The following is a 133275-nucleotide window of genomic DNA, read 5'->3' as shown; positions in this document are numbered from 1 at the left end:
TATTAGACTTATGTTTTACCTTCAACTACTTGATGTAAAATCTATTAATTAAAAAGTGATAATATAATCGTGGAATATTGGGAGTTATCCTGTACTTTATTCAGTGTCTGGCTTAGTATGCAGTGATGGGAGTTATGATGTATCACCATCAATGTCTGGCACAGTATATAGTGATGGTAGTTATGCGGTACCACCATCTGTGTCTCTCTTGCTATATAATAAGTGACTATATGATAGGAGATATACTGCTGTGGTTGTGATGAGAGTTATGGTACGACACCATCAGGCTCAGTAAATATTGATGGGAGTTATTCTGTACTGCTCATTGTCAAAATGTGAATAAATCAATGGATTTGGGGAAATTTGTTTTACTATAATTTTTTAGCGCTCTGCAGTTCTAATATGAATTTCCTTTTTATTTATATATTTTCCTCAAAGTAACCTCTGTAAAAGTATAGCGGGTGGGGAACAATTTTCTATTCTCAGGCCCAAAAGGAGCTAGTTACGGCTTTGCCCCTCTCTTGGCGACTTCTTTGAAGTCAGAGCACCCGATGTCACTGATGATTTTTTGGGGTGAAAAGATGTCACTGACAACCTGTTTAGGCCACAAATGGCACTGGCAAGCTGGGGATAAAGCTGAAGAAGTCAGGGGCCCGAAGTGGTGGAGTGATCTTCATAGAAAATGGGTGTGGTTAGAGGGGTTATCTTTGTAATATAGCCACACCCACCTGAAGACGCAAAAAATAATATATATATGTATATATATATATATATATACACACACACACATACACACACTCACTGGCCACTTTATTAGGTACACCTGTTCAATCGCTTGTTAACACAAATAGCTAATCAGCCAATCACATGGCAGCAACTCAATGCATTTAGGCATGTAGACGTAGTAAAGACAACTTTCAAACTGAGTATCAGTAATGCGGGAAGAAAGGGGATTTAAGTGATGTTGAACGTGGCATGGTTGCTGGTGACAGAGGGGCAACAGTAACTATAATAACCACTCATTACAACCAAGGTATGCAGAATACCATCTCTGAACGCACAATACGGGAAACCTTGAAGCAGGTGGGCTACAGCAGTAGAAGACCACACCGGGTGCCACTCCTGTCAGCTAAGAACAGGAAACTGAGGCTACAATTCGCACAGGCTCACCATGAAAGCATTTTTTGTTGTGACACTACAAATAAAGTGGCCTTGAATGACCTCCTTGTCCGTGACCCACCATGGTTGGGGATATCTCTGGAGAGACATTGAAGAGGAAGTATTCTGTATATACAAGTGTGTTCTGTATCACAGTTTTACGGGTTTTGAGGTGGGGAAGGTTTCCTGTATGGATACCCACACTGGGGCATGGTCATACTGCCAGATATCCTCTATTGTAGCCTCTGCAATATCTTGCAAGACTGTCTTGTCCACCAAGACGTAATCTATCCACAAGTAACTGCGGTGGACAGGAGAAAAAAGGAGAAGCCTTTGCCTAATGGCTGTGCAACCCTACCCCCCCCCCGCGGGCTTAGAGGTTTTCCCCAGACCATGGACATATGAAGTGATCCGTTGCATTAAAAGTTTTTTGCTTTTGTCCCAAAAGAAAAAAAAAAGATTAACTTGTTTTAACTTTCACTCGTTAGCTCTCCATGGTTCACGACAGGTTTGAGTGGTCAATGCACTCAATTAATAATAGGAAATCAGGAGGTCTATACTAGGTTTCAATTTTTAAAAGTTCCAATTATATATACCCTTAAGTGATCATTTCAAACTACCATTTTCTTCAGGTTCAAAACTATTCTTGTTACCTCTTAAGCTGTTAGACAGACAAAGAAAATATAGCCTCTGTTCTCTTTAAAATTCTATATAAACCATAAAAGCAACATGAGTAACGCTATTAGTATTTGATGGGGCATCCGGGAGTATCCGCTAAGTATGTCAATGACTATGAAAACTCAATCTTAAAATATAAAACCATGCACATCGTGTTTCCATTTGATCTCAAATAATTCTGGCAGAGCAACAAATCCAATCACATATTTCAGAGAATGAACCTAAATTGAAATTACCCTGCACATTGCTACTGTAATAGTCTATTGATCTAAGGCAGCATATTCTCCTCTTCAGTAATTGAATTGTGACTAAGAACATAGGATCATTTTTATTTATGGGAGCATGTGATGTATATAAAAATGAAATCAAAGCTTGGAGGAATGTGAGTTAACTCACCAGGTGCCACACAAGTGTACCAATTTTAACATTCATGCTTTAATAAAGTTATACTTTGAGGAATCTTACCATTGGTTTTAAGGATTAGCGGCAGTACAAGAGATGGGGGGGGATCTTCTAAGTACACCATAATGCAGTGTTAACTATCTATTTTATTTATTTATGAAATAGGGATAAAAGGTAGAAAAGCAGAAGGAAAATAATCCCCAAGTATGTATGTGCCTATATGTATGTATATATATATTGTAATAATGTTCACAGATTCAGACGTCTTAGCACAGTCTTCTATGGTCACAGATGACCAGGTCAATGTGTCTTCCAATCTTTTCCAATATGGGTAGCTCAATGATGTTGGTGGGCAGAGCTAGCCCCAACTACTTTATATTTGTATTGGGGTGGCAAATGACCATGGGAAGCGAGTGGGGCTTGTCTAAACCCAACTCCTACAAATTGGAGATTTCAGGTCTAGAGACCCAGAAAAAGCGGCACTTTACCTGGAGTCTCCAGCCATAACCTGGTATCCTCATCTCTTCAGAATGTTTGAGCTTGACTACATTCCCACCAGATAAAAGTGTGCCTGTTTCCATCTCCCATCTGTGACACAGATACAACTGCAAAATAAACCACTTATTAAAACCTTTGTACTGTAAGGAGGGGGACCATTACACCAACAGGGACTTTTATGACACCACATTCTAAATATATATACATTAATATGTAGTTGGCCCCCCTCTTGCAGCTTCCACTCTTCTGGGAATACTTTTTTTTCTGTAGGAATTTGTGCCTATTCATCCAGTAGGACATTTGTGATGTCAGGTGGCGATGTTGGATGTGAAGGCCTGGCTTACAATTGGCATTCCAATTCATCACAAATGTGTTTGATGGGCTTGAGGTCAGGGCTCTGTTCAGGCCAGTCAACTTATTCCACACCAAACTCATCCAACCATGTTATTTTTGGACCTTGCTCTGTGCACTGGGGCACAGTCATGCTGGAATAGAAAAGGCCCTTCCAAAAACTGTTCCCAGTTGGAAGCAAGCATTGTCCAAAATGTCTTGTTATGATGTAACATTAACACTACTCTTTACTGGGGCATAGCCGAAATCCTGAAAAACAACCCAGACCATCTTTCCTTCACCAAAGTGTGCAGTAGGCACTATGCATTCCATTAGGTAGCATTCTCCTCGTATCCGCCAAACCCAGATTGGTCCATCAGACTTCCAGATGGTGAAGCTTGATTGATCACTCCAGGGAACACATTTCCACTTCTCCATAGTCCAGTGGTGTTGTGCTTTACACCCCTCCAGACAACACTTGGTATTGAGTATAGTGATCTTCTGCTTGTGTGCAGCTGCTCAGGCATGGAAGCTCCTTACACACAGTGTTTGTGCTGACAGTTTGGAACTCTGTAGTGAGCATCCTATGACAGTGCCATGTTTAAAGTCACTGAGCTCTTCAGTATGACTCATTCTACTGCCAATGTTTGTCTATGGAGACGGCTGCCTATGTGCTTCATTTTTTATACACCTGTCAGGATCACCTAAATTCAATAATTAGGAGAGGTCCATATAATGGAACACATTATATCTGCAGTCACCAACCTCAAGGGAAACCATGTAAAGGCCACCTCACCTTTCCACCCCTTCCCAAGGTTGCTTGACATGTGTGACATTGCTTGACCCCATACACAGCACAGCAGTTTTAGACAGGTGAGTGCCTCCCTGGCTTCCAGTAACCGTTTCCCAGCCACTGGGGAATTTAAGCACCAAAAGGTGCTTCTTTTGAAGGTGCACCTGATGCATTTAACCTAGCTAGAAAATCTGAAAATTATTTTTCACCCATTACTTTTAATTTACTATGGAAATTTTAAATATTCTTCTGTTCTCTCTTTACACTACCTCACTTGGCAAACGCATTTCAACCTTTGGCTTTCAATACCACCTGCATGCTGATGACACCCAGATCTACCTATCATTTCATGATCCCTCTCCCTCTGTCTTAGATCGTGTAACTAACTACCTCCCCTTTCTCCAATACTAAAATTCCCTCACCAGTTTCCCTTAATGTTAATGGTGTAATCATCTCCTTGTCACCTCACTCTCGCTGCCTTGGTGTCGCCCCTGAATCAGACTTCTTATTCATCACCCATATCTAGTCTGTCTCACAAAACTACCATCTTCATCTTCAAAGCTTTGCTCACATTTATTCCTTCTTAAAACAAGATGCCAGTCCGTGCCCTCATTGTGTCCTGCTTTGACTATTGTAACCCTGTGTTAACTGTTCTCCCTTATACCTGTGTTGCCCCTCTACAATCCACCATTGAAGCTGCTGCCTTATCTTCCTCACCCATCACTTTACTAACACATCTCTAACACCTCCCCCCTCTCTCTCTCTCTATATATATTCAATTTCTTCATTAATAGAATGAAAAACAGAGGTCTTCTGCAATTGCTATTTATTTTCCTCACTTTTTTATAATGTTTATTTTGACCAGTAGTATTCCATGTACTAATCTCTTAGTAGTTTAAAATTAGAAACTGATATTTTGTGTTTGCTGATATTCATAATATTTTTACCATATAAGTATTTAGAAATCTGTGCACAAGTTGTTATTCAGGAATTTGTGTTCACATTTCATTTGAGCCTGGGATCTATTGATAACTGCAAATCTCTCTTAGAAATGACATACCCTGAGGTCTAGAATTTTTATCTTGTCACTCACTGGAAAGTGAACTATGTATACCAGATAAAAAAAGGATATATCTGGAACAATGCTTAGTTTAAAAAAAAAAGAAAAACAGACAGGGCCACAACAGATATGGCATCCAACCAAAATAAAACACATGTAATATAATATTGCTTCTAGAATTATTTACTGTTTTTGTTGGAAAGTTTTGTACCACAGTGAATTTTCACTCTAGAATAGTTTGGTAGGGAATGCAGCAGATGAAAATATTTGACCTTGCAGTTCTCTGTAGCTTTATACATATTACTAACACTTTAATTTACAATTTAAAATGTAATTTAATTTAATTTAAAATGTAATTTGCAATTTAAAAGTACATAACAAATATGCATTTACACATACAGATACATGTATAGAGATGGTCACACTTGCTATTGATCAATTAATCAAGGGCATTTGCTTAGCAGCATCTATAAAGACATTCAACCTGTCTAAGTATACAAACTAAATATAAGTCTTAAATATTTGAAGTAATTTGAGGTTTTTAACTCCACACCCACATAACAGCCTTTGACATGTAAACTTGTAGTCATTGCATTGAATGTTGAACTATGCACTATACATACACAAGATAGAAGCTTTGTGAGGTGCAGCATGGCAAAGAAGATGTGAGATGTCTATGTCAACAGTGGCAGGTCTCCTGATGTGATAAGTCCTTGCAGAAAATGTAAATTAATGGGATAAAGATAGATAGACTATGACTAACACGATATGTCTCCCTCGTTCAGGGGCTCCATGCAAGATCTCACCTCGTGGAGTTTCAATTATCATGACAACGGTAAGGAATCAGCCCAAAACTACACAGGAGGATCTTTTCAATGATCTCGAGGCAGCTGGGACCTAAGTCACCAAGAAAACAATTGGCAACACACTATGCGTGAAGGACTGAAATCCTGCAGCGCCCGTAAGGTCCCCCTGCTCAAGAAAGCATGTACAGGCCCGTCTGAAGTTTGACAATGAACATCTGAATGATTCAGATGAGAACTGAGTGTTGTGGTCAGATGAGACCAAAATCCAGCTATTGGAGGAGGAGGTGTGCTGCCTATGACCCAAAGAACACCATACCCACTGTCAAACATGGAGGTGGAAACATTATGCTTTGGGGGTATTTTTCTGCTAAGGAGACAGGACAACTTCACCGCATCAAAGGGACGATGGATAGGGCCATGTACCGTCAAATCTTGGATGAGAACATCCTTCCCTCAGCTAGGGCTTTGAAAATGGGTCAAGGATGGGTATTCCAGCATGACAATGGCCCAAAACACATGGCCAATGCAACAAAGGAGTAGATCAAGAAGAACCAAATTAATTGGTTGTCCACATGAATGGACAACCAGTTTCTTTATGATCACTATGGGGCTCATGTGTTTTATATTTTACATGAAAAATCTTTAGACACATTGCCAAATTGAGATTGTAAAAGCATCTCTCCCCAAATTTAATAAACGCCATTACTTATTTTAGGGTTTATCAAGGATTAGATAAATGGATGCCTTGGCTGATCCAGCTCTCATTAATAATCATTTTCAATTTGGGAAAAGCAGTGAATCTATTTTTTTTTTTAGTTGGCTGTATTACGGCTTTGCAGAGAACATTTGGCTTTTTATTTTATTGTTGCCAGAGAGTAGCTGTTTTTTGGAATACTTTCAATAAGACCCTTAAAGTCCTATGTTCTATTTTATTGTAATTCTATGTCGAGTGTTTTATGGACGCTGTATGCAATGAAACTTGAAAGAAGCACATCGCTGCCTAAATGTTGTCTGGGACCTTTGCCAAAAAAACAAAAATCTTTTATATCTAAAATATTCTCAAATAAAACACAATATTAAGTGTTTGGCTGTTAAACAAAAAGTCTCTTTCAAAAAAAGCAGTCTGTATTTCATACATTTCATTAATAAGAGCATTTAAATTGTATTAGTTTTGTGACCCTCTGTTTACAAGGTTAATGGTGCTTTTTGTTATGGTTTGAGCTTCAACTAAGTACATTTTTAGACATTTTGAATAAATAAGCTCTTGAGAAACCATTTCTCTACCTGGTTTATTTTGTTACATTTTGTATTGTTAACCTAAATCTGCCTTTTAAATGAGGTAGTTGGGATAAAAAAATATCTTCATAAGGGTCTTTTGTGGAATCTTCTTTGTGACAAAACCCCTTAGGGTCAACAAATCCACTTCTTTGATCTTAAAGCATGGTGTTCTAGGACTATAAGGATCAGGAATAACATAATCTTAGCAAACCGTGGCTTTTATTTACACGCTCAAGGTCAGAAACTAAAAGCCAACCCTTAATTAAAGCCTTCTCTGGCTCTACTTTACTGGACCAGGCTGACCAGCCTAAACATTCACTAACTTAAACGCCCCTTACGCCAGACCCAGTTAAGCTAAGCTTTGGAAACAGAGCATGCACAAACTGTAGGTCCAGTCCGGTACTGCCACACTTGACTCTTCTTTTCAGGGCCTCCCCTTGCCTCCCCTTGCCCCTTGAAAACATGGGTTGCCCTCTGAGAGAGTGTCTTGTAATTTGGTAAGTGCTACCAATATTGTAACAATCCCCCCTAGAAAGAAATCAAAATTAGAACACGTGAGGACCTGTTTTCTACCTTAGGCTCTCCCATAACAATCAGATCACCATAACCAACCATTTACAGAAGAGGAAATACAATAAAAACACTCAAAAATGCTAGGTCCCAGGTTCAGTTAAGTCACTCTATCAATTGTGCTGATGGGCTGTGAGTTATAGCCGTTATCATTGAAAAAAGAAACACAGTAGGGTTGTCCCCCCTCTCCTCTCCTATTTGCACTGTGCTTGGAACCACTGGCTACTGCTATTAGATTCCACCCAGGTATCACTGAGGGTGGACAACAAACAGACATATTACTGATGATGACCAGCCAGGTGATATCCCTTCCAAACCTTTATCAATTATTACAAGAATTCTCACAAATTTCAGGCTATAAAATCAATAATGTTAAGTGTGAGGCTTTAAACATACATTTGGTGAAAAGATTACAATCTCTTTCGTACGTCACCCATACCAATATGCAGAGGAGACTTTCAGAGTCACATGTTCAGATTTATTTAGGGAAACAAGAAACCAAGCATTAACAGAGAAACATTGTATCTCCCGAGAAAGGGGAAGTTTGTCTATACCTACACTTCTACTCTACACTCCTACTACATAGTGGCTAGACTCTGGTCAGGAAAGCCTGGTCCTACCCTAAAAACATGGTGTCTTGGGTGGACCTTGAAACAGTTGTATTTCCCACCATCAACTACAACTGCAACTACTGGTTCTCTGGACAGATCAGCCTACGTTAGAGGGGGGATGTCATTTTAACAAACATGAGGACCTTATGCATGGAGACTAAGCCTGACAGTACCTGCTTTTCTGACTCCAATACTAGGTAATCTGCTTTTTCTAGCAGTATTCTCAATGGCAGATGGTGGATAGACACGAGCTTGGGCTGGGTAGGTGCACTACTGGAGGGTGGAAGGATGAGAACATTTCAAAACTTACAGGAGAAGAAACAAATACCGAAGAATTTTTTACACGATATGCAGATCTGATATTTTGTTGACTCTCATCTCCTACAAGGTGGATTACTGAACCTAATGCACATAAAATAATGAAACATTTGATAGCTACAATCTATTACCATTTAATAGCCAGAAACATCAAAACACCTGCATACAGACAATAATGGCATAATGATTTGCAGGTGATGATCTTGAATGCAGAATGGAATGAATCTGTCTATAAATTTACCACTCTTGTACTGGTCAAAGAAAGAGTAATTAAGACTTTGGCACTGGTGGAATTAAAACGCATGACCCCTGACACCAGTGATCTGATTTTCGAGGGTGCAGAGAAAGGGGGACTTACCTGCATGCATGGTGGAGTTGCGGAACTATTTCTCCTAACTGGACAAAGATATTCAAGATGCTCTAATTATTCCAATTCAACAGACCCCCAAGTATAGCTCCACTCCTTCTAGACGCCCCAGCTCTTGTGCTCCCCATATCAAACCGGAAACTCATTCATAGGGCATGTGCAACTGTGACTCAAGCTCTTGCTAGGCACTGGAAGGGAGAACCTCCATCATTTAGAGAAATCCAGGCTAACATATAGAATTCTCAAACATTCCTTCCCTGTTACACCTCTGAATGGAAACCTATTGGCTCCAGGAGGTGTCATGTTGTCTTTCCCACTTCCATTTTTTCATGATTTACTATATTATAATGACTCTTAAGCTCTATTCGCTCTTACTATTATTATTTTTTTATATAGTGCAATCAGATTCGGCAGCGCTGTACAAAGGGTAGACAGGACATAATAATTACTATATAACATAACAAGATAACATAGAGAAACAGGTGAAGAGGACCCTGCTCAAATGAGCTTACTATCAAGAGGAAGTTAGAGTGTTCAAATTCTCTTTTATAAACAATGATCACCCTCTGTGACCCAAGGATAAAGGGCAAGTTGGCAAATTCCAAATAATAGTTTGAAAACCTCTAAGGACATGCTTGTCTGTAAGATGTGATTGTTGACCATCGTTTGCTCTATTGCAGGGATTTCCCCATAAAATAACCTCATGTGAACTCCCGACAAAATGGCAGGGCTTCAGGTAGAGAATCAAGACATAGGACATCACCAGAAGCTCTACCATTTTGTCCTACTATAACCTTGTGTAAACTTCCGCCAAAGTGGTGGAGCTTTTAGTGACATGCTCTTCCCCGATGGGAGGATCAGGGGGAGAGGACATAACCTGAAGGTTATGTCTATGGGAAAAGAGAGAAGAAAGAAAAGAGAAGATAGATTAGAGGAAAAAGGAGGAAAAAGTGGCAAAATGAGAAAATGTGAGACATGGAAGCAGAGGTGGTCAGCAGAGAATGTAGGGATACATTCAGAGAGCATAAGAGAGAGAGAGTAAATGAAAATGGGAGAGAGTGAGAGTCTGAGAAAGTGTCAGAGAGTAAACAAAGTTAGTTCCTGAAATTAAAATGACCCCCGAGTTTTCTCCAAAACAAACAGACGGGAAACATAATTTGTTGGGTCAGAAATGAAATGTGTCCGAATCGTTTTTGACCCGTTTGCAAATTTCTATAATATCACCTCATCTTCCTTGCATCCTATACCTTGCACAGATGCACAGTGGGAATTTCCGTAGGAGATCTGTGCTTCAATTGGCACAAATCTCTTTTGCAGCTGTGGAATTGGATGGCAAGCTTCAAGCACAGCCCCAGTTGAGGTGCAGGGGGGGAGGATAGCAAGAGGGAAAATGGATGTCCTCAAATGGCTTTAATTTATTTAACCTTTTATCCCACCTGGAACAGGATAGGGGTAAGGGGGAGGCAAGACTTGGTGTCCATGGTTCCCATAGGGTGATTTTATGCATTTTAACCCTCATCCCCTTGAGCAGACATAGTGTCGAGGAAGGGTATATTCGGGCACCATACTAGGTCAATTTAAATACCCAATTGCACAAAGACTGAGGGAATTGGAGTTTATTTAATAGGGGCTCCCCTTTATATTTTTTAATTTAATTATTTTTCTTTCTCCTTTCAAATTATTTCTAGGAAAGTTGGAAAAATGTCTATGTGGGATAGCACCTTTAAACCTGATACCCTCTATGTATCACATGACACGGCACTATGAATTTTATAACACTCCAAAAAATCCTGATTTTGTTTCAAGTATATTATTACTTTTTTCCAAAGCAAAACTAAATAAGATAATTAAAAAAAAAGAATCTTAATGACTAAAAAGGACTAAGAGATCCTGTTGTGATATTGGCTGAAAACTATTATTTAGCCCTTTCCTCCTCTAATTTCACATTTCATGAGACTGCAATTAGGCGTTGCTGGCGTTTTAAGAAAAAAACACTTCTTGGAAAGATAAGATACATTTTGCACATTTTTACAAGTTCTGCTCTCAGAATGATGTCTGCATTCAACTGCCATATATTACTCTGAAAGAACAGAAATTAAGATGTGTTGACAGTGACAGCCTATAATTAAGGACATAAGAGGATACGTTTTATAAAGTAGCCCATTTTACCGGTACATTTTGAGCATAAAAAAAGTATTTAAATGGAAGAATACACACAAATATTTTCCAAGTGCCTTGTTTGAATAGTATAGTATAACATATTTAGGAATATTTGGGCTTTTCTTCCTCGTACTAGCTACACATCTCAGGATAACGTCACCCCCATCTTATTACATTTTGAAACATGGACGGTAGGAGATGAAATAATAAAATCTGGACAGAAAGAGAGCCCATCAAGCTTGACAGGGATTTAATTGTTTGGCATCATTGATATATTGGAGATCTAAAATGGTGGTGCTTTCACTGACGTCCTCTACCTAGATCTTCAAATCGGGAGCAAGGAGGTTAGTGAAAGCGGCATTATTTTGCCCTAAGTTGAACTTCCACTCACATTGCAGCACTCTTGGGGACATCCTCTCCCCAGTTGGAGGATGGGGGAGAGAACGTGAACAGAAGCACCACCATTTTGCCCTAAGGTGAACTTGTGCCCAAATTGCAGTGCTTTCGCTGACGTCTTCTCCCTCGTGAAGGATCATGGGAGAAGACATCATCGCCGTGATTTTGGAGAGAGTTCCTCTTAAGGCACAATGGAGGATTGGTTATGTGCACAGAGATGTGGACAAAGATAGAAGATAAAAGACAGATGGTAGAAGAGAGAAGATAAAGAACAAGAAGATGCAGGGGCGAGGCCAACAGTGGATGTAGCAGGACGCACACCACAGTTGCTCATGATCCACAGACTTGAATTTACTTAATTGACTTCAGAAACTGGCAGAAAAATCATGGGAAAGCAGACAAAGAAAACACTTTGAGGCCCTCGTCACTCCAATCCATAAAAACAAGTGAGACTGCTTCACTTACCTCATATCTTATACCACTGAGCCAAAATGTTGAAAGGCCTTCCAAGACGGTGACTGAAAGCTCTGAGGCCGGAATCAGCTGAAGCTCCTTAGAAGAAGACCCTGCTAGAAGAGAACATGTATTAGATTCTGGTACTGAGGTCCATCAAAGCGACCTCCCTACTAAAGCAGATTCAGGTTAGAATTCTCCAATGTAGTGGACCAGATCAGGTCCACAATCAAAAGCGAGCTAATAGAGATCAAGGAGGAATGACCAAACATCACTATATGCAACACTAGCATCTTTGGAATCTCAGTTACATAACCAGTGCAGGATGACAGCACAATTGATGCAACATGTGGTTGACCTAGACAACCAGGGTAGGAGTAATAAACTATGCATTAGAGCCCTACTGGACTTGCAAGAACTCAGAGATACTGCTCAGATTGCAGCATTTTCATTTTTAATCAAATTCTGCAAAGAGACCCTTCTACACCGATTATACTGTGAAGCTCTGAATACAAATGGCCTGAATAATCCCATGCCTTGTGATATTTTTTGCTGCATTCACTCATATACCCTTGAAGAAGAAATTCTACAACAGGTGAGAAAGCTTTGTGCAATTAATTTTCGAGGTAATTCACTCCAGATATTGCCTGACGTTGCTTGGGCTACCCTCCAGGCCAGAAATGCCCTACAGCCTCTTACCATTAAAAAAGTTCAGCACTCAACTTCCAGGAAGCTGGATGCTAGCAGGAAAAAGGACAGCATAAACCCTCTTGGAGTATACAAACACAGAAGAGAATCCCAGCACTCCAAACAGCTTCCAATCCTTAGGTTACTTTATTCAGAGAAAGCAAAACAAAAAAGCAGCGTTTTGGCCAAACAGGGCCTTTGTCAAGCTTGACAAAGGCCCTGTTTGGCTGAAACGTTGCTTTTTTTTCAAGAGTGCTAATATCCCATTCAGATGGAGATACCTCCTTTATATCACAGTCAGAAAAGATTAGAAAATCTGGGTAGTTAAATCATTGGATGATGTCCTGTGTTTTTGCTAAGCCTTAGGGATCCCAATTCCTGGTCTATAATTACTTTGCGGCACTGCTTAAATTCCCAACTGGCATATTGTCCAGATCTGTGTTGTTTGGGTTACTGATTATATGTCTGTACAGTCTATATAGATTGGGGGAATCACACACTGGGGGATGGGAGGTGGGTTTGATGGATTGCTGAGCGTGGTGCTTGCTGTTACACAAATTGGTTTTATGAGTTTCTGTTTGAAGTTCCATAGCACAGTTTTAATAACTATTTTGGGGGTCTGCAAGGGGGTGTCTTGGTGATCCTTTCATCAGTGAGATACATTTACAAGCACCTTGTAGCATCGTTGATTGCCATCTCCTCACAGCAACTTGTCACTGTACTGTGGGATGGCCCTCCATGGCTTGGGATGGGTTCCATCCAGACATATTTGCTACATTCAGTTCTCTCCCCATTTTTGGGAACAAAAGATACTTTTATAACTTTTCTTTGTACTCCCTCCCCCTCCCACTTTTTTTTCCCATTTATCTCCATACCACACAAATTCTACACACAGATTTTCTCCAGGTTCTTCATTTAATCTATTCAGGTGGATCCTAGCATTTGAAAAACCTTTACCCAGTAATGAGAACACTGAATAATGTGACACACCTGTTAGTTACAACTATCAAAGCTAAAGGCTTAAACCCCCTCTAACAAGATCTAGGTTTTTCGGGGAGCTTCACACTTTAAATACGGTGTGAGACTGTGAACCCCAGGGAGTTTATTGGCATGGCATCTGGGTACAGCTGCTATGCAAATTATACATATGGGTCCCTGGGATGGAGCAATTGGAGAGCAGGGTGGGCCAATGCTCCGTTTCCCCATCCTGTGGAAATTCCATGCCGGGTTTTCCAGGAGGCAAGAAATCTGCAGGATCCGGTCCGGGATTCCTATGGGGCCTGCATCAGGCAAAGGTGCTGGACATTAAAAACCCCTGGAGCCTGATACTCAGGGAGACTATTGGGGAAGAAGAAGTTCCCTGCGCTCCCAGGGCAAGGAGAGGCCCTGAACAAGAAGACCATCCCTGAGCCAAGTGAGGCAATACCTGCCTGGACATTTTGTGTGCTGTCTGGGGGAGGTTTTCCAGAGCCTGGCGTAGCTGGGTCTGGCTTGGAGGCTGAGTTAGTGGGTGATTCGGCTGGTCAGTCTGGACCAGCATAGTTCAGTTAGAGAGGGCTCTAATTGGGAGCTGGGTTTTCCTTTTATGATTTATTTTTTGGGGGTTTAAGCGGTTAAAATAAAGCGCTGTTTTGTTCAAAGCTGGTGTCCCTGACTCTGATTGCCCTAGAGGACTGTGCTTAGGACCCCTAAATGTGACATTATAACCATAAATATTCGACGCTACTTTTCACACTTCTCTTCTGCGTCAAAGAGGCATGACCGTCGGTGGACTCCTCTACTGGTACAGCAACTCTCCGTTACCCAAAACTTAAAAAGGTAAAAGAGGCACTACATACCACCTAATTGGCTGACAGATGGAAGGTATTTAATCCTTTGGGTAGGAACTACACATTTTTGTTCAGCTCCACACCAAGATATTCTATGTCAGATTATAATTTCATTTCACATAGACACCTTCACTTGGTCTGAAGTATACACATATGTAACGTGGAGTGACCATGCCCCAGTAACATTGAAAAAAGGTGGTGCTTGCAGTGACGTCCAGGGAGATGGCGTCACCACAGCGCCAATACGGAGGCACTTGCAATTGGAGGATCGGGGTGGACGGCACCCCAGCACCCCCATTTTGACAGAAGTTGCAGGGTTTTGAATTTTGTAATTTGCATTTCGTTTGGCTTTTTTTTAACCCATGCTTACTCTTACACACGCTCACTCACACATTCTTTTGTGCTCTCTGTCCATGTCTCCCTACCTTTTCTCTGCTTCTCTGTTTCTTCTTCTCCAGTGGCCTGATTGAAGGGACTACTCCTGAAAATCAATATATCAATACAGAATACCAAAATCCTAGTATTTTTCCATCCCTACAAACATACTTTTATTCAGATAGAGATAGTATAAAAGGTAGTATAAAATGGATATAATACTCAAAATACAAAAAAGTGAAGCACAATATTCTAAGTATAAATAGTACACATTCTGGTGAAGTGGTGCCGCAAGAACAAACTCTCCAAAATGTTCCAAATACAATACCGTCTTGGCTCTCTGATCCATAATTGTAATTGAGAGGTCTCATCTGAACAACCTGAAGTGAAAGGAACAAAGACAGACCGGCTGCTATAAAAAAACAGTAGGCCGGATGAAGTGATAAGTGAAACGCGTAGTGCGTGTTGATGACATCGGGAGGAGGAGTTACAATTACAGAAGTAAATCAGAGAACCAAGACGGCGTCTCTCCGTGGTAGCACCTCTACTGTTTTTATCTACTCCTCTTCTCTGCCTACCTTCTTTATCTACAAGCACTTTTGTGGGATGAAGACATTTCTAAGGAGATCATCATATGGGCATATATATGCTCTTTAAAGTGTAAGAGTCCAATTTGCTTAATAGCGTTTCCTTGAGACCTATTTTGATATACTACCCCATAAAATGTTCTTTCCCATTTTCTTTTTAATGAACCTTTTGGATATTTTATGTGGGAACTCTCTTTATACATATTATTATTGTGTTGCAGATATAATTCATTTATCTATTATTTTGGTTGTGTAGACACTTGTGTGGTTAGAACTATAGTGTTCAAAATAACGCTAATACAATATTTCATTTTAACATAATTTTTACGGTTTTTACAGTTTCCGCCTTTTTGCATGCTTGTTTTGACGTGGTTGGACGATTTAGAAAATTTATGAAGATCATAAAAGGTCAGAGACCAATTATACCATTACAAGTCTAGTTTTAAATATATAAAACAATATAATTAGGGATTATATTTTGAAAAAAAATGCAGTTATTTTGTTATTTTGTGGCACTGTAGTTTTTATCTGCTTAGATTATCATTCTGTTGGCAAATAATTGAAATGGTGTATATCGTCTAGAGGATTTATCTGTTAGTTTTAATGAAATGAGATAATGAGACAGTTTTATTTATGTATATAATTATATAATTGTGAATTGGCCAACATGTATTTCTTTTGTTCTGTTTCGTACAGATTGCATATGCAGTTTGCATACCAATATTCTAAATGCTTACACAAGTGCAGATGTATTTACTGTAAGTGCAGAATTGGTCATTGTCTCTGCACCCAAGCTAAATAGAATACTAAAAAGGATAAATGTTACACTGCATTAGTGCTCTTAGATCATTTTTTTAGCATAGGTGGCAAAAATTACCATATTTCCTCGAATAAAAAGCGACTCATAATTAGACATTGCTGAGAATAAAATATAATTGTATTTATAAGTAAAAACTGTATGATTATTTCACCATTTCAGGTTTTCTTTAATCCTTGATTGTTTGGGAACTTTTAGATGTTTCGTTTGGGCATTCACTTTATTGAGATACTTAACCACATTTGACAAAACATAGAATTTGATGGCAGATAAGAACCATTCGACCCATCTAGTCTGCCCATTTTCTCAGATGTAAGGGGTTTAATCCCCTATCAGTCTTTGGTCAGATCCTAAAGTGAGGTAAGCTTTATGTCTATCCCATGACATTTAACTTCTACCCTTTGAGTAACGTAGAACGTAGAAGACAGGAGGATCCAGGTCCCCTGCAGCTGTCGTCTCATAGTCTGACCTATTTGAGGTCTGATTATAAGACGACCCCGATTATAAGACGAGGGGTATATTTCAGAGCATTTGCTCTGAAAAAAACCTCGTCTTATAATCGAGCAAATACGGTAATTTATTAAATATAAGGAGCCATAAGCCTATTCTATACATGTTTAAACTCACTGTATTAGGCTCTACCACCTTTCCTGGGAGGCTGTTTCACTTACCTACCACCATCTCATCAGGGAAGAAGGCACAGATATCTCAAAAAGAAGTCTTGCCATTACAGCCTCTTTACATTTTTACAATCAGACATCAGAAGTATTCAGTAGAGTAAGTCTATTGTAGCCTTTTATTTTATATTGTTAATCATTTAATTAGATTCATTGTAAGCAAATGTTTGGTCTGCCATATCAAGGGGACTTTCACAGGATAATATATTCAGGATTATTTTACTGTATATAATAAATTTATTCCCATTACGCGGGAAAGGATCAATGTTACAGCCACATCTACCAATCAGGGTACATGCACTCAGGCACCGGGGACACTAGGTTCACCCCTGATTGTTAGTCCCTACATTGTGTCCATGTATACACTTAAATTGTTTGTTGTTAAACAGACAGTATGATGTTTGTCTAGTGGAGAGATAAAACACATACAAATGGCTAATGTGCAGCTGTCTGAAAATGTTATCTTATGCAAAATATTTTTGAAAACACATTTTAATCTAACAATAAATAACAATAAAAAAGTAGCTGATAAAATAAAATTGTGTATCCAAATATATTAAAACAGAATGCATTAGTTAACATTTTTGTAACATAAACTAGACATTTCTCACAGTAATATTTTTTTTTTAATTGATAAGCCTCTCCCAGAAATAATGACATGACGTTTCATAGCCTTGCAGGTCACTCATTTTTTATTGTCATTGCAAGAAGAAAACATCTGAGCAAATGCACATGCTCGGAAGAAACGTAGAACCTTAACCACAGAATAAACAAGATAGATAGATAGATAGATCATTTATCTATCTAATGTCTCCACACTCTAGTCAGAGTTTGGTGGAAAGTTACTGTTTTATCTAAAAAACGCTGGACACAATTCTAATTTAAAAATCTGTTGCGTTGTGAGCATACAATTGGGCGGGTGTTGTATTTTTCTTTTATGGAAAATTTGTGAATAAAAAGAACGTTAAAAAAAATAATAATAATAAAAAAAAGTACACACAACTCACACACTGGCCTGCTAGGTTGAGATGATTCAAGTTGAGGGGATATGAGTTTAAACAGGCAAGCAGCACTGAGATTCATTAAATCAGTTAAGAAATCCCTTTACACATGGAATTATGCATTATACAGTATATGGGCAGCGAATCCCTTCACGGTAGAGAAACTTGCTAGTGTTTGCCCTTTACAATGAACAGTGAGAGAGTTAAAACCACAACTATACTGCAAACGCTCCAACTGTCTCTGTAGTGAATAAACCCTTCTGAATTATGTATTGTACAGGGTCAGCTCAGACTTTGCTGGTGAAACTCGTCAGTGTCAACCCTTCATAATGAATAGTGAAGAGGGGGAATTGAAACCACAAATGCCTTGACAATTCAACCTTTAGTAATTAAACCTCATTTAATTCACTTTACAAATGACCGACCTTGTGAGCTTCTGCTGCAGAAAGAAAGCTTAGACGGGCCGTATAAAGCATTTAAATCACTGAGATTTCTCTTACAGACTGAAGCATGCATCACGAGGGTCAGCTCTGCTCTTGCAAGGGATGGTCCTCAAATTTGCAAAGCAAATTAATGGAGTTGAAACCACAACTCTCACGCAAGCTCCTCTGCCTGCTCCTTCTTTAATGAATAAATCTACAAGTTCTACATCGTTCACATTTAATGTGCAGAATTTATTTTGACCATTTTGGTAATAATTGCTGAAAAAGTTGGGTATTAAGTTTGAGAAAAATATGTTTAGACATGCCAGTAAAAATGCTGGTATTTGTGAATTACATTTTAACATTGACATACAGGGATTGGTTCCAACAAATGCACCATTAAAATGTACACCGTCAAAATCCATGCCAATGAATATGTGAATTTTAACTGTACAACTTCTCGTTAATAATTATGGATAATTTTACAAATGATATGCATCCTTCTGCAGTAATACTAACCAGTTGTTTTTACGTATTACATCTTTTCCTTTGATATTTTTCTAATTTTATTTAAGTATAGTAGCTTTAATTTTGTGTCATGTTCCTTTTTTTCTTCCATCTTAGAATACTAGAGTGAAAAGGTTGACGCTCTAACTAGGGTTAAATGAGTTTGCTACAGTCATGTTTTCTTTTTTGTTTTGTGAGTTTGAGCTATAGACATGTAGCTGAATGATGACGCAACACCACAGTGGAAAAGTTACCTCTTAGATTTTTGCACTTTGGAGGCAAGATAATGGTCTTCAAGTTTAACTCAGACATGGACCTTTCCAGCTATTTGTTATTGATGGCCTAATGATCAGCAGATTCACTGGTGCAACTACAGGGGTCACAGCGGTCGCAGATGCGATGGGGCACAGTATGCGCAAGCAGCCGGAGAGAAAGCGGCAGGAGGGGTGAGAGGTAAACGGGGGTGAGTGGGATGTATGTATATGTGTAAATGTGTGTATATATATATATATATATGTGAGCATGGATGTGTAATTGTGTGTGAGCATGATGTGTAATTGTGTGTGTGAGCATGGATGTGTAATTGTGTGTGTGTGTGAGGATGGATGTGTAATTGTGTGTGTGTGAGCATGGATGTGTAATTGTGTGTGTGTGAGCATGGATGTGTAATTGTGTGTGTGTCAACATGGATTTGTAATTGTGTGTGTGGAAGCATGGATGTGAAATTGTGTGTGTGTGATCATGTATGTGCAATTGTGTGTGTAAGCATGGATGTGTAGGTGTATGTGAGCATGGATGTGTAGGTGTGTGTGAGCATGGATATGTAGGTGTTTGTGTGTGAGCACATATGTGTACGTGTTTGTGTGTGAGCATCTATGTGTAAGTGGATGAAATGGAGTGTATGTTAGAATAAATGTGTAGGTGTGTTAGTGTTAGCAACTACCGTATTGGCTCGAGGTTGTCTAAGCGCATCGTGCGGACCGTCCGCACGATGCGTTTTACCTCTGCCCCCCCCCCGGACTTACCGGAGCAGACTCCCGGGTGTCTAGCGGGGCCGGCGGGGAACATCTACGCAATACAACTTCCGGTGCCGGCACATCCAGTGCCGGCACCGGAAGTTGTATTGCGTAGATGTCCCCCGCCGGCCCCGCAAGACACCCGGGAGTCTGCTCCGGTAAGTCGGGGGGGGACAGAGGAGGACAGTGGTAGCATATCTCGGGGAGGGAGGACAGTGGTAGCATATCTCGGGAGAGCAGAGTGGCAGCATGTTTTTTTGGTACTTTTTTAAAGAAAAAAACTTTTTCTTTAAAAAAGCACCAAACTTTTAGGGTGCGGCCTATATACGGGGGCGGCCTATATCCGAGCCAATACGGTATGTGTAAGTCTGTGTAATTTGTGTAAGCGTGTTTGCATATGAGTATGCTGGAAGGGGAGGCAAGGGCCAAAGAAGGCAAAGAAAAGTTGTGAAGTTGGGGGGGCCCGGGGCAATTTTGGCACCAGGGCCCTGTGGATTCTAGTTACGCTCCTGAGTAGATTCAAGCCATTAGTGTAAGTGGCTTTAACAGGAGGTTATGATGGGTATTTTTTTCAGGCAAGTATACTGTGGCAAAATTCTTCAATGGCATTGGTCACTCATTGTAAAATTAATTTGGTTGTGTTTAACCTTATCTATCTTAGGCTATCCATTTAATTGCAGCCTCTAAAATTGTATTTAAATTCCTAAGATATATCTCAAGTGATAAAATCCAACCTCTGAAATGGAAAATGAGTCCATGAGTCCAAGTCATCTTTTTATATTTATAAATATTGATTTACTCATTAGTAGCAGACAACCAAATATTTAATTCAAATCTAAGAGGGAGAAAAATATTTTTTGAACACAAAATGGAAAATAAAAACATAACAAATATAAATGTTTATTTAATACAACTGTGACTTAATTTAGAATTCCTGTATCCTGTATGCTTGTGGTTAGGGCTTTAATTATTTGCTCATATATACTCAAGTCAGCCCGCCACCCTGTTAGGGCATTCCAGCCTTATGCTAGATCACCAACGAGAGTCACTGGTCCCTTGGTGTATGGTTCTTTATTGTTCGACGGCAGGAGTCATTGTAATAATAAATGTTCCAGGAAGCAAATAAAAATTAAAATCAAATAAGAAGGCTCTGCTTATAAATGCAATGTTCCTTTTTGAGTTATACGACCACTTTTACATTATAAGATGTAGAAGGTCTGGCATGCTATACAGCTTAGTCTACATTTAGCATAATGGCAAACCTCTGTTTCCAAAATTCAGGAACCGGCACCAATGTATTCTGTACCAAATCTAAATGTATTGTGTTTGAATTCAGACATCTGTGCAGTGTAGTGTAGGCATAGGAAGAAAACATTAGGTACCGTATTTGCTCGAATATAGGCCGCACTTTTTCCCCCCACTTTAAGTCTTTAAAGTGGGGGGGCGGCCTATATTCGGGGTCTAGCGCCTGACGCCCGGGGCATGCAGTCCCGTGCGCCGGGCAGGCAGCGGGTTTAGGATACAGATCCCCCGCAGCGGTGCAGGGAACCTGCATCCTACTCTCTGATACGCTCTGACAGCCTCCTCTGCCAGCACTTCCCACGGGGGGGGGTGCCGGCACGGGAGGTTGTCTAAGCGCATCGTGTGGACGGTCACCGGCTGCGGCGATGCAGGTAAACAGCCTCCGCTGCCGGCACGTCTGCACGATGTGCTTTAACAATCTCCCTTGCCGGGAATTCCCACGGGGGGAGTCCCAGCAAGGGAGATTGTTAAAGCACATCGTGCAGATGTCCCGGCAGCGGATACCCGCATCGCCGCAGCCGGTGACCGTCCGCACGATGCGTTTTACCTCTGCCCCCAAGACTTACCAGAGCAGACTCCCGGGTGTCTTGCGGGGCTGGCAGGGGACATCTACGCAATACGCGTATACAACTTGTATACGCGTATTGCGTAGATGTCCCCCGCCGGCCCCGCAAGACACCCGGGAGTCTGCTCTGGTAAGTCAGCGGGGGCAGAGTGGCAGCATATCTCGGGGGGGGACAGTGGCAGCATATCTCGGGGGGGAGGAGGACAGTGGCAGCATATCTCGGGGGAGGGGACAGTGGCAGCATATCTCGGGGGGGGACAGTGGCAGCAGATCTCGGGGGGGAGGAGGACAGTGGCAGCATATCTCGGGGGAGGGGACAGTAGCAGCATATCTCGGGGGGGGACAGAGCGGCAGCATGTTTTTTGGTGCTTTTTTAAAGAAAAAAACGTTTTTTTTAAAAAAGCACCAAACCTTTAGAGTGCGGCCTATATACGGGGGCGGCCTATATCCGAGCCAATACGGTATATCTGTTTACCCGCATGCTTGCTATTGACTATACTAGCTTGGTACATAGACAAATTTTTTTAACCTACCCAAGTAGATCTTGTCATCTACTTATTTGTTGATGATGGGTACATTTTAAAGCATGTTACAACATATAACCTATATAGAGAGCTCCATACGTTTTAATACTGATAAAATTATGTATATAGTTATATAAATGAAATAAACAGTGGTGTCTCGAATATTCCATATCACTGGGTATAAGCTTGCAGTTGACAAAGTGTAGGTGATACATTTCTTGATAATATGGTGTTTAAAAAGGCAAGATGTCAGAACTAATAAAGGTATAATTTTATTCCAACAATTTTCTTGACAAATTGTATTTCCAGCCCAACATTTGAAATAAACAATACTGTCAGTTTCCGACTTAGCCGAATGACTATAGCATATCCTCAGTGTATGCTTTGTCATATTAAGACTACCTGGGTTATCCCAAAGTAACATTTGAGAACCCTTGTCGGAAAAGATTTAATTGTCTTTGCTAGAGGTTATACAGTCAGGGTGAAAAGGACACTTCAGATAGGTGGTGAGTTCTGATATGTTGACACATGGATTATTGCCGCCATTATTATGCTTACAGGATGTAAAAAATAATACATGTAGCTTATTTTATTGACACATCCGGTGTAAAATATTTTGCCACCATTACCAAGTATGAACAAAAAATGTTGTTAAGTCAACCTTTCTTTTATTTGCAGGGAAACATGCACAAATATATGTAGAATCTACCTTAACACCATGGTAATTATCGTAGATGAATAATAATTCTCCCAAACTCTACCATAGTAAAATTGTACCTGGCAGGTCTTATTATCAAGTGAAACATTATGAACTTATGGAGCTTCATTAAAATGAAATAATTGAACTGGTGATCGCTTACACGGCGTTTGGAAAATTTGTGCCCTGTGAGGAGGACAACAGAGCAAGCTAACTGACCGTTCTGCAAGCACGTATGCAAACTGTATGTTTAGATATTTGGTGATACACATCATTCAACCTAATCAGCTAACGATACTTGAGTTAAAATGAATAACATCTAGATTGAACGCATACTCGGTCTGCAATGCAATTTATCTGGGTGTTTTGCTGAGTTGACTGTTTCCGATTATGATGCATTCACTCTGGCACAATACACAGAGACACAACTCATACAAAGCCTGCTGAGCTAAGTCGAAAGAAAGTAGGTTTTTCTAAATTATTGGATATTACCCAAAAGAACATCAAAGTAATGGTCATTGTGAACGATCATCTGCTCAGGTACATTAAACCCATTCTTCCTGGGCTCTGCTAAATTTCACATTTATTTTGTTTCATTAGACTCTTATATGAAACAGCAATCCTACACTTAAATAACTTACGACAATGAATGTTCATCACAACTCATGAGAGTACACACAGTGTCGCAGAAAAATGCCACACTTCCTTAGAAATTACTTTACCAAAATCCATACCTTTAACAGAAAACAATAGCTAAAAATCGAATTGTTGTCACGTAAAAGAATATGTAGTGTAAATGTAACATATATGTAAAGGCTTTTTTCATTCTTTAATTAAAGGTTTGCAGGCCAAAATGTTATGTATAGGCAAAGACTGAGTAAAATCACACACACACACCAAACTGAGCCACACATGTCCCCTATGATCAGTTTACATACATTTGGGTCAAGAAGGACTCTTATCTAGTTGGTTTGTGCATGACAGGGCACCTTCTGGCTAATGTGGGGGACCCTTGGCTACCTCTGCACCTACAACTGAAGGCCACTAACTTTTTCCTGCACTCATTCCAGCAGCTACACTTAACAGCATCTACACTATGTCTACAAACAGATAGAGCTCCCCTAAGTTAAGGATTTCCATTCGTTTAAACCTGCTGCCTCCTGAATACTGCATTCAGCCGCTTGCACCTACCTAAAGACCTGTGTGCCATTCAGCAACAGAGAGGATTATGGGTTAAAAATCATCATTAAAGAATACCAATGGTGCCTTTTAGTGAATTTTATGTGCATACCTGGATACCAGGATGAGCCACCTGGAGCTTGGGGAGTGAAATGGGGTCAATTGTCTTTTTATGAGGCAGGGCTGGCTACGCATATGGGCATCCCTAACCCTACGCTGCTTAAGAGAAATCAGAGCAAGGGAGATGAGGTCAAACCCAGTGAGCTCCCAGTTACGTTGTGGCTATAAAAACAATAAATGGACATTTGTAAAGAAAAAAGTGAAACATAACTGGTATTTTTTACATTGTGTTTTTCTGTGCTTTACTGTCTTTATAAAGGGGTAGGGGGAAAGGAATCCAAATTTACTTCAATAAAGTAACTCGTTTCCCACATTACAACTATACCACATTCTACTGAGGACAAAAACTCCCCTCCCCACCAATAAATTATTTATAAAATAAGTACGTTGATAAGCAAATGTAAAGCAGATTTTTAGGTATCTTAAATAATGATAGTAAAAGCTTTATAGGTCATAATTCATCCAAATGACAGATGTAATAATTTAATTCCTGTAGCATCATTGTAAAGTAAGATGCGCAATGCAAAAAACTGAATATAATATTTTAATGGCAGGAACTTGAGACATTGCCAAGGTGACGGTTTTGTAGAAATACAAAGTTAGTTTGTACTATGCCAGGAGAGTTAAACATTTCATGACATCTCCCAATACTTTTTTTTGTAAAATATTTCAGAAGACGTGTTTGCATAGTAATGAGGTACAAATCAGGGCTGTGGAATCCCTCACAGCCTAAAATCAAAGGTAGGGGGATTAAGCAAAACTTTACTTGGTCCTAACTCTGTACAGCAAGCAATTATACCAGCCGGCTGGGAAAATGTTTTAAGCCACCATGAATCCTTAAGAAAAAGCAAAGCTACAATTATGTGGAGCATATCTATTTTATTTAGACTGGCGTTAAAGAGACATACTATGTATGTTGCATTTCATTTGCATCATTTAGTAAAAAAAAACTTGCTAGTATTAACCTGCATAATACATTATATTAACCACATAGATTTTCAACAAGCTCTCTCTCTCTCTCTCTCTCTATATATATATATATATATATATATATATATATATATATCCATCCAAATATTCACCATTGTTTATATTAAACTATAGATTGCTTCTCTAGGGTCTAGTACTGGATTTACATTAATTAAGAAAGCACCAGAGACAAACATTGACTATTATAGCATGTAGTACACATGTATTTATATTTTTACCAACCTGTATACATTGACTTTACCATATGTGATCATATCATGTTGATAGATAAGGATCCATAAACAGATCTATAAATGTTGTTTTATGGCTATTAGAATATTCATCCTCAGAAATTAGCTAAAACTATGTGATTACCCATCATACGTACCATTAATTTAATCTAGTTAGTGGTTCACAAATAAATATTACTAAATAATGCTGTATGCATATCTGGTATAAGTACAAATAAGAAAAATGTAAAAGGAGATTTTCTTTCTCCAAAAAACCCAAATGGAAGTATAAACCATGCACATGTTGTGCCTTTGTTTTAAACGTTTGCTAGCAATCATGACTCTGTTGGAAATGCAAAATAATTACCATGGTGTCACCAACATATCATTTCTGTTGATTTTCTGTTATTTTGTATCTGTTATTGTTTGAGACCTGTATTTTTCAATTAAGAAGAACATTGTGCATTATCTATAACAATCTATTTTAATGATAACAACAAATATGGAAATGAGTTCAGAACATACAATTAAAGCCATTTGAAAAATTAGACTGCAATCACATACAATTATTGATGCCTTTCTTTTTGAGTGGAGATACTGGTCAAAAAGAAAATGTGTCTTTCATTTTAATCACTAAACAATAAGCATTCACAAAATGATCATGGTTTATTTGCTAATGTTTTTCTAAAATTCCAAGTGTAAAACATTAAATCTGTTTAAAAAAATGTACTTCCAAACTACACAGAGTAGGGGGTTAATATATAAGAAAATATTTTAGTGAACTTGAATCATCCTATTGGTTACCATGGTGATAAGATAACTGCTAACTGTGCAAATCAAAATCATTTTTTTTGTAGAGCAGACAAGCTTTTTGGGGGGCACAGACATCATATTCTCCCACAACGCCTCTACTGGTGAGGGCTAGGGTGACCACTTTTTACCGTATTTTATTTGCCATTTAGAGACACAGTAACTGATGAGATTACACACCTAGTATATAATATTAGACTCCATGCCCAATATCATTTCGGACTAATTTGTTGTTTGTTTTTGGGTCATTTGTTTTCGGACAACAAATTGCATTTCCTGAACTTTGGGAAACTGGGGGCTTTTTTATTCAGAAACAAAATTAGTGCCCAACAATTCCTCTCTCTGTCCCTCAGTCCTGTCTGTGACCCCTGCACTCTTTCCCTGCCTTGTATCTACACCTACCTTTTCCAGCTGTTTTCTAGTCTCCTCTGATCTCTCTTTGCAGGAGCAGAGACCATGCTGACAGGGGAGGTGGGAGAAGGGATTAAGGGGAGAGGAGGAGAAAAAAGGACAGTTGAAATCGCAAGGGGTGTCGTGTACTTAGCTGCCCTAATTTATAATATGACACATGTCTGTAGAGATAGATTCTTACAGGTGAAATTGCAAATTGTGATTTGCAGATTCATTATCCCCTGAGAGTTTTACATTCTACTTAATGTGAAGAAGACGTACTTTACTGAAGGGGGTGGTGGATATGTGAAACAACCTTCCAGCAGAAGAAGCCTGAGGTCAACAGAACCCCTGCATTTATACTTTTATTTAATGTAAAAAAGTCTTTGCTGTATTTGGTAAAACGTAAAAACCAGCACCTGTTATATTTGTTGGAGCCCTTTGAACCTTAACCAGATTTTCTGGGAATGCTGCCAAAAATTCTAGCTAGACCCATCTTGGTAACTGGTTCCCACTGCACAAAGAAATATCAGCTTTTGCATTGCCATATTTTACTGATCCTGGCACCAGCTTCAAATCATTGATTACTGTTGCGCTGGTAAAATACTGGCTGGGTGGCAACTGTAATTGTAAACATATAAGTAAAAAGATTAAAGTGAAGGTGTTTGTGGGCAGGTCATATGCTCTCCTGAACGATAAAGCAGTCCTGAAGTCCCTCCCACTGTGTGTCAATGGGGTGAAAAAAGTCACCAACTTTTATTATTATTACAAAATAGTCAATATATATTTGACATATACAATAATTATAAATACACATGAAGTTAACACAAACATAATGAAATCACAAGAATTATGACATACATAATTAGGTGACCATGGTAACCTTTTGTTAGAAAAATTAAATACAAATTGTATTTTATCAATTAAATTATATAAATAATTCACATAAATCAATTATATTAATCAATTCATAAATATATTTTAATAAATGTACTGTATATTGAAATGTATTTGTTAATTTGGTTTCCGGAGTACAAGTAAAAACTGAAAATATAAATGAAGTAGTTAGATATAATCAGAATCTATTTATATATTAGAAGGTAGAGGAAAAATATGTATTTACCTGGCAACAATGGAAGGAGAAACACATTACCAAAAACAATATAAATTATTGTCATCATTTAATTTATTAAGAACAAGTGTGTTCAACCAAAACATCCATTCTACACAGTCTCTCTGCTCAGCCTTGAATTACCTATTAGGACATATTCTATACCTATTACATTCAAGGATACAACATTATGCTTAAATCCCATGCAGTGTCTGACAATCGGTATCTTCAGGGGCAGGCTGGAATACAGCGGGGTCACATAATGCAATGTTGACCCTGTGATTAAAGGGAGGCTGCTTTCACATATGCGAGCAGCGAGAGAGATAACTACAGGTGAGGGATGGTGCGAGCAAGTGAGTGAGAAGGTAAGGGAGGGAGTATGTATATATGTATAACTCTATATTAACTTGAGAGTGTATGCATAACTTTTTGTGTGTCATTATGAATGTGTAAGTATGTGTTAGCATGGATATGTATGTATAAGTGTTTAACCTTTTTCCCTATCTCTCCCCTTATCTCTTCTTTCTCATTATCAGTAGCGACTCTAGGAACAATTTGTGGCACATAAGATACCACAGTCAAAACTGGGGGGCATTCATAGTTTCCATCATTAAATCATACCACTGAAAAATAACATATAGAGTAAATAACACAACATGATTTCTCCTAAATGATTTCAGGGCCCTGAAAGTTTTGTCCCCTGGGTGACTACAAATTCAGGAGGGTGTTTTACTGGATAAGTAAAAATGAAAGAGTTCCTACTGTAAATTAAGTGCCAGGAAACGGATGACCAGGACAGACTCTGCCACACAGACACCCAAACACACACACCAGGACAGGCTCTGCCACGACACCCAAACACACACACACCAGAACAGGCTTTGGCACACCGACACACACCAGGACAGCCTCTGCCACACAGACACCCAAACACACACACCAGGACAGGCTCTGCCACGACACCCAAACACACACACACCAGAACAGGCTTTGGCACACCGACACACACCAGGACAGCCTCTGCCACACAGACACCCAAACACACACACCAGGACAGGCTCTGCCACGACACCCAAACACACACACACCAGAACAGGCTCTGGCACACCGACACACACCAGGACAGGCTCTGCCACACCGACACCCAAACACACACAGCAGGACAGGCTCTGCCACAATGACACCCAGACACACAGCAGGACACGTTCTGCCACACCGACACCTAGTCACACAAACTGCAGGACAGGATCTATGACACAGACATCTACATCAGGATGGATTTTCTACACTGCATTGTCATTTATACCCCCTTAGTGGTTTTGCCCCTTGTGTATTGATGCCTCAGCCAGCACCCTTCTAGTATTGATTAATGTGGTGCCCCCACACCCTTGTATAATTGCATGGTTTTGCCATTTCATGACGGGAAGTCATGATTTTATTAAAGGCACGGAGGTATTGTGCATTAACTCTTTCTTTACTTAAAACAGCAGCAAAGAAAAAATACATAAAGAAAAATATAACATGGCAGGGATGCCATAGACTGTCCTAACTCCACCCCTACCAAACCATATATAAACCCATGATCAAACAAACAGATCCTGTTTCTTTGACGCATTAAGCATCTTCTAAAAACAGGAGAGACATTTGAACTTCTAACGACTTCCATCCAGAACTGACATCTCCAGTAGACATGTGGACTTGAAATCTCCACATAACAAACAACTGTAGAAGTAGACGAACTCCGAAATCAACAAAGTCCACAGGACTTCAAGCTGGAAATAAAAAAAAAACAGTGTGATATATATTCTAGCAATCAATGAAAAAACCTAAAATGTAAATTCTTAAACCAGAAACATTATCCCCATTCTGGCATTTTTGTGGCCTTTTTGACAATATGTGGCTTCCATATGGGTTACCAGACTCCATTTGCAGCATCCATATTCACGCAATTAAATGAGATGCTACTTTGTGTGTGAAGTAATCGCTGCAATGTTCCGAGTTCCGGGATTCTTCCATACTGTGAGAAGAACATTGAAAAGTTTCATATGATCATAAGTAAGTGAGAACTCATGTGAAACATAAGGATAAGTAAAATAATTGTAGAGTGTTAAGCTGTACTAGTGACATAATTAATGTTTTATTACAAATGTTGGGCAGGGTTGTAGGAGTTGGCCTTTAAGGGACGGTTTTTGTTTAGGCTTCTTTTCAATACTGTATTAAAAATATTTGTAATGTTATCATTATTTTATTAGACACTGTATTCTTATTTACAAAATTCTAAGATATGCAATAACACAAATCCGACTAGCTAGAAACTGTACAAATCTCCGGCAACTTTTTTTTAGAAAAACAATTATGATTCAGAGTTTCTTTCCATGTACTAATTTATAATATGTATGTTTTGTTTATTTGCCTGGACACAATTCTTGAAATTTGCTAGTGTGAATTTAAAAGGCCTCTCTTTTTTGTCATGGTTCATGAAAAGCTATTAGCTATGGTTGGTGAATCCAGGGAGAGATGGATTATAAGGCTTTAGTTTCTGATGCTACCAGAAGACAAAGACATGATCGCTTGCACTGAAGTGTGAAACCATGTTATAGCTCCACTGCATTTCTTTTTCAAACTTTAAATTAGGACAAATAAATTTGGTTTATACTGTTATTTATTTTCTGTTGTGTAGCTTTAAAAAATAGTAGACATTTGTATGTTGCAAAATAGTTCTTAATTAACTCATAACATACTATATATCTTTATATATATAATATATATATATATATAAATTATATAATATATAATTTATATATATATATATATACATATATATGTGTATATATATATATATATATATATATATATGTATATATATATATAATTTTGAGACAGCACAATGGTTTCACTACAATTTGTTCTTAAGCCCTCGTGTATGGCTTTCATTGGGCCATCTACGAATAAGAATTTGGAAACCACATCCAGCTCAGATTTCAAAAGAGATCATTTTGCTATAATATTGGGCAATTAAAAAAAGAGAATTATGCACAGCAATTTGCATTCGGTACACTTTTTTTGTGCCAGGCTCCGCATTTCCCCACGACGAGATACGTTTGTAAGAGCTTTTGCTTATTATAAGCTTCTATGAATGCCGGCTTCTGTAGAGCTTTACGTAGTTGTTACAAACAGTGTTGTCCCTTCATATATAATACTCACGAGACAGACTTTTTTTTATTTTGGAATTTTATTGGCAACTGCTTCTGTTCTGCATTCACTCATTTTAAGCTTGGTCTCTGCAAGCTCTTTTGGGACCTTCTCCTCTTCTGACATATAGTTCTGCAAGCAAAAGCATTATATATGCAATATAATAATTTAAACAACAGAATGCTGGTGTTGTGGTATAAGTGGCACCAGCGACAGAGGAAGGCACTCCAATATATGTTGCACGAAATATAGTTGGGGTTAGAGAACAGGGAGGCTAACCATCAAATGATCTACCTAGCAGCTCTATCTAAACATTACCCAGTATCAAGCAAAATCTAAAAGCTGCCCTATCCAAACCGTCTAACTTATGAAATCCTAGTGGCATAATATCTCATCCTTAATTAAAAAATAGATAACAACATCTGTTTGTTTAAGGAATACTTTTTTTATTTGTACTTTTTTTTTAGCTTTTTATTAAGATACACAAAACATATAATAAGCGTTAAATAGATTACAATTATTTTGTCAATCGAAAGATAGAACGGTAAAATAAAATGCCCTAAATATTTCTAAAAATATTATGTCTCCACCTTTAGTGAAAATTCACCTGACAAACACTGTAGTATTTGTGTCACACCAGACAACTTTATGACTTAAAAATCATTAAACGAGGTCTACCTTTAATCAACTTTCAATACTGAATTTACAGTATCAGAACACACGGGAAAGATTATCACTCTCTGGTTTATATTTTTCTTGTTATTAAAGTAACATTTGTTTTTTGCTTTTATTTTTCTTTTCACTGTTAGACAAATAGTGCCTACTTAAAAAAACGAAATGCTTAGTGAACCACTGTCTTGTAAGATCCCCCCCATGTGCATATGCGGAAAGTGCTCCCATTGAGTTCAATTGGCTGCTTAAAGCTGCAAATCAGTGGCGAGTATTGTTGGGTCAAGGAGGAGGAGAGGAGCTGCAGCTTCCACTTTAGGTAGGTAATTTTTTTTGTTTTACATAATGCATTTCAAGGTGTTCATAAAGTACTTTAAACTCTCCCTTTAAGTATCTCCGTTTGTACTTTGTCATTGTGATACTTCTACTAACTATAACATTTAAGAAATAGCTCATAAGCTTTGTCTACTTTAAGAGTATTTATTTGCAAGTAGCAAACTATAGCACACAGTCCATATCTACAAAGAATCAATGCATCTGTATCATTTATCTCACCAATTTAACTTCCCAGATCTCACACACAGGTCAATGCTACCCTGGGCTCTAATGCCAAGAGCTGTGGACTCCTGGTTAGCAGTATGGTATATCAGATCATTCAAATCACGAATGATCCATTTTACATCATGTTTTTCTTCCTAATGACGCCATCTTATTACATCATCCTGTGCCTTCCAGTATAACTATTGCAGTAAACATGATGTGTTAATTTGCTTTCCTTTGATCTGTTGTTGAGAGGAAATCAGAGGGGACAAGGTGATGCATGTAGTGTATTTTGCCTAAATAGCAGATGAGCTATTTGTTAAATTGTAAAACCCTACATAATGTTAAATGTTAAATTTGTACCCCTAACTTTATGAATGTATGTAGAGTACATTTAACTGGGGTTAATGTCTTCCTGAGATCCTGAGATACTAGAATAAGGATTTAGCTATAATTAATAACCGCATCTATTTAAATGTACCATGCCACTCTACAGTATATTCAGATGAATGCATCTGCTCCAGAATCCCCCATACATTTGCAAAATGGACCATATGAACATTTAAGGGGATCACACGCACCTATCATATGCATTGGAGAGCATATGATGGCTGGAGTGTCCCTATTAAGGTAGGTACACATGCTAATTATTAGCTAAATGTGATCGGAATAAGACAATCATCACTTAAAACCATATGTAATCACAAGTAGCAGATGCTATAGATATCAAGTTGAGAAATTGCACATAATGCAGGATTGGAACATGTGATTATGCCTCTACACAAAGCATCAGTGTGCTATGATTAGAGGAGACACTGTTTCATCTTAACCAGAGAAGGACATGGTTCACAATAAGAGTCGTAAAGTTCTTGAAGTACAACTTATGGAGTTTTTAAAGAATAAACTGAATTACCTTTTTGAAAAGAAAAAAAAGGATTCAATGGAATTAAAAAGTTGTTATGCTGACTGCTCATGGATTCATTAGCATGATTCCTTAACTGTGAAAATTACAGCTCAGAAAGGAAAGGCGTTTATTCATTACGCGAGAAAGATACCCCAAAGAATTTAAAGCCCAGTGGGGAATTATGCTAATGAGATTGGTGAAGCCTTATTTCCTAAACAGCATTGACTTTATCAGACCTTTAGTCACCCGGTGCTACAATGTGTACTAGTACTTCATAAGGACTTTCCCTAAAAGTATTCCTGTCTTGGTTTAGGGAAAATCTGGTGCAATCGAAACAGATATTGTTGAGCCAACACGTTATAAAACCTCTGTGTGCATAAAATGTACCACATGAGCATTCAAATGGATGCATTTCGAAAATCTCTATTTTTTTAAGTCTATGGTGTATATAATGAGGATGCTTTGGAAGTGCAGCTGCATTTCAACATCTGATTCTGCTGACTAACCAAAATGCACATAATTAAAATTTAATTTTCACTTGGTGGAAATTGTCTTATTTTATCATAAAATACATCTTTTTTTTTTTCCAGTCCTGGCATAAAAGAAATCCCATAAATGGTAGATTGAAAAGATCCATTTTATTACATGAATTTATGTAAGTGGGTTATGTTCGTTAAATAATATCGCATCTAAGCATGAAAGAAGAAAAATATGAACAGTTTGCAAGTCTAAATAAATGTTTATTTGAAGATAATTTATTTTACCTGGGGGTGTTTAACATGCAATAAACATAAAGCAAGAAAACTAAATTACTGCTGATCAACCTTGTTTTTGAATATTATGAAAATGTACACAATTATAGTTTGAATGAATCATGACAACATTCTAGAAGGTGCCTTGATTAGAAAACAAGGGTCCAGGTATATTCAAAGAAGTAGGAAGTAATTAAGCTAAAGTGATCATTTCAGGGATTGTTATATTTTTTTTAAAGAAGGCAGGCAAGTATGACAAGGTCAGATATACAAGAGCAGGACTTGAGACGTCAGTAGGAAGGGATAAGGGAGGAATGAAGGTCGAGGAAGACAGAGGTCTGGCACACAGTTCGGGATCCCAATGGCGACTTTACAGCAGAAGAAAGAAAGAAAGAAAGAAAGAAAGAAAGAGAAAGAAAGAAAGAGAAAGAAAAAAAGGACATTTCAATTATCTGCATCTGTTGTTGAAGATGCTCTGAGGCAGCTGTGTGTCTGCCTCTGAATTGTAGAGTGAAGGCATCTGGCAGTGAGTATAACTCCAATAAAACAAGTGTCACACTGAAAATCTATGACTATACCTGTGGGGGTAACACATTTTATTAATGTTACAACCAGGTCTACGGCAATCCATTTAAACAGCTCATTAATTAAAAGGTGATTAACATAGTCTTTAGCATCATTCAGTTCCAGATCATAAAATTGCCACTAACTAAACACAGGAGTGTTCTATCTGTTGTGTTGGACAGCCAGCCTGTTTTCCAACATCCAAAGAAACAATTTAAGCATGTATTATCTTCTGTAGTCTTTTGTTTGTGTTGCTTGTAGCCACTCATCCAATTGCTTATGATGCTGGTTTCCTCAAAGACAAACAAGCACTTACTTACCTGATTAGTTTCTGTTTCCTGCCCAGTTGGTTTGAAGGAAAATCAGGGGCCTTTTTACATTCAGAGACAAAATTTGTTTTAAGTCTACCTTATTCACTCTCTTCATGCTCTCCCACACTCTCATTCATGCTTTTACACACTCTAATTCCCTCTCTCTCTGAAGGAACGAAGGTTTGACTGAAAGCTCTGCCCTTCTGCCTGACTTAAGCTCCAGGTGACATCCTCTCGGCACATCCTCTACCCGATACTTCAATCACGTCATGTCAAAGTTAACAAGGTTGTGGGCCAGAGTCATACACCCCCCCACTATGGAGCGAGAGCAAAACCATTCTCCGCTCTTAAAAGCCAGGGTATTCTGCTGTTGTTGTCTGTGTGGTAGCGATGAGATATAGAGCTCCTTGTTCCCTGTCTTGGAGGACTAGAGCCCACTCATGGAACATAACATGGGTTACTTTGTTTCTCCATTGCATAAGGGTAGGGGTCATCTGGGACAACCACTGATCTAAAAGAAAACGATTCTATGAAGATTCAATTTGGATAACAGTTTAGCTCATGTCCCCTGTTTAAAACGGACAACATCTAGGTATGAGTATATAAGTGAACATTTTAAGGTTATTTGTAGTCTTGTCTTTTGATATTTATCAGAAATAGGTTCATTTGTAGTCTTGTACATGAAGGTATGCAAAATATTGTTTCAGATGATAAAATGTCTTTAATGTATCCTGCAAATTATATGATTTTAGATTTTTTTAAAAATCATATCAGACCCATTGCATCATTTAAGATAACAAAGTATGTGGAAAATGAGAAAATAAACCCAGAAAATAAATCCTTTTCCTTTACAAATATTAGCAATTGACATGTTTGTAGGGCATTGTCAATGTGGCTTCCATTAGCCAAGTAATCACCTATGCAACCCACTTCTTTTAACTAACCCGGATCCAGAGTTAGTCTTCAGCTTGGTTAAATACATATTAGTGCTAGCAGGTAGTCCAGAGCCTCTGCAGATTGTTGAGATATCTGAGATCTAATGGCACTGTTCCTCCATCTAGCTGGGATATCGAAGGCTTTCTGAGATATTATCCACTAAGAAAATAACTTTACAAACAATAAGCCAGACACAGTAGAACCTTTAAATGGGAATCTAAGATTGCACACAAACTGTAATAGCACAGTTTACACAATAATGCCACACAATACATCCTCCCAAAAATGTAGCCTGTTTCTATCTGCAGAAACACAGTCCCAGATTCCCCAGGAAAAGAGCGGTGCACTTAAATGTATTATGTAAAAGAGCGTCCTTAGACCTGGCTCATTTTCTTACTTGTCATAATCATGAAATGTGAAGAGACATACATTTATTTATATACTGTACAGTCATTTGAAACAACCAGACAACAGGATGTACTTCTACAGTCAATTTATTAACCGTTTTTTCTGTCCTTGGTATGCTGGTTGTGATCCAATCAGTACACTAATAGACACAGAGTGACCAAAGACAAATATGTTTGTCTTATGCAAGTAAAGAGTTTGACCACACAAGGTACTCTTGAGGTACCCTAGAGGTATCAGATAGGCATGGGCAATAAAAATTAACCCTTCCCTAATGCTCTAATCCAGGTCCGCATGAAGGTGGTCGCATGGAATGTAAATTGGCTAAATTCTTCCATTTCAGGGGACGGGGGTTGTCACCGAAAGCGCTGCCATTTTGCCAGATGTTCATCTTAGGGCAAAATGGCTGTGCCACTGGAGGAAAACTAGGCATTATATGGCTCATAGGCCAAAACAATTTGTGTACATTTAAACACACAGCTATGTAGCTTCTTGTATAAGCTCAGGACTGGGAAACCCCACTGGAAACCCTGATCCATGATATTGGTAGAAAACACTCCATCAGCCATCTGTTCTATTATAATAGAGGAAGCATATTTGTGATTATTACAGGGTGAAGCAAGATGATGGCTGACATGCATGCCCCATCTAGTACTAGATACTTAAAGTTTTAAAAAAATACCTGGGGTGTTGGAGACAAATGTCAATTATATCTCTAGTCCTTCCTTATGTGATGATATTTTATTAGACACTGGGATACATACTTCATTCTTTAGTATATTACATGAGTTTAAAGATGTTGATACTAAAATTGGATAAAAGTCAAGTTTCAGATTCCAGATACTCACTGTGAGGTAACTAAAATCCAACGTCACCAGTGTTGTGCTATGTCTTTCATACATGAAATATCCAACTGTGATTGGTCTTTCAGCAAAGCTACAAAAATTGCCAAAGTACATTAAACGTTTTCTGTCCCTGTATCTGTTTAGCTCAACTGATGGTTTAAATAAATTGTTCCTAAAAGAACCTGTAGATGATCAAAGCGACTGTTGTACACAAAGGAACTGTATACAGCATTTAAAGCCTGTAACTACATGAATAAATAAAATGAAAATTGAGACCTGTACCTCCAGGAGAAATCAGTGATGCAAATAATGTACAAAATACATTACATGTTGTGTATATTAAATTGTTTGTATAGTAAAGACTATTTTTATCATTATTGTGTATTATTCCCTCGGGGTACCTGTGAATATACATTTCTTTTATTTCTAAAGGTGATTTTGGGTATCAAACCAAAAGTTGACAATGTAACCCTGAGTCCTGAGTCCTGGGAGGGTAAGTGCCCCAAAGTAGGCATTGGGTGATAATGTATTTGGGAGCCCAGGGCAGATTTGAGATAATGATTTGAGATTTTAGGGTTAATGCTGAGCAACTGGCTGTATGGAACATATCTTGGAGTTCAGATGAAAGCTACATTCTGTAGTACAAGTTATAGCCATATATCAATAAATATAATTAATTTGTGGGAGTTACCTAAAACAAGCTTTTATTTGGTTCATAAAGATAGCCAAAGAGTCACCAGTAGATATCTTCAAATGTAGAAATGTGCCACAGAACTGACTTTTAGAAAATGGTTTTGATTAAGAAAGGATTACGATTAAATAAATAAATTCTGCCGTGTTGCTATGGAAGCTTTATGGGTAATAGCTTTGATTATAATGTAGCCAAATCAAACATAGATCTTGAGAAGCATCACGCATAGATTGAGGAAAGTCAACCATACTCCCAATTTTCTGAGGGTGTAGAGCAAAAAGAAAAGAAAATCGGATCAATAAAATGAACAGCAAAATGGCGGGAGAAGACATTAAAAATTATTAAGGTATCTTGACTAATACACTGGTATGCTATACGTTACGTATCTATAGTATGCTTTATACCATGGGTAACAGGTTTGGTGAAAACCTTATACTGAATGATAAACAATGGTAGGTCATTTGTTTAGAGCTGATTTGGTGATACAAGAAACAAAAATGGCAATAAAGCTTTCTCCTTTTATGTTATCATTCCAATGTTGGTATTTTCATTCTTTGAGGATCATACATTGTGGCCATACAGGAAGGGAAAATTGTATTAAATTCATAGTTATAAAAATTGCAACACAGATTACTATATTTCAGTGCTGAATTGCCCCCGCTAAAATGAATGTTGCCATAGCAACTGGTTCATTGAAGAAACTATTTCAAGAAGCATAGAAGTAGAAGGGAATAAAAATAATAACAAAACTCTCATGGAAATCTTGTAGCAACTAAAGTTGCAGCAATTATTTGAAAGGTGAGTTATAAAAAATAGTTTTTATAAAAATGCTTTAGGATGGTTACAATTTTAGTTTGTCAAATGTTTGCCACCTTGATTGTTTTAACATTGTTCTAAAGTACACTTACACAATCAAGCGTCACAGTGTCTAGCAACTGACGTTTGGTTTTTACACCTGATTTTAACAGGAATGGAGGTCGGACATCAGAGTTTATATTTTAAAATATAATCTGAATCTAATTCTGGACACATTTACATGTCAGGCTTTATCAATTTCTAAATCATACTTAGCTTTTTCACACTCTCACTCACTAAGAAATCAAGTAGTCTACCAAGTTAAGGGTAAACTCGACTGACCAGACTCCAGTCGCCCCACTCCAGGGCAATCTAATAACCAGGCGGAGGTGATGATTACCCTCCTTCTTCCCCAACCATGTGGGTTTTAAAAAAAACCCTTTGGAGTATATGGCATTCTATATCCTCATTTTCCCTATACAGTGATGATAGGTAAATTATCTAAAATCCCTATGGGAAGCACAAACCCCAAGCCTTGCCTTACCCTAATCTCCATCGTGGGGGCACCTTTGTCCATTCACCCATCATTTTCTGCTCATTAGGGTGAGGGGGTTTAAATAAATACAAATTTCCTTTGGAGGGGGACAGGGGACCATGTCCTTGCCCAGGGGAGGGCTGGCAGCATAAGGCCTGGGGGGCAAGTCTAGTCAACTGGCCCATTGCACCATCAAAGCCGCTGCGAGCGACATTGAAAGCGGCCGTCGTGCGACAGTCACTCCACCAGCGACTAATGAAATTAAAGTGGCCGGTGTGCACACACCGCATGCCTCAGCTCTTCATCACACCCCTTTTAAGACGAAGAGGAGCTGAGACATGGCCGTTGGGTCTGACTGCCGCACGATGCAGGGGCGTACCTACAGTATTTGGCACCTGTGGCAGATCCTGTATGTGGCACCCCCCCCACACACACACACTTTAAAACTGCATAGTTTCTATGGTTAGGCAAACATTGACAGGGGTACAGCAAAATTGTTATCATTATATACTTAGGGATTATGCGGTACCACCGTCAATGTGTGCCTATACATTGAGCCAGACACTGACAACCCCTATCACTATATACTAAGCCAAACATTGATGTGGTGTAGGCTTACCACTTTAGTGACTGGCATAGTATATAGTAGGGATGCACCGAAATGAAAATTCTGGACTGAAACTGAAAATTCAGCATTCACTTGGCCAAAACTGAAAAAAAAAAAAAAAATTTAAAAATACTTTATTAAAAGTAATACCAAAATTAGACAAAAACATTAATAACAATATTAACACACATATATATATATATATATATATATATATATATATATATACACACATATATATAACAACAATCACGATCCTATCATGCCCAGGTTCTAGCATGTGCTGGCTGACTTAGCATGATAGGAGTGTGATTGCTGTTTGCAATTATATATATATATATATATATATATATATATATATATATATATATATATATATATATTAATACTGTCATTGAATTATTCTGTCCGAAGTTGGACCAAAAAATAATTTATAACAGCAATCACACTCCTATCATGCCTAGCCAGCCACTACATGCTGGAATCTAGGCATGAAAGGAATGTGATTACGGACTCCCTATGCCAAGCTATCCCCCAACACTTACACATCCATGCTATCTGAAACCCTCATTCACAAACATTCAGCATAACACCCATCACTCTCACACACTTACATTCAGCATAACACCCATCACTCTCACACACTTACATTCAGCATAACACCCATCACTCTCACACACTTACATTCAGCATAACACCCATCACTCTCACACACTTACATTCAGCATAACACCCATCACTCTCACACACTTACTAATCCACTCGCCCTGAATCTTGTCCTACCTTTTCTTCTTTCACTCTCACTTTTCCTCCTCCTCCTCCTCCTCTTCTTCTTCTTCTTCTTCTTCTTCTTCTTCTTCCTGTCCTTCCGGTGCACTGAGGGCGGAAGACGGTGGGCGTGGCTTCAGTGTTGTGCGCCGGGATTTGACATCAAGTCCCGGCGCACAGCCACAGTTGCCGCGCACATCGTTTTTGAAGGCGTGCCGGCATGGTGGCACCCCTCAGATGAGCGGCAGCCGGGGCGGGCCGCCCCCTCCCCCCACCAGGTACGCATGACGGCCGCATTCAATCCTGCTCGCGGCCGCTTAGTTTTTAACTTTGTGGCCGCATTGAATGCTAGTCGTCCGTCCGTCCGGCCCACCGGCCCGGATTTAGGGCGGCCTGGGGGGCAATTGCCCCCCTGCCCCCCGGCCCAGCCCGCCCCTGTCCTTGCCTCTCTGTCCATCGCTGTCGTGTGTGATGGAGAAGGTTAAATAAAATAAAATGAAAAATAAAACTAAAATTTAAGCAAACCCATCACTAAGTCCCCTTGGTAGGAGGATAAGGTACAACCAGGTACCATATGGATGCCACCTTTAAATAAACAAAAGTGTCACTTTCAATTTCAAGGGTACCTCCAGTGATGCCAGAGGACTGAAGCTGCAAAACAAAAGTAATCCATCTTCGTCTAATTGTGCTTCTTCTAACTATTTTCAAACCCTTCAAGTCTATGGAGACCATTGAAGTCAATGGAGATGCAATAAAGGTTTCATATACTGAATGGCACTAGTGCGGCCATTTTGGAACATAGAGTCCTATGGTGAAGATGGATTTTTTATTTTTTTTAACTAGCTTTTTTTGTGTGGCCCTCTTTCTGCGGGGATTGTGGACTTTGGGGATCGTGGAAGAGCCTTTAAAAATATAAATGACCACCAATTTTCCTATTCCATAACCATCTGAAAAATAGATCACCTCAACAACTGGCAGCCACATTGGGTGGGGCTTAACACATAGATCCAATGGAAGGGGCACCGAGGAAAAAAGCATATTAAGACACCAAAAAATGCGCAAACAAGAGTCCCTATATTGCCTTTCCAGTTGCTGGTTTTAAAATATTTTAACCATTTACAGATATAAGATAATAATTTTAGCCTGTTATTATAGGTGGTGTTAAATATTTGTTTTGACTAAATATCTTAATGTCTACGTGGCCAAAGTTCGGATGAAATCATAGCTTCTATGTCTTCTTAAATAATGTTATTTGTTGGACCAAAATAATATACATACAGCACCAATTGATGACAGATGATAGTAACAGGACGATGGAACATGGGTCCTGCAGGTTCTCCTTCTTGAAACAATGGAGGAGAAAGAGTAGAGGAAAGAGGTAAAGGTAGTCTTGCCCTCCTAACCATGAGACTTTATATACCTTTTTAGAATGTCCTACAAAATACCATTGCGACACAATGAAGCTTCCTTCAGGTTGTTTCCTTAAAAACTTTTAGGGACAAACTAAACTTTTGCATGATAATACTTTATATTAAGTGTAGTAAATTGTTCATAACTAAGGCAATTTTAAAATGTTGAGCAGTAAGACAAGTTGATTTACACGTTTATGCTTCATGCCTTGCTTGTTTCCAGGGATTGCCAGTTTTATTAAATTATATTACGGAATCTTATAGAAAGCAAAGTGCTATTGCTTCAAAATGGCACTTCTGTACAAAAAGAGCATTTGTCTGCATGAACCATGAATTATCATAATGACTGTTATCACTAGGTAATTACATTTTTACCTTGCAACACCCTGTCACTCATTCATATTGCTATAATATGGGGCATTTGTATTCATGGAGGTTGTATCGGTACATCTATGAATTATTTGTCCTTCATGTGAAAGTTATTAAAATGAGAAACACAGCATCAAACACTTTGCACTTAATTTCACATTATAATAACTAGTAGTCATCAGTCTGGAAAAAAGTATGTAAAACAATGGCAGCCTTATCAAATAGCAAACTTATGAGAAAACATTTTCCCATGGAGGCAAAACAAAAATGTAAAAGAAACTCAGTACTTTTCTTAAATGTCCCCACTCCCTTAATGCATGTATTCAATGGATATGATTGTACATGCATGTAGATTGCACATGCTGCCTATGTACGTGTCAGTACACAAAATAATTCAAAATGGGAATGCATTTTTGCAATGACTTGACTGCAAATTTATATAAAAGACTCCCATTTGGTTCTTTTGCCACCAATATATTATTGTAAATATGCCTGTTATGTACACGTGTCTCAATTAAGTTTATCTTTAAACAATGACAAATCAAGTTTTCCGTGAAGACCGGCATCAGAGTCTTTTGTGTATATATTATGGGCAGTTACATAGAATTTTAAGGAGGGGCTATTAAAGGGTTAATATTCCAAGAGTCCAGGGTCAGCTCATTTAGAAAGTTCCTGGTTATGGTCACAATCCTTTATTTGTGGAATTTCTTGTGTTGCATTTATACAAATCTACAGAGCGTTGGCACGTGTCTAAACAAGAGATTTATCTACCAAAGAGTTTTGAAACAGAGCTTCCATGTGTGTGTGTGTGTGTGTATATGTGTGCATAATCATGTACATGTAACTTTGTCTTAGAGTATACAGGAAGCCAGTTTGTGTTTACATCTCCATGGAAGACTACACCAAGAAAGAGAGCCTCTGTGTAGTTAAACAATTAAACAATTGAAAGAAAAAGCAACAAGGGATATTAAACAAAATACAAAAAACCTTTTACTTATATAAGAACATAAAAAACAGATGTCACGAATTTTGTATGTCTTTTTTCTTTCAAAACATTCAAATGCAGCTTTGTGAAAGAGATGGGGAGATAAAGAAAAATAGGTTCAAATCTTCTTAAGAACCCATGCTGTTCACACCACCAACCAGCAGGTAAAATCCTGTACTTAACCGTTGAAGATGGCTGTTGAAGCTAAAAAGGTGAAAAAATATATATTTCTATGATAATGGGATTCAATACAGTAAGTGTTTTTGAAAGGAGAATACATATTTGGACGGAAAGACATACTTCAAGTGTGTTTATGGAGCTCTTTATACATTTGAAAAATACTTTAAATTTATATTTTACTTTTTTCATTTCTTAAGACATCTTTATATCATCTCTAGTCTGTATTTTTAGTTTATATTTTCTTTGATTTTGCTAGAACATGTTTGCGTTTAACATTGTATACCGCTCCTACGGGGCTTATTAATTACATTAAGGTGGATCATGATCCTGAAAATCAATATCAGAAAGAAGCTAAGGGAAAACTTAGGTTAGAACAACTAAGTTGTAGATAAATGAGGATTCTTTATAACAACCGGGCTAAAGTGTTTTATTGTTTCTCTAGGGCCAATAAAAGTAAGCACAACCTTTCTGGACGCCAGTGTCGCAGTCATCAGAAATTTATGAGAGCTTTGATGTGGATGAGATTATCTGACTTTTTTGTTCAATATTTTGTTAAGAGCAGAGTAGAAACTATAAAGAGATAAGACTGATTAACCACTGAATGCAACCATTTTAGCACATGTTGACAAGACATTATCATCTGTACATTAAAGAGGAGCGGCATTAAATCTGGGAGCTAAAACGTTTAATAAAAATACATTGATTTCCCCAAAAATACGTAAAACTTCTTATGTCTGGCTCCACCTGGGCTGTCAAGAGAATAAAGTATCTGCTGATTAGAGGACTGGGTTAATAAACTGATATATAATATCATTACTTGTTTACTTGGTCTCCTCTTCAGATATACGACCACAGACACACTGGTTTTCCATCACTTTCTTTATTCTATGAAATCTTGACCTCTTTTCCAAAAGACTGTATTCCTTAATGACAAGATACAATTACATTCCCCCTGTCTTTTAGATACACAATAATGAGAATCTCTTATAAAACACCATAATATAGCATCAGAAGAAGTCTCATATAACATATCTGAAATGCTATGGGTTTATTCACCCACCTGCGCGTTTGAAGGACAGCTAACCTTTTCAACTTTCATATTACATTCACATATTATAAAATCCTGCCGGAAATGCTGATTTGGCCATAACAATACAAAGAAATGTCCATGAGAAAAAATATTACACTCAAGGTTATGTACACCTCCATTAAAATAATTAAAATATATAAAAGAGACGAGAAATAAGGTCCCCATTATCTCAAATAAAACAGGAATAGGTTTAAAAGTTCCATAGAAAAATAATATATAATATAACACAAATTTTAATGCACAAAAAGGAATCTCCATACAACACTTAAAATGTTAAACAATGATTTCATGTATAGATTGAAAAAGGATATTCAACCCTATAGGCTAGAATGTCTAAAACAGCAGCACATGATGCAATGACCTAAATAAATTCAAGAAAAGATGATAAAGAAAAGTCATTTACATCTGTCAGTCTAGATTGGGTTACATAGCCATGTCTAAGGCTTTTTGGACTCTAGCAAACCATGGTGAAAGCCAATATCTACAAATGGAGAAAACTTGGAACAGTGGTAAACCTTCCCATGAGTCTACACCTCATTTAAGGTCAGAGTACATGATTTCACATGGATTTTATCCATGTGAGAGTTGCAAAGCCTAAAACCACTGCTGACCAAAAACAATACAAAGGCTCATCTCACACCTTGATGACCCCCAAGACTTTTGGAAAAATATTATGTGGATTGATGAGTCAGAAGAAGAACTTTTTTGAAGACATAGGTCTTGTTACATCTGACGTAAACCTAACACAGCATTCCAATATTCAAACACGGTGGTAGTAGTGTGATGGTCTGGGGGCTGCTTTGCTGCTTAATGATCTGGGTGTCTTGTCACAATTGATGGAACCATGAATTCTGCTCTCTACCAGAAAATCCTGAAGGAGAGTGTCCAGCCGTCAGTTTGTATCCTAGTGCAGTGAAGTTGAGTTACGCAGCAGGACAATTATCTGAAGCACACAAGCAGGTCACTTCTGACTGGCTCAAGTAAAACTAGGTAAAGAAAATTAAGGTTTTGGAGCAGCACTTCGGGAATCCAATTGAGATGCTGAGGCATGACCTTAGAAAGGCAGTTCATGCCATATTTGCCTAATTTTCACAGTGATGTAGACACATTACCAGTTATCACAAACATTTTATTGCAGTTGTTTCCATCAAGGCTGGCACAACCACTCATTAGGTTTAGGGGGCAATGACATTTTTACATGGGTGATATAGATATAGCCTCAATACAAAAATCCTTTAAAAGCTGCATTTTGTGTTTCCCCCTTTAATGACAAAGCCCTTACATGTATCGGCTCAAAATGCATTGTTTTCAATGGGTTTAGGGACCGCCCATTGTCCTTAAGGGGTTAACCAAATGTGACAAATCGAATAAATTGTAGCGGTGTATCTTCAGTAACTGTTTTTATATCCTTGAAGCATTGAGTGTTGAAATTATTGTACCAAACATTATTAGATGATTGGCTCAGCAAGTTTCCATTAGTCCTGTGGGCTGCGCAAATGATTTCCAACATTCCTGGAAATGTTACTATGACAGTAAAAAAATTATGTTTTTAAAAAACATTAGGTTTAGTTTGGTGCTCTTTTAATTGACACCCTCTGAATTTAATGGACAATTAAAATGTTTAAGCATGCACTTGTGTTTAAAATTAAACAAAATATTATAACATGTAATGATAGTCTTCAATTGGACCATTCCAAAGTCTCACCTTGCCGGTAGCATCCATCTGGACCTGATTTGCATGTTTATTCCTTCCTATTGGAATGCTGGCATGACTTGATGGCTTCAAAAAAAGAGGGGGGTGAAGAAAGATAAAGGATAGCTAGTAAGTAGTTAAGTAAATAAGTACAAAAAGTGCAAGGCATTATAAGAGCACTAACTAAAACTTCCTATATCATTCAAATATTTTATGTCAAAAACAAAACACAAACAAAATGTGAAATGTTGGCATTGGTGTATTCTTTTTAGTCTTTTATTTAAGGCTAGTGATCATATGAAGCCAGTTATTCTCACATAGTTGTTTGGCTCCTTTTAAATCACAGTGATAACAGATATCACCCAAATGACCCTGATTAAAAGTTTACACACCCTTGAATGTGTGGCCTTGTTACAGACACACAAGGTGACACACACGGGTTAAAATAGCAATTAAAGGTTAGTTTTCTACACTTGTGGCTTTTTAAAATTACAATTAGCTATACACTGAGCAATGGGGAGTAGAATAGAACTGTCAAAAGACCTGTGTAACAAGGTAATGGAACTTTATAAAAATGGAAAAGGATATAAAAAGATATCCAAAGCCTTGAAAATGCCAGAGAGTACTGTTCAATCACTTATTAAGAAGTAAAAAATTTGGGGAACTATTGATACCAAGCCAAGGTCAGGTAGACCAAGAAAGATTTCACCCATAACTGCCAGAAGAATTGTTTGGGATACAAAGAAAAACCCGCAGGTGACCTTAGGAGAAATACGGGCTGCTCTGGAAGAAGACGGTGTGGTTATTTCAAGAAGCACAATACGACGATACTTGAACTAAAATGAGCTGCATGGTTGAGTTGCCAGAAAGAAGCCTTTACAGGGCCAATGCCACAAAAAAAGCCTGGTTACAATATGCCTGACAACACCTTGACACGCCTCACAGCTTCTGGCACACTCTAATTTGGAGTGATGAGATTAAAATAGAGCTTTATGGTCACAACGATAAGCGCTGTGTTTGGAATGGGATTAACAAGGCCTATAGGGAAAAGAATACCATCTCCATTGTTTGGGGTGGACTCTAAAGGCACAGGGAATCTTGTGAAAATTGATGGCAGGATGAATCCAGCATGTTAGCAGAAAATACTGACAGACAATTTCCATTCTTCCGCACAAAAGCTGCGCATGGGACGCTCTTGAACTTTCCAGAATGACAAAGACCCTAAGCACAAGACTAAGTTGATCCTTCAGTTGTTACAGCAGAAAAAGGTAAAGGTTCTGGAGTGGCCATCACAGTCTCCTGACCTTAATATCATTGAGCCACCCTGGGGAGATCTCAAATGTGCGGTTCATGTAAGATGACCAAACACTTTGCATGACCTGGAGGCATTTTGCCATGACGAATCTACAGTTGAATATGAATCCCATAAAGAATGAAAGAAATGTGTTTTGCCTGCTCACTCATGTTTTCTTTAAAAATAGTACATATATTACCAATTCTCCAATGGTATGCAAACTTTTGAGCACAACTGTAAACCTCACAGACATTTATTTTAGCCAAAATGTAAGACCATGTACTAGGAGACAGAAAAAAAACAAGTTTGAACACTTTATGTTTTATTATTACATTTGTACAGTTTTAATGCTAATTCCCCTTTATCTATCATATGGTTTGGTGCAGGCTAATAGAAAGAAAAAGATCTCTGCCCCACCACAGTTGTATTTTCTGTTTATTGGTATATATTGTCTTGTGTATTTACATCACGGTTAAAGATAAAGCTAAATATAACGTGCTACGTTTTTCTCACAACGAAAGGATCAACTGTAACGCAGCTAGGGTTTGTCAACTGGATAATGGTAACTTCAAATATGTATATTCCTTTTTCAACACTAAATGTTCTAATTAAATGTTTTGGGACTTTGAAGCACGGATTCTGAAAGACAAATGGTAAGAACAGCGTAATTATTTCTTAACAAACAGACTTGTTGACCAGGGAGCTTGTTATTGTCCTCGAGAAAAAATACAGAAGCATAAGAAAAGCTTGTTAAATGGTTCTGCATGGATAGGTTGCTGAGCAATTTTTGAACAAAATACAGAAACAGATCTTATGGCAAGTACATTACCTCAAAGCTCCCTGAAGAAAGAAATCAAGTATAAAAAGTATATTTTGATTGTTTAATGCAGTGCACTATAAACAAAAGTAGTGTAGGGCTGAATGATAGTGCGCTTTGTGTTTTGGTTGTCTTCAACATAACTAGACCATTTCCTAAACAGAAAACCAAAACATGTCGACACCACCTGAATAGGAGTTCTTCCTATTGCCCCAAACCTAGCTACCTGGGAATTGCCCCTTATTGCCTTGGTAAATATACATTCCACTGATTGGATGTTTTTTATTCACTAGATGGTGATTTGTAGAGGAGGTGTGACGACATAAAGAATTTTATCTTGTGGGGTTGATTCATGAAAAACTTGCTAGAATCAAGAATGCTTGACATTAAAAATGTTATCTTGGGGCATTTATTTCGCTGTTTAAAGTACAATCTGGTATCCAATTGGAGGGAAACTTACCTGGAACCTCCTTACTCTTTCATTACCTGCATAGTCAGTGTAATTCCTGCGCTGTGCTTTAATTAATGGGTCTCTGAATTTAAAAATGAGATCATTTAAATTAAATGTATGCACCAATCATCTGGTTGATCTTTGATACTGCCTTTGATTCTTATCTATTTTAATTTCAGGTTCAGCTAGTAAAAGGTTCAGTGGACTGTTAGACATCAGTCTGGACTGTTTGCATTACAAATGAATGAAAATTGCTCATTCATACGCAGGCCTGTTTGCCTACAGGCCTAAACAAGCAAAAATGTAAGAGCTATCTTAATTTGGTTTGTAGCAATGCCTGGAGTAGGGTGACCATATGTCCCCATTTTTAATTTTTTTACATCAAAAAGTATTTTGGTCTTTCAATTTAAATACCATAAAAGTAATCCTAAAACTCAGCCCCAAATCCTTTATTTTGTTGGTTATACACCATAAAGTATGGCAGAAGTACTGAATGTAAGATAAATGAAAATCGTAAAACAATAATTTTGTTAAAAACATATCCGTTGTTGACATCCTGAGCTAATTCTAGAGTTTCGAGGCTTCAATTTAGCCAGGCTCTACTGTTTCTGGCAACACCCTTAAAATTTGGTGTTTTAGGCTACTGCATTGAGTACCTTAAAGGAAATCTATCTATCCATCCATCAATGTATATATTCTTTATCTATCTGTTAAAAGGTTATAGCTAAAACAAGGGACAAAAACAAGTAATCATATAAAGTAAAGCAAGGGAAAAAATGAAATCTGTTTCCAAGAAAAATAGAATCAAATGCCGAAATAGAATAAAATGCAAGTGAAAATGATTGAACTTAAATGGTAGTTTCTGTGAAGGTCAGTCGCAACACATCCAGGTTAAGCTAGTATATAAATGGTGACATTTTAGCAGTTTCTGTTTCAGTAAACAGATGGAATCAATTTATTTTAATTCTTTAGATGGAAGTAGAGTTATATTGAAGCAGCTAAACAAATAATTCTAAACTATCAGAGGAATCTCTGTTTCTGTCTTCATTATTATTTTGCTTTATTTATGTAACAAAGTCATGCTCTGCAGTGCTGTACAACGATATAAAAAGGACAAAACAAGTAGTGCATCACATTTCTTGATTTAGAGAAACAAAATGCGTAGAAGGTCCTGTGCAAATGAGATTACAATCTAGAAGTGAGTGAGGGGCATATTACACAAGATGGGAAAGTAGTTGCGCTGAACCAACCGCACAAATGTATATTAATGTGAACATTTATTAAAAATGATATTCATAGATATATATTGAGTATATTGACTAATGAGCAAGAGGGCATGGTGGGAAACACCTGACAGCAGTGGAGCAAGAAAAGGGGAAGCAATGGTCCTATGAAGAATTTTGTTTTAGGTGATTTTTTGAAAGACTGACACATGTGAAGAGCATAACAAGTCAGGGTAGGGCGGAGGGGGGGTGGTGCGGCAGGCTCGCCACCATAATTTAAAAGCCCTTATTTGCAAAATACTACACCCTAGTGTGGGTCTATATTTGCCCCGAAGTCTTAGTGTTTCTGCTCCTGTTTCCTGGCAAATCTTAATCCTGATACCCTATCATGTGGCTCGATTCAATAGTGTGGAAAATAAGATTGATCAGCTTGGCAATACTAAGCAAGTCCTGGTAGCGAGATCTGATCCTGGTAGTACTTCTTGGGGTGCTGCAATTTCTGCTGGATCCTCTACAAGCCCCTATGTATCTTCCACACCAGTACAACTGAAACTTCCAGCTCCTAATCATTAGAGTGGAGAATCAGAGGGCTTTAGAGGACTTTTGACTCTACTCAGATGCAAAGCTCTGTCATGGGTCTTTCATCTTTTGGAGAAGGAGTCTCCTCTGGTACGGGACTGTTCCACCTTCACCCGTGGTTCTCCGTAAAATGTTTGAAGTACCTGGAAAAGCAGCTACCACCTCTTGATCCAGGGATCAAGATCTGTGACTAATTATGGCATAGAATTTAAAACCATTGCAGCTGGGTGTGAACTGGTCTAACAAAGCCCTTATAGCAGCCTTCTATGATGGTCTGTCTGAATGTTTGAAAGACGGGTTATCTACAAGAGAGCTTTATAATTGGGTGCTACCAAATAGTCTGAGAAAAATCCTGTGTCTTTCCTGTCGCAAGAAGGGTAAATTGCCACGTCGTGCCCTAATGAGGAGGAAAACTCCCACACCTAGGATTAGAGAGGGAGCTGCTACTAAGTGACCTTTGATCTAAGAAAGAATGGCTCACGGTTCCCGTTATCCTTGAATGGATATACAGCCAATGAAAACAACAGAAAAAATAGCAAATAAAGGTGAACTCCAGAAGGACTCCTCAACAGAAACGGAAAATGGACTTAGAACTAGGCGTTTCCTCCCAGGTTCAAGAAAACATGTGAGAAGGGAAAGGAACAAATATAACTCTGTGTTAAAATCCATTCTCAGTTTAAAATAAACTCTCAATTAAAATGTGCACTGGGAACCAGCTTGTGACAGAATGACCTGTCATACAGGGGCCCAAGGTACTCAGAGATGGCTCCAGCCTGGCTGCCAAACAGGCAGGAACGCTATTGTTAAACTAATCCCATTAACAGGATGGCTACCAGGGGGATATTCAGTAGCTAAAGGGGATTAAAGGTTGGGTTGTCTACCTGTTTGTCAATGTTAATTTATGTTAATGAAGTTCTGTGGATATATCAGTCTGTGTTTTACAACAATAAACTGTTCATTCTTGCTGTACTCAGTTCAAGGTAGTTGTGTCTACTTATTGGGTACACATAGCAGGGTTCCAAGGTGCGCATGCTGGCTGGTGCTGGAAGTGATTCCGGGGACAACAGGAGGATACATGTGGGTGATCTCTGGGAGTTACTACAGCTCTCTTGGTGAACCCGTTACACAGCTCAAGTGCAATAAAAGCTAGGGATGTGGGTTACCAGTCACTGACAATGTTCCACAGCTATAGTGGGCCAGCTTTCTACGGGTTGATACAATAAAGGAGCTCAGACACAGCAACCTTCACCCAGAAACGCCACAAAGTAACAGCTTCAAAAGCAAACTGAACCTTGAAACCAGCATCCACATTAACGTTAAATAAAATAATCTATGCCATCTGAACACTATGCATTTCATCAGAGTACTCCTGACTCCCACAGGGGATAAGTAAAGGGCACAATTTAGGTTAGGATGCTACTCTACTCTATGTGGGGCAGTATGTCATTTTGTCTGTTTTATGATTCAGTTGGGAGTATGTAGTAATTGTGTATTCAGAATTACAAATTCATGCCCATACACACCTATGCACTGCCCATATGCACACAAATACACTGCCCTTACACACGCATGCCTTCACACACATACACTGCCCTTACACGCACTTGCCCACACACAGAAACATATACTTCCCTGCCCAAACATATTGGGTCACACTTGCCCTTACAGCATTTCTTTCTCCCCATCTTCTACAACGTCATATCCTCGCACTCAGGCACCATAAGTGCTATTCTGGGTAGCCCATGGGGCCCCCAGGAGAAGGCAAAGCCCTGAAGTGGCGGCGGTCTCATCACTGCCCCATTGATACGCTTCTCATGTTGTAGGGGCTCAATGGTAAATCACATTGCTGGCAGCAATATGATTCACCACGGGACCCCTGGGCAACTGCCCAGTGTGTCTGTGCGTTACGACGGTACTGCCTAGCTTGCATTAAGCGATGCCCACTCCCTGTCCCTGTAGTCCTGCCCTTGTCCATGGTTAGTACCTCCCCTGCATGGCTAACCACACTCCTTCTGTGACAAGCCCCACCCTAATTGGTGACTTACTCCACCCCTTGCAAAGCCACTCCTTCAAAAGAATGTTACTAGTCTGCCGTCGGTATAAACCTAAACCAATGTAAGTATGGAGGCTAAATCTATTATGCAGTTAGAACTATGCATGCTGGTGTGGTCCTTGGCTTTGCAGACAACAACTCTCATTAGTATACTGCCATCACAAACATGGCCTGGCTGTAGTTTAGCTCACGTTATGCTTTCCCCACTACTACTTGATGGTGATTATGCTGTCATACTTGATATCATACTTTTGGTTTTAACAATCTTCCTATATATAGAAAGAGTGTATACAGTTTCTTAACAAAAGATAATTTGAAATCTTTTTTTTTTTGCATTGAAGAACCTTTTTTTAAGTCACGTAACCATCTGAAGCTGATTGTACTAAATAACTTTGTTGCAGGTGCATTATAATTAAATTATTGCTCCAGGCAAGTTTCAAGTATAGAAATTATAAACAGATACAGTCAATTTTTTCCACAGTGTGGAAGAGCTACAAGCATTTGTGTTTGATTAGTGCAAATAACAGATAGGAATGCGTGTCTTTACAGAGAACCTATAAACGTACAGTAAAATGGGTATTTTTATTCACTCACATCTTAACAGATAAAATGAGACTTATATTGAGTATAATGTAGCTTTACAAATGGGCTAGCAACTATTGCAAGCAGACAGGAATAAAAAAAAACTTGGCTGAGTGACAATGACAGCGACAATGCCAGTGATCATGAAAAATGACAAACAGCTGCCACGTGTTGTTCATGCAGCTAATTGCTTTTATTGAACAATTTCAATATAGTAGAGATTTTTGACATTTTATTGTAATAGAAGTTATTTTAAGAAGAAAGGCAAGTTATGTTACTTAACAGCAGTATTTCAACATTATTGAATATTTTTATTTATTGTACACTAAGAGATTTACTTAGCTGTTTAGAGAATAACAAGGGAGAGGAACAGCAAGTGCTGTCAAACAGACATGTGCAAATTGGTCAAAAACAATACGGATACGCCAGGGGTCATTATCTACCCTTCCTCTCCCTCCCTCCCTATTCTCTACCCTATCCCCCCCTTTGTACTTCACTTACCTTGCAGCAGTCCTGGGGCAAGTCTCCCTGCTCTGCCACGGTGCGCGTTGCTTTACTGCTGAGCGCCGGAAATGACGTCATCTTCCGGCGCTCAGCATTACAAGCCGGCACCGAGACTGAGCTAGAGGGCTCACAGAGGAGAGAGAGGGGCGCCGAGCGGGTACTGACAACTTGGTAAGCGAAAGCCACTCGGCGCCCCTCTCTCTCTTCCGCTTAAAAAAAAGTGCCGCCTCTTCAAAAGTGCCGACTGGAGCAATTGCCCCACTCTGCTCCATGGTAGGCCAGCCCTGTGTGTTAGCATGTAAATTAGTGTAAGTGTGTTCAGTCCGCTAGGTTAATGTTACTGTTTGGTTATTCGATCTATCATTTTATTGTTATTTCTTAAAGGTTACACACCATGCATTTCCAAAAAAGAACACCATGAAATTTAAAGGGACCTCTCAGCTATCATACGCATTAAAGTGCATATAATGTCAGAGCATCCCTTTAATAAGTTTCCAAGTGGTCCAGCATACATGCATGGCATATATTACTTAGTTGCTATAACAGAATATAAAACTGTAGGTAGTTTTTCTAAGCATCGCGATATTTTGGCACTTCAATGTGAATATTTAGTTACAAGTCTTGTGTAAATCATGGTCTATAAAGATCTTAGCAACTTAATTTATGTAAATGATCTTGCATTGATATGCTTAATTAATTAGCCGGAATTAATTTCATTTGCATATTCAGTGCATCTTATATTTTGTCTATAATTTTCCTCATTAAGTACAGCATAAGTAATTATGCAAAAAGGGAATTGACAACAAATTGCTATAATCAGAATTGTCTTGCCTGTACATCTTATAAATATATGTTGACAATTTAATGAGGATTGATTAGGGCATGTTCCAGTTACGATTCTGTGAAGAAAATATTAACCCGGTGGTACATGTTCCCAAATGCTGGGACTGTTTGGTTGCATTAAGCAACACATAAATATATACATCATCTATGTATAATGTGTTTTTTTTTATTTTGAAAGTTGGTTATCATTAAGAAACATATGCCAGTGGTCCAAGACTGCTAAATGTATTGCATAGTATGTTTTTGAATGATTTTAGCAATTCGGGGGGCACTATGAAGAATATAAGAAGCATCATAAAACCACAGGTTCTGTAGCAGCAATATATATGATCCGATCCACTTATATTTCTAATTCATGTATAATGTATAATTTATGTATATATATATATGCTTTATTTCATAGCAAGTGTAAGTAAAATAATTTCCTTCAAATCTATGATACACAAGTTTTATTAATATATGCAGATTAAAATAAAATGCTATTTAGCACTTTAACTAATTTATAGGGAGATGCACTGCAATTTACAAGTATCTGGTGGTATTCCTTAATAGGAATGTTACCAGGCATTAATTGAGGTTATTGTAAAACATATAAGACACATCGCCCTATCTGCCTTGCCTCTGTGCACTCTTTGGCACAATAACAGGGACTGAATATGTATGTACACATACATTCTCGCCAGCAAATGCATGATTTTTGAAATGTAAGTGTCATTAGCGTGTCTGTTGATCCATAGTTAGCATAGCTGAAATATACTCCTTAGTTGCCATTGGCTCCTTGTTTTTCCTGGAACTCTGTGTTATGTGTGTGTAGCTACGGAGAGTGTAGTGTGTGTTGTTGGGAAACCCAGGAGTTTTTCAGCATACCAAGACATTTTGGACAATGCTTCCAACTTTGTGGGAACAGTTTGAGTAAGACCCTTTTCTATTCCAGCATGACTGTGACTCTAAGCAAGATCCATGGTTTGGTATGGCAGAACTTGACTAGCCCGCACAGATCCCTGACCTTTGGGAAAAAACTGTAATGGAGATTGTGAGCCGGGCCATCTTGTCCAGCATAAGTGCCTGACCTCACAAATGCTCTACTGAATGAATGGAAAGAATTCATACAGAGACACTCCAAATCTTGTGGAAAGCCTTCCCAGAAGTTGGATGGTGTTATAGCTGCAAAGGTGGGACAAACTACATATTAATATCTATGGATTTAGAATGCAATGCCATAAAAGTCCCAATTGGTATAATGGTCCGATGTCCCCATACTGTTGTCCATATATAAAAAGCATACACATTCAGAATCCTGGGTTGCTGCTAGAATAATAATGACCAATAAATACACAAAACATAAAGAATTCAGGGTATACCCAGCGAACACCATTCAAGAAACACCAATCTAAGTTATAAAAAATGGGGATATATTGCTTACCAAGGAGATAAACCAATGAGGTTACATTACATTTTTAACCCAAGGAGACTCTTATAGAACTTAAAACCTTCTGTGGACACTATTAATGCGAGGCAAGAGGGGGTGCTCAACCCTAATGTGTGATCAGAACATGCAAATGTGCACCACAAAAATATATACAAAAAGGGGAAAGCACAACCTAAAGGTGCCTCATTAATGGTGTCCAGAGAATGCTTTCAATCCCATCTCCTTGGGATAAAAATGCAATGCAGTCCCAATGAAAAATAGATAGGACTTGTGCCTACCTCTCCGCTTTCTCTTTTATATCTCACCCTTTTCTTTGATCTCCCCTTTTATCTATCTTTCGAGTCCACTTGAGCTCTCTCTTTTCTACCTATCTCACCCCTTTCACCTTATCTTTATTATTATTATTTATTTATATAGCGCCAACAATCTATACATATATTCAAGGGGTATGACAAGATGAGAACTGACAGACTAAGACAAACCGATACATTAGGTGGAGAGAGCCCTGCTCGCAAGCTGACAATCTTGAGGGAATGGGGTGACAAACATAAGGCACAGAGAAAGGGTGAGAGGTAGTGTGGTGGTTGTCTCAGTGAGAAGGAAGTTCTAGCAGCTAAGGTGGTGCGGCTTCTCTGAAGAAGTGGGTTTTGAGATGTTTATTGAAAGTTGGGAGGGAGGGTGAATGCTGAAGGTTCGGTGGAAGTAGATTCCAGAGATATGGGGCAGCCGGAGTGAAATCTTGTAGACGGGAAAAGGAAGAGGTGATAAGTGAGGAGGAGAGCCTTAGCCCATGGGATGAACGTAAGGATCGAGTAGGAGAGTATTTGCTTATGAGGGCAGAAATGTATGGAGGAGCAGTGTTATGGAGGCCCTTATATGATAGTACCAGGATTTTAAATTTAATTCTAAAGGTAATTTTGAGCTAGTGGAGGGTTTTACAGAGTGGGGAAGCAGAAGAGGAGCAGCGTGCAAGGAAGATAAGCCTAGCAGCAACATTTATGACAGACTATAGCGGAGAGAGTCAACACAGTGGAATGCAGTAGTCAAGACGGGAAATGATAAGTGAATGAACCAGAGTTTTTGTGGATTCTTGGGTGAGGAATGGGGGATGTGGGAGATGTTTTTTAGGTGCAAGGATCTGGCGAGGGACTGAATGTGAGGGATTAAGGAAAGGTTAGATTCAAGGATGACCCCAAGGCATCAGGCCTGGTTAGTAGAAGAGATAGTCGTGTTGTTAATGGTGATAGAGAATTCAGGTAGTGGAGTGGAGATGGAAGGAGGGAAAATAATGAGTTCAGTTTTAGAAAGATTAAGTTTCAGGTAGCGTTGTGACATCCATGGAGAAATAGCAGATTTGGGCATCATCTGCATATAGATGATACTGGAGGCCAAATGAGTTGATTCATTTGCCAAGAGATGAAGTATAAAGAGGGAACAGCAGAGGGCCAAAGACTGAACCTTGGGGGACACCAACCAAAAGTGGTGATGATGTCTTGCCAGAGAAGCTGGCAGAGAAGGAACGGTTAGACAGATATGAAGAGATCCAGGAGAGAGTTGTATCTTAAATGCCTATAGAAGCAAGTGAGTCAAGAAGAAGGTGGTGATCAACAGTATCAGAAGCAGCAAAGAGATCCAATTGTATTAGAATGGAGAAGTGACCTTTTGCTTTGGCAGAGAGCAAGTCATTGGAGACTTTTGTCAGAGCAGTTTCAGTCGAGTGAAGAGGTTTGAAACCAGACTGTAGTGGGTCAAGGAGGGAATTAGAGAAGAGAAGATAGTAAGGTGATTGTACACAATCAGTTCAAGCAGCGTAGAGGTAAAAGGAAGCAGACAGATGTGATCTGAGGAAGGGTTTTTTAGAATGGGTGTGATTAGCGCATGCTTGAAGGATGTTGGTACACTTCCAGATGATAGAGAAAGATTAAATAGGTGGGTGATGGACCAAGGGATTGACATAGAAACTTTGTGAGGTGTGATGGGATGGGGCCAAGGGGACAGGTTGTTGGGTAAGAGGAAGAAAGAAGAGTGGCTATCTCTTCTTTGGTTATTGGGGAAAAGGCAGTTAGTATGGCATGAGTGGAGAGAGTGGTGGTGGGTGGTGTAGGAGGGGGTTGTAAAGAAGAGAGGTCTTGTCTAATAGTCTCCCCCCTGAGGGATGTGTCCCTGCAGCTGCAAGAAGGGCAGGACGTACAGGTACGTCCATAGGGGATTCTTGGGATGCGTTTTTTTGGGACGTATCGGTACGTCCATAGGGGACTGAAGGGGTTAAACAGACCTTACTTACAGCTCATGAGATTAGTCTCTTGATGATTATTATACCCATGAATAATTAATAAATACAGAGTAGGGATATGATGACATTCCAGAACAATTATTGGTCCATTTACCTGGTTTCTACATGCGGTTGTGAGATAGGGCAACATATGAGTTGCACTCGAATATATAAAGAAAGATATATTATACTGAAGACTGTAGTAATGGTAATCATCTTTTATGTCCAGGCAGCGTTAAACAGAAACTGTGCAAAAGAAAGAAAACTCATGTGTATCCGAGCTACGAAAACTACGGTAATTATGCAGAAGGAAATGAGATATAAGTATAGATTCCATTATTTGTGAAAAATATGTTATTGGGTTTTATCGCAAACTTTTCCAACAGGCTTTAGGAAAATTTGCAGATTAGAATCAGTAATATTTTACAGCTAATAGTGTATGGCTGATAATGTGACTTGCCTACAACTAAGAAACAACAAAATCAAAAAATTTCCCCACTTCAGGCTTAGTGTCTGTCAGAACAAAATTTCTCATTTTGTATATGTTGACTGCTTAATGTTATGTAATAAATCAATATTATGTAGCAGAGAACCTAGTTGTCATCATGTATTGCCAGGTCACTCCTCATTTGTTCCCTCTTCTTCACTACTGATCTTGGCCTTTTCCCAAAAATACTGCAATTCCACCTTCTCACTTCAAGGACTGCTCCTAATTTTATATAATTCTTTTCGTTTCCCTATAACAAACATATTTATTTTAAATCTCCAAAAATCCAGAATGTCCTCCGTGAGCTCACATCCTTCTGAGCATTCATCTTTCTCATATCAACTTTCTAATTCCTTCACTTCTGCACTGTCCACCATTTTGGTAAAAGAAATACACTGTGAGAACCCTCTCCATTTCCACAAAATGAAACTCCTTGACTACGTAGTGTTTTTAGCGTACACTGAACTATTGGGACTAAACCCACACTTCTAATGACCGCAGACTGGAAACAGAAAATTGCACTATGAAACAAACGGACACTTAGTTTGCTAAATAAAGATAAGGAAAGAGTCTTCGATAAAGAGATCTGTGCCCTTGGTTTCAATGATATACTTAGTATACACATTTTACAGTATTACATAGTAGGATGGCGCTATAAGTCAATAATAATAATAATTGCATGAACTATTCAATGTATATTCAGGGTAGGTATCTAGGTAGTTAGTGTTAACGTATATATAGAGGCAGTGAAAATAGATGGAGACTCTACTTACAAAATGTATTCAGTGCTCTCCTTAGCATTTCAGCTATAATGAAACCTATTTTGCATTCTGAGGTAATGTGAGCTCCTTAACCAGGTCTTCATTAATGTCAATGTGAAAAAGGCTGCTTTGTAAAGAATACATTTCATAAGGGACTCGTCAATGCACATGTTTGGGCCAGGTATGTATACCTCTGCAAATGTCTTTTGGAAATTTGCAATTAGAGGCTGAATTTTGTAAAGCCTATCATAATTTGGTGTTCCCTGGATGTGCACTTAGCCCATAGCCATAACCCATGGAGTCCAGAATTCTTTTTAATTCCTCTCTGTCTATGGGCCGCTAGGCATTAAGGCATGCCACAAAAGATCTTGGGTTGCGAGCTAAGTGTTGGGCAGCATATGGATTTGTTACAGCCAACATTTTATTTATAATGTTATGACCCAAGAATAGCTCCAAAAACAGAAGTGAGCTGAAATCAGTAACACTGAAAATGAATCCAAGGCAAGTGGTAAAAGCGGGGACATCTGGTGCATAATTATTTGGAGGTGCCCACTCCAGGGTCAGGGTTATCTTGTAGGGGGGCAGCAGATGTAACACTCTGCTACATCAAAGTATCTGCTACATCAAATGCTACATCAAACTCTCTGCTACATCAAATGACCTCAGAATTAGAGGCAAGCATTTGCCTCTTCTGTCATACTATTTTTGTATATTGTTTCGTTTCTTTAAAAAACTTTTTTTTCTACCTACCGACCCAATTCTAAAACCTTCCTAACTACCCTTTAACAATTTCACACACAAAAAAATAGTAAAAACAAATTTGTATTTTTTTATTCCCTCCCCACAATCAAACAAAAAATTAACCCCTATAGTGCCAGCACTGCAGTACTGTATTGGACAGCAAGGTAAGGGTTAATGTGTGTCATCCTATCACAGTAGCACACTGTCACTGTATCAATCTGCCTCTCTCGCCTCACAGTGAACAGTGAGTTAGAGAGGGACAGAACTTGGAGACAAAGTCAAAGTTTTAAAAGCATTGGCTTTGTCATGTGAGCCCAGTGATGGCGATGATGATCAGTCACACACGGGTGGAAATGCTATGACTGGCTGCCAATTGGACTGCCTCAGCATTGAGGCACCCAGCAACAGCGAAAACGGAGGAGTCATGGCGTGATCCCAATCATGCTGACGTCTTTTACTCAGGACGTTCCATATTGTCTAAGGTTTTGGTAGCAGTATAAACTGCTTTGTGTGTCCACTATGTTGAAGGTGAGAGTAGGATCTCACCCTATTGAGAGTGTGTCTTGACGTGGCGGGTGAGCTTAATTATGCTTTGGCCAATTCATATAACCAAAACCTCTCATTTATATTATGTTTATATATTAGTTGCCAACTTTATTAGGGTGAGAAGCGCAGACAGTATTTTGTTTTTTGTATACATTGTACAGCCAACACACTGTATTTGCAGCATGCTCACACTGTTTGGTAGGCCTCATATTATACATTTGTATTATTTGAGCCTGAGACTAGCTTAGCGCACATTTTTTCTTTTCCCCGTTCCATATTGTCACCAGGTCTTTAAGGCTTAACATCTCGTGACAGCATGAAACATCCTCGTTTCTTCAACGGGTTAAACTGCTACATGGCATTACAGCAAGCCTTGTAGTGAAATCTGCTCTTTTTGATTCACTACATTATTGTGGTATATCAGTCAAGTGAATATTCGATGGGCTGTGTTAATGTGAGCTAAAAATAAAATGCCATCTGTTCACCTCTCCAACAAGATCAAGACACTGAGTATGCGATACACATCATAATAACACAAATTACATTTTGTGGGAGTTTTTTACAAAAAGGTGAGGTAAAATGTGATGTGTATAACATTTTCCAGCAACTTTGGTTCTAAATGAAGTATGCAAAGTGGTTATTAGATCTGAGATTTTAAAGTATTTAGGTTTAACTACACCGTAATCGATCGTGTGAAAGCAATGTCCTAATACTTTTCTACCTTGGAAATTTATCCCTTCTTGGATACATCATCTTAATACCCAATGGTTTTTGCTATTGAGCCAGCAAAGTGCCCATGTTTTCATAAAAAGTGTGCTCTAGACCATAAGATGGTGTATTGATTTGCGTTGGCATCAAGTAATTCCTTGTGGTTTCTACTGAACAATAATTGCCTCAGCCCCATTTTCATGGAATCAGCAGTTTATATCTATGAGAGAGATTTTACAAAGGTGAACATTTGGAGCTATCTTGAAGTGTATATTTATTTGTATTGATACAAATGTTTACTGCTGTATATTCTTTTCCACATAGGCTACCAAACTATAACCATAATGTAGACAGAGGAACATATTTTGTAATGCTTGTGTTGACTCTAATACTTTATTAAATACAAACCATTCTTACAAGCCATTGTTTTTTTTAGATGTTTTTATAGATTTTTTTTTTTTAAATTATAAAGTGTAACGCTCAATTAAATAAATTGATGGTATTGATGGAATAAATAATATACCTTTTTTATACCACTTATTTGGATGTGGGTATACGTGATCAAGCTGCCCATTTTTGAATCCACTACTTTTGTATTAGTAAATGTATATTGGAAGAAGTATTGAAAGTTACTACAAATATGAGACATCTGTGCAGTTCTAGTTGGCATGTAAAATATATTTATTAGGATGGCGATAATATAATAACACACATGCTAATTTGTTAGCAGCTCATAAAACACAATCATTGGTGTTTTTCTTCATTGCCAGTAGGGAAAAAAACAACATTTGAATCCAATAAGCTAAGGGTCATCAACAAGTTGCTCTCCGAATACAAAGGATCTTGCAAACTTCTTTCTAGATGTACACAAGGACCCAAAGTCAGAAGGGCCTGGCTGTTGCTCAGGGTCCTGCCATCCTGATGAGCAAATACAGGCATTGTGAGATGTAACTGGTACCCTCTACTTCTTTTGTCGCATTTTACATTTTTATATTATCATTTGCTAATAAACTATATATTTTATGGTATTCACTCTTCACTTCTTGTCAATTTTGTCAATAATCTGGGTTATCACATTAACCCTGTATTTTTCATACTGGAAAATTCCCTGATAACAACACAAGCTGAGTATGTTTTTGTTTTGTGGGTATATGCAGCCATGAAGAATTTGATTTCTAGAACATTTATTGTACTATCCTTGTTTATATTTAACTTTAATGCCAATATCTTGTTGAGCATGAAATTGGAACTAGTGTCTTTATCCACCGTGTTATGATTCACAAATAACTGGTTTACAACACTATATGTGACCTGGACAGGCTACCGCATATAGAAGTGTTTTATTATTTCAGCCTATATTAAATGTCAAGAAAATGCCATTTGAAAGTGAAAAGTGAAGGGCAGGATTTTTTTTTATTCAAGTCATGACTAAAATGAGGATACCTGTAAAGAAGAATACATTTGTACTCTGTATCATATCTAACAAAACAAAAGCGGGTGGCTATAATAATGGACAAATCAAGTACATGATGCTCAAACTGCATTGTTGGTTTTAGGAACTTTTGCATGCAATTGTGTCTTTTCAATAAATTGTGAACGGAAGCAAACGAAACCTTTTTCTGGATTTAGTGAATAATTGGAAAAATACAGGGATATAATTGGCACCTGTTATTTTGGCAAAGCAATTTTTCTGGATACATATACATAAAAGGCTCTTTCTCCATGCATCCTTAATGAAGGCTTCAATCATACTACAATTTTAAAATGATTAAGGTTTTACGGAAATATGTCAGCGGTGGGCTGGCCAGGGTGAGCAGGAGAGCAATTGAAGATCAGGGGAGAGGATGTCACCAGAAGCTCCACTATTTTGGTAGAAGTTTGTGCGAAGAAAGAAGATAGAAGATACTGTAGAAGTAAATGTGGGTAAATTGTGTTTTTTTGTAGGCTATATTTTATTTTTCCTGATATTATGCAAATGGGACTTTTTAGTATTTCATGATGATTACGTTAAAGGAACCTTTATTTTAATTGTGTGATTTGGGAATCAAGTAATGTACCCACTATTTGATTCTAAATAAAATCTTGAGGATTGCAGCAGTGCTTGTCTTATGTTCTTTCTTCATTAAACACACAAGTGTTTCCACGAGCACGTTGGACTGATGCACCACAAGCTTTCCTGCAAGCCCGCAGGTTGAACCTGAATAAACGTACTATTGTGCTTTCCAGCCGGTAGTGGTAGCCTAGTGTATATTTCAATGTTACTTATATATTAATTAACATAATGATTGCTTGCTGGTGCATATGAGTGCCAGTGACTTTGCATGTTTCATGCAAAGTAATGTTAGTTGAATGAAAACTCTCAACTAAAAAACCCTCTCTGCAATATAAACAAATTTAAATGAATAAATATAAAATTAGTAATTAACCCCTTTGTGACAGAAGGGTTTACAGCAGATACAGGTGACCCAGTAGGGATTATTAAATAATAATAATAATAATTATGGAAATTATGGTAAATCTGAAGTGGTAAATCACTACACAGGATGGAGGCACAAGGAAGAAGGATGAAGGATGGTGGAAGAGGTAAGAGATGGGGAGAAAGGGGTGTAAGAGCAGTGTATGTATTTGTAAGCTTGCGCGTGTATGGGCCGGTGTGTGTAAGAGCAGTATAAGTATTAGTTAGCTGATGTGGAAGGGCAGTGTATGTGTATATATGTGTGTGTAAGGGCAGTGTATATGTGTGTGTTTAAGGGCAGTGTATATGTGTGTGTGTGTGTGTGTAAGGGCAGTGTACGTGTATGTGTGTAGCATTATGGTGGCTGAAAATGATGGGAATTTTAGTTCACAGCTAGCATCTGCAGCTTTACTGTTGCTGCACTTCCCACGACACTCAGCCAGCATCATGGAAGTAGTATGTCTGGCTGAGCCTCATGGGAATTCAATGTGTTGGGTTTTTTTAATATGCATGACTGTGCTGACAAAAATTATGCATGTTTTAAGTGGCGATGCAAGTGCGACATTGAAAAGTGCTATTGCTTGTATCGGTGAGTTCCACGAGATTTAAAAAAAAAAGTGTCCCTCTTTCACATTTTGAAATGTTGGGAGGTATGACTAAGTCTGTACCTAGATGCCCAATTATTACCTGCTGTAAATAATTTGAACAGGCTGTATTTTAAATATAAAATGTTATTGGTCCTCAAAAGGGAGGTCTGTTATCATGTCCCTGCTGACCAATCTGTAAGAAATTAAGACCCTCTTACAAGTTTTGTTCTTTAGGGAATGTGTGACGAATAAAGCAAAAAGCCAAATCTATAGAAAAATGGATATTGATATTAAATTAGGTCACCGGTACAGGTTATAAAACATATAGCATACTCAAAATATGAAATAATACAAAACAAAAGGTATACTTAAGCACGAAAATGATGATGCCGTTCTTTCAAGTCATTTTCCATGGGCCTTCATGCTTCAGCAGCTTCGCTTCATTCCCAGCATTCACCAGGATACCATCTTGCGCAGAACACACCTGCTCACGGTGCTCCTAACCAAAAACTCTTGCAGCCCCTAACTTGTTATCCCAGAATACCGTGTACCTCCCAGAATACCGTGTACCTCCCAGAATACCGTGTACCTCCCAGAAAGGGGTTCACCCAATCTCTATAACCCAGTTATGGAGGAGATAGTCTATGGGAAACTACACCACCTATTTTTCAGGTGTCTGAAATGGCTCATTTACCATGTGGAGGACTCTACGGAACCAACTTAGTCTCCATAGCAAGCAGAGAAATGCACTGGATAACCTTAAGATATGGAGCACTGGATTATGACATAATATCCCAGTGTCCAGCAATTAAGATAGGGTGGCTGGGGGTCTGATTTGGGTCAGACCTAGGACAGAGCCTGAGATACAGTAAACACATGCCTGAGTATCTCACACTTAAGTTCCTATTTAAATACATTTTTCTCAAAAAGTGGTCCTGTTCTTATTAATTGAAATAGAGTCATTTTATCAATGAAAAACATACCATTAAATGTTAATGATTTGCAGATGATAACTCAATCCTTTAAGAAATGTTATCAAATCTTTACAAGTAGTGTCTCATGATTTATGACTATGGAAATATTTAGAACTTTTAAAGTTACAATACCCTCAGGGCTTTGAAAGGTCAAAAGCAGTATTCCAAGTGAGGGCCAGAAAAAAACCTTTATGATGTTCTGAGAGCTGCAATGGATTTTCTGCTAAATATTCCTAATGGTTTTCTTAGTTAAAGTTTAAGTGTACCGCCATGGTTCAATATTGTGTATGTGTAAGTGTGTTTGTTAGAGTTAGTGTATATTTGTGTGCTACCGCATATGTATTTATACACCTGAAACTGGAAATTGTTTATTTAATACACATGCTGTTTATACTCATTGTCTTTATTGGATAGAAAAATGGTAAAGAAACAAGAATGTTATCTGTAGACACTGAAACCATTCATTTTCATTATCCTGTTTATTGACAGGAAAAAAGCCCTATGGCACGCTTGGGCAAAATTCAAAGCAAATCAAAGGTGAATTTTCATTGGTTGAAAATGAATGCTTTCATGTACAGTTACATATAGTTACATAGCACATATGGTTGAAAAAAGACCTAAGTCCATCAAGTTCAACCCTTCTACCTAATCTTCCTACTCTTGATCCAAAAGAAGGCAAAAAAAACCCTAATTAAGCTCCTTCGAATTCTGCCATCAGGGGGAAAAATTCCTTCTTGACTCCAAAAGGCAATCGGATTCCTCCTTGGATCAAGAAGCTCTAAAGTATTAATTCTATTTGTAGCCCTGTATATCATACCTTTCTAAGAAAAATATCCAGATCCCTTTGAAGGCATCTCATGTATTTTATAACACCACCTCCAGGGCCGGCCCTACAATGGAGCCGAGTGGGGCTTTGCCGCCCCAAGCGCTTTTTTTTTTTTGAAGCGGAGGAGAGAGAGGGGCGCCGTGTGGTTTTCGCTTACCCGCTCGGCGCCTCTCTCTCTCCTCTGCGAGCCCTCTAGCTCGGTCTCGGTGCCGGCTTGTAACGCTTAGCGCCAGAAGTGACGTCAATTTCCGGCGCTCAGCATTACAAGCCGGTACCGTGGCAGAGCAGGGAGACTCGCCGCAGGACTGTTTAACGGTAAGTACAAAGGGGGAGGGTAGATAATGACGTCGGCGAAGTTTAAAATGCCGCCCCCCCCAGCGTCAGGCAGGGGGGGGGCGTCATTTTAAACTTCGCCCCAGGCTGCATTAAGTCTTGGGCCAGCCCTGACCACCTCCCTTGGCAGTGAATTCCATACCTTTATTATCCTTACTGTAAAGAATCCCTTCTTTTGCCGTCTATGAAATCTCCGCTCCTCCAGTGCCTGCCCCCAGACGCCGTACGTCATGACGCAATGTCAGGAAACCCTTGATCCACGCATATGAAATTCAGCTCCTCCATTTTGGACATCTCACGTCAGCCCCCACATGCATGAAACGCAAAAGACACTACATGGAAGGACAGAGACAACTTTTATTTGAATCTCGAGGATACGGGCAACAGAGCGATTCTCCTGAGGAAGCCAAATGAACATTGTTCTGTAGTATATGGCAATCATCAACTCACAGAATGGAATGAATAACTAAATCTAATTTATAAATCTTGCATAATGCAGCAAAGCACTTTATATGTCGTGGTCAGCAAAATGTAAAAATTAGACATGCCTTGGATAAAATTACTAATACGGCAACCCTAGGCTTGGCGCACATTTCCAGGGAGCCCAGACTACTTTTTATATATATATTTTTATTTTAGTTAAATTAAAGTGGGATATATGCCCTATTCACCCCTCTCACCCTGAAGTCCCCCTGGTAGATCCAGCCACTCCTCTCAAAAGAACTAAGAATTAAACAATTCTGGGTATAAACTCTAAAGTCCTAATTACACTAAACATTGAATAAATGTTACAAAAAATAATAATTGGGGAGAATAAAACTAAAAGGAACCCTAAAAGGAACCCTTAGTTAATTTGAGACAGAGGGTGATTAATGTGTATTACAATACTGCCTGGGAGTTAGGTGGATAACGTTTCAATACTAATCATAGTAGCAAAATAAGTATATTGTATGAACTTTTTGATACTAGTAAAAATGATATTATGAATTAGGGAAGTGTATCATAAACTCTTCTTGTATTAAGGTTTTCACATATATAGTTTTAGCCAAGACTTAGCTTAATCATTTATTGTTTTATAGCTTTATTTTTTATTGATTTATTTATTGTAGTGTGTGGGGTTGAATTTAGTGAGTTGCAGGTTAGGACATGCAAGTTCACATTGAACCAAAACCCCTCTGTCTGTAACTCGCAAAACTTAAAGGGCATGCAACTGTAGTTTAGTGCGGTCAGTCGAGTTAACCATTGAGAAAGGTTGCTAACACAAAGGGAGCTTAAACATTGTGGATGTAATTCACTAAAATAATAATCACGTATACAAAATAACTGGGGTTTGCTGGACCTCGTCTGCCCTCCCACACACTTGTGTTGCCAAATGTTATATATAACAATGTATATATAACATAACACATAAACCACCTCTGAATACATATCACTCATCACAAAGGGTCAAATAATTTCCTATTAATAGCAAACTATGTCAAATGGTATCAGATCATCCTTTTTGGCAGTTACTCATAGCTGCATAGAGTCTCCCTAAAAAACAATGACAGGACTTTGGCCGTCTCACAATGGGAGGTATGATATGCATCCACTTTAAATAGATCAATTTAATATAAGTGATTGAATAGTTGCCATCTGCAGTCTAGTATACACAGTGACTATTACATTACATTACAGAGCTGCTAAATTCAGCTCTTAAATATAACAGCACAATATATCTACCTGCTGACATGTTAAATTATTACTGTAAAGGTCAGCTGTAACATCCATTTGCCTCTAATTTGCATTATTATACATGGGGTTAACATATTCTTTCTGTAGACATAAAAACTACCAAGATGAAAGCAATTTCTTGGCTTCTTAAAGGAGAACTTAGTGACCATGTCTAACTGAATCATTCTGTGAGGTGAAAAAAGGGTATTTATCATTATGTAAAAATAATGAAATGTCAAAGTTTGAGCAGACATCTAAATGAAATTTGGTACTTTAGTAAAAATATTTTAATATATGCTTTATAAAGTTTAACTTCATTAAACAGTAATGTAAATTATATATATGTATAATTGTATATGTTGTAAATATGGTGTTAGTATGAGTGTGAATGTCGGTGTATGACGCTAGAGGAGCCTGGGAAGGGGGAAGAGATTGGGAGAGGGAGTGTGTGTGTGTGTGTTTGTATGTGCAAGTGCATGGTGTTAGGGTGAGTGTGTGGGTTACTGGGTTTAAAAGCAACTAAGGTTACCAATCTGTAGGGGGACATATTTTATGGCCCCTTCCTAGCTGCACAGGACACTCCAGAGACACAGATACCTGGGTACACCTGCATTCTGCCTATAATACAAGTGACACCACTTCGATACAAGGAGGGAGGTCACAAGCAGGGAGGGCTTGCACCTTATGGCCTATGGAGCAGATAAAGAGAGGACCCCCTCACACTTTGTGTCACCCCCAACATATGCACTAGCACACATATTTACACACTCATTCTAACATACATACACACACTTACACATACTTATTCTTGCTTCCACCTCCTCAAACCTCCACATCATCACTTCAGCTCCATCACTCCTCCACAGCCTTACTTTGTCTGCAGCCTTTTTTATATCTGCTCACCCAGTGTGTGTGGCTCCTCTATTACACCTGGTCAGGTAAGATTGTATTTCCACATCTGCGAGTGGGCTCGTCCAAATCAGACCGACACAGTTTGAATATACATTTTGACGGCTTCCCAAGCCAGCCTGCCCATGGCCACAAGCAATCCAGTACGTTGAAAAGTAGCTAGGTAAAGTTATAGAGGGCCTAAGGAATATGTCTTAAGTTGTAATTTTAGCTAGCTTAAGTTAAACATGAAAAATTCTAATACAACCTGTGTGCTGGGAAATCATCGTAAGAAAACAGTGGCGTCAATGTTTTCTCTCATGTTCATGATGTCACCAGTGGGGGGCCTGCAAAAGTGGGCTCCACACTACAATAGGAACAGTCCTGCCTACAGATACTAAACAAGTTAGTGGATGAGGAATTAGCTTCCAACATATTACATAATTATCATGCTGCAGTTTCCTTTGCTTAACAATAAATAAGCTTTCCTCTAACCCCTGTGTTAATATATGCAAGTGAAAATTGCATAGGTTTCTTTTCCCCAAATGTTCCACATCATTTTCTACAAAATGCAATATGAAAAGTATGTCTTTATAGCTGAAGTATTCCAATCATTGGAATAAAAAAAGCTTTTTTTATATACAACTCTGAACCCTTTCCAGTTCCATGATGACTTTTTTCTGACCTGCTTCCCAGAATTGAACTGCATATTCAAGGTGTAGGTTTACCAATAGTATATAAAGATGCAAACTAACTTTTACCTTTTTAATATCAGTAGGCATTAACCTTGTTTATTTTGCGGGAATTGCCTAAGATTATGCACCACTGGAAAATCTAGGAGCACCAAGTAATCCAAGGCTCTTTAAATTTAATGTATAATTAGAACTCTTGTCCCCCCCCCAAAAAAATGCATAATTTCACATTTTTCTATGTTGAAACACATAATTGTGTATCATCTGCTGGAGACGTTTGTTTTCACTGCTCTGTTCTAATTGATTAACGAATAAATTAAAAGGGATGTGACCAAGAATACACCCTTGGGAGTAGAAACCTTCTGTATTCTCTCTCTCATCTAATTTTCAATCCAAGTACAAATATGTCCTCCCATTTCTATATGTTTTAACGTCTTATAACAGATTAAGTGGCACAGTTTTAAATGCATTTCCAAAACTCAGTTAGAGCACATCCACTGCACCTAATCAGTCCGCACTGTGCTTGCATTGTCATAAAAAGCAAGCTAGTTTGACAAAGACCTATTATTCGTAATACCATGTCGACTCCTGCTAATGATATTGCTACATAGAACAACTTTTTGGATTGCATATTTAGTAATCCTTCAAATAGCCTTCCAATTTGAAGGCTATGTAGTCTAACATTTCCAGGCTCAGGAAGTGTTACTTTTAAAACTAAAGGCATTAGATTTGCTTTCCTCCTTTCTAATGCAACATATTAAGATGCAAAAGAATCCATACAAACTAAAAATAAACTTTTGTGAATCACTGAACTAAGCGTCCAAAGTATTAAGAATAAATCCAATCTGGTCCACGTCATTTAATATATGCTACAGGTAAGCTTGCAATGGAAAACAATTCAATTTGATAGAACAAAAAGTGTTTATAAGGAAAACAATCTTATTCTTGCCTACTTTGATTTAATAAAACATTTTTGAGCTTGTTGCATATTCCTAGCAGTTAGGGAAAAGTAGCCCCTTGCAACTGCTTAATATTGCTTTAGGATATTTTGTGTATGCAACATACTATTAAAATGTCCATGGCTTACATATACAGACAATACATTATCATAATATCTAATAATGTAGGCACATAAATATTGAACTGTTTTCAAATAACATATTTTTATTATATTTCAATCAACATATAAATACTTATGCCTGTTGTAATATTGCACACTGTGCATATACTATAAGATCATATGTTTATTGTTTACATTTCCAATATTGTCTTAATGTGTTCAACATTAAAATATGAAATTCAGTTTATATTTAATATAAAACAATACTTTATTGATACACTACATTAAATGTGGTAGCTGTCATTTTAAGCGCATGCATGCTATAATAATAGTAGTGCCTCTTTAAATATGAGTGGAGGGACTCTACCCAGGGGTGCACTTTCTCCACTATAATATAAGGCAGGGGCTCCTTGTCAGCCCATTGACAAACCTCATAAAGCTGATCCGATAAGTGAGTTGCATTTTCCTAGTGGCTGCTCGGTTGAGTTTAGACATTACTCCCTAGCTATGCTTGTTTGAAAATACAAAGTTGCCATAAGATCAAGCCATCGGACTAATAAGAGCTTTAGAAGAAATAAAGTTAGCACAGTTCACAGGAGACTGGGAGAACGAAAAGGAACACCATGTTATCATAAGAAGTAGGTCATAATCACGGTTGGGTGTACAGAATACAAGTGATGGTGAATCAAGGCTTGTCAGTTTAAGCCCCAGGTCAATAGCACTAGTGTTTTCATTAGGACATGCATGTATCACTTTAAACCATGGATAGATATCGAAAATGTACTACAGGGCTCCATTAGAAACACTGCTACCCTTCAAGTTGCATTTATAAAAACAATTGCTGGTAAACATGAAGCATAAGTTGACTGTGTTAACCACAGTGCAATATATATATATATATATATATATATATATATATATACACCTCCAATTCAAGACAGTGTTGCTGTTTTCTTATACTTCTGCTTCTCTATTGTGTAGAACATCTAGAAGTATTTTCAGTGGTAGGTTCATGTTGCTCAGGAGACTCATCCAATAGTTGCTTATTTCTGGGTACAACGTAGATTCTAGAATGTAATTCCATGTACTCTGCCCTGTTTTGGAAGCCCACCTGCCAACTACTAATCCAGCAAAACCTTCCACAACGTTTCTGGAATAACATCAGATAAGAGCAATCTTTAAGCAGAAAATGGTTTAACAGTTTTGAGCCTATCCACATCTAACATAAAACAACTAAATGTTATGCTAATTCCTATGATTTTATTCATCCTGATAGTCTAGCCAAAATGCTAATACTTAGGAGTAAAATCAGGGGTAGGCACCAACATCGCTCATGGTGGACATTTACCGGGGTCTGTGGTGGACAATGATATTCTATGGACCTTGCCACGGCCACTTATGTCCTTGTGTGGACACTTTGCCTATCTCTGATGTTGATATAGATTTGTAAACTGTGAATAAATATATAAATAAATAAATAATAACCATAGATCTATAGACTTGTTAAGTAACTTCAGCATAAGCATAAAACATTTGGCTCTAAATGCACAATCATGTATTTTTTCAGGCTGGATCCAACTGCTTTGTTCCTTCCAACATTAATTCAGTTCCTGAAAGCATTGCTAAACCATGCATCAAAACTCTGGCACTCAGGCATTTCATGAGACGTTGTATTTTTATACTTTGACTAAAAGTCTAAAAGTGGTTAATCTACTAGAAGTAATTCCATCATCCCTTTTCCTCTACATAAAATCCTTTAGAGAGTTTCTTGGCGATGTTCACACCTTCCTCCACACCTAATGGAAAAATATTATTTGGCTACATTTTTTAAAGTAGTATTTTAACAATTTTTTTTAATGTACGTATTTATTTTTTTATTGGAGGAGTTATTGTTATCTGGACAAAAGGAACTCGGGAAGAGTGTATGCTTGTCGCTGCAATTTAACTCTGCTTGGCTCTGTGTTAAAGCCAGCGGACTTGACGCAAGTATGCAAGAGTTATACCTTTTAATACAAACTGCTTAGTTCCTATGAAAGCAGCAACTCTGGTTTAGTTGTGTTTAAAACATTTGGTTAAAATAAAATTAAAAAATCATTCGATATCACGATTTCCCACCTTGTTTTTTATTAAGTGGCAACAATTGCACATTGATGCAGTGAGTTAGTATTCTCCTGGAGAAACTTTGGCATAGACACATATTTGTTAAGACTACACTCCAGGGACCTGAAATGTTTTACTTTAATCATAAAAAGTATATACTGTCATCTAGCCATGTGTGACGACTGTACATAGAAAAGCAATAGCTACTGAAATAACAAAGGCAAACAATTGCAAAATAATTTACTATATGTAAGATTGTACATATTTAAACCACTTTTCATTTATGCCAGGGTGTCTGTGAGTGTATATGCATATGTGTGCTAGTGCGAGTGTATATATGTGTGTGCGTGTGTGAGAGAACTAGTGTATGTACAGGTGTTTGTGAATGAGTGAGAGTGTGTACGTGGGAGCGTGAGTGTGCATTAGTGTGAGTTTGTAGGTGCATAAGTCTGTTGTATAAGTGTGCATGTGTATTTGTGTTAGTATTCGTGGGTCTGGCCTCCCTTCTTGTTGGACAAACACAATTTGGCAATCCACACAAACAAAATTGGACAGCACTTATTTACACCATTGTAAACGTTACAGATTGGGGAGGTATGATGGCAGTGGGAGCGCTCATGCCCAGTAGGAACAGAGGCATCCAGATAACCATTGAATAACATAAGTTAGGTGTATCTCTGACAGGTTACCGATCCCCATATGATAACATGTGAAAGCTAGGCACCACTTTCTTTGCTTGTCCTTCCCCAGAACAGGCGGGTAATCCTTCCATGAGCCCCCTTATGCCCCACCCTCAGCATGTACAATAATCTGCCTCTTCTCATTGCTTGCTTTGTGGATATGCATCTGCTCATTAGTTTATTTGTTCTGTTGCTTAATTAAAATGGCTATGCACTATTTTAACTAATTTCCAGTGTCCAGTGCTGCAAAATGTTTATACTCCTGCTTTTGCTTTGATGCTTTATAGTATTATTCCCAAAGCACCTGAAAAAGGCATTAGCATGTGCCCAGAAATTTTGTTAAAGATCCTGGTTTCAGAAACATTGGTAGCACCCAGAAGAATCACCACTGGGATTCAACGTTGCTGTAGACATCGCCAAAGCATACCAACATCTGACTTTAACTGCACTGCAAGAGTTGCTTGCAGTCGGCAGGGCACAAATAAATCTGGTTTGATTATTTAAAATAATTAATTTAATGCAGACTAGACTTATCACCATAGCAACCAAATAAATGGTCCAGTCAGCATGGTCATTCTATCCTTTGCTATAGCTGACGACTTTTAAAACCTTGTACCAATATAAGACATTCCGCTAGCACAGTAATGCTGCGGCAATCATCCAAAACTATGGGGAAACAGAGAATGAATAAGACAGCACAGCAACTCTGCTGCTACAGCAAGGTGCTTTTAATTTTATTTTCTACACGTGAACATTGTATATAAAAGTAATTACAAAGTCATTTAACATTTAATAGTTTAGTAGTAATTATTCTTTATCAACATGCTATTTCCCAGTGCCACTAAAATATAATACCTTTTCTGTTCAACTGTTCACGTATAAGACTAACTGGCAGCAAGGCATTTACTTGGCAAGCAAAGAAAATAATACTGACTGTGAACCAATGACTTGGCGAAAAGCATATTGATTTACTATTCATTCTAAAATACTTTCCATTAAGCACCACAGTAAAGTGCTTTGTATTGCACATACTCATATACATACCTCCCAAGCGTCTCTCTCCCTGTTTGGAGCCCAAATCCTTTTGTTCCTTTTTCCTTCTTTCCAATATGTAACTCTGTATCACAATTATCTATCAATAGGTCAGGAACAGAGTATCCTACAGGTATTCAGTGTTCCCTGCTGGGCCATATCCCCATACACCCATCTCGGAGAACATGGGGCAAGAGCAGTAACAATACCTGGAGACATCCCAGGGTAAGCTACCCCAAGCTCTTCCTCCTCTGGGGGAGAGGCTTCATATCCACATATAGGGGTGAGGTAGTTCCAGGCGGCCTTTAGTGTATGGAGAGTAGGCATCGCCAAACATCACTTCCCTACCTAGAGAAAGTAGAAACTAATTTGGAGACCCAGGGAAGTAGGACTTCACCTAGAGATTTTGAGTCAAACACAAAGAGTGTCCAGGCCGTGACTCCACATGTCAGTTGTTCTGCCTGTAAGGCATCTGCAATCTGTGCTAATTCTGCTATCACAAATCCATAAAATTGTACATTATCTTGGAACTTTCAAACTAAGGCATATGGATATGACATCTTTCAGGACTCCTACAACAGACCACATTTTATGCTGGCGAACATAGAAGTAGATCTCAGATTTGTTCACTATACCACAAGAATAAAACACCAACCTGCACTTTAAAATGATACAAAAGAAAGAGGGTCCCGCACACATTCAAATACTAATAAAAAATAATGAACTTAAAAAATACGGCAAGAACATTGCCATATTGTTCATGGGACAAGAGGAGCAGCTGTCCAAGGTGCTGAATGGAGAGAGAGGGTCCTTGAGCTGTCTGACAGCAATTCCGCTGCACTCAATTCTGTTTGCAGAAGCAGATTTAACATCACCCCATGGACCGATTTTCAACCTTGCCCCAAAAGCCAAGAACCCAAGTTATAGCTCTTGTTACGCGACAGCCTGCTTCTTGTTGCTGACCAGCTCTTGTAATGTGCTGCCCTACAGCATGTGGACTGCATTACCCCACAGAAGGAAATAAATTACTATATGACATACATATTGCAGGGTGTCCTGCAGGCTTGGGACTCAGTATGTTTGTGGGCAAAAGACCCAATAATACAATTTGGCATTGAAATTGTGTGTTGGCCACATGTGGGCTATATGTCATAACAGTGCTATAGAAATACCGGTATATATATATCTATCTATATATATATATATATATATATATATAGATATATATATATATATATATATATAGATATATATATATCTATATATAGATATATATATATATACAATATACAGTATTGCAGAGTGTGCAGTGATAGCTTTTTTATTGGACTAACATAATATTTAAAAGACAAGCTTTCGAGAATTATCCTCTCTTCATCAGGTCTGAAGCAATACTGATCAACATGATAGAGGTTACAACTTAAAACAAGTGATGGTATAAGGGGAGGGGAGGGTATATATATATATATATATACACATAAAATACTTTGTAATTAAACTGTCACTGTTATTAAGAAAAGTCTGTTGGGCCAGCAATTAGGAAATTATTATCTGCTAATTGTTGCTCTATAAACATACTGCTGTGGAATATTAGCACATAAATCTGCGAGTGCTGATAAGAGCAGGAAATCCGGGGAGGCTTCGGATTACATGGGTTTAAAATGTACACCAATTGCCGCCTTCTGTTCGCAGGCAGGGACTGATGCTCTTTTATGTGGGATGCGGGCTGCTGCTGCTCTGTCACACTCACTTAATATAAAGTGTCGGGGGGCAAATGAGAGCGGCGTGTGACATAAGCACCGCTTTAAAGGCTCTCATTTTCAGCCAAGGCACCTCCCTCCCATTGGCTCAGCGCAACGGAGCGACAGAGCCCTCCCGTATAATAAGACCGTGCGGGCGGTAGGCAAAAAGGCGGCAGCAGCAAACTCGGAGCCCATACGGAGGAAAGCTGACACTGCTCTCACACACTCATGTGAAACGCATCCTCCACAGACCTACCCCCCGCGCGGGATTCCTTCCCCTCATCCAGCCCTGACAGACAGTGCAGTAAAAGCCAAGTTTGGATCGCATGCTATCCTCTGGCAGCTGCATTTTCTCGTGAAAAGATTGCCAATGGAGTGCTATTACATCGTGATCAGCTCCTCTCACCTGAACAAGGGACACTTCCGCAACATCAAGGGAGTTTTCAGAGGACCGCTTACCGGCTCCAAAACTCTGGTAGGGATGACATACTTCGATCAGCTGTCAGATGACAGACTTTTCATGACACGTACTTCATGATATGATATATAGATATATACATTATTCACGCAGGACTGATCGCTTGCAGGGATAAACTATACGTTGTATGATAGCGACCAGAACATTCCGTATTTCTGAATGTTTGTTAAATACAGGTTACTCGTGTATCTGGTCTATGAAAGGTTCATATACTGTGTTTAATATTGGATCAATTATACAATACTATGTGGCGGGTTAATGTGTGTGAAGAATACGTAGTACCTGGCTCTGTATTTCCCCATCTGGCATTTAGGAGGTGAATAGTGAGCATCATCCTTTTTTTAATTGCAGCGTTTAGGATAAACTGCCATTTATTGTCAGTAGCATACTGTATGTTATGCGGAGAACCAAGCTACAAAACACTTCTATGGCTTCCAGCTGACACACATTTTACAAGTTTGGCTTATATGATGAACTATTATATTTTATGTGACGTCACACCAATTAATGCTCCACTGTTTGTCCCAGAAAGTCCCTAGTGTTGATCTAAATGTAGGGTTTTGTATTGTTTTAATGAGCAACAACTGCTGTAAATATTACACTTTGGAAAAAGCATTGAGTTATTTCTATTTATAAACTTCTATCTATCTATCTATCAATCTATCTATCTATCTATCTATCTATCTATCTATCTATCAGCAATGTACCCCTGATAACTTACAAAGTGTTTTGTTTATTCATTTGTGAGAGCGCAATATCAATACACTATAATATTATGTATGATATTTATTCAGCATGGTTTTAGTCTAAGTATTAAACATATGTTACACCAATGTTTATATATATATATATATATATATATTATGTTTTATAACCACATTAATTATTTTGTATTAATTAGGAGCACTTAATTCAATATATTACCTGCTATTGGTTATACTAGACTGCACATAGACATCTCTGGTACATGAGTCTGTAGTATAAGCATGGCTACACACCTCACAACCTATCAAATGGCCAAAGGGGGACACTTTTGGCTAATTGGCTTTTATGTGTAGTCAAGGGGCATGCTCGGGGGGACAGGGCTTTACTGAGAGTTCATAACTTTTTAATGGTTGTGTGACTTAGTAAGACATTTCGAAAAAAAGAAATGTTATATATTTGCACAATTTTATTTATATCTGCTTTGTAACAAAATAGGGCACTTTAATGCACTCATATTCACTAATCAGCAAACATTCTGAACTCTTAGGAAAAAAGACAGATCAGGGGAGGAAAGAGGGGCCACTGGAAAGCATCAGAGACATATGTAGACATTGGCTCAAGAGGTGTCAATTATAATGTCATTTCTAATGGGAAAAGTAACACTAAAATAAATAGTTGCAATGGTTTTTGAAAAATCAGTCATAAGATTAAAACATTTTACAATAAGTGCTTTAGTTACCGAGCAAGGTAGAGCTGAAAGTTTTGAAAATGCATAAATACATACAAGAAAACATAAACTTAAATTGTAAGGTACCTAAAATTGTATTTCAGAATGGACATTGGTATATAACACTTTTTGATGCCACTGATGATGTGGCTGCCGTGATGTAATCAGCAGCATCATCCTACCTAGATACATTTGGGTTATTTGCTCCCTTTAAGCTAAAACCTAGGAGTTTGTCAAGGTTAATTCACCAAACAATAACCAGGCCAGAACTGGCTATCCGGTGTACCAGACGTCCCAATCCGAACTGGGCATTAACAGTTCCCTTCAGATGCCCAACCCAATGCTATTTGATTCAGCTAGGAGTCAGTTCAGGAGAACAATATCTTTGATGCACACAAGGTTTATGATATTCACTAAATTCGTAAACTTTGGATTTGATAAATAACTTTATTCCTTTAGAAAGAATCTGTTATACAAATCTTTCTTGCTTGGGTATATATATATATATATATATATATATATATATATATATAGTGCAAGTAGACGTGGTTAACCAAACAGATTTTCTTCCATAGCATATTTTCCACAAAGTAAAACATACCCAAGAAAAGTACAAATAGTACTAGGACAGAACAGATTGATACCCACTGCGAGATCCCCCTACAAGGGTAGGATCCCAACCACATTGCTTAACATCTGTAAAAAAAACATTTATTCAGACTTCAATAGTTCATTGACTACTAATGTTTAGGGACAATGATTTGTCCCTAAACTTAAATAAAGATGAGCTAATTGTATACTGTATTGAAGTTTCATTCGCTTGCAGTTCATTTCTTATTTCATTTTTGTGAAAGGGGCACATTTTTAATTAGCATAAATCACACGCAGTTTTATAAATGCAGCGATTACTCTTTCAGCACACTAAATTACACTATAAAAATGCATATGACATATTCTAAGAAATAGTTTTTTATGTATACATTCCAGCGCTTTTTTTATCTTTTTTTTCACAACTTTGAAATTTTGTATTATCTTTCACTTGTCAGAACATCTGTTATCTGCTAATTAACACATTGTTAAGTTTGGACCCTTTGCTATAAGCACATCAGTAAAACTGCTTTCCCCACCACAAATATAACACCTACATTTTTATGGCTCCAAAAGGGAGGAAGTTAAAAGTGAAATAGGAAAGACATAACCATATAATATGACAAACAGGAGTTTCCTGATGAGACCTTTGCTTTTGATTTCTCCTGGAAACTTTTCTAGGTTTTACTACGGAGCAGCTTATTAATTTATCTTTCTCTGTGATCTTTACAACAGCTTGTAAGCCAACAGGATAATACCTTTTCTCAGCAAACTGTTTCAGATCCCGAAATAACACCAGCCACATGATCATTAAATTGCATTTTATTATGTCAAAAAAATATCAAAAATTGTACTTAGTCTTGGTTAGTTTAGCAGATGAGAGACTCTGTGTCATTATCAGCCAACGTCCACGATCAAGAGTACAGAATGGCAAAGCCAAACGTTCTAGAAGAGCTTCCAATCAATAACTGAACAACAGATCTTATGGTACTCATGATAGGGCAGTGATGGCGCAAACGTCTCTGAATGGAGCAAAATCCAGCAAGCACCGTGCACAAACACTATGCAAGTACTAGGTCTGTAACAATATGGATGTGTACCAATAAACCAGTAAAGCAAGAAGTAAGATAAAAAAGGACACCAAGGAGAAAGAATGGCTGCATGTGCACTAAAGAGCCATACAAGAAAAGTACCATCTTTGGGCTGCATGATCTAACCATCTCTCCAAAAGGTGGAATATCATAAGCTGAGGAGACAAAATTGTGGTATCATGATTGGTAAGGGACAACTACATGATTGAAAATTAAATTTGTGGCAAAAGTGGCATAACTAGCATATTCATTTTTTCATTCAAGTCCTCTCAGAACCAGGCTGCCACTAAATAAAATGACTTGGTAAGGGCAAATGCTTACACAAATCTTAAGAACACTAAGTTAAAATCATAATATTTGGATGGCAGACGTATAAATCTATTACAATTTTCTATGAAAACGTATATTATGTTAGAACAAATCTATTGTGTAGGCACCAAACTCATCCAACCATGTCCTTATGGACCTTGCTTTGTGCACTGGGGCACAGTCATGCTGGAATAGAAAAGTTGGAACTATAGCATTGTGCAAAACGTCTTGCAAAGCTGAATTATTAAGATTTTCTTTCACTGGCCCCATCCTAAACCCTGATTTTAATAATTGAGAGGTGTGTCCCAATACTTATATATAAATGTAATTATTCTGGAGGGGGCAAATTATAACCCCAGAGTCCCACCTGAACTTTATCTGCCTCTGCATGAGCCAACTTGTATCCTCCTTAGGTAATGAGTTCATTTGTTGCATTGAATGCCTTCTCCAACTCCACTGCTATCTCGGGTAGAATTTCTGTGAGTAGACCAGCTGTTATGACTTTACTAATACCTTGTGTTCCACCATCAGTTTGATAAAGCTCCGTTGTGAATGGCCCTCAAAAGTTAGTTTTTATGTATCAATTTTGCACAATTTATACAAAATCTTTCTTAGCCTCATCTGAAATGGCTACTCAGATTCCCCAGGCTAAAGAGTATTAACAAAAGGCAATAAACAATGACGTTTTTCTACAATGTATTATTCATTACTCCTAATTAGTGTTGAGCGGCTATATTACCCTTTAAATTTAAAACGTAGGTATCTCTCCTCCCTATGCTTCGTAAAACGTGCTCTCTTTCCATATGTAGGAAATTGCGATAAAACGAAGTACTGCTTAAAACAAACTAATGCGTTTTCCCAGGAAGAAGGCATTGTAGGTCAGGAGGTGTGGTCTACTTAATGCTGATAAAAGCTTGATATTGTGATTCATACTCAGTAATTGCACATTACAGATGAGATACTGTAAGTGAACAACAATTGATACTTCATAGTGCAGAGCTTATTAATTAATGAAAAAATACTGCAACTGGACTAAGGAAAAAGCAAGTATCATATATCACTCTTTGCTAATGCTGCAGAATTATGCGGGGTCATAAATTAAAACAGAATGTTTCTTACCAGGAATGAGACGTACTAAGATAAAGTATGAAAAACAATGTAGATGAAACCACTGCTGCGCATTTTAGTTGGACTGGTGTGTGTTAGGGAAATTCCTAATGGAGAATAATTTGCCAGCAATTGTTGATAACAGACTTTATGATGGGCAATGTTTTCAGCTAACAGCTGGATATCCCAGTTAAATATTATCATTTTTAATAAAAAAAAGTTAGACTGATGAATATATCATGCTGTCTCTTTATTAAGGATTGGCAGGGTTTTCTTGTGCGCCTTCATCATCTTAGTGTTTCTTGGCAAGAACTTGACTTTAATATGCATTATATTTCTGGGCATGAAATTACAAAAATAAATTATGGAGTTGAAAAAGTCAGCAACAAAATTAATAAATAAGTATAAGCCAAAGGCCAACAGACAATATAAGATTGTCTACACAGTTTCTCCCACCCTACTTCATAACATCCATCCAGACAACTGGGTAGGACAATTGGTCAGTGGAAAAGAAGAATATATTTTTCACTTATGTTTTCATGGAAAAAGTGTCAGTGAAATTTTTTTTTTTTGATATAACACAGAAAACATTGCTAAAACAATAAATAAATAAACATATCTAAAGGAGGTTTGTAGTTCTGTTGTTCTTTCCATGGAAAGTCTTGCTATAGAGGTCTGTAGCCATATATTTTAGCCCAAACAGCTTCATCTCCTCCAACATTGCCATGTATAAAACAACACACTGTGAAGTAGTGCCAAAAATTGTACTTCATATTAAAGTAGTATATGCCATGAATATATTTTAAATATCTTGAAAATATTTAGTTCAATGTACCAGCAAATGTCAGAGGTTCTTTAGATATCCTGCATGAATTTAGACATGTATAGACGTTCTATGAATGGCATTCAATTTGTTTCTCTAGCTTTTTATAAACTATTTAATTGCTTTGCTTTTCTGTACAAAAAAAAAAACAATAAGGCTAGGTTTCCACTTGTTTTTTTTTTGCTAAAAACGCCCATAAAAACGCCAATTCAGCCACACGGCGTTTTTTTAGTGAAAAAACGCTGCGGCCAGATGTTAGCTGTTCTTCAATAAGAAACTCTGGCGTTTTTTGCAAGGAAATCTTGGCGTTTTTCTCCAATAGAAGTCAATGGGAGAGAAAAAACGCCATGAAAAAGCCATGTGGGTTTTTTGCCTTGGTGTTTTTTATGGCGTTTTCCACAGTTACAATGCAGAGGATGGACCCAGTATCTGTGTGTCCTACGAGAAATAGGCTGGAAACAAACAGTTTCACACAAAACAAAGTTCATATTGAATTTTACACCATTGGGAACAAACATGCCATTACAAACAAACATAGCCAACTGGATCCTGCGTGCCAAAAGCAACAGCAAACAATTTGCACCATCATTTGGGGCCAATCTTCCTAGAGGAGCAGACATTCGGAATAAAGCATGCCTTACAAACCACAGAAAAGAGACAAAAGGGTCCGCCGGGGCGTGTTTAAGTAGAACTCTACCAAGTAAATGACATCAGGAGGGGGCAGATACTTGCCATTTATCCGAATCCCTTTTAGCTGGGTAAGGCTAGGTTTCCACTTGGGTTTTTGTCCGGCGTTTTTTTCTTGATGAAAAACGCCAGGAAAACTGCCAAGAAAACTGCCACTGCATTTACCTGCGTTTTGGCGTTTTTTCTGCAGTTTTTTCTGGCGTTTTAGCCTTTCTGTGGAAATTGCTTTTTTTGACCTTAGGCAGTTTTTCCAGCCTTTACAAGTTAGAAGTTTCACCCAGCTAAAAGGGATTAGGATAAATGGCAAGTATCTGCCCTCTCCTGATGTCATTTACTTGGTAGACCCTTTTGTCTCTTTTCTGTGGTTTGTAAGGCATGCTTTATTTCGAATGTCTGCTCCTCTGGGAAGATTGGCCCCAACTGATGGTGCAAATTGTTTGCTGTTGCTTTTGGCACGCAGGATCCAGTCGCGTATGTTTGTTTGTAATGGCATGTTTGTTCCAAATGGTGTAAAATTCAATATGAACCAGTCCAGGACTTTGTTTTGTGTGAAATTGTTTGTTTTCAGCCTATTTCTCGTAGGACACACAGATACTGGGTCCATCCTCTGCATTGTAACTGTGGAAAAAACGCCATAAAAAACGCCAAGGCAATAAACCCACATGGCTTTTTCATGGCGTTTTTTCTCTCCCATAGACTTCTATTGGAGAAAAACGCCAAGATTTCTTGCAAAAAACGCCAGTGTCAACATGCTGCGATTTTGAAAAACTGCCACAGAGCCCAAAAAAGCAGAAAAACGCCAAAGAGGACTGAAAAAACGCCAAACAGAAAAACGCCAAGTGGAAATGGCATTTTGCGATTTCCTATTGAAGAACAGCTAACATCTGGCTGCAGCCGTTTTTCACTAAAAAAACGCCAGGTGGAGCTATTGGCGTTTTTATGGGCGTTTTTAGCAAAAAAAAAACAAGTGGAAATCTAGCCTGAAACTTCTAACTTGTAAAGGCTGGAAAAACTGCCTAAGGTCAAAAAAAGCAATTTCCACAGAAAGGCTAAAATGCCAGAAAAAACTCCAGAAAAAAACGCCAAAACGCAGGTAAATGCAGTGGCAGTTTTCTTGGCGTTTTTCCTGGCGTTTTTCATCAAGAAAAAAACGCAGGACAAAAACCCAAGTGGAAACCTAGCCTAAAAGTAATAAAAAATGTAAATATTGCTCTAGTATTCTGTTGACACACAAGTATTTCACATTCAGATATCAAATGTTGTCATATACAATATATTTGATCACAATTTACTAAAATGTTAAGTATTTGTTGGATATTATTTGTTAGACATACGTATTTTCACATCTAAGCATGTTTATTCACATTAGTAACAAATTTTATTAAATATTTAATTTTTAAATTTTATATTTTACCAGCAAATTCCATAGAGATACTGCAATGGGGGAATACAAACATAGCAATATTACAATTAACAGTATGAAAATTAACTTTGGACAGATGGAAAAGAGGGTCCTGTTCTTGTGGGCTTGCAGGCTGTTAGATTTCTGATTATGAACATTTATTTTTGTTTTCTGCTCTGTCCATTATTGTTTTATTGTCACCCTAAAGAACTTTTTTGTTGTCATGGTTTTTACTAATAAATTGCTTTGATCAACACAATAAATAGTGGCCCTATTCAACAAAGTCACTGAAAACCACACCGAATGTCTTTATTTAAAGTATATTTTAAGTTTTATTTAGAGGGAGAGAATTCCTTACCCAATATGACATTGGAAATATGTGATATTGCCATAAATGAAACATCCACATCAAATTTAGTTAATCCACTTCTTGATCTTCTCTGCTTCTTGTTGTTCCTTTTCTTCTTCTCCCAACTTTCTCTTGAACGTCTCTTTCTCTGCATTATTCTGGCCTCTTAGCAAACTTTCACAACAGGCTGGAGCCCCTATGCACACCTGCATGTGGGGACAACCTCTCCCCCAATTTGAGATCAGGATAATGCAGGGGAGAGTCAGTAGAGGAAGATGGAGAATAACAAGAAGAGGAGCTGCACACAAGGAGGTGGAGAGGCAGAGACATGGAGCAGTTGTAGGATAAGGTAGGGAGACATTGAGAGAGAGTGTGAGAGTGTGAGAGTGATTGAGAATTTAGTTTCCAAATCAATAAAGCTCTCTGAATGAAATCCATTGTCAGAAAATCATAAGACCCAAAACCAGACCAAAAATGTGTCCAAAATAGTTTTGATCCATGTGCAAAAGTATAAAAAAAGACTGGAAACATGGAAAATGCACATGAAAACATAAAACATAATTAAAATTAATATAGAATATAAATTTACATTTTTGGTCAAAGTACTTGCAAAGTCCACTGTTGCTTTAAGAGAGGCAGTCTTATCAAGAGACTGTTGGAGAGTGCTATGTATAAGGTTGTCATAATAGTGGCACATTTGTGACACAATTAATGCCTGCTAAAAAAAAACTCAACATCTGAAGAAATGGCTGTAAATGCCAGCGACTAGGTGTTAAACATTGAAAAACATTCTTATGCAGAACCTGTATTCCTTCATAGTGGAAACACCAACCATCTAGTAGCTACCACATGTCAGATATTTTATGCACAGCAGGACTTTGTTTGAATACATAGTATATAGTGGTAACTGGGAATATGATATTATATGTTTTACATTAGTAGACTTCTTTAAATATTTTTTTGAACGCCATGATCATTTTTTAAATGCTGTGGCATTCACAAAGACAGACCACAGTATGTTATTATTTCATCATACTGTTCAGTTAAAGCATTAGTACACCATTGTATGTGTATATTTTTGCAAGGTCAGCACTGTTTCCTTTAAATGGCACTCCAGTCAACTCAAATAAGATAATAAGATATATATGCCCCCATGCATAATATACTCAACATTTCAATTGTTGCTGGCATGTGCCTTTTTTTAAATCTTTGTTTTACCAGAGGCTCTCTGACCTCTAGAGGGGGTGACTTTAATTTGGCGAGCAAACTTTACTAGCATTCTGTACATATAGGTCCGCTAATTTGATCATACCCATCATTTGGCCACACCATAGCAACTGGTAAACAAATGTGGAGCTGTGGACAAGTCGGCTTCAAATATAATCAGGATCATGATCAACTTGCTATATATGACTAGTTAATGAAGCCTTATTACTGATTATGAAAATCATCATGAAATAGTCAGACACAACCTTTTAAATAATTACTTTAAAGATATAAAACTGAATATGGTTACAGATGAGGTCCCATTATGGAAGGAGTTGTACATGTAATTGGAAAGGTTAAACGAAACATGACACCTGGTCCTGATGGGTTTACAACCTTTTCTACAAGCTTTTGAAAAATGATATTCTAAGACCTTTATAAGACCTTACACTTGCATTAAATGAGATCACAATAAAAGTGACTGTACCGGAAGAAATGTTAAAAGCAAACATTATTCCAATTCGTAAGCAAGGAAAAGATGCAGATCTGGAATTATTGGACAATTTCACTTAATGTGGATACTAAGATTTATTCTGGCGTTGTGAATCCTTTTCCATCAAGATCAGGTGGGTCAGCTAGTAACAAAATACTTATTGATATTTTTGATTCTGTAAGTAAAAGTAAGAACTCATTTCTGGCTCTTTCATTAGATGCCAAAACGGCCTGTGATAGGGTCAGTCTCTTAAAGAAACCCTTAGGGCATTTGGCATGAAAGAAATAATATTGGATGCTATTATGGCATTATATACTGCTCTTTTGGCCAGCAGCGAATAAGTTCCAAATATCAAATGGAATGAGACAGGATTGTGCCATGTCTGCTCATATATATATTCTCAATTCAATCTATATATATATTCTCAATTCAATCTCTGCCAACCAATATTAAAGAAAACCCAAAGCTTAAGGTAAATCTTGATAGTCGAATAATAACTTCTTTGCCGACTCAAATATTGGCCGCAAATATTGATAATTTAGACGTATCTTGCTTAAAAAATTCTGGCATAGGTAACATTTCTGATATGATATCAGGAAATGAAATTAAACCTTTTCAACAACTACAATCGGAAAAGGTACCACCTTATAAAGAAGTCTTTAAATATTTATGAATAAAGTATTAATTGATGAAATATATGTTTAATGACAAGTTAGGCTCAATCTCTCGATTATAGTGATTTGAGAAATTAGATTTTTAAATGTTTTGTGATCATCACACTGAATAAACAACCATTTGTTTTTCCTGTACCAAAAAAATGGGAAAAAAACAATGCAAGATTACAATAGATCTTTACAATAGGTCTATACAGTGACTCATTGCCTAAATTTGACAGAGGTTTCATATAAAGATCCAGTCCGGTGGTACTTTGTACCAAGTCAAAAAGGTATCCAGGTATGACAGCTCCTGGAGATGAGGGTGTAAATATGGAGATTTCTTGCATGTCTGATAGCGATATGTAGGAATTACAAATTTGTGGAAAGTACTTTTTTGCTCATATGACTAGCCTGTGTGATTTAAAGTTGTCTCCTAGTCCAGAAATTGCATTTGAATCTAACTAAAGCCTTAGTTAACCCCTTAATGACAAAGCCCGTAGATGTACGGGGTCAAAATGCATTGTTTTCAATGGGTTTAGGGACCGCCCATTGTCCTTAAGGGGTTAATAAATAAAATATAGTATCATATAATGGTTGCAGCAAAAAATGATAATCACCTGAAATTGGAGATCTTCCAGACCACTAATATGAGAAAAAAGATGGACAAAGTATATCTATCTAAGGTAACTTATTTAGTCATCAATGCAATATATGGAACATAGTGAGCAAAATTTGATAGATGTTAATATAAAAAAAAGAATCTTTCACAACCTCACTATTGTGCAGTGGTCTGGGTTAATTTTTGGATAAACTGTTTTTGATTTATGTTTCTTACATACAGTAAAAGTTTGTCTTCTTCGCTGAGAAATGCATGTAACAAACTCTTAACTCAAATTATGTTCCGCTTCAATCATTGCTCAATAACAGAACATGACCTCAGAGGTATTTTCATTTATTTTAGGACTAATATACAAATTAAAACTGCACATTAAGAAAACATCACCTTCAAATAGCAGAGCCTAGGCAGGAATTCACACTACATAATATCTAAACACTGATATGTAAATTATAAAGGAAAATGATAGATTTACTAATAGGTTTGGGGCACATTAACAATGGGAAAAATAATACATTTCACCTTTTAAGTTGCCTCTGGCTCAACTGGTCAAGATTCTGTTAAACGAATAAATACATCCATTCTGCTAGAGGAAAATATAATAGAAGGATAATATTTCTAAAGGTATTCTACTAACATATATATGCACATAATGGAAACATAACATTTCTGTGCTGATAACCATTTGGCCCACCTAGTCTGCCCATTTTTTCTGAGATAAGGACCTTAATCAGTCTTTGGTCTTCTCTTAGGTTAAGGATAGCTTTATGTATATCTTATGCATCTGTAAAGTCCCACACTGTATAAGAATGGTTCCATTTATCTCTTAGTACGGTAAAATCATCATCTTTGAAGAACCCTATATAATTCACAACACAAAGACAAGTCATTTTGGCATTAATCGTTTCTGCTATGTTTCTAAAGTAGACTAGGTATTCTAAATACATATATGTATACACACATAATATTTGATCATCATCTTTGAAGGAGCCTATATAATTTAAAACAGAAATGCACAAATAAACAAACCTTTAGCATTAAGCTTCAACTATGAAATAACCCTCAAAAGCTGAAACCATCACGTCAATATACAAAGAGGAGCAGTTTAATTGCATGCTGCTATTTATAATTATTTAAAAAAATGGTTTTGAGCTATATATGCGTTTTCATGGTTACCAACGAGTGTGTTTATTCTTAAGACATTAGCACAGCACACTAAAACTTTGCATTTATATTGAGTGCAGTGGAAAGCTAATTATTATTACTGTTTCCAGCATAAAAGTGAACAAAATGAAAATGCACAACTGTGGCTGAAAAACAAAAGGATCATAAATACAGAAATAATAAAACCAAGCATATTTCTCATTCCAACTTCTAATTTAAAAACAAAAAGATGACTAGAGTGTAACTTTAATTATACCAAATTACATCTAGGGCTGCATTCTGCAAGTTAGGTGCCGTAGCAGAGGCTTCACCTGTTCCCCAGTACAAGCCATTTTTGTCAAGCCATAATAGCAGTTTAAAGTGTTTCTATGCACAACTAAACATATATTTCAAGGAAGTGATTCTCATTAGACAGGCATTGTTGCAAACAATTTCCTTTTAACTGTATGTAGTTAAAATAATCACCGCTGCACAGTTTTTCACACATTGCTTTATTGATATATGATATGTAATATTTTGTACACAATTTTATTCACTATTAAATGCTTTATATGTTGCTCAATTGATAGATATGATTTTTGTTATAGTTGACACATAGTTGTACATTTTATAGTTTACTATTATAAGATATTGATCTTATATATAATTATAAAGTATTATCACTTTGATTTTTTTGGTAGTATGACTCCAACCTTATTAAGTCATGAGTGCATATAAAACCCCTTGCTTTTTACACTGCTAGTATGGCTTGACAAAGGCTCTTGGTAAGTTGAAACAATGCCACCTGTTTTGCAATAAATTCCTCCTTTTAACACTTTCTGGAGAGCTGAACATTTATTTGAAGAGTATATTCTAGTATATAACCTGCTGATTTACCTTTTAAAGCTAATATTTAATACATACTTAAAGGGTGTAGCATCATACACACTTTATATCACAGACACCTCAGCCTCTTTCTAAATATCCACATACGTACTATACCCATACCTGGGAACTCAAGGTTTGAGTCTCTGGGAGAAGCATTCTGCTTTTTAATTCGCACTTTTCCAGACTATTTAGAATTAATGCTTTCAAAAATATACATCTTAATAGTATATTTTTAGTGGATAAACAGAAGACATTTTTAAATTAAATCAATGTTTTGTGTGAGCACTTTTTGCCTTTAGAATAGCATGACCCTGTTGAGGTCTGCCTACAAGACTAAGATCCAGATCTCCCGCAGCGCTGCAGGAGACCTGGATCTGACTCTTTGGCAGCCGGTGGACGTCTGAACGATGCGCACAGACAACCTCAGCTGCTGCTGGCACTTCTGCCGAGGCTTCTATAACGGAAAGCCGGCGTGATGTGACCTTCCAGTGCTCAGTCATAGAAGCCCCAGCGGAAGTCCCGGGTAGCTGCGGAGGTTGTCTGCGCACATTGAGCACGTCAACAGGCTGCCCCCACTAGACACCAGGGAGTCTGAAGCATGGGGACAAGTCTAAGGATGCATCGGTAAGTCAGGGGGGCAAATAGGGGGTATACAGCATATCTGGGGGCAGAGTGGCATATAGGGGGTATAAGGCATATCTGGGGGGCAGAGTAGCAAGCCGTAGGGGCAGATGTGAATAACTGGGGGGCAGGTTGGCAAATAAAAGGAAATAAAAACAAAAAATGCATTTTTCTCAATCATAGCTTTTATTAACCCCTTAAGGTCAATGGGCGGTCCCTAAACCCATTCAAAACAATGCATTTTGAGCCCGTACATGTACGGGCTTTGTCATTCAGGGGTTAAATATAAAAAAATTGTTTACACGTGAATTAATATTTGCTAATAAAACTGTTTTCTTATAGGGTAGTCTTATATTAGGGCTGCTTTCTCTTTTTCTAAATTAATATTCAAATTTTGGGGGGTCATCTGACATTCAGGGTTGTCTTATAATTTAGCAAATACAGTATATATGAGTTATATCTGTTTTGGGGTGCATTCTAACAATTTCGATGCATTCTAACAATTTAAGCATATAAGTCCCATTTCATTGGATTCCCAATGGAATTTCCTTTTACATTAACTTACTTGATTTATTATTGGGCATACACATCTACTTATCTTACATTTCAAATGGCTAAATTGGGGTGTTTTGTGAATAGGGGCAGGCTTTAACTAAGACTTTTTAATGTTGTTTTTCCGCGACCGAGCCAAATGCACCAGTGAGTAAGGAATTAGAATGTAATACACATTTTAACATAAATACATTTAAAGAGACAGCCTAATCATTATTTTAATGCATAGTTTCATGTCTGTGACTGGTGCAACATAAATATGGATGCCACCCCTCAATGACTCTCCACCATGACACCTCCTGACTTGAAACACGATAAAATTGGGTTAGAGGGGGGGAAACAAAGCCTTGTGGCAGATTTACCCAGAGATTTATACACCTCTTCCAAAGTCAAATTGCTTCTGCCCTACCCACAATGATATTCCATGCCCAATAAAAGCAGCCCTTTATTGATGCTTAATGATGGCTTTTGAGCTAAACAATAGAGCCCAAACACCCCTTTATTCTAAAACCTATGGCTCGTAACGAATCACCATACCTGAGAACTCTCTGGGTTTGACCCGGGGGGTCTCCAGGTAAAGCACCGGTTCAGAAGGGATTATTTATTTTTTGGAATTTGTGTACAATTAGACTTATGTCTTATGTAACTCCTCCCTCAGCTGGCTTAAGCCAGGAAGTAATACAAGGAAGCATACCTATGTACACTTATAGAATATGCTCAGTAGCATCAATAAAATCAAAGATAGCTTCTCCCCCACTGAAATCAATGGGAGTAGGAACAGCCAATAACATGTATGCTAGTTTATCATAGATTTTACATGAAAATAGGGTTGGGGTGTTCCTATAATATGAAGCATTACAGTTAGCCAAACAGAGGGTATTCACCAAAGCATTATATAAAAATAATAAAAATGATATACATTGAGTCATTGAAAAGAACACAAATACACTTGCAGAGTAACTTCTGAATATGAGAGCACTAAAGAGTGTGGTAGTAAATTGTGAGTAAACAAAAAAAAAATTGCTTAAATCAATATTTTGCAAGCTGAGGCACATCAATAAATAATGTATATGCTTTTCCAAACACTATTTTTTATGTACAATGCAGAGCAGGCAGGGAAATGGAAGATTATGAAACCATAAATACCATAAATAGGTTTGCTTAAATTCAGAACTAATAACTGTGTATGAAAACAGTGCTTTAATAAATTGTTTCTTTGTGTATGTGGTATGAGCATATTTCACAGCATGCTACATTGGGGTTTATAAATAAAATTCAAATATATGAACACTTGGAGAATTTATTTATTCACGTGCTGGTGCCTAATAGAACTGTAAACATAGCAAGAATAGCTAACAAATATTAGTGAAAAATTAGCATATTTAGTAAATTTCTATAGTGCTTTAGACTATAAATGCCTGGATGGTTTAAACAAACACATGAAACAGGAGTACAGAGAAATAACCATAATGGGAACAAATAGATAAAGGAAATCTGCATAATTCGCTACTCCTATTATTTATGCTTAAATAGAGGAAGGTTTAATAATATTACTGAATTGGGTTTTATTGAAAAATAAATCTGATACAGTGTTTATCTCACATGTGGTTTATACCACGGTAACCACTCATAATTTGTTATTTATTGAAAATGAGTATGTCTGTATATAAACTACAAAAACAGCAATGAGACGTAAGCGGTTATTCTGAGTTTCATGCTAATTAGCACTAAGAGTACTTAAAACTCACACATTTCCTTCAAATATATAATTCTCGTGTATAATTCTGAGGCGTGAGAAATCACCAGCATGCAAATGTTGAAGAAAATCCTCAACGCATAATTCAGTTCAAGACTAGTCATTTTTTTCATTGAAACCTTAACCCCTACATGACAAGGGCATTTTACACCCTTAAGATCGGCCTTTCAGAAAAGTTTTATTGACGATTCCTTCCACGCGAAGAAAAAAAAACAAAAAAAAAAAACAATTTATGTTCAAAAGCATCACAAATACAGAGTTTTTTTTTTACATTTTAGAGAGCCTAAAGGCTTCCTTTACCTAGCTGTACTGTTATACTAAAGCAGACACAGGACATGAGGTGACTGGAACATTTGACCTACTGGTGAAGATTTGTAGTTGTGTGTCCACAGTTTGTTCCCTCTCTTCTGAGTTTGTGTTGTTCAAGGCTGCTTTTACTGTGACCTTTTTTTGGGGCAATAAGAGTTGGCAAATTGGTCTTCCCCTCAAAGACCTTAGGTGAAGGTTTACGTTTTGAGGCAGTCTAAGGCAAACAGGATAGAAAAGGTTTTCCTTGGACAGCAGCCAGGGATGTCCTGTGCAGTGTGTGTTGGAGTATATACGAATTAAAGGGGTCTTTGTATTTACAGGGATGGGTCGCTATCAATTTGAACAAGTTTTTTGGATGTGTTTGAAATGAATAACCATAGGGACCAGTGGAATGAATTTGCTTCACATTCCTTATAGGTGCAGCTATGCAGGCGCTTCTTGGGGACTGCAAGATCAAAGTAATTGGGTAATTAGAATCAGCCAGGTTTCAGTCATATGTTTGACCTCACTTAGTGTAAAATCTTAGGTTGGCTTGTCAGGAGTCGTATTGGTGATTCACGCCTGCGGTACCAACCTCCATAGGCCGATACAGGTTCTCATGAGGGATAGAAAATGTTATTTGCTTCACCTATGTACTTGTGTCCCTACCCTTACTCTAGTATGGTCACACATTGTCCCTCAGTTGGAGGGGAGGATGCTCTCTCCAGTGGATTAGCAAGGCAATGGTTAAGGGTGAATAAGACTATTGGAAAGCTTGTTTACCAATGATGTTGGCTTTTTGATCACACATCCAGATCTGGAGGGTAAAAATGCTATGTTTTTTTTTTGTATGGGTGGCCTCCATTTGAACAATATTGAGACGGATATCTGGTTGCTGGATATTCAGGTCGGTCTAGAGAAGGCAGTGCCTTTGTGAACTGTAAAAAGTTGGTGTGGTCATTGATTGGAGGGTGACATGGTGGTTTGTATATAATCTTCAGCTTCCCACTGTGCTGGTTCCTGAGGGAAACTTTTAGGCAGCCGGTCTACTTGGCTGGTGTAGGCATTACCGCTTGTGGGCTATGTTGACAATGTTTGGGTCAAGTGGTGTTGGTCACGTGGACCCCTGTTTAGTTCGGAAATGTATTATTGAAAACTATTACAGTTGGTATTGGAATGATGCTCAAAAAAATCCGATATGGCCTTCACAACCCAAAATTCATCCTTCTGGTCTCTTTATTTTGGGAAAATGCAGGATCCAGTCAGCAATGCAGCAGATGCAGGTGAGCCCTGGAGCCCATATTGAGCAGTGAAGGCTGCATGACCGGTCCTTAACAAGGGAGAATGGCATTTAGGGATCCCTAAGTTAGGAGCTATGCTGGCATTGGGGTCAGGCCTGAGTTGATTGGGAGCTATAGGAGAAGAGGAGTGCCCAGTAAGGTATTTAACCCCTTAATGACAAAGCCTGTACATGTACGGGCTCAAAATGCATTGTTTAGGGACCGCCCATTGTCCTTAAGGGGGTAATAAAGGAGCCCTCTTTGGACATTCAGACAGGGCTGAAGTGCGTCTCGCCCACCAACCCATAATTCAGCATTCATTTTTGGAGAAGTGTTTACAGGGGTGCTTACTCCTAGCAGAGGGGGTCCTCCCAAGAAGCAGAAGCTTAACTGATAAAAGTTGAGCTGGCCTCAATTGGAAGGCAACATCTTTTATAAGGCCTAATACATCAAGTTAGTTATGCTAAAAGCAGGAGTAGGGAAATGTTCCCTTTAAGTTCCAAGTAATTAAATGTGTTATGTTTCCTCTCAATAATTGTTGGCACACTGGATATACTTCTCTTGTGCAGCATAGGCACAATATTGAAATACCTTCACAGTTTTTACTGCACCGAATGCAAATGGTGACAAGTCAGATGTCTGCTTAAAGACTAAAAATACAGGTGTGTTAAAAGTTAAAAATGCAATTAAATAATAATGCCTTACACATTTTATGTTCCAGACATCAAAGAAAATTGGTTTTGTTAGTTCAGCAATTAAGTCAAAGCAGATGCTCCGCTTCCTAAATAGAAGTTGTCTGACACCATCTCTATAAACTTGTCGGCTGGCTTTTATTTTGAAGTCATTAGCTAGTGTAGCGAAACAACTGATTACTATTCTTCTGTACACTATATTTATCTCTCTCATATGTAGCTAGAAATGATGTACAATATACAAACATTATTTTATCTGTAGATTCACAGCGTACATAATAATTAGGCTGCACTACACTGATGTTAATTATTTTCTAGAGCCATAATTGGTACACTTTCACTTAAGGTGTATACTATTAATAAAGAGGTAAAGGTTAACACTATGACCAAATTCTGATGTGTTTTTACAATTACAAAACTTTTATTGGACTCTTTAGTACACTATATGACCAAAGGTATGTGGACACTCCTCCCAATTATTGAGTTTAGTCACACCAATTGCTAACTGGAGTATAAAATCAATCACACAGGGTTGCCATCTACATAGACAAAGAGTGGCAGTAGAATGGGTCGTACTGATGACCTCTGTGTAGTGTGACCACATGTCCCGGATTGCCCGGGACAGTCCCGCAATGGGACTTTAAGTCCCGGGTCCCGGGCAGCCTTAAATGCAATGTCCCGGAGTTGAAACGCCAACGTGGAGGATAGAGAGGGGCGCCAAGCGGTCGCTCAAGAACACGTTTTCAGCAACCGCTCGGCGACCCTCACTCTCCTGCGCGAGGCCTATAGCTCGGTCGTGGTGCCGGCATTTCATGCTTAGCGCTGGAATATGACATCATATGTACCTAGAAGGCCTTTCATGAATACAATTATTGTGTACTGTATGAATAAAATATTATCCAATAAAATAATGTATTAGAAAACTGCATCATGTAACACAAAATATATAAGGGAAAACCTAAGTACATTTATATAGTTTTATTATTCTTTCAGACGCAAAGAAATCAATCTTTTGCCATTTTAGCAGATTAATATCCGCAAATATTTTCATTTGTTTTGTCAGCTTCATCATTTTAATGCTTTTAATGTTTTAGTAAAAATGTTAGTCATTTGAATAGATGTTCAGTATTTGGGGATGAGCCAAATGCAAAGCTGTGCTGACTGAATTGAAGCAGTTGGCAAGAATATTATGTTAATGAAAAAGCCTGTACAAAACAGATGTATGAATTTTAGTAATACTGCAACAGATTATATGGATTTTATGTTTAGCTTAGTAATAAGGGTTAAACATCATTCAACCCGAAATTCTGGATCATGCCCAAGGCAGAATTGTTTGACTGATTCCATAGTCCATCTGTCCAGATAATATGCAGATTTTATCATTTGGTTGAGAAAAGCAATTACTTGGTTGCACAATAACAGAGATAGAATATATAAATATATATATATATATATATATATATATATATATATATATCATCGTATTTGCTCAATTATAAGACGACTCCCCAAAATTTCAATATTAATTTAGAAAAAATGGAAAAAGCCTGACTATAAGACTATCCTATAAGAAAAAGTTGTATTAGTAAATATTAATTCGTATGTACATTTTTTTGTATTTAATAAAAACTATGATTGAGAAAAATGCATTTTCTGTTTTTATTTTCTTTTATTTGCCAACCTGCCTCCAGTTATGGACATCTGCCACACGGCTTGCTACTCTGCCCTCCAGATAAGCCTTATACCCCCCTTTATGGTCCCCTCTGATATGCCATTCTGCCCCCCTCTGAAATGCCACTCTGCCCCGGATATGCCTTATACCCACTATATACCACTCTGCCCCCCAGATATGCCTTATACCCCCTATTTGCTAGTCTGCCTTCCTGATATGCCTTATATCCCCCTATATGCCCCCTCCCGACTTACCGATGTATCCCTAGACTCCCTGGTGCCAAGCAGGAGCAGTCGGTGGATGCTGCTGGCCGGTACTTCCGCCGGGGCTTCTATGGTGAAGCACAGGAAGGTCACGTTGGCGCTCTGTCATAGAAGTTCGGCGAAAGTGCCGGCAGCAGATGAAGTTGTCTGCGCACATCACACAGATGTCCACCGGCTGCCAGAGAGGAGGATCCAGGTCCCCTGCAGCGCTGTGGGGGATCTGGATCTTAGTCTTGTAGTCAGACCTCTATTTGAGATCTGATTATAAGATGACCTTCAATATAAGACAAGGGGTGTTTTTCGATAGTTTGGGGTCACTATTTTCATGAAAAACAAGGGCATTTCTTGCAGTGCTAACATAACATAACGAAAGAAGGCTTTTCTAATGAACAATTAGCTTTTTCAACTTAAATTTGGATTAATGAACACTGTACGCCTATGAAGATATTCCATTAAAAATCATCCGTTTACAGCTACAATAGTCATTTGCAGCATTCACAACGTATACACTATTTTTCTGATCCATCTGTTATTTTAATGGACAAAATTTGCTTTTCTTTGTCAACCAAGGAGAGTTCTAAGTGACTAGGGGTGCAACAACGAATCAAAAAAAATGATGATAATCGATACTGAGAATCTTTGACAACAATTTTCATTATCGATTAGTTGAATGATCGGTTTAAGGTACTTGCTTGAATATAAGATGGTTTTCTTCAGAGCAAATGTTCTGAAAAAATACTCCTTACCTTAAATCCAAGGTCATCATCTAATCTGACCTCAAATAGAGGTCTGACTATTAGACTAAGATCTAGATCTTTTTATCCGATCAATCGAAAAAATAAGCATATTGTTTTTTTATCCAATTTATCGAAAAAATAAACAGCCAAATAACCGATTATGAAAATAATCGTAAGTTGCAGCCCTATAGGTGACCTGAGACCTTTGAACGGTAGTGTGTGTATGCAGTGCCCTCCACTAATATTGGCACTCATGGTAAACATGAGCAAAAGAAGGCTGTAAAAAATTATCTTCATTCTTTAACCTTGTGATCATTTCTTCACAAAAATACTCTGCTCTCATGTATATCAAACAATTGCAAATGCAACACAGGTTTATCCAATTATTGGCACTCCTATTAGTTCATATGAGAAAAATGTCTTTAAAGTACCATATTTGGTTGATTATAAGACGACCCCCCAAAATCTGAATATTAATTTAGGGGAAAAAAAGAAAAAGCCTGAATATAAGACTACCCTATAGGAAAAAAGTTTTACCAGTAAATATTAATTCGTGTAAAAACTATGATTGAGAAACATTTTTTTTGTTTTTATTTCCTTTTATTTGCCAACCTGCCCCCCAGTTATGCACATCTGCCCCTAGGCTTGCCACTCTGCCCCCATGATATGCCTTTTAACCCCCTCTATGCCACTCTGCCTCCCTGATATGCCTTATACCAGAGTGGCATATAGGGGGTTAAAAGGCATATCATGGGGCAGAGTGGCATATAGGGAAGTATAAGGCATTTCAGGAGTCAGAGTGGCATATAGGGGGTTAAAAGGCATTTCTGGAGGCAGAGTGGCATATAGGAGGATATAAGGCATATCAGGGAGGCAGAGTGACATATAGGGGGTATAAGGCATTTCTGAAGGCAGAGTTGCAAGCCTGAGGGCATAACTGGGGGGGGAAGGTTGGCAAATAAAAGGAAATAAAAACAAACAAAAAAAATCTCAATCATAGCTTTTATTAAATATGGAAAAATAGTTTACATTAATTAATATTTGCTAGTAAAACTTTTTACCTATTGTCTTATATTAAGGTTTTTTCTTTCCTAAATTAATATTCGGATTTGGGGGATTGTCTTATAATCAAGTAAATACGGTATTTTCTGACAGATCTTATCCAGTTGATTTTTGTTCTTCAGATGATGAGTTAAAAAAGTATGTTGTAAGTTTAAAGGGCAAAAATAACATGCATTCAGAAATCTGTGTGCTTATTGAATATTCTGTAGGGAAACTCTGTTCACACAATTGGCATTTCAGATTGAACTCACAGTCATTGACTTTTTATATATGTCATAATATACACATGGATTTAGAATATTTTTATGTAGCCTTTTTAAGATTAAAGTAGCAATTTTTTTGGGGAGAGGTGCTAAACCGCTTTTTTCATTGTCATTCATTTTCTTTAATTTGTTTAAAGTTTTGCAGCTTTTGAAGTGGCATATTGGTGGGCTGACCAAGTCCAGTTTGTAAGGTTTCAATTAAACTCTCCAAATGATCTAGGTTGTTTTATGATCTTTGTCTTCGTTATGTTATGCTTCATGAGCTATAAAACCAATGAAACGGAAAACGCTGGAAGTTATTATTTGATACCAAATAACTGAAAAATAACTTTAGGTTGATATTAGTTTTATATTTTTGATAAATATTTTTTTTAGATTTTGTTCTTAAAAGCAAATATATCTCACCATGGTAAAAATCAGACAAAATTAGCAAATGGACCAAAACGATTTGGATTAATAATCTGTTTCATTTTTAGTCCATTCTGTTTCAGACAACGAATTTCGTTTCCTGCACTTCCAGTTTGGGATTTTCCCATTTGGAAACTAAATTTGTTGTCACCCTCATTCATTCTCATGTTTTCTCACACCCTCAGTCACCCTCTCTCTCACACTTCGTTCATACTCCCTTACACTCTTTTACATTCTCATTCACTTTCTCTTACACTCTCTCAATGTCTCCCTATCACCTCTAACGACTGTTTCTGTCTGTTTTCTTTGTCTGCTTCTCCCTGTGTCTTCTTTCTTCGTCTGCTTCTCTCCCCCATTCCTCCAGTCGGGGGAGAGAGTGTGCCCGGAGGCTTGGCCCTTTTGCAGAAGTTTGTATGGCATCACTGTGTATGAAATAGCTCTGCTTCTGCATGGTTTTTACCTGAAGATCATATGATCATATGTAAACAGTGCAGGATGAGGGAAAAAATGCAGTGAAATACTTCATTAAAATTGCCACATATTTTCCAGTGACGTTCTCATAACAAAATAAAATTATTTTGGTATGACAAGTAAAGTTGTTTGATCTGTAATGGGGTTCTTTTTTTTTTATTATGTTTCCTTATCCCTGTTCATAACCTGAAATGTTCCAATTCACCCCATAAAACCTCCACCCAGAGTAGTTTATACCAAATGGCTACTCTCAAGAGCCTCAGGCAGGCAGATGACTCACTCTAATGCTTCTCCCTGTCTTCTTTCTTCGTACGCTTCTCCGTGGATCTGGCCAGAATAATGAAAAACGATTTGCAGAGAAAGAGAACCGTGTTTGCACCCAACTCGCAACTTACAGGACTTAAAGGATCTGCTGCTAACGTCTTGGTGCCAGATACCACAGCACACCTTCAGAGGTTTCGTGAAGTCCAAACCTCGATAGGTCAGGGTTGTTTGGGGGGAAAAAGGGGGATCTACATAATGTTAGGCAGGTGGTCATAATGTTATGGCTGTAAGTTGTAGTTTGTAAACACAGAAAATTCACATTATTATTATATTTTATTTATATAGCGTCAACAATCTATGCAGTGGTTTTTACAATACATATATTCAAGGGGTTTGACAAGACTAGAATTGACAGACAAAACAATATATTAGCCGGAGAGAGCTCTGCTTGCAAGCTTACAATCTTGAGGAAATGGAGCAAGGACAAACATAAGGAACAGAGAAAGATGAGAGGTAGTGTGGGAGTTGTATCTAGCTACTAAGATGCTATTCTTTGAGGAAGTGGGTTTTGAGATTTTCATGAATATTGAGAGGGAGGGTGAAAGCTGACATTTCCATAGAAGTAGATTCCAGAGATATGAGGCAGCATGAGTGAAATCTTTGTAGACAGGAAAAGGTGATACGTGAGTAGGAGAGCCTCAGCCCATGGCAAGAACGTAAAGATCAAATGGGGGAGTATTTTTTTATGATATGCAGAAATGTAAGCAGGAGGAGTGTTATGGAGAGCCTTATATGCTAGTACAATGATTTTAAATTTAATTCTAAAGGTAATGGAGGATTTCACAGAGTGGGAAGCAGAAGAGGAGCGGCGTGCAAGGAAGATAAGCCTTGCAGCAGCATTTAGGACAGACTGTAGAGGAGAGAGTCGAGACAGTGAAATACCAACCAGAAGAGTGTTGCAGTAGTCAAGACAGGAAATGATAAGTGAATGAACCAGAGTTTTTGTGGATTCTTGGGTGAGGAATGGGCGGATACGAGAGATGTTTTTTAGGTGCAAGCTGCAGGATCTGGCGAGGGACTGAATGTGAGGGATGAAGGAGAGGTTTGCGTCAAGGATGACCCCAAGGCATCGGGCCTGGTTAGTAGGAGAGTTAGTAGTGATTTTAATGGTGATAGAGAATTCAGATACTGGGGTGGAGATGGAAGGAGGGACAATATTGAGTTCAGTTTTACATGATATAAACGGTATACATTTTACAGAAGCTGAAAACGGGAAATTAGATACAAGGTCTTGTTTTAAATCATTGTAATTTGCAGCACAATTTAGAAAGTTCCCAGATAAAAGAAGGAAATTAAGTAGCAGTAACAAACAATAATCGACGTGATAATTTATTGCATTTAGACTTGATTGTGTGTCTGCAAGGAGAAGGTATCAGAAGAAGCAATACCATAGATTACTATAGCAAAAAAAAACCCCAAACAAAAACGATAAAGCAAAAAGAAATAATACCTGGAAAGAGACAGTAATGAAGTAGAACGCTAACAACCATAATGATTTGGTCAGATCAGACATATGCATCAAGAGCAAGAATGTAGTCAGAACTAGAAATGTGTGCAGTTTCCCTAGACAGATAGATGTAACAATAATATGTTGTAATTCACAGAAATAATCAACATCAAACAAAGTAGACATTCCGAAAGGAAGGAAGCTGAAACATTAGAAGAGGTTTAACTACAGGCAGGAGAGCAGCTTGTTAGTAAGGAAAGACCTTGCGAGTTTCCATAAAGATGTTCTCAAGCATCACAAAGTGGAGGAGGATGAGCCAAGTTGGCTCTGGGCCTCACTTCTGATAAAACAGTCACATTCTTTGGATTTTTGAGACCACACCAGCACTCCCAGTAAAAGTACTATGTGGGAAAGTTTGATCCATTTTACATTGATTTTTTTATACTTTTTTCATTTTTTCCATTAAATAGGCGCCCTAGTGTCTTATGCAGAGCCACCAACGAAGAATGCATATTAAAAATGCTTTAAGTAGTATAATTAGTAGGGATGTATTTTGTTATTTTTTGTATTTTGTCATTAACCGACTTAACTGACCTGGAGAATTATCAGGTATGTATAGTATAGTCTCTGCTATGATATGCACCTGTTTATAATAAGCAGATATAACTTTACACTCTATTTTGAAGAAAAAATTAAGTACTTATTTTAATACACACCCACCAGATTAGATCGCTAGCTGATGATCAGTCAGGCTGATCTATGATCAGCGACCTAAAGAATTATTAACCATTGATCAGACAGCGATTTATTAGGTTACAAATTGATAAAAATAAAATTAATATTGTTAATATAATTAATAAATCTGTAGCCAATATTAGATACAATCTTTGGGGACAAAGATTCCCTGGAATTTGTTGCTGAAGCTGACATGCGTGGGGTTAACACTGCACAATTAGTACTATTGAAAAACGGGTAAATTGTGCGTATTCCACCTGAGATTTTACGGTACTGTCTTTTACATAGGTGCCATAGCTATAACTTTGTAAACAGATAATATAATAGCAATATTATTTTTCTATATGCTTGTTCAGCCGTGATGCCCATTCATGCCGTGGGATGTTTGCATACCTCACAATTTATATATTGTTTTCGACTTGGAAACAATTCAACCATATAGAAAACTGTCATTACAGAATAATATATACGGTGTATGGGAACTATCAGGACAGAAACATTCTGTACACTTGCTATACATTCAGCCAGATATCTTTGGAATAATCCCGTAATGCATATCACCCAGCCACCGGTCCCGGTTTTCATGAGACAGTGTTTATTTTTCCCTGCCACAGTGTCCTGTTTTTGAAGACAGTGGGGATCATTGGCCAGTTGGGAAGATCCTCCTATGCTGTTGTAGCTCAGACCTCCATTGGCTTTCTCAGGGACCTTTTGAGTGCCATGAGGTGGCTTTTAGGGTAAGGCAGGCTCACTTACTTCGGTTGATGGTCTTGCCCACTTTGGCACTGACCCGTTCCACTCCTCACATCTTGCCACATCCCATGTGTACTGATTTAGATCCTGAAATTGTTAAGGGATATGCATCATACACTGCTTATAACCTTTACAGCACACTTGCTGGTTTAGCTATAGTTTCCCTGTGTGTCAGGAAAACAGGAAAAAAAACATAATTGTTTATTTGCTAGCAATTTGGCTAATCCCTTGTGCGTGCCTAATCCACCTATGCGTATACACTCATGCATACACAGTATTCAGCAGAATCATTGCTTCATGTTTCACTCATGCAGTTCAGTAATAAACCTGCTACAGTGGATTTAGGGCTTCTTCAGACATAGAAAGAAACACTGACCAGGCATTTTTCTCATGATAAGTCTCATTCGTGTCACAGGGCATTAGCAAGGGAGAACGGCTGTGCTGTGTCAGCTAGGATGCTGATTAAAAAAATCTCATTCAGCACACTAAGAGGGCATTTTACAATTTACAGTAAATCAGAGAGCCATATTGAAATAAACATTTAATGATTGAAATGATAAAATAATTGATAACTTTAAAGATATAAAAGCAAAAATACATAATTGATAGTAGTAGTGGTGGCAGTAGTAGCAGTAGTGGCTACATATAATAATTGAGATGACCACACAGAATGAACCCAAAATAAGCACTTAGTAGCAAAAGAGAGCCCAGTGTGACATGACTGCCCTGCCCCTGCAAGGCTTCAGGCTGTCCTCCTCAGCCACTTCACCCATCCTGGTGGGAAACTTACGTCCGTAACGTTGTATTTTTGGGGGGGAAGAAGCTGGGAGTTTGCTGTCTCATGATGTGTAAGTTGCAAACAGCATTACATGCAAGCAGCTTACTTGACGATCATTGTCTCAGACATAGAGCCCCGTGTTTTATTTTTATGAGGGAGACGGCAGTGAGAAATAGCAGGCATGGCTGTGGAGGGTATTTGAGGTGGAGTTCACGTGAGACAGGTGCTGGCTTTAGTATAGTAGATACAATTAATCCTGGTGCGTAATTATATTCTCACAATATTTGGGTCCTTGGCCATAAGGCTAATCAGTGGTATATAGAGGCACGGGCCCAGTCGCAGCTGCGACCACTGTGACCCCTGTAGTTACGCCACTGTTGCAGACTTGTAAGTGCATCCTTATGTAAAATCTGTAACGGTGCAAGTTAGCATGTAAACTACGAGTTATATATTGTTTACTGTATACTTTCCTCCCTTGGTATTGCATGTATGTTACCATTGCACACAAATCCACATTAAATATTGCCCTTTGGGGCAGTATTTCTACATCCTAAGTTCTGACAATCAATATGGACCAATGTATTATACTAGTAAACTAGGCCTATCAGGTCTATATAAGAATAGAAGCTTGGTTCTTGCTTAAGGACAGACCAATGTTTCTTGAATATATGCTCTGTATGTAAATCTGTTTAGCTAACAGAGAAAATGCAGTAAGAATTCTAACTTTCTTGTCTCTCTGTTTTCTGATCTTATTATATCTGGCACAAGATGACATTTCAGTTTTTGCTCTAGCTAATATATCCGTGGGATAACCCCGCTGTTGAAAACAGTAAATTGTTCTAGTTGTGATTTGTAGACACCAGGGTCTGTACATAAATTCATAAGTCTGTTAAACTGACCCTTAGGTATATTTACCTTTAAAAATGGTGGGTGACATGACTGAAAATGTAGTAAGGAGTTCACCATCAACGGCTTGCGGTAAAATTTAGTACCAAATTTATAGATGTGTTATTGGGTTTAATTAAAACGCATGAATTCAATAATTAAGAGGTGTGTCCCAATACTTTTGTCCATATAGAATACTTACTTAAACACACACTAACACACTTAAACATACAACTTAGCACAATTAACACAATTAAAGACAAACTTATTACACACACACACCAAAACACACACGTTATCTCTATTTACTATAGAAAGATTTTTGGCAAATTATAGTTAACACCGAACAAAAGCTTCCTATTGGACAATCTTTAAAAATAAATACAGATATTGTTTCTTTAAATACCCCATCCAGTAAATAGGAGGTCCTGGGGCCTGATTTTATTTTTGATTGCATGTATTTATTTTAACAATTCTTTTTCTTTATGGAAGTGTTGACAGTGGCTTCCTAGAGTTGAACTTGTGTGTTGGAATGTGCATTTGCAAGTCACAAGTGACCTGTGGGTTAATGAATTGTAGGTTACGATTTTGATTTGGTTTTAATGAATTTGCAAAGTTTGATGTGTTTGTGTGTTTTTACAAGCACTTGCAGCTTATCAAGTAGACCCTACTGGGTTGTTACTTAAATGAATGTCAAATTGTGTAGCTTAATAGCTTAATAGCTTGTCGTTTGAAAATAAGATTGACTGTAAAAAAGACATTGCATCATTCTTTACAATTATCTATTGGTGCAAGAGTTTAAAATAAGTTGTTCTAACGCAATCAATAAAAGAACAAAAAGCATAGCACTTCAATAGTGTATTCGGTAATTAAGAACTTTTATCTTATCAATTCTCTGTTAAAAGCTTTTCTTTTCTAATGCATATTTTATTAGATATATCAGCATTTTGTTTTCAATTATTTAGATTGCTCCTAATTTGGATATTTAAATAGAATTGCACAGGAAATGGTATATGCTAATGAAATGGTTTATGATAATGAAGACAATTTAATGTGTCATCTTACAATGCTCCTGTTTAGTATGGAAAAACAACAGTTATCTTCATGTGCAAAATGTGTTGCAGTCTCTTTTACTCAAAGTTAATTTTAGGAAATTTAAAAACCAACTGAATCTACATACACAACTATACCAGTAATGGTCTTCTATAAGTCAATATAACACTATGAAGGGAACGGATCCCAGTGGCAGGAATAAAACACTTGGCAAAGTCCAAAGGGGAGGTCATCTAGCACCAGCTCTTTACTAGCTGCCCCTTGCTTAAAAAATGAAGCGGGTTGAGGTGCCTTCTCTTTCAGAGCTCCTCACATGTGGAATAGCCTCCAAGACTCTTGAAACAAGTCAGATCATCCAGTAGCCCAACATCCCTAAATGAGTGTTTCCCAACTTCTAAAAACAGAGTTTACCTCTGTCTATTTTTCAGTAACTGTTCACTAGATGTGCAAATGAGCCAAAAACAAACTTAACAATTGGTTTTTGGCCCATTTTCACATGTCTAGGGAACAGTTATTGGGAGAACGAGTTTAGTTTCCTGCCCGTTTGTTTCGGGTGAAAATCGTGGGGCATTTATAGTCTTCATACTGGCCTCCTCCCTTACAAAAAATGACTGCAGTTTTTCTGAAGTAATACTGCAGTTTTTTGGACATGAAAAAACTGCAATATTGCACTTTTACTGCAGTATTACTGCACATTTACTGCACTTTTTTTTTATATTGCAAACCTACAGTTGTACTTCAATGTACTGCAACTTTATTGCATTTGTACTTCCATACAAAAATAACTGCAGTAAAACTGCAGTACAGTGAAGTACAAATGCAGTAAAACTGCAGTAAATGTGCAGTAATACTGCAGTAAAAGTGCAGTATTGCAGTTTTTTCATGTCCAAAAAACTGCAGTATTACTTCAGAAAAACTGCAGTAATTTTTTCGTAAGGGCTGGCTCATTCATGGGTATAAAAAGTCTCTATGATCTCAAAGGAATACAGAAAGGATATAGATGGAACCCAGTTTTCTAATCTTAGGGTTGAGTTGTTAAGTTGGTTATTGTTGAATGATTCAGCCTTTGTAAGATATGTGAAGAGATTGGTGGTAACATCAGGACTAGAAGTTGATTAGATGATGTGATGAAGACACCTTAAAGGAGAACATCATTTTTTGGAATGCTATATATTCATATTGTTTTCCCTGAATATAGTCATTATTTTAAGGTAATTGTGTTTCATATTTTTTTTACAGGCATAATCCCATTATGTTTTAAAACCATACTGTTATATGTCTGTTTTGTCTATTATCGGCAACTAAGTTACAACAAACACAATCTGGTTTAACTAATAACAGTTGAATTATAGTATTGTTCTCATCTGCAGCCAGGGGAGGGCTGGCAGCCTAAGGCCTGGGGGGCAAGCAGCGTGAGGGGTGAAAGCTCCGCCCCTCACACTCACCTTTCACCCCTCATGCTGCTCCCATCACTATGCGGCCATCAGACTGCTGGAAAACTTATCTAAACGGCCGCTGGGTGCTGATGCTGCCGGCCGGAGCTACTTTAATCCTTTTTTTATTTAATATGCCGGATCGGCTTGCCATATTAAAAATAAATTAATTAATTAAGTATTAAAATAGCGCCGGCCGGCGGGATGAGCACGCAGCGGCCATTTAGATTTCCAACAATCTGATGGCCGCCTAGTGATGGGAGCAGCGTGAGGGGTGAAAGGTGAGTGCGAGGGGGCGGAGCTTTCACCCTTCACGCTGCTCCCATCACTTGGCGGCCATCGCATACGGCCGCTGGGTGCTGATGCCGCCGGCCAGCGCTGCTTTAATACTTTTTTTTTCTTCATTTAATAGCCGATCCGGCTTGCCATATTAAATTTTAAAAAAAAGTATTAAAGTAGTGCCGGCCGGCGGCATCAGCACCCAGCGGCCATTTAGATTTAGATTTCGGGCGGCCTGGGGGGCAATTGCCCCCCGGCCCAGCCTGCCCCTGTCTGCAGCTACCGGAAGAACTAGTTTGGGGTTATTATTGTCAAAGGAGGTTTCACCAGTTATTAAATCCAAGGGTTCACTTACTTTTTCCACCTGCACTGAAATTGTTTAATGGGAGTGTTCAATAAGGTTATTAGCTCAAGCACGTTGTATTTGTATATACTTATGACCTAGATGTAGATCAGATCACACTTTTTGAAGAATTCATGCAGAAAACCAGGTAATTCCAAAGGCTTCCTTTACTTTGTTTGCCACTGCATATATAATTGTATTAAATTGTATTTGAAATCTTTTATACACCTCCTCAATTTACGTCTGCTTGTACCAAGTATAATTATTTATTAAAAGCTTAACCAGACTTTTCAATTTCAGTGTAGACAATAGGCAAGATTGACAGAGTAGATTAACGGTAGAAATATTACCAAAGACAACTCAGAATCAGAATGTAAGGAGAAAAAAAGAACAAAAGCATCTAAAAGCCTGAAAATGAATCAGGGGAACACATTCTGTCAGAATCTGGGGAACCGTTCAAGCAAAACAAATTGATAGAGCCGTAAAGTGGATCATAGTGGTCTGATAAATAACAGAGGAATTTATTTATAAGGTATAGGAGGGGAACATGTCTGAAATCAGGAAATTCTTGTAGACTAAAACTGTCACCCAGGGAACACAATGAGTTGCTAGAAAACACTATTGAGCTGTTTGACTTTCCATTTCATGTTTTTAAAACCTTAATGGCATTTTTAGCATAGACCGGAATTCGGGTATAATTAAACGTTAAGGAAACATGTTTAAGTCATTTACACAACATTCATATGCAGTAATGTAGTGGTGTGATAAGTGTTATATAGATTGGGGGAAATTGCTCTTCAGATGAACAGGTTCCAACTATGAATACAGTGTTTTCAAATATTTTATTTTCCTATCTTTTTAAATTATAGAAAAGTAACAATAAATGTTACTTTTTATTATCGTTATTGTTATATACTGAGGCATGCACTGACAGTGGTATCACTATATACTGAGGCACTGACGGTGGTACAGCCTAACACCTATCACTATATACAGAGGCACACATTGACGGTGGTACAGCTTAACACCTATCACTATATTCTGAGACAAACGTTGACGGGAGTACAGCATAACACCTATCACTATATACAGAGGCACACATTGAAGGTGGTACAGCATAATCCCTATCACTATACATTGAGCCAGACATTGACAATAATGCAGCATAACCCTATCACTATATACTAAGCCAAACATTGATGTGGTGTAGTCCTACCACTTCAGTGTCTGGCTTAGTATATAGTAGGGATGCACCAAAATGAAAATTCTGGACCAAAACCGAAAATTCACTTGGCTGAAACTGAAAATAGCCCCCCCCCAACCTTTTATAAAAAATAAGTAACACACCAAAATTACACAAAAAAATCAATAACAATATTAATATATATATATATGTTAACAGCAATCACAATCCTATCATGCCCAGGCATACCCATTCACAAACATTAAGCATAAACTACACCATAACACCCATCACTCTCACACACTTACTAATCCGCTCTCACTGAATGTTTTCCTACCTTTTCTCTGTCACTGTCACTTTTCCTCCTCCTCTTCATTCTTCCTCATGGCTCTTCTGCTGTGTCCTGTCCTTCCGGTGCAGAGAGCGCAGGAGGCGTGGCTTCAGTGTTGTCCTCTACTTAGTGTCCGTCTCTGGAGGGGTGCCGGCGTGGTGGCACCCCCCTGATGAGCGGCACCCGGGGTGTAACGCCCCTCCCCCGCTAGGTACGTTACTGCCAAGCAGACATACACTAACATGCATACCCAGGCAGACACATTAACATACCCAGGCAGACACTAACATACATGCCCAGAGACACTATAATAAATAGACACACACACTAGCGTACACACTATAATACCCAGGCAGACACAAACATACCCAGGCAGGCACACACTAACATGCATACCCCTGCAGACACACACTAACATGCATACTTAGGCAAACACATACTAATATGCTTAACCAGGCAATGTTTATATGATGTTCCTACTGTAGAATGGTGTGTTAGCTTTATGCCAGATTCTTTTTGGTCAGCAGTGGTTTTCACCCTATAATTCTCCCATGGATGCCATCATGTGCTGCATTTTGAGAGATTTTAGCCTACTTAACTTTGCAAGAAGTTCTATTTAATTGATGTTTAGATTCAGCCCGGCTGTCAGTAACCATGCTTGTGTGTATCGAGTGAAATTGAACTCAATTATCAATTATGAAATTTGTTTAATTGGTTGATTTACTAACTAAGGGGGGAATTATTTTTTCACATAGGGCCAGGTAGGGTTGGACAGTCTTTTTCTATACATGAAATCATCATTTAAAAACTGTGTTTTATGTTTACTCAGGTTATATTTTTTTAATATTAAATATTTCAGATTATCAAACTAATTTTAAGTGTGACAAATATGCAAAAATAGAAGAAATCGGGAAGGGGCAAATACAGAACTCTATCTATCTCAATGTTTTGCTGACATCACTAGTAATTTCACTACTGATAATTAGATTAATTGAAAAAGCAAGCACCACTTTATCTAATTCAAATATAAAAAGAGTGAAAAATGTTGCTGTTACATTTAATTACAACTTGGGCTAAACAGTATATACAGATGCTTAACATAAATTGAGAATGCCCATACATTACCATTTCGTATTCTGTTAACCATATTAACTCATTTGCTGAGATTCCTACAAGGAAACACTATAAAATTAAAATACATATAAATATACACAAATGCAACTTCTGCATATGTTGAGAAAGTATTTTTATCTAAGGAGAAAATATTTGCTTCAGGCTCTTGGGAGCAGATAGCTTCTTTTTATACTAAATTAACATATTGCTTCTACCAATTACATGTCATAAAGATATGGAAATGAGGCCAGGCAGCAGTTAGCAAAATATTAGGATTTTGCCAGCATGGCATTTTTATATTTCTTATAATTGTTGCTATAGTTAATGATGCATAGCTAAAATATGTAAACATCAAATTGCTACTTTGTTCTTTGATCTAAATGTTTGTTGAGAGGGTAAATTGCATCAAAAGTACATGTGTATAAGAATAAAAGAAGATTTTATCAAGGTATGTTCTATATGTGTGACTCATACAGGAGACTAATCACAATTAAAACGTGATAATAGTGCCTAACATATTTTTTTTATTTTTTTAAAACCCATTTTGGTGTCCATTTTGCATAAATGGATTTTAGTGCATGCTAATTGCTGCATGCATTGTTTAGTTAACCCGTTTACATCTCTTTACTGATATGTCTTGCGTGCTAGGATGGCCTATATGATTTATCAAAATGTACAGCCCTGTTCACAGCAGTTCACAGTGAAACCCCCGTGCCCCTGCACAGAAGATAAGGCTGGGTAAGAAGATAAAATCCAGTGTAACAGCAAAAGAGTGGTATGCCATTAACATTTACTTCTGGTGGTTATCAAGGCGGACACCTGCTAGAAGGACTCGGGAGAGCAGTGTCTGGTGCTGGGATCTCTGATCACTCCCTCTGCTGGCTGATCATACACATTGTGATCAGTACAGGGGAGATCAGAGGGAGAGAGGAAAAAAATAAAAACTATTTTAAAAATGTATAAACATGCTAAAATAAAATATTTTTACTGGTATTTCAAGAAATGATAACGTTAACCAATTGGATTTCCATTAATTTTGCACAGGGTGCAAAGAAAATGACAAAGGCTATACAAATATGCATCAATACTCTTTACCCTTTTATCCATTATAAGTAGACAAATTATAAATATATGTATATATATTTTGGCTACCCTGAACCCCTTGATCAAGAAAAAAAAACACAATCTAACATACTATGAGGGATAGATGTGGCTCTCTAGAGCATAACATGATGTATGTAGGGTGTTACTGCAATCATGAAGTTTTGACGAACATTAATTCAGCAGTGACACCTAAGCAAAATGACCAAAATGTGTTGTGCTTTAGTATAGGATTTTTAAATACTAGGACTAATAATTATGTGTTATGTGTTTCTATCGTTTTGCAAGAAAGTCCTACTTCTCTTGAAAAAATTATGTCTAATTTGTATGGGTACATCAAACATGGAAAATGGGAATCACGATTAAACCAAAGTGATAAAAATGGCTAAAAAGTATTTTTAGGTGCCACGGTGTGCGCCATATTAAATATGGAGGAGGTTGTCTGCTTTAAGAGAGCTTAGAAGGTGATCATTAAAACATTGCTGAAATGTTGCCAAAATATCTCAATATCGAGGCATTCATTGACACTGAAAACCCACCCCAGGATGCACTGAGACCACTGCAGAGAGCGACCACTAACGTCATAGTGAGAGATGTTGCCTCTCTCAAGATGGTGGCGCTGACTGAAAAATATACAAGTTTCCAAGATAGTCTCTCCAGGCCCTCCTGAGCTTCCCTTGTAAGTTAAATACAGGTACTGCATTTAACCATGCAAGTCAATGAAGCCAATGTGATTAGTAAAATAAATAAAAAGGGAAAAAACACGAGAAATGTTAAAAATAATAATAAAAAATAAATAAAAATGTGGTACCATGTAAAGATAATTGTCACCATCAGGGGAACTATCCATTTCCAACAAAATGTAAAAAATAGTATCTTCACAAAACTCCTGGTATGGAAAAGTTAAAATACTGGGATTTGAAATACCCATGAGATTTCAAAAATGCATGATTTGATGGGGTACATTTAATTGGCCGGGTTCATAGATAGGACATGGGCACAGACTGACCAGATGTCAAAATTCCAAAAAAATGCGCACCTTCCAAATGTGACCTGACAAACAAATGCATTGGTGGTATCACTGTATGCAGGAGGTGTTGCTGAATACATATAACAGGCAAACTAAGTACTCATAGAGAGCAATATAATTAGCATCAATGCTAATTTTTTATGTTAAACTACGAATAAAGCAAACAATTTTATTTACCACATTGGGTCTGTGACATATTTTTTCATTGGAAAATGGATCCAAGGATTATATTTTGTCAACCACTTGTTCTTCTTTACGCTGTTTCATTGAATACAGCAGGAGTGATATCCCTGTTGTTCTGTGGATCCTGACATTTCAGGGTGAGTGCAGGTTTTCTGTCAGTTACTTGTGTCTGCTGTTGGGTTGCCTCCTGTTGCTGATTTCACAATACACCAAAGCCTAGACAACAAGATAATTAGATTAACTGTTATAAGGTATACTACAACACAATTTAGACAATAGTGACAAACTACTTTATAACAGAGTATGGATCGAACACAGTAAGAATCTGTTTATTTCCCAGTTAGAAAGAATGAGTCCTTCCCAAAACTGTCCTGCACAATACACACCAATTATTTTCTATTAATTTATGGCTCAGTTTTCCAATAATTGGTGGAAAGTGATCTTCGGTTGTACCGCATGAAACATTCTGAAAGCAACTGTATCATTTTTAATGCCAATTGTTGTCATTCAAGACACATTCCTGGTCTGTAGTTTTTAAATTTATTTTGCATTTTATACCTAGAGACAATATTCAATCAGCCATATGCACAAGGCTTATGATCACATGGCAACAAAAGTTAATTAATAGCCTACCAAGAATAGAACTAGAGTTTTCACTGAGACTTTCCACTAGACCTAACTGGCAACTGATGAGTTTGTTGTAAATGATTCCTGATCCAATTAGTATCAGTCATCCTTATTCCAGTGTAGTACAAAATAATCATAATTACGTTTAACTATATATTTATAACTTATACATTAGCTGTGTATGTAATAAATACAATTAGTCAAGTGCGTATTTTGTTAATTATCAACCTACATTAATTACAAGTAAATATGTGCACCAAATTCTTGTTCAATTTATGTAAACCATATTTAAAGCTATCTACTTATCCTCATTCTAAGGTTTAAATATATTCAATTGGATATGAGGCTTAATTAACAAGGAATTGGATATATACCATAGTCTAAGAATAGAGATGAAAATTAGGAGATATCTGTGTGCATTGCAGTATCTTACTCCGTAAACACTTGGCTCTTTGTAATCAAAGAGATTTGGGATATGTAGTCTTAAATCATCCACAATGGAATGGTATCTTTGTCAGGCGCATTAAACATTGTCCAACAATGACATCGGCACTGGAAATAGAAACAGGTTTAGGCTTTAATGAAAATGCAATGCATTCCCCAGCACGCGGTGACATATCGTCTTAGTTCCATTTGAATGCATCGTTTGCCACTTACTGTACAATACACATATAAAAGCTTTTTCCAAATGCGTGCCCGATTGCCTCTTATTCCTCATCTCTTGTATCTGTGCGGATTCTTCCAAGCTCAAAAGAAATATGGCAAGTTAATATCTTCAAGATAGAGCGGCTGCTTGTAACAATACTCATCAGTCATTTAAAACATTTTACTGACAAGAAAATATCAAATAACAGCAAGTTTCAATTCAACAATACCATTAGAAAGTTACAGGATTTCGAAAGTGGATGTCCATAGTGTTATTTTCTTGGTACTTGAGTGTGTGCAAAGTTAACTATTTAGTCCCACAAGGAGCATTTTTTTCTTTGTACAATGCCAAAAAATGTTGATACATTTATTGATTGGAAAATGCAACAATAATTTAAAGGCATCTGCCTGAAGTCAGTTATGAGTTTAAATAAAAACGGCATGTTTCTGGGTAATCCAAACCACAGACCCCAATATTCAACTACTATTAGTGGAAGGCGAGCTGGTTAGATGTACTACAGAAAATGATCCAGGGTTAAGTCGGGCCTTGGGGCCAGCCCATCAAGCCATGCAAGGGCCAAACATGTTGCCCAAACCCCAGTTCCCCAGCTAAGTTGTGCTTGCTACTAACTGGTCTTGAAATGAAAAAAGCGAGAGAATGCCAAGAGGTCTGTAACCCAGTGAACTTCAAACTGTCACAACCTTTATGTGGCACATAAACATGTTCCACAATTACACATGAACAACAATGTTTTGTGTGCAAAAGGTTTCTGGTGTTTTGGTGCTTACCAGGTAGAATGTGGCAAACGCCAACATAATGCACATGGAAAAAAAGAGTAATCTGCACGAGACAAGGCCCTCTAATGTTTCTTATCATTGGTATCAAAATATTTTAAAAAAATTATGTGCTGTTTCTTTTTTAAAAACAGTACCAGTTTTTGCACAATATAATGTTTCCCGAAAGCTACATATTAGCCATTTGTATGCGTTCTAGCTCTTGCTCTTAACCCAATCTATTAAACAAACACACTAGGTCCTTATCATACTTCCTGTATTAAACAATAGAATAGCTCAGTATTTTTTTCACCCAGTCTGACACTGATTAGTGATTAAGTCTATGGAAGAACAGACTTCATTAGCATTACCATAAAGAATTTGCTCAGCGTGGTCTTTGAACAGTTAGAGTTTCTAAAGAATATGACTGACAACCATGACACGTCTGCAGGTAAAGGAAGTTTTTTGGAACAAAATGAGATAAAACCTGCATTACTACATACATCCCTGTATCAATGAGGGAAAAAAATCCATGAGATTTTCCATCATCTTCACACCATAAAAACATGAATTTAATTTCTAGATATACTAGGCTTTTGTTGACTTTTGATGCTGTATACAAGCATAGACTAAATATTGAATTTGCAATGACAGTTTATTAATAGTAAGTGTACTTTCAGCTTGAGGGAATAAAGACATTTATTGAATGGAAGCAGGGGCATAATTAAATAACAGAGCCCCAGTGCCCCTGAACATTGCCCCTGGGGGCCCCAACTTCACCAAAATAACATGTCCCACAGTGCCACCTTTGCCCCCCAAACAGCTTGTGGCTGCCACCTTTGCCCCTAAGCAGCTTATCAGTGCCATCCTATCCCCCAAACAAACATGCCTGTGCCATCTGTATGGCTCTAGATTGTCAGTGCCCCCAAACATCTTATCTGTGCCATCTTTGCCCCCAATGTCTTGCCCCATCCAGGCTGCGGAGCTGCTTATCTCTGGTTTTTCATTTTTCACTACAGTTCCCCTGTCCTCTCTACAGTTCCCCTTTCCTCGCTACAGTTCCCCTTTATTCTTTGATTCTAGCCCTGCTCTTAGCTTCAGCTTCTGTTTCCTTTATAAGTTGTGCCCCACCAATTTGTTATGTTTCTCTCAGTCTGCATTCTAAAGGTATGTCTATCTTTGTTCTGTGTTTAGATTCAATGCTTACTTTCAGCTTCTTAGCAATTCAGTAGGCAGGGTTTAGCGCTAGGACCCATAGAATATTGGAGTACTTTGGCCTAGTCGTGAGCTAAGCATACTATGGCCATATGATGTGACTAAATCTCCAATTGTTATCTTATAGTCCTAGGCTAGTCCTGTAATTATGTGTGTCAGCATTTTATGTACCTTTGCCTTCTTTTCCCTTAAACATCTGAGGATCTCGGCTCCTCACTTCATCCCATGTGTTCCTTGCCTAGTTTCCTGTCGTGTCCTGTACATGAATGTCTTGTCTGGTTATGTTTAGAATTCATTTTTCTGTATTCTTACTTATGTTCGCCTTTGCTGGTTATGCTTTATGCAGTTGACTCCGCTACTGCAAATAACTCCTGAAGACCATCATTAGGTGCTCTGGGTCCTTACGGTAAGCCGTAGGGACTACACCCCTGACACCCAAACAGCTGATATGTGCCATCATTGCCCCCAAACAGCTTGTATGGTTAATCTTGCAGATGGACATGGCAGATGGCTTTTTTGGCATGCTGGTTGAGGGCATTAGGAGGGAGAGTTGTATGCTTCTCAGAATAGGTAGATTTTTACTGAGTGCTTGAAACTAGAATAAGAGAGGGAAATTCTGATGAAACAGGGTAAGGAATTTCAGAGAAGCGGTACAACACATATGAAATCCTGAATAGTGGTTGTGGTGGAAGTAGTGATAACGGTAGACGAGTCTTAGGAGGAATGAAGAGGGTGGTTTGGGGTGTATTTACATATCTGAGCAAATATATAGGGGGTGCAGAGTTGTTGAGGGCTCTGTAGGTTAGGTCAGAAGTTTGAATTTAATTCTGAAGTGTATAGGGAGCCAAAAGAGAGTTTGGCTCCCTATACACTGGCAGCTGTGTATATTCATTGGACTCATGAAAGGCGGCAGAGGGGGAAACCATTTAGTAAGGAGGATTTCCTCAAACGTGTTGGAAGAAACATAGAGGTATACAATATTAAAAATAGTCTTATCACTTTAGCTATCAATAGTTTATTGTGAGGTGACATTTAATTAATCAGTCTAGCTGATTTCCCACTGAGGTTTAAAAAAACAGCTACCATTAGTTCAAAAACATTGAAAAAGAGAGTTCTCTGTGTGGTTAGGTCCAATATGAAACTGAGTACTCAAAACTCGCCAGTGTTAAGGTTTAAGTACTTTACGAGCTACAAAGAATGAAGCAACAGTTCTATGAGAAAATAACTGTTTATAAAGTAAAATAACTGACATTTTCCAAATATTTTACTTTTTTCTGTGCGTTAGTAAACGTTTTCTTTTTCAGTTCTGTGGCTCTTCTCAAAAAAACAAATTTTTTCTGTGTTTGTGGAAAATTTTATTAATTCTGAATTAGAAAACAGAAGAAAAAAGCGGTGTGCATGATTACCTATACATTAATATGTACCACATTACATAAACATACATTAATAAGTACCGCTATCTTATTAATATTTTCTTACAAGCAGTAGTAGTTGGATAAAATATTTATGTGAATGCAGATGGCCTATTCCATTGTATTTTTTATTGGCTTGAACACATTAACGTAAGTAGGCCTTTCTAAGACCTTTGGAAGTAAGCATATTTGGAAGAAGATGAGTCAGGTGAGGCAGAGCCAGTGGCGTAACTACAGGAGTCCAGTCCACGTCGGAAGGGGCAGTATGAGGACACAGGGCCCCCTAGCAAATGGGCCCTGTCGCAGCTGTGACAACTGTGACCCCTTGTTACTGTCTCCTCATACTGATTCAAAATAGTTTAGAAAGGGCCCTTCCGGCCTAAACCACAACGTTCACAGGGAGACAGGAACATATTGGGATCACGTTATGTCACATGACCCCGTGGTGAAACCGAGGCTGCTCACACAGCGGCGAAGAGAAAGCTGCAGGAGCGGTGAGAGGTAAGCGAGGGCAGGAGGGGGGTATTTATCTATTTGTGTTTCTATTTATGTATGTGAGCATGGATGTGTAATTGTGTGTGTGTGAGCATTGATGTTTAATTATGTGTGTGTGTGCGTGAGCATGGGTGTGTAATTGTGTGGGTAAGCATGGATGTGTAATTGTGTGTGTGTGTGTGCGTGAGCATGGATGTGTAATTGTGTGGGTAAGCATGAATATGTAATTGTGTGTGTGTGTGTGTGTGTGAGCATGGATGTGTAGGTAGGGTAAGATGGAGTGTGTATTGGTATGAGTAAGTGTGTGTAATTTGTGTATGTTTACATATGTGGGTTACAGTGTATGTTGAAAGGGGGCAAAGAAGGCACAGAGAAGTTGGTTGGAGGCACTGATGGCACAGGCAAGCTGTTTGGGTCAAAGATGGTACAGATAAGCTGTTTGGAGACATTGACAAGCTGGGGGCAAAGATGATACAAACAGGGTGTTTTGAGGTTAAGATAGCATTGATATGATGCCTGGGGCAAAGGCACCAACAAGCTGTTTGGGGCTAAGATGGCGCTCACAATCCGTTTAGGGCAAAAGTGGTACTGTGGGACATGTTGCCTGGGGAGGTTGGGGGGGATAAGCAATTTTCGCATCAGGGCCCTGTGGTTTCTAGTTACACCCATGGGCAGAGCATGAGTGAAGATGGGGCTGATGTGAACTTGCTGTCCATATATCATGGATTTGGACACTCACAAATGCGGTTAGAGCCATACCAGGTATAGTTGTCAGGATAAGGATTCTCAATGCAGAGCTTGTATCACCTGATGGGCAAACAGAGTACATGAACAGCAGGAATGGAGTGCAGCAGAACCGGGCATGTGTTTCCCTTTAAAAATATAGGGCAGGTGTAGCACTTTGCTGCATTCACTACTCAGAACTACAGGCGGCCAACGGTCACCTGGGACTGCTGGAGGAGAAGACGATGCTGCTGGTACACAGCAGGACAAAGTAGGGACAAACCTGCGTGCATCACTGAGAGACCATGCCCCAGGATACCCCCAAGTAGGACTCTGGCCAGCAGGACAGGAGTGACAGGAACCGGGGAAAGGCATGACGGTTAGACTTTTTTTAGACAGCTGAGCTTATTACGATGGAAAGTGCACAAGGCTGACTTATGTCATACATTTTTGGGTATAATCTGCAAGTGTCCATGATCACACTAAGGAACCTGGGAAAGCAGAACACTCATGGGACTGTAAAATACAAAATCTGGTTTATTTTGAGACATTAAACATGTTATGACATTGGGAAGTTTAACAAGTCCTCTGTGTGTTCTGAGCGTGCATGATATAGACCATTGGTAAAAGTTGTTATCAAATGTTTCCGTAACTAATGGGAGCCTATTCATTTTTCCTTTAACAAAATTTGTTTAATGAGGTTTAGAATCTAGCATTACATGAGTGAACAATTATGTTTTAAGAGAAAACAAATGACACTAGCCAGAATAAATTAAACAGAAATAAATTGTTCAAGGCTTGAGTTGTCAAATTAAATCATTTAAATTATTGAATATATTAGAAAGTGTGTTTTTAAATTATGCATTGTCTAATTTCTGTAAATATTAGAAGAGAACGGTAATGTCAAATTTGTAATCTTTGAGAAAAAAAATAATTTCACTAAAATGGTTCTGTACACTTAACTACAATTGTATATTAGTTGTCTACAAATTCAGTAAAAAAAACTTGCAGAAATTGAACAATAGTCCAACTCATAACTTGACTAAAGTTTACTTGTATTTATAGTTGAGTTGATGCTGGCTGAAGTATAGCAAGCTGGTTGTGTATTTGTTGAACTCCCACCGTTTGTTGATCCCATATTTATATTATCAGTAGGGAATTTAGCAGAGTATTGTCACAAATAAAGATGTTACACAAACACAGCAACTCTAACCTCTTACACATACATATACACTCACCCACTCTAACATTTGAAACATATATACTGTATACTGTGGCGCTTATATTTTCTACTTATTTATAATTTTTGTTTATTTTTTTTATCATAATTTGTGCCTAACCTGCACCTTCATTGGCTCCATACGCAATCTACATGTATCAACCACTACATGCTTATGATACATTTACTAAAGGACATGGGGACTTTTAGGACATTATTTTGTTTACTTTTACTCTTTGGTTTTGTGCATATGGGGCAATAACGAGGAAACAAATTATGCTTTTGTTGTTTTATACCCCGAGCTCTTTATCATGAGATTGGATGCATGGTTTGCCTTAAATTAGTAATCTATAAATAACTTGTCCTGAATACAAAATATAAAGTGTAAAGTGTAAACTATTTATGTGGTTCTATATGACCTAAATCTAACAACAGCAAACCTACAAAAATTGTTTCCCACGGGGGAAAATGTGCTCCAACCCCCAGAACCCAAATGGTTAACATGTGCATAACAAAAAACAAATACAGCACATATAGATATAAGATTACATACAGCTATAACAAGAGTTGACGACTCTGTCCATAAACTTATTATTTAGTGTCATGGCGACTTTTATACAACTTCCTGGAGAAGAATGGTAGGCTTATGAGGGCCATGCTTGCAAGCTTACATTCTATCGGAATTATATGGTTAAATGAGGGTTCAAGAAAGTTTGATTTCAGATTGGCTCAGATGCCATGTAACTCGTAAATATATGGCATCAAATTAAATAAAATGCCTAATACGTCAACATGAGTTACACAACCCATCTCTTGGGAACCACAAGCCTGGACTTAATACTGCTTCACAAACCACATGATAATATTTTCCATATGCAGATTTTTCTTAGAAATCACAAAAATTCCAATATGAAAGCATTATATTTACAACGCTGACTGAGTAGAAATGTTATTTTGTATTCTCAAATGTGTTGCTTATATGAATAATAAACATAACGTTGTGTGGGTCAGAATTAAATTATTGTTTTAGGCTGCTCCGTAAATAGATGTTGCAGTAAACATGCCAATATACACAAATAAAGTATGTAATATATAACTCAAGAGAAGGTAAATCCTTGGAATGATTCAAAATGGAGGCTTCCTATTTTATAGCAACAGCGTTTCAACTCATAAAACTTCTTTAGAACAGAAAGCAAGAACTAACCAGCATAATTCTGTAAACCATATAAATCCTAAATGCAGTGTCTACCTTGACAGGGTGAATTGGTTTCTAAATGTGTAGTCTTTTATTCACCTTCTAAAATGTTCCCTCATCTATTTAAGTTCAAAAGGCAACAAAAATGAATTGCTAATGATTAGGTAGCTCTGTTATTAAGAACCATGAGCATTTGTTCATGAAGTAGTTTACCCTGATGTAATCACATTTCAATTTATTCATTTGCTTCTCGACGATTTAAAAAGCTCCATTCATTGTCCGTAAGTCCTGCTCATTCAGCATGTTTCATGTGAGCCAGAACAATATGTCTTCTCAGTTGCAATTATATGCCATAAAGTGCATCAATTTAGATACTAAATGTATTATATTCTTTAGCTAATATGCCCTGATTGCTATCTGGACACAGCAGTTGAAAGGCTTAAATACAGTAATAAGCTGATTTGAACTTTACTCTAGTCATAGAACTCAGGCAATATAGAACAAATCAGTGTTAAAAACATGAATATATCTGTTTTTTATATATATATATATATATATATATATATATATATATATATATATATATATATTCAGAGTCGGCCTTAAGTGTTCTGGCGCCCTGTGCGGACTACTCCTCTGGCGCCCCCCCATCCCAAAAAAAAGAAAGGAAAAAAATCTCCCCCCTCTGCCCCTTCTCACTGCCCCCCCCTGCCCCTTATCACTATCTATCCCCTATCCTTACTTACCTTGTTGCCGGAGTCCTGCGGTGGGAGCGGGAAGCGTCCGTCTTCCCGATCTGCCGCGGTGCGCGCTTCACAGCTGAGCGCCACGACGGAGTCACGGAGAGTGAGGGCCGCCGAGCGGTTGCTGAAAACCACCACCACTCGGCGCCCCTGCCCAGGACTTAAATGAAAACCCCGTTTTTTTTTTTTGTTTAACTTTATTTAACATCCTCTATGTTAAATAAAGTTTAAAAAAAACTTTATTTAACATGGAGGATGTTAAATAAAGTTACAAAAAAAACAAACGATGTTATAATTTAAGTCCCGGACGGCGCCCCTGTTGCCATGGCGCCCTGTGCGGCCGCACAGGTCGCACACCCCTAAGGCCGGCCCTGTATATATTTCACAGTGCTGGTGGTGTTAGATCTTTTGAGGTTGAGTACTGTGTCCTGTAACTCAAAACTTATTTATTTGTCTAACGGAACTGAGTTTAAAGGATTACTTTGGTTTAGGTGAACATTGAATAACCTATATGGAATGGCGCATTACATACATATGTATGCTATACTTCTTTCATTTATTTGAATTAATAACATATGACAAATTATTTATTATAGCAAATTATCTTACAAAGGGACAAAAACATTTTCTCAAGTTTAATTTGCTTTTTCACAAATATATGCCTCATACTTTTTTTTATTTTAAGACGACATATTTTGACCTGTGCTGTGTAAGGCTGTCAGTGACCAGTTTTAACTAAATGTTTTTAGTTATTTTAACCTTTGGAAAGTCAAAAAAAAAATATATATATATATATATATGGAAGTAATTGTAAAACATTGATTCTTTAAACATTTGTATTTCAACCTTCGCAACGTGAAGCTTGAGACTCCCATTGATTATTTCTTTGAACCCTCAATCCTCAACAAGTCTGGAAGATATTCATGGGGAAAAATGAAATTTAAAATCCCTGCTGAGCTCATATTGTGTAGCATCTTTTCCTGACTTCCTACTTGGAAACAACATGCGGGCAAAATCACTTGAGAAATGATAAATGACAACAGCAAGGAAACAATTTAATATCTATTGTCATTCCGAGGAGAAGGCAGTTTAACTTATTTATAGTGTTCTGGCTTTATCTCTTGTAGCACATATATAATATCAACAGTCTTGTACATTGTTCTGCCTCAAGCAGTTTCGAAAATTCACTGCATATCCTCACAGTATGTCAAGGAGACTTCATTTTCTTGAACTGTTGGTTAATGGTGTCCCACTGGTATGGTCCTAAAATAAACTATATTGTTGAATCATGGAGAAATATAAGGTAGACAGAGCTCATCTAAAATATAGGGGCCCATTTGACAAACATTTTTATTAGCAAGGTCATACTGATACTATATAGCATTTCAAAAGTTTTTAACTTCATAACATTAACCGTAATTGTTTATATATATATATATATATATATGTTGGAATTTTGGTGGCATAGTTATACCTACAGGTAGGACCGCTCACCCATCTTACCCATCACGCCACCTCACAGTGCAATTGATCCCTGTGATACAAAGGCACAGAGCTCGCACAGCTCGATGCTATAGGCCTTCCTCTGGGTACTGTATGCCATAGAATGCCTGAGAAGTGGAAATGCAAGGGCACAAAATTCCATGAATAGGCAACAATTTTAGAGGTACCATTTAATTCAAATATAAACGTTATTTAAACTATGGGCATTGTCTGTTTTTCACTTGGTGATCTTTTGCACATTCTTTTAACTCTTCTTTGGTGGCTTTTGGATGCCATATTTATTATCTTTGATGGTGCTTCTACTCCATATTCCTACTTTGACAAATATATGCCTACATCACCACATCACCAGAGTCTTTTTCTTTCTATCTGAATCAGTTACTTTTCCAGTAATATGAACAATTCAGAGGCAAAGCCTCAATTTACTCTATTACACTCACGTATGATGTTGATTATGGTTTTGCTAAATTCTGATATGGGAGTAATTTAATGGGCATCACATTTTCCCCAAATGTTTGGGTGTGGACCTAAACAGTAGTTGTGGCAATAGCTAATGGGTCGTCATTGAATTCAGGCATTTAAAATGAAATGAAAACCTAAATGGAGACTAAGCATAAACCCAATCCAAGATATAAATAGACAGTCCATTCAACCTGTATACTTACCTAAAGATATGCAGAACTGTGTTGAAGGGCATTCTCAAAACATATTGAAAATGATATTTACCAGATAAAATAATTAGACAATAATAGCGAGTATGCAAATGTAGTTAATGGAAATGTAGGGGTAGTCTAGAGTGCCGTTGAACCACCACCAATGATGAATATCATGAATACGTCTGCATGGGTCACTTGAATCAAGACAGATGCCTCAGAAGTTTGATTTTTTTTTTTTATCTTTTTATATATATATTTATCACGACAATCGCTTTTGCCTCTCTCATCCATGAAATTCAGGATCTTTTGAGATATATTGCTGAAATTAATAGGTCTTCATAACCAGCGCTTAGACACAGTCAGTCATCGACCATGCCAGGATAACATTTTTAAAATAAAGAATTATTAAAGAATACAAATTGGAGCATCTGGGACTGGGCACAACAGCAGTGTATTTATTGCGAAGAAAACCAATACATTCGCTACAAAATAGGCCAGTGATCTGTATGATTTGCCAAAGGGTTGTAGACCTGGGTGGTCTCATGCATTTGTTAAATTTTCTACTTTTTTACTTTCAAGAGGCGGAGGTATTTGTTGTGTGTGTGACCATAAATGGCCCTCATTGAATTTTATTTACTACCATTTGATGCTTGTTGTCTATAATTCAAAAAAGTTTAAAAATCAAAAAGTCTTGTAGGGTGTTGACTCTAGACTTGGACGCCTACCAACTCTTTGTTCGTCTTCTTGGGGAAAGAAAATCTTCGGCCCTTCCTGTGTTCGGTTCGGGCAAATTTTTGCCGTTTTTTGTGGAAGGGGTTAACGCTATATGCACTATGCAGCAGCTTTGGTGCCAGGATTTTAAAGGTCCATTCGAGCAACTCTACTGGTCGGCGGCTGGGGCCTCCTCTGCCATCAACCAATGAAGTGCACCTGTACTTCATTGGTTGACGGCAGACGAGCCCCCTGCTGGCGACCAATAGAATCGCTCGTGCAGAAGTCTAGTTGACTCTCACAATTGAATAGTTTCACAAGGTTATGCAATCCATAAATCCCATACATAGGAATAGGGACAGGTTTTTGTCCTCTTGTGACTCTGTTTGTACATGTAATGTTGAGTACAAGCTGTTATTACTTATTGCATTTTGTTTATTCATTTAGCCTTATCATTTAATGCTCCCTTTAGCAAGTCCTTCTTAGAAATGAACAGATGGTGTTTGCTGTGTATCTGCAAAAGTGCCTTAGGTGCTTGTTTTCAGCAGATATTCATCTACATGTCTTTGATGTTTATATTCATATTTTTACACTTTATATGATACTTATTAGCATATGTCTTTCTTTAGATCTTATGTGAACACCTGTATAACTGCCACTGAATTATATGTGTTACTAATGATGAATATTGGATGATGACTGGAAAACTTTTGTTTCTTTTTTTTTTAATGGCATAGTTCAAGATAAATTTAGATATTGGACAAACACTTGTTTCAAATGTGTTACAATTTCAGGATTAAAATACATAAAAAACATGAGCTTTTTCTTGTGACATGTTAATTAATGAATGAGAACAAATTCTTGGAAAATAATTTCATCTGGAACCAAATTTAATGCCATATATTGAGAATTTCCTCTACGAAACCTAACAAACCCAAGCAGCAGAGCAGCAGCTATAAGATTGCTTAACTGTTAAGGTAGAGTGGTGTAGCAGTTTGTACAGGATATGAGGCTCAGTCTATATAATTAGTTGGATGAGACACTATTTAGCTTGTACAGTCTTAGGGGTGTACTCCCTGGAATTTGTAGGTGAGTTGAAGTTATCCGCTTCTTTATATCTCTAAGGACTAAACCCACCAAGCAGCGTGAATTGCCGAACTAATAAGAGAAAATGCCTATCCCATAACTAAACCACACATGATGCAGGGTCAACTCTTCTTGGAATACTCAGCTTACTGGTTTAGCGAATATACAGGTATTTGCTAACTTATTTATTCTGTGAGAGAACCTGTATCTAAAGCCATTACCAGCTGCACTCATTACATATTACACATTTGAACTATAAAATGTAGATTTTAGGAAGGTGACAGGGGCATCTTTTTATATATAAAGTTATACAGTGATGTATTCTGGCCTAGGACAACTAGGCCTAGGGCGGCAGTCCCCCTGCTGCCAAACCAGGGAAAGATCGCCTTTTTGGGAGATAGGGTCCCCTAGTATCCCGCTACTCAATGAGCCACTTACAGGGGAGATCTTTGATCTCCTCAACAGGCTCATTTACATTATGGAGGCTGTGCTGACTTAGCACAGCCCCCATAGTCGGCATTAGAAGGCCATCCACACCATTAAGAAACAGGATGAAGGGATATGATATCATATTAAGATCCAGGGTGTGTTCTAATCATATTTATCTATTATTTCATGTTTTGAGAACAGATACATACCTCAGTCACCACTTCCTGATATGTTGTGTCATTAAAAAGCTACCTATTTGAGACCCCTGCCCTAGTGAATTACTCGACAATGCTTTTGATTGCAGGATTTTTTAAATATAATTCCATCTAGTTTAATTTCTAGATGCACATCAAAATACATTTTTTCATATATACATTGTTAACTAAGCTCCCAATATCAGTCTTCGTGGATCCACAATACTGCAAGGACATGCAATAACTACACACAAGTCTGGGTGATCTATTTTAGTTATTTTGAAACCTCTAGCATTCACAAGATGAGTTGTTAAAAACTGCTGCAGCTTGGGGCTCTGATGTCTCACTTATGTCAATCAACTATAAGAAGTTAAGCAAATACAATATATCAGCTATATTTTTCAGTAATGAATATTTATAACATGTTGTTTATTAGTACTAACAATTGAATATATGTTTTGTCTCTCTTTTTTCTATAGGAATTGGATGAAAACACTAGAACGAATTCCTTGGAATCACTTAAAGCTAATTTCTACTGCAGATTATGTGACAAGCAATACCATAAGCACAAAGAATTTGATAACCATATAAACTCATATGATCACGCACACAAACAGGTAAGATGTGGCACTTAATCATTTTCTGAGGGGTCATTCTGATTCCAATCAGAATGTAAATCCATCCACAAAAATAACACTACTGTCCATCCAACTTCTAATAATTAAAAACTCTAAATTGTTTGTTAAAGTAGATTGTAACAGATGTTACTTTCTTGAGACTAGAGTGCACATTTAGAGGCAGAAAGTAATCATGATCTTAAAAATCTTATACTTACTAGAATTGAAAAATAATATTTGTGCAAAAATACTTTATTTGTGCATTAAAATAGCACATGACACTGTCTGGGTCTCACTATTTCATTGGATTTGATTGAGAAAAAGACAGTTAGGATTTTCGATGTTTTCAATAATACATTCCCCAATTTCTTCCTCTTTCCACAGAGGCTAAAAGAATTGAAACAGAGGGAATTTGAGCGGAACGTAGCTTCCAAATTAAGAAAAAATGAAAGAAAGCAAAAAAAATATCTTCGAAGGCTACATAAACTGGATAAGCTTAGAAGAGAAACAACCTGGTGAGTGAACCGCAAATTAGTTTTGGTGTAATATTGCTGGTTAAGGTTTACCCAGAAGGAAGGGGCAAAGAGTTATTTGCTAATGCTCATACCCTAGATTGATGTTTTATATTGGAAAAAAATCCACTTGCCTCCTGGGTCTTACAGTAGCACACATAACACTTTGTCCTTGAATAAAAGTATGAATTTTAGGTTGTTAAATTCACAACAATGGATGACTCACATGGGCCAGATGAGCTAATCTTTATGTTTTTGAATATTGATCTATTTATTTTGATAGCCTGACTACTACTACACTACTAAGATTTTACGGAACTACTCAATTAGTTGGCAACCTTGTGGGCATATATCTGAGTTTAAGTAAGAATAACAGGACACATTCTAAGAGAATACCTTATAAGGTGTTTTTCTTACATGGGATTTGTGGTTGTTTAAAGATTGTGGGAGAGCATAAAATTATCATAATTATATGTGTCATATTTTTAATATAACACATTCTATAACTGTAACTATTAAATGTGCTGGGTCTAACAGTAAGGCATAGAGTTCCTGGTCAATTAAATATTAAACATATTAAACATTGTCATCTTATTTGCTACAACCCATTTCCTGCAGAAAATATTATACATATATATGTAATAGAAATAAAGGAATCCTCAATAGAAAACAAAACCATGGGTCAAGTAACCAAAATAAAATCAAAATGTTTATTTTACGAATTATAGAACAACATAACTTGTAGGGTCTACTGAAAATATGTCCTTCTCTTATCTAGGGCTCCAGGAAGTGGCCCCATGTTCAAGTCAACCACAGTAACTGTTAGAGATCACGTACGTGAGAGTCGTCACAGTACCATTGTCCATTCAGTTGAAAAAGAAGACCCTAAAGGAGCAACTTTCAAAAGTACAAATGTGATGTCCATACTTCTGTCAAGTTCAGAAGGCTCTCAAAATGATAAACAAAACCTTAGTAACCAGGATGAAAAAGCAAAGGCACACAAAGTAAGCTTCTCTTTCGCATTTCCTAAAAAGACACAGTTTAAACTTGAATCATCAGCTGCTGTTTTCTATGAAGTCAGCGATGATGTTACCAGCGAGCGTGGTTCCCGAAAACAAAGCAGATGCCTCCCTGGATCATTGACCGCCCAATCTACATTGCCAACAGTAGTAGTGTCACCCCTAAACAAAGTTGATCAGTCCGTACCAGTATTAGAAAAATATAACTCTGATGAAAGACATGACCCTCAGGATGTAAATATGCAGCAGGTACCTGACAGCAAATTGAGTATATATTTAGCCTCTGAACTTACTAATTTAAAAGTGCCTTCTAACCTTGATGCCTCAACAAATCCTACTAACCAAGAGGTACGGATCAATTTAAATCAAACCCCATGTAGAGATGAACCTGGAAATGGAGAAATGACTGTGATATGTCCCACATCCAACAAAACTGACATAAAATTCATCACAGAGGAAGTTAATTTGAATAATTGTAATACAGACAGTTCACATAAAAATGATCATTTGATGGTGGATGAATTAGCAAGTAGCACTGTGTTTGAAGAAGAATTTACAAAAACAATATCAAGTCCTATTTCATCATCTTACAGTCGTTTAGATCCTTCAAAGGCAGAAACGAAAGGCTCATCACTTTCAAGATCTGGTGAAGCTTTTCACCCTGTACAAAGCAAAGATGGCTCAAGAGTCCTTCAGTGGCCTTCTGAGATGTTAATGTACACGTATACACAGCCATCGATTTCCTATAGTTGCAACCCACTATATTTTGACTTTAGGGCATCAAAAACAACTGACTGTAGAGTTCAAAAGAGTAATTTACGGTTCTATCCAGACACAGCTACATCACTGCATTCCAATAAAAATATCTTGCAGGAAAGTTTATACAAAGAAGGTAAAACAAATTCTGTTTGTACCTTTAATGGGTCGCAATCTAGTAATGATGTTTTAAGCAAAAACTGTGATTTTGTGCAATTCCAAAATAATCGGAAATGCCGTAGGATTATTTGTAGCATTAAAGAAAATGAAAAGCAAAAAATCACTAAATACTATCTAGGCAAAGAAGACGACTTGAATCAAAGACATAAAAGAGAAAAACCCAAAGTCAACAGAAGATTTCACAGTTGTGAAAGAAGAAAACGGCAGAGAACATGTGCCTCTACAGATGCAATATACAAATGCAGATGCAAGGAAAGGCGTGGCATTTACGTTAATTGCAAGCATGCTTTGAAAAGTTTAGAAAGACAAGCTGCAGAATCAAGGAAGTCATTTGGCCCATTAAAACAGTTAACAGATTCTAATCAAATACCACATGCTGAGAATGAACACATAGGAAGAGAATTATTAAGAATACCAACATTACAGATCAAACGGGAATGCAAAGTATGGAACGTAGATCATATAAAAGAACTTGCAGATCATTTTGAACAAAACAAAGATGCTGGCTCTTTTAACCACCGATCAAAACAGCTTCAGCTTGAATCTAAAGAAAACACTTTGGAAGCATTATGTAGCTGGAACACAGATAAAATACACTCTAATCATCTAAGACCTGAAACATGTTTCAATCATAGCTTTTCTTTTAAAAGAACATATACTGCTATCAGTGACGAAATAGAATTTGTATACAAGAAACCTAGACTCTGTAAGCCCCTTTGCTCATCTATTCCAAAAAGGATATTTCCAGGGCAAAACATGTGTGTGTTATATAAGTCCCTAAACAGAAAAGTAATGGCTGACTTTGCACCAGAAAACCACTTAAAGAGAGACCCGTGGTCAAAATATTTAAATTCTAAAGCATTCGAAGGTATTGGAAATTTGCTTGCTCGAAATAATCATTTACAAAATAAATCATTTAGGACCACAGAGATTTTCAAGAACATTAAAATAATCAAGAGAGCAGTCAAAAACAAATTAGACCAACTGTATATGAGGTTATTTGATTTTAAGGAAAGCAAACAAACAGAATTATTTTCTATTGAAAATGTTCCAGACTATACAGGAAACGTCAGAAACTCACTAACTATAAAACAGAAAGATTCTTTGCCTGAAGTAAAAAGCATTGAGCACAACAAGCAACACAACGGTGAAATTCCAAACCTACCTTGTAGCAAAAACATATCAGAGCAATGTATAATGGGATCACATTTATCAAACAAGTTGGTAAGGGAAGTGTATAATGAATCAGGAAGGAATTCTGTCAAATGTACCTCACAGGCTTTATCAAAGCATTCATTACAATGTAAAGAAACACGCAAGACTGACCAAACATTTATAAACGAGGAATTGTTTTCCCATGTTGCCCTCCCTTATCAAGCGACTCCTTCTTCAAAAATGGATTCAAAGAGACATAAACATCATCAGTGTGGAACCTACAGCCGTACAATACAGCCGAATATTTTTCCTGACAATTTCAGAGTGGTATTACCTACATTGGCCATTCAGTCTTGTGGCTCTTTATATCCAGTGCAATTAGAGCAGCCATTTTGTTCAGCTTCAGTAGCTACAGTACAGCATACATTATTGCAGCATAACACAGTGGACTCTTTTTCAGCTACCTCCGTGGATAGTGTTAAACTGGTTGACCCTCAACAATATTTTATGACACCACCATCTCAACTGTTCTCAAGAACTCCATTCTACCAAATAACTGTGGAGCCTGGATTTTGTCCAACAGAACCATTTCTCTCCTCGCCACAAATACCAGTTCTGTCAAACTCTGTTCTATGTCAAATTCCAGTCCCTCTTCCACATGTTTCCCATCCTAGAGTTTTTCCTGTCCTTCATTCACCTCACCCACCCCTAATTCCTTTGCATCCTCTTTATTAATATTCAGTGTCTGTCCATCCACCTTTTCTTCCATTGTAAGATCTGTTTAAATGAAGTTATACATTCTTGGATGAACAATGCACAGGATTGTGTGGAAGATACCTCGGGCATCTGATGCATTTAAAATGTTTTAGGGTAAAAAGATTCTAGGGCAATATTGGCTACTCTGAGAGGTGTTGTGTTTATCTGAGCCATTTATATATATCATTGAGCCTATAGAAAAACAAAGTCACCAGCCACTGTTAAGCTAAAAGAGGAACTTTCAGCATTTGTACAACTAGTATTAGATTAAGAACGCGTTTTCAAAAATATTTTCTTTTTTAAAAAAGTTCTAGTTTTTACATAGTGTAATATTTCAAGTGGCTGCAGATTCCTCTTGTTCCTACGTGTTGTAGCTATCTGTCTTGGCCTAATCTACTTCACAAGCACCCTGATTCCTCATTATACAGCCATGTAGTAAATAAAAAGGCTCAGACTTAATCCCTCAGCAGGACACTCATGAAATTCTATGGAGGAAAGAATTTCATAGTACAATCAGGATTTTATTTACACTGTCAGAAAAAATCAACTCAGTTTAGTGTTTGAGCATGGAAGATCAGCCAAAATATCTCAAGATAAAGGAACGTTATTGGAACCAAGTTTTTATCATTACTAACCTACCTTACTGTACGCAGCACTATATTTTTTGTCGTGGGACTTCCAGTTTATGTTTCTCAATATCAGTTTACAAGTGCTTCAGCCTGTACAGGGTTTAACTGCATACAAATCAGTAGCAGTCTATATGCTATTTCACCTCTAATTAAAAGCAAAGAGAAAATTCTGAAAAAGGTTTTCGTTGAGAGTGATCTGTCCTTTTTATGAGGAAGAATGTGCTTAAACAATAAAGAAATGACATCACTGGCTCACTTTTCAGCTGAACATTACTACGGCAAAGGAACAATCATATGGTTAGTTTGTTTAATCTGGACAGTAAAAGAAATTCAATAAAATGCTGCATTACTATAACATGGCAAAACTACAATATTTAATTACATTATTATTACTATGAGTGTAATGTTTACATGTCATACTGGTCTTTCCATGGATAACTTGACCAAAGCCAGATTAATGCCAGCGACACCGATCAATTGGTTGGGGGGCTTTTTCTATATCAAAGAGAGCTGGGGGTACTGCTTCTGTGTCAGTGCCTGACAGGTTAATTATCGAAAACACAGGTGCTTGTGAATTGTCAAAAAATAACAAACTAGCACAGGTTGGGAAAAAGTCACATTCTGAAATTCACTAAAGTCAAGTCGCATTGGCACTTGCAAAAAATAAAAAGAACGCAAAAATAAAAAGAACACAAAAAATACAGTCTCAGAACCAGTTTAATTGCTATACTAGACCCTCAAAAATAGAAAAAGCAAGAATTTATAAGGTTTATTGATTTTACTGGTATGCTTTATTTCGCCAAAATATATTTTTTTCTTTATGAAATCAATTATCAAAATTAAATAGCTCATGAAATGTTATAGAAATGTTTTCATTTTAAGTCTTGGCTTGTCTTATGCTTACACATAAAAATGTTAATTTGGTCAATATAAAATTTTAAACGGATCCTCCATTCAATTGATCAGCTCTGAGACAGTCAGGTTGAGAAAATAGAGAGCAAGTTAAAGTGCACATAACACAAAATGCTGGGACTTAACGAAATGGTGACATAAGGATGCCTTTTTTCTCCCTTTGGTTTTTAGTGTAAAGGTTTTATGGTCAAACAGGCTACATATGTGAACATATGAAATTTGTCTTTGAACATGCTACATATGTGCACATATGAAATTGGTAATTATGTTACATATAAATGAGCCAAAATAAATAAAAAGTGCCAATTCTGTACAAAAGTAAACAAGGTATGATAACAAACACCTTATTATGCATGCCTGTATAATAAAAAATCACAGACATTAGCAGCAGACATAATTAGTGTTCAATCCAAATGGCCCACTTGTGAGCCAAGTGACATACCTGGAAACTTTGAGGGTTTGACCCGGAGTCTCTGGGTAAAGCACTACTTTCCCAGGGCACT

The 133275-nt window shown here is 37.7% G+C and overlaps 1 protein-coding gene across 1 annotated transcript; it reads left to right on the top strand.

The window, feature by feature from the left end:
• The first annotated feature begins 76500 nt into the window (after positions 1-76500).
• ZNF804A (zinc finger protein 804A) lies at positions 76501-131210 on the top strand. Its single transcript, XM_053471963.1, has 4 exons — positions 76501-76780; positions 126716-126853; positions 127238-127368; positions 128144-131210. The coding sequence occupies exons 1-4, from the start codon at positions 76676-76678 to the stop codon at positions 131208-131210; spliced, it is 3441 nt and encodes a 1146-aa protein (XP_053327938.1). The 5' UTR covers positions 76501-76675.
• The last annotated feature ends 2065 nt before the right edge of the window (positions 131211-133275 follow it).

This window comes from Spea bombifrons, chromosome 7 (genome assembly GCF_027358695.1).
Source record: "Spea bombifrons isolate aSpeBom1 chromosome 7, aSpeBom1.2.pri, whole genome shotgun sequence".
Classification (NCBI taxonomy): domain Eukaryota; kingdom Metazoa; phylum Chordata; class Amphibia; order Anura; family Pelobatidae; genus Spea; species Spea bombifrons.
This window is presented reverse-complemented; position numbering and strand designations above follow the sequence as displayed.

Bases quoted from the DNA above. Each gene is read 5' to 3' on its own strand.
- ZNF804A (XM_053471963.1), top strand. From the start codon at position 76,676: ATGGAGTGCTATTACATCGTGATCAGCTCCTCTCACCTGAACAAGGGA. The intron at 126,854-127,237 runs GTAAGATGTGGC...CTCTTTCCACAG, and splicing joins ATGATCACGCACACAAACAG to AGGCTAAAAGAATTGAAACA. The intron at 127,369-128,143 runs GTGAGTGAACCG...TCTCTTATCTAG, and splicing joins CTTAGAAGAGAAACAACCTG to GGCTCCAGGAAGTGGCCCCA.